The sequence below is a fragment of the Pholis gunnellus genome, assembly GCF_910591455.1.
Source record: "Pholis gunnellus genome assembly, chromosome: 7".
NCBI lineage: Eukaryota > Metazoa > Chordata > Actinopteri > Perciformes > Pholidae > Pholis > Pholis gunnellus.
In genome coordinates this window covers 3491551-3635729 of record NC_136533.1, presented here as the reverse complement: position 1 = coordinate 3635729, position 144179 = coordinate 3491551, and the positions used below count along the sequence as shown (strand labels likewise).

Genomic DNA, 144179 nt, shown 5'->3' with positions numbered 1-144179 from the left:
GAAGCCGTGCATGTCGCCCTAGTTCTGGTCATTGAACCGGCACCAGAAGCAGGGTTAGTAAACAGTGAGACTGGTACAGTGGTTAGTACTTCTTCTTCTTCATCTGTTACTTATTCGGCCTCTTTTAAACTCTCAAACCACAGTTGGTGATTATTGGAGATGTGGAAAGACTTACAAAGACTGTTTTGATGAGTTTTGTTTTGTTTCTGTTGAGTTTGATGATTTGAGACTGTGACTACTGCATATATTTGTCCCAGGAATATATGCAAATTGTAATTTTCCCCACTAAAGACCAAAGCCGTGTGTTCATAGGTCTTCTGTCCGGAGTTTTAGTTATCTGCTAATAATCTGGATGTACGGCGCATGCTTTTAGGGAAACGTTCAGCAACATGAAGCTCATCCAAATTGACTAAGTTGTGTGCATTAAATAAGTAACTCTCAAACTTGGGTTCATGAATAATACATTCTTTAGAATATTCAACAAAGGCCAATACACTACTGCAGGGCTGTGCCCAAAAACCTGAAAAATGGAGCAGAAAGATTTGTTGGAACTAAAATGTTAGTAAAATGGCCAACCTGTCGAAAAACTGAGTAAACCTTCAGCTGATTAAACTGCTCCACTAAGAGGTGAAAGTAGAAAAACATGCATGTTGTGTTACGGAACGCCAAATGAATGCAAATCACATTTCCATATTACCAAATGGAAATGTGGAATGTGCGAGCAGCGCAACATGAACGGTGAAGCCTCGGCTGTATCGGTGGAAGACGCCCAGGCTCCGTGTAGAGCGGACTCCCCTGGGCTTTGTTCCACTCAGTTGACTGACTCGTGCATTAATGCACACGCCGTCACCTTAGCTGTGCGGCTCTCTGCGCTGCTCTTTCAGTGAGTGCATTGTCCGTCTTGAAGCCGCGTCTCTGGCTCTCAAACAGCTGACTGCGACAGTCGCGTCATGCAATGTTTATACGTGACGCTGTTATTCAGGCCAAGCCATCATTCCTAATTAGTTTTGACTTTCAGTTGGTCAGTGGTTTATTGTTTAGTGACAACCTTCGAGTGCCAGGATACATCTGTTCGATAAGGGCTTTTTATATCTTTATAGCTGATTGTATTCTTACCTATTTTTGTGGCATTTGAAATGTTAATCTCACTTGTAAGCTCTTGTTCCCTTGCATCTTTGGTGTAAATAAAGGTCGAGTGTATGAATAGGCAGTCCATTTAATCCTGTTTCTTATGCGGTTGATATGCAGGCACATTCCATGTTTCTGCATGAGCCTAATGCGTTTCCTTCCTTTGTTTGCTTCTGCAGTGCTTCTTCGGGGGGAGGAGGTGGTAGGGGCGCACCTCAGCACTATCCCAAGACTGTCGGCAACAGGTTTGTCATTTGGAATTTTTCCAGCGCACAATTAATGTATAGTGATTTCATTATTAGCGTTACGGCACGAGTAGGATTCCCCACTGCAGAAAAGGTGGATGAGACAGCTTTGTTGATTAAAGGGCCTGAATTCCAGGAAACTCTGTTTGAATACCCAGAAGTCCTGTTACTTGAGGTCAGGCAGCTGCAGACAGAACATGCATGTTTACCAGCTGGGCAGTCTGAGATTATCTCTACCGTAAACAGGGACCGCCAAAATCACCTCTAAATAAAAGTTCCTCGTAGCAGCTTGTATGTGGTTCATTTCTTATTGATAGACCTGGTCGTGCAGCATTTGTAGTATAAGTGTGCAGTCACTTATAAGATAATTATAAAAGGGATCAGATTTTCTGCTAGAACAATAACTATATTGCAAGGTCGGTGTATTTCTCTGAACCAGCCATGATGTCTCCAGGTCCTGTGGTACTCACTGTGTCTCTCTCTCTCTCTCTCTGTGTACTTTAACAGCGAGTTCCTGGGGAAAACCCCAGGGCAAAGCGGTCAGAGATGGGTTCCTTCACGAAGCACTAGACGAGATGTCAACTCCAGCACCGAAAAAGAGCGACACGATGCAATCTTCAGGAAAGTGAGGGGGTAAGATTCAAGCCAGTATCCAGTTCATTATCCATCCCGATGGACAAAAAGCTTCTTTTTCTTTTTCGTCTCCCTCCTCCTCGACTTTTCATCCAGACTTACCTGGAAATAGTGAGCAAGAATTTCGATGGCTTGTGGCTCAATGATAGCACTAAAATAATTTCACTTAAATTTGAGCAGAGTTTACAAAACCCAGCAGACAGTTGGTGTGGGTTGGCTCGACAAAGTGAATTCAGGATTGCCAGAAGAGCTCTCCTGAAGAAAAATGCCAGTAAATGTTAGAACAATGATGTTTAAATGTGGTTCAGTGTTTGTGACGAATGTCACAGGACTTGAGGTCAGGTGGACTTAAAGGGGACATATCATGAAAAACTCATCTTCTCAGTGCTTGTGCACATGCACTTGGGTGTTTGGAGTGTTTGCCTACCCAAAATAAGACAACCCAGTTTTTTTTTTTTTGTGTGTTGAATTTCCCAGTTCGGCAGTCACTGAGATAGCATGTGCTTTGCCAAAGGCACTTAAGGCCCTTTCACCGCTATGTCCGGCGACGTTTCCAAGTAGAAAACACGGAGATGACAGCGTTTCCCTTAGGAGTGTAGGCGAGCTGGTGGCCACCACACGGGAAGCAGAAGTTAGACCCAGCAGTGTCAACCAAATGTGGCAAAATGATTGTGCATAAAATGCAGTTTTATAGACTGAAAAAGGTAACCTCTGGATCTCCCTCCTCGTTGCAAACATGCTTTTCTAAATCCCTGATCAGAAAATGAAGGTTTGGAACATAAACTCACACGCTGCTCTCTGTAAACACAAAGCCAGTGAAGGAGGAGGAAGCCAACGTGGATAATGAGATTTAGAAACAAAGCCTGCGGATTAATAAAGCATTGGTAATTGGCTCTGTCGCAGCACATGAAATGAAGCTGCAGAGTGAGTGCTTAGGCAGTGAACCATTATTAAGTGGTGGTTTGATTTTTTTTTAAGGACTACAACTGATGCGTAATGCGCTATAAAACTAATTTAGTGTGAGTTTGACTTAATAACTTAAAACAAACACCAAGCTTGAAACCAGCAGTCTGGATTCTTGGTGCCTCATCAGACTGCTGGACCGTTTCATGGGTCTGATGCAGCGCCGCTGGTTCCAAGTGAGACTCGAGCTTTCTGTCACAAAGATGTCTCTGTGATCAGTCCTATAGAAATAAGTCAACCTAATATTAGCCCTTACTTCTGATATCATGGATATTGAGTTCAGGGTGTTGAATTGACTTAAAGTAGAGCACAAAAACATATTACTACTTAATACTAAGTTAAGTCAACGATTCTGTTTTGCAGGTGCAATCGTTCCGCTTCAGACCTGGTTTTTATCCAAAATAGGGATGCTAACATTAGCACTTTATCGCTACTACTAATATCGATTAATTACTAAATAATCACTTTTTAGTTTCGTATGTGAAAGACCAAATCCACAACAGGATTAAAATGTATTTATATTTTTAATTTAACAGCAAAGTCACTATGAACTCTATAATATCTCACTGGAAACGAATCTACGATGTTCCCGAGTGAAGTTCAGACACAAACATCGGCGCTTGCTCCCTCGGCTGACTCGCTGCCTGCAGCTAAGAAATGTCAAAATCAGAGAGACTTTAAACAGTTTGCCTACAAACAGACGGCTTCTGTGTTTGCTCCTAGCTGAGCAGACGCAGCCGATTGTACCACTTTTCTACTTGTTTACATGTTTATGCTTGTTGAACAGGTGTATTGATAAAGTATTGACCTTTGACTTCAGGAAGCGCTTCAGTTTGATCTTCTATGAGTAGAGCACGCATTTTAAGCGTAAAGTATCGCAGCCGATCATGTAATATTGGATAAATAATGACTAACTAGGCAAGTTTATTTGATTAAATAGGATATTTTCCCCCTGTGGTTGTCCTGCTAAACATGGTAAAACCCCTTCGAGATATTATTACGTCGTGCTAACATCTTCTTCTCATCTTTTCTTCTAGCATACTCAACAAACTCACGCCTGACAAGTTTGACAAGCTATGCCTTGAGCTCCTGAACGTGGGCGTAGACTCAAAACTCGTCCTTAAAGGAATCATCTTGCTGGTAAGGGAACATTCTTATCCTCGGGTCCTCTGCTAAATCCCAAATGTGTTGGTCCATCTTCTCGCCAGGCTGCTGTTTTTGATGACCTGAGTGGTTCCCTCTCGGCTTTCTCCCCCTCTCTCCTCCCTCGCTGCGGTTCAGATTGTAGACAAAGCCCTAGAAGAGCCCAAGTATAGCTCGCTATATGCTCAGCTATGTCTGCGCTTGGCAGAGGACGCACCAAACTTTGATGGCCCTTCATCTGAGATCCAAACATCCCAAAAGCAGAACACAGTGAGTGTGGCTGAGGGCATTTGTTCTCCTCATTTATATCACTGCTGCTGCCTCGATCAAAGCTCAGGGGTTTTCTTCATGTTCATCGTCCTCTCTTTCATTTCTTTTAATCTATGCTTCTGTGGACATTATTTGATATTCTAACCAATGGTGTGTTTTGTTATTGTAGACCTTCAGAAGACTGCTGATTTCCAAACTTCAAGATGAATTTGAAAACCGCGCCAGCAATGTTGAAAGTAAGTTCTTGTGAGACGTTCAGTAATGAATTAGTTTAGCTCCTGTCATCACAGCGTGTCCACTAAACCTCTGGTTCTCCTCCCGCCTCAGTCTATGACAAACATGACAACCCTCTTACTTCTGAGGAGGAGGAGCAGCGTTCCATTGCCAAGATCAAGATGCTTGGCAACATTAAATTCATCGGGGAACTTGGCAAACTCGACCTCATCCACGAATCTATCCTTCATAAGTGCATCAAAACAGTATGTTGATGTTTGTGTTTGAAAGAAGCTTTTAATCTTTAAGAGTGCACATCAAGGGTTCTAATCAAAATAAATACTGCATACCTCCATGACACCAGGCCAGAGTACCCTGTATGACCCTCCTGCTTTCCTTCTTTTTCTGAAGCTTCTGGAAAAGAAGAAGAGAGTCCAGCTCAAGGATATGGGGGAGGATCTGGAGTGCCTCTGTCAGATAATGAGAACTGTGGGGCCGAGACTCGACCATGAGAAAGCAAAGGTAACGGCTCCAGCCTTCCATCGAGAGACGCTGTGTGTGTGAGTGTGTGAGAGACACGTGTCGAATTCAACACACTAGTGACGATTCTTGCAAAAGCGTATTCATAAACTTTTCATTTATAAGTGACGGAGTTGGTACGGTCAGTTTTGACATGTATACAGATACCTCAGAGAATTTATGGTCATGAAAATGCACCTTACACTCGTGTATTGGTAAACATGTGTATGAACCTAGAAAGAGAGCCAGTTCTGCTTCTGCATGCAGAAGTCAAAGCTTTAGTAAAGTTTACCAGATGATCAGTGCGGTGAAAGCAAACCAGACGTGTTACATTCTGGTTTCTGTGCCTCTGGTCCTGCCCGGGTCCACTGTTTGTAATCTCAGGTCGTGGCTAAGCTCACCTACAGCCCCACTTGGCTCAGAGCCGGTGCTAATGTAAATCCTGCTGCCACGCCGTACTCTGCCGGTCCTCACTCTCTCCATCCTCTTTCCTCCAGTCTTTAATGGATCAGTATTTTGGCCGTATGCGATCCTTAATGAACAACAAGGAGTTGCCCGCCAGGATCCGCTTCCTGCTGCAAGACACAGCGGAACTGCGAGAAAACAACTGGATCCCCCGCAAGGCTTTCATCGACAACGGACCAAAGACGCTTCACCAGATCCGTCAGGAGGCAGTGAAAGTGAGTCCGGAGAAGTCACCGTGCTCGTTGTTTGGATCGCCCATATTTTGGGATGATTAACAGCTAATGTCCAACATCAGAGGCAGAGGTTGAGACTTGTGTTAAAACTCTCCCTCCCTCCCACAACCTATTGTATGTGAGTCAGTGAGACGTGTCAATGAGTTTCTAGCTTGATAACAAACTTGAGTTGATGTTAGAAATTCAAGTTCAGTTCTGGGATTGACTTGAAATCAAGTCATTGGACAATTTAACGACACCAGCTGTTCTGTGTTTCTGTAGGATTTGGGTGTTTTCATCCCAGCACCCATGTCTCAGGGGATGAGGATGGACTTCTTCCTGGAAAGCCCCTTCATGCCCAACAGAATGAAACTGGACAGGGAGACTCTCGGCGGATTGGCCGATATGTTTGGGCAGATGCCAGGTACGGGCTTTATTTGGTGTGTTGACCTGTGTAGTGTCATCTCATCACGCGTTTGATTTCTGACTGTACTTGAACACAAAAGGAAACAGACGAGGTCTATTTTTACAACTTTTTCTGTCATTGTTTTTTAAAAGAAAACATGCTTTTCTAACCTGCCAGCGTGTTTTGGGGTTTGCAGCATTAATTTACCTCCAAGAACAATCCATTTTCAAGTTGTCGTGCGCAAAAGTGATGCAAAATGGTTTGATCATTTTTTTTTTTTTTTTTAGATAACCTGGAGGTGGTCAGTTCATGTAATACTCCAATAATCTCACTCCTCTGGGTTAAACCTCTACTAACATCATCTTTGTTCTTCGTTCACTCAGGCAGTGGCATTGGAACCGGCCCGGGGGTTATTCAGGACAGGTACTCGCCCACTATGGGACGCCATCGCACCAACCCGCTCTTCAACGGCCACAGTGGCCACATCGCCCCCCAACCACAGGCACAGTTTGAAGTGGGGCCAAAGTCTTTCGTTAAGTCCAACCAGGTAATGCTTAGCAAGCGTTAAATACCGTCGCCGTTTCTCTACAAATCCTGAGGTCAAAGCTTAAAGTGACCCACTAATGCCCATTGGACTTTCCACAGGTTCAGAACCAGCACTTCCAGAACCACATGGCCCAGCAGCAGGTCCAGTCCAAGGACATGCCTCCACGATTCATCAAGAAAGGGCAGCTCAATGCAGATGAGGTGACTAGAATTAGCTTTAGCTGGCTCGCAGGAGATGGACAAAAACACAACGGTTGTTTTGTTGTGAAGAGTACTCAACGATATCTGAGCTCAAAGCTTATGATTTGTTGTTACGGTATCATCACACGAACATCGACGGCTGCGTTGTGACGTCCTGCCTGTTGGTGGTTCAGTCTTCATGCCCAGTGATTATAAAAAGACGCGTTATTCTGAGGAACACAGCCGGCTGCCAGTCTTTCTTCTACCTTGTCCTCCGTCTTTGATCTCCATCTTTCTCATCCTTCCTCCTCCTCCTCCTCCTCCTCCTCCTCCAAGCTGGTAGCTGGTCCGCTGACTGCGATTATGAGATATGAGGGCATGGGTGTCGTTGATGATCAGATTTTTTTATTTTATTTTTTTTCCAGGCCAACTGATCCTAATTTGTTTTTTTGTGTTTGACACTTGCTGGTCCCACAGATCAGCCTCAGGCCTGCTCAGTCATTCCTCCTCAACAAGAACCAGGTACCCAAGCTCCAGCCCCAGATCCCCACCATGATGCCCCCCAGCGCCCAGCCCCCACGCACTCAAACCCCTCCCCTGGGACAGGTAAGAGTCGGTCCCCACTCGCAGATTATTTTCACTTGCACAAACCAAGACGGAACACGATTTAACGAATAGAGAAAAACAAGTGTTAAAGGAAATGTTTTGAGATACAAGGCGATGCACATGGGGCTCGTGTATTTTATGCAAAAGGTTTTACAAACTCTGCATGTTTATTGAAAAATTGGTCATATGTGGGATTCAAAAAGTCTCGGATCTAACTTTCTTCTAGCTGCAGGAACCCTGATAAAATGTAATCTGTAATCATCACATGACCTTTCACCTCAGCCTCCACAGCTTGGGCTGAAGACCAACCCTCCGCCCATCCAAGAGAAACCTCAGAAGACGAACAAGAAACCGCCTCCCGCCAAGGAGGAGCTGCTCAAAATGACGGTAGGCAAAACGAAGAATCTAGAACTGCTGCAATATGTAAAAAATAATATAAAATGACCACAAAGTTAGTCTGTCATACGATTAATTATAGGCTGTTTTTAAAGGCAGCTCTTCTGTGTTGCGATTGGCCCACGACGAGAGCACAAATCATTTGTCACATTTGTTGGTCGAACTGTCCACCGCTCATTTTCTGTGCGCTCAAATCTCCACTTCCAGGAGGCGATCGTGACCGAGTACTTGAACAGTAAGAACCTGACCGAGGCTGTGAGCGGCGCGAGAGAGATGAAGGCGCCCAAGCACTTCCTGCCGGAGATGCTGAGCAAGATCATCGTGTGCTCGCTGGACCGTCCTGATGAGGACAAGGAGCACGCTAGCACTCTGATCCACACGCTCCGCACCGAGGGCCTCATCACTGGAGAGAACTTCATGCAGGTAGACGGATCCGTTCCTTTTTTAGATCAGACACAAACCAGACTTGACGCGTACTGATGAGAGACCAGAAGTGGATTGCATCGTACTAAATGCTGTGGCGGTTCCTCTTCTGCAGGCTTTCCTCAACGTCCTGGACCAGTGCCCTAAGATCGAGCTGGACGTACCCCTGGTGAAGTCCTACCTGGCCCAGTTCGCCGCCCGGGCCATCATCGCAGAGCTGGTGAGCGTGGCGGAGCTGGCTCACCCCCTGGAGAACGGCACTCACTTCCCCCTCTTCCTGCTTTGCCTGCAACAGACGGCCAAGCTGAAGGACCGAGAGTGGCTCACAGACCTCTTCCAGCAGAGCAAGGTCAACATGCAGAAGATGCTCCCAGGTACTTGTTGCTGCTGCATTAATATCCAACAGATTCAATCTTTAGAGAAGTCCCACTCCTCCCCTAATGCATCCCACTGAGTGGACAGTTGTAACCACAGTTGATACAGCCGTTATAGCTGATAACACCTTCCCTGACCCACCATGGCAGGACCTGGTGGGGTTAGAACTGTTAGCTCTGTCAGCACTGTGGCCGCTATTAGCCCTGTTAGCTGCTAGCCGCTGACCTCCCCGCTGAATACCTGACTTGTTGTCCCCGGCAGAAATCGATCAGAACAAGGACCGCATGCTGGAGATCCTGGAGGGTAAAGGCCTGAGCTTCCTGTTCCCGCTGCTGAAGCTGGAGAAGGAGCTGCTGAAACAGATAAAGGCAGACCCCTCTCCACAGTCCATCTACAAGTGGATTAAGGACAACATCTCGCCCAAGCTTCACACCGATAAAGGCTTTGTCAACATCCTCATGACCAGGTAGACAGACAGCAAGGTTACCGTTGAGGCTCAGTGAAGTTTAGCAAAGTTAGCGTCTGAGTATAAGAACAGTGAAAGTGGTCGGTGCATCACAGTTCATGTGCAAAGTAATTGCAATTGACAATATTCTCCCAATAATCGTACTTACTAAATATAATTAAAACTCCTAAAATGGCAGTAAAAAAGTGAAAATACTTTTTAATGAAGAGCAATCTTAAATAAGGTAATCATAAGGTCTCCTGCATGAATGAAGGGTAAATAACAAATGTTTTTTTCCACAAGGGTGTATGTATTTTACGAAACAAGACCGTTTATTAGAAACCTTCTATTTGAGGAGAAGGCTGAAGTCGACTGTGATCTTCTCCCAGTTTCCTCCAGTACATCTCCCAGGAGCTGTGCATGACGGAGGGCGATGAGCAGCTGGCGGCCCCCCCCAAAGAGCAGCTGGAGCAGGAGAAACAGCTGCTGCTGGCCTTCAAGCCCGTCATGCAGAAGTTCCTGCACGACCATACCGAGCTGCAGGTCAGCGCTCTCTACGCCTTGCAGGTGCACTGCAACGCCAGCGCGTTCCCTAAAGGTACAGGCAGTCCGCCAGATTAAAACCCGATACAGACATTAACCTTTTTACAAATATATTGGTGTCGGTCTACATGTAGAAATGTCATGAATAAAATGGCCAAATTATTTTGAGTTGGTTAAGAAAAAGCCTCCATTACATAGTTAGTCCACCAGAGGGCGCCGACAACCAGAGATGCACCCTCAGCAGTTTTCTTGGCACATTTGTTTTTTTTAACAAACTAACCTGCCGGTGTTCTTCCCAAGAACTATAATTAAGACTTTTTTTTTTATGTTTTTCACCACTATCCCAAAGTCAGTGTGAACTATCCTTCTAAATGTTATCCCTTTAATTTGGGTGTTTCTTCTTCTTCTTCTGCCAAATTAATTGGCTTTTTGGAGGCTTTATCATGTTCAGAAACTCACCAAAATGGCTCTATAGCGCCGCCTAGAGTTGATTTTTACTTTGAAAGGCCGCGCCTCTCCCATCATCTTAATGCACTATAATTACTTGTACACTTTATTTTAAAGGCAACGTTGCTAAATCAACAAATCTTACTTTCATCATATGTTGCTTGTACATGTTTTTTTGTGTGGAAACATTCAATAATGCTTTTTCTTTTGTATTCTTTCCACGTAGGCATGCTGCTGCGCTACTTTGTCAACTTCTACGACATGGAGATCATTGAAGAAGAAGCCTTCCTTGCATGGAAAGAAGACATCACCCAAGAATTCCCGGGAAAAGGAAAATCTTTATTCCAGGTACAGTAATGTTTTCACCAGACAGAATGTCCTCAGCTACTCGTGAACGTCGTGCACCCACTCGAGCGCTGACGTGACGTTTCTCTCCCGTCAGGTCAACCAGTGGCTCACCTGGCTGGAGACGGCGGAGGAGGAGGAGTCGGAGGAAGAAGCAGATTGAGAAACCGAGAGGACGCATCATGGCGTAGAAGATCAACCGTTTATCTTTATTACTACACTCGCCTTTCATTTATTTAACTCCAATCTTAATTTAACCACTACCACGTGGCACTTAGCCGCTTCTGTCGTGCAAATATAAACCGAAAAGCTCGTACCTGTAGGGCCTCGTGCGTTACCAGCCGTGACCGTCGATGGGCTGAGAAGCCTCATTTGATCCGTCGCCTGATGGATGTTTGATTTTTGGATCTGTGTCCCGATCAGCTACATGAATTTCTAAAGTCTGGAGTGGCTCAACCATGTTTTTAATTTTCTTCTTCTAAACTCTTGACTGAAGTTTGTAACTTTCTTTTTTTTTTCACTGTATTGCATGTTTTTTCATTTTCAATCAATTTATTTTCCTGATTCGAGACTCCCCCGAGTAGCAAAGTGCTTCATTTAAGAATGCGTAAGATTTCCCCTTGAATATAGCAAATTAGTGGTCCTAATAGCTAATGCTATTCAAAAGCATAAGGCTGTTAACCAAAGGTCCCGTCGGTGGCCCGCTGTGTGATCTCCTGTAAGGGCACGACGATGAGAGCGAAGCATGAGCTGGCCAAACCTTTCAAAAATGAACTGAGGTGCGTGTTTAGTCGACGTATGCTTCCTAAAAACAACTGTTCTTTTTAAATAAAAGTGCTCTTCGTAGTCGCTGATGATGAGCATCTTCCCTCGTTTTTGTGATTCCTCTCTTTGTCATCTTTTATTACACGAGTGGTTGCAATACTCCCGATCCTCCTCGTGTTGCAATACTTTCTGAAGGAAGTTGTAGTCATTGGTGTGCCACCGTACCGTTTCAAAGTTGCCTGTGTTTCTACCTCTTCGATGGGCTTTTGTTGTGCTAGAATAATGAAATGGACTCAGAGAACCTGTAGCCCGAGCACATGCTGAAGTATTTGATTTAGTCCCGGCCTAATGGCACAATCCATGTGTTTACCAGTCTTCATATTCAAGCAGGAAGAGAAAAGGCTTGTTTTTTTATTAATTCGACAGCGTCCTCTTTGAGACGCGTTCCTGTTTAACGGAGTTTTGTCTCGCCCACAGTTTAACCTCTTTATATAGGTTGTAATTGCCCCCCCCCACTACGATAAATAACCGTTAAATAACGACTTTTACCCAAGAGTTGTGCCGACAAGCCATGTTTATGTATAAAGGCGATGGGTTTGGATCAAATTGTACAGTATTCAAAATTATTGTGCACCTCCTATTGCTTTAATGTCAATAAAGTCCAGTACATGAGCACCAAAACTAGTTTTCACTTTTATTTATGCTGCTATTCTTAATTTATAAACTCCCCGGTAACAATGTGATTCTTACCCTGCTGGTTAGTGAGCTTGGATTATACATTTTACCTCATTTTACTCATGAGAGGAATAGAAGTAGTCTAGGGGTCACAATAGGGACTATTTAATAAATGTACGACACTCGTTTCAATGCAGAGCAGGTTTGGTCCTTCTGCCGCGATGGCGAAGCGTGACTCGTCGACTACTCCTGGTCCGTGGGGATCCAGAAGTATTCCACCACCTTCCTGCTCCTGCGTGGTGGTGCGGAGTCCGGTCGCTCTCCTCCGAAGGCGGCCAGCTCGTCGAAGTGACTCGGGCCCGGATCCCTGCCCGTGTGTGGGGCGGAGACCCTGAACATGGTCCTGAGGAAAGGATTCAGTTAAAAACCTAAATTGTACATTTAAAATGCTACAGATCCCTCTCAGGGGGGGGGGGAGTCCTTTCAATTGACCTTTCACCTTTGTGATCATGTTTTTCTGTCCACCTTTATTACTCCTATTCTTTTGTGTTAGTTTTATCACAAAGAAATGCTACGGCAACATATTTCTCTCAGGATGTTATAGATAGTGGCTTTAACCTGTGCCAAACAGAAAGAAATAGAATCGTGAATCAGTCGGATGAAAGCCCCATATTTCAGATCGTCATGTTTTTAAATAATGTGAACACTCAGATTCCCCTCCATGAACTGAGGCCTTTGTTTGTTTTTCCATCCATACAACCATTTGGGTAATGATGCATTGTCTTCGTTGACATGTTGGCTGTACAAAGGTTTCCATCTGTTGGTGAAGCTGTTTTTCGGGCCGTCTGGTGGCCTCAGCGTTACCTGGATGAACTCCTTTCCGGCTCTTCGGGACCAGATTCAGGGGTGGAGATGTACACGGGGTCACCTTCCTGAACAAAAAATGACAATTTAACACTTTTACATGTGTATTTTATATTTTAACATGATTCAACATGGTCTGTAGAATCATCTCACCGTAAAATTTCTCGGGGTGCCGTCTTGATTTTTGAGTATTTTAACCCTCTGGTTGCTTTCTGTCATGCAGAGGAAGAAACTCTTGATGTTGGCTTGACACTGTTGGGGAAAACAAACGTAAAATGCACCTTCAATTGTTTATTAACCACAGACAAAAACAATAAATCCTATGGACTAAATGTCCATTTGCACAGACCACACTTGTAATTCTCTCTAGTGTTTAATTTCTGCTGTGTGCTGACGTCTATATCACAGACTTCGGGTGTAAATCACTCCCAGCTGAGAGACCCGTCCCTCCTGTCTGTGGATGCTCTCTTACCGCTTTGTTCTGCCTCAGGGCCTCCAGGTCCTCCTGACCTCTGACCCTGTCGGCTATCTCCCGGTGCTTCTCCCTCCAGCCCAGACACTCGGCCGTCCTCTCCTGCCTCTCCTTCTCAGCCAGGCGCCTCTCGGCCTCGGCCTCCCGCTGAGCCCGGTTGGCCTTCTCGACCTCCTCCTCCGCCGCCGTCGCCCTGCGCCTCGAATTCACCTCGCTGTGAACACAAGACTTGAACTTACACCCCTGAAATGTCTCAATTTGTCTCACCACAGGAACTCACTCTTGACTGCGCTCCTTTTCTTTTAGGCCTTTCGACTTTTATTTTGCAAAGAAAACTTGTGTTTTGAAACTGCTGTCAAGTTCCCACGGATACAAAAACAAGCTGATCAGCCTATAAATCAAAGGAACAAGTGATTAAAGAAGGACATTTAAACCTCTTTGGTGTACCTGTGCAGCCCAGTTATGTGTTTGGATAAATTTATAGTAACCAGGCACAGCCGGAGTTCGGAATCTGCCCCCATTTGACCCTTTGAAGAATCACCTTAGTTCACTGACACTGCACAGAAACCACCGATGCTCATGTCCAAATGAAGGTGAAGAAGAGTAGTTTCTTTTTGAACTTTTAAGGGAGTGTTTGAAATCCGCCATTGATCTCGTGAAACGTCTTCTTCCCGCGTCGCTTCCCTCCTCTGCTCTGCGTTCCTCTCAGCTCCTCCGTCCTCCAGTCGAGCTCTCCGTTGTGAAAGGTCGAGGCACCGACTGACCTCATGCGAGTTTTAATTATGTTCACAGTTTGGCTCTGATCGAAGATTCATTCTGGACGTTTTGCCTTGGGGCACTGACAGTTTAATTTAACCCAGAAAATACCGCAAACATTTTTTTTTTAAAAACCCGTTGCACTCAAACTGGTTCAAACTGCAGCGGAGGTCAAAATGATAACTCTTGACTTTTAGCTGCGGCAACTGCTTTGATGCTTCGAGTTTTGGCGGCGAATGCGGTTTAGGTTAGATGTGGAGCACGTTCATCCGATCTGTTGTTCTTCTCGTGCTACAATTTATGATGTTCCCGGCTTCACGCTCAGCAGGAGATACAAAAACAAAATCCTTTCAAAATCTGTTGAAAGATTAGAGCTCAAACGGAGCTAAAGTACTCATACAGTTAATGTATGATGCAGCGCTGGGTGGTCCAAAAGACTTATATGTATACATATATATATGTGTAAGAAATCACCCTCTTCTGACTAAATTCTCTTCCTGTTGCCCAGTTTGCTCTTCCGTGTGGATTTATTGCTTCCTTTTAGGTGAAGTACGCTCCCACTATATTCTGTGTTGATAAGGGGTTACAATCAGGTTTGACCTTCAACCTTGCTGTTCATGTTTTTATATTTCGGTGACATTGTGAACCTAAAACATCCCTCCTCTGGCCCCGTTGACATTGTTCCAACTCCCCCTCTTAACTAAAGTGGTGTTTAACGCTACTGGCTTGGCTTTACAGTCTATCAGCTCTCAAAACGTCCACGTTGACTCATCGCCTCCGATAAAGTTTTAAAAGGCTTTCTAAATCAAGCCGATGCAGAGTTGTGGTGCAGCGTGATGTCACGGGGAAGGCGTATCAATAGCGCGCCGCTTTCGAGCACATTTTGCGTGAGTCTTGTCGTTCATTTTGAAGTGTTCCGTTTTAGTGGCGTCCTCGATCCCGACCCGTCGCATGCGGACACACAAAATCACACGGTTATGTTTAGAAAGAGATCATTGGTTTGGGTTCGAATCTGAATGTTTGTTACGTAAATTAAGTTACAGGCGTGAGTTAAGTCAACGTAAACCCGCACACACGGACGTGCGGTGGTTAGTTAAATTCGAACAAAACTACTTGGTTATGTTAAGGAAAATATCGTAGTTTGGGTTAAAACAAGAACGTGTAGTTACGTGAATTAAGCTCAACAAGCAACAGGTTTAGTACGTCCGATTAGACACGTACAACGGTCTGCTGGGTGAAAGTCTTGTGTTCGTTTGAAGCAGACTTTCTCGCTCCACGTCACCTGACTTCTGAGCGTCTATTCCTGCGCCACGTAATGACTGTGACACGTGCCCAAGAATTGGAGAGATGCAACCAAAAAAAGGGCTGTAAGAGGAAGAAGAACTTCAGCAGTAGTGAATTTGAGGTTACTGTTAAAAAAGTAAACGTGTGATTTTCCAGAGAGTCCAAAAAATCAAAGAGCAGAATATGTTAAGTCATTCAGAAGCTGAACACACTCAAGAATCAAAGGTTTTGTATAGTTTTAACTGTGATCAATGGACCGATGGTATTTTATCATTGTAATTACTCTAAAATATAGACGACTCTAACTTGATTGTATAATATTCATGAGATTTTTTTATGTTCCTCAAATGTAACATTTAAATTTCTTTGCGTTGGACAATTTTTCAGACTGAAAACAAGATGATTCACGAGCAAAAAAAAACACTTTTAAATCCCAGAAATCAATGGGTACTAACCAGAGAAGAGGAAATTATGGACGAAAATAAGAGGAAATGTGTTGCTACATCACTTCCTGCATGAGGCCCTCCTGTTGTCGGCAAATTCATGGTGTATTTGTGAAACACACCCACCTCTGTTTGATGCGGATGTTCTCCTCTGTGATCTGTCTCAGCTTGTGTCGGAGGTCGTCCCCGTCCCCCTCCAGGCTCCCGTTCTGCTGCAGCAGGGCCTGTTTCTCCCCCGACACCCGGTCCAGCTTCAGCTTGCTTTCAAAGTAACTCTTCTCTGCTTGTGCAAGTGACAGCTGCAGATCGGTGTGCTGCAGAGAGGGGGAAAGGCAGAAATGAACGTCACGGGTCATAATTGAGTCGATTCGGTCCACCGGTAATGTTGTATCCTGTTTGTGCTCCGGCTGATTGACGGATATTGATGCTGATAACTAACAATATTCCACATCCAAATCTGGTTAAAGAGAACATCTGATGTGTTCTTGCTCTCCTCGTCAATGACTATTATGGAAATTAAGACTATTAGCCTTCATTTTTCTTATTTATTTGTTGAAGTGTTTCCTCTCATCCCATGATCTGGAGAAAGTAATGGGTTTCTCACTGGCACTGACGCTACCTGCCAACATTTGGGATGAAGTTACATTCAGCGTAACGTCCCACCCTGTCGGAGTCACGATGGATCACCCAAGGAGAGTATACATCACATGTTGTGCTCTACATGTAGTTCCACTAACTGCGGCCTCCACTCATCCCTGCTCTGTCGCTAACAAGTCGTTTTGAATGTGAGCGTGCGGGTCAGCTAGCTGTGTCCACCTCTTTCTTCAGCTGCTGCAGCTCGTCACTCAGGCGGCTCCTGTCGGCCTCCGCCGTCCCCTTGTCCCGCTGACAGCCGAGGGCCCGAGCCTCAGCCAGGGCCCTGCTCCTCTCCGCCTCTCCTCTGGACACCTCCGCCTCGTCTGCGGCCCGCGAGCACAGAGTCGCCCTCTGCTGGCTCAAATACAGCTTCTGCTTCAGCTGATGGGGGGAGAGAGAGAGAGAGAGAGAGAGAGCGAGAGAGAGAGAGAGAGAGAGAGAGAGGTGGATGTAAACTGTAGTGACTTGGACATGAAACCGTAGAGGCCTGCCTTTGTTTCTAGATGTAATACGACTCCCAACACAGTGACTGGGTCAGAGGGGGCCATGGGAATTGATCAAATTCTATCAGAAATGAAAGCTGGAAGCAGCAATGAACCGGCCCGTCACACCTTCAGTGGCAATGGAGGCATCACCCTACACAGCTTCATGAGTTTTCTAGCATCCCAAGCACCCCAGAAATGCATCCAGTACAAGTACAAAAATATAGATCAGAATAATAAGTATAATACTAACAACAATAAAGCCTTCTGTAGCTGCTGCTTCGGAGACGAGCTAAAGCGCCACTGCAAATACAGTAAAGTAACGTGCTGATGATGATAATAATCCAAACATCTTCAATGGGATTTGACTCAGAAAACATTGTGCCCCCTGTGCAGTGCTTTGTGCGTAATACAGGTGGTGTTACAGGACAAGTGGCTCTGCACTGGACCTGGACCTGGACCTCCCCCTGGTACTGGAGCCCGGTGCTGTTGTGGTTATGGGTCATATTACAGAGGGGCCACTTCTCCTCTGGCTGCTGCAGAGCTTTGCCCAAACTGAGATAACCGTCAGGGTTAGATAACGCTGGCAATTTCCAGGCATGAAAAATTGGTTGCATTATGGGAAATGTAGGATCCAGTGCGTCTGGAGCTCGACTAATACGGACTAGAAGTCGGAATATCTCGGCCTCTGCTGCAGCAATTTCATCCCTTCAGATTTGAATTCAACTTCGATGTTATTAATAAAATAACTTTATTCCATCAGTTGTCAGGAGAGGCTCTACTTTTCCTCACCTCTCAAGTGATGCGTTGTTTAAAACCATGTCCCGTGTTGGTGTGTACCTCTTTGACTTGAGCCTGCAGCTCCTGGTTCAGGTTCCTGAGGTTCCTCATGGTCAGCTCATTCTCTGTGCGCATCGTGATCCGCTCCATGTGGATCTCATTTGATAAGTACTTGTTTTCTCTCCTCAGATCCTCGCATTCCTGGGGGGAAGTTTATATCGACACTGACCGCTGACCGCTTTGCCAGGAAGAAATTCCAACCAACATTTTTTTCCACATTTATCAAAGCAAATAATACATTTTATTTTCTTAACATCAACCAAAACTCACCCTTGTATGTTATTGTTTGATGAATATTTAAACTCATCAAACAATACTATTTAAACCAGTTGTCATAAAATATCAAACACTTTATATTACTTTATACTTTCTATACAATTGAATGAAAACTGGGCAGAGTCCTTTGGTGATGAAGATCATGTGATGTGATTGAAAGCCCCGGTATAGATGGACTTTGTGGTGAGATTGATTTCCCGACTACCTCAGTGACTTCAGCAACTCAACATATCCTCCACTAGAGGGAACCGTTGGCTGTCCAGGTAGCTTTTGCTCACATTCATGTTTTCCCAACATGTGTTTTTTATGATGGGATGTCAACACCTCATCTGTGGAGACAACCACATGCACAGCAGCAGAACGGTAATGCAGGAGAGGGTGCTTCATGTCACCGACACCACACGGGAACATGATGTTGTGCAAATGTGCATCGTCATGTTCACGGGCAGCAAGAGGGGGACGAAGTCGGGTTGATAAATGCACCGCAATGTCACATCTGCACAGTGATTTGATCATTTGCATTGGTGCACACACAACCAGACCTATTATTAGACGCGTCCTGTTCGGGTATGTTTTCCAGCAACAGTGGGGATGAGTAATCTCCTCCCTGCACGTTCTGTTAGTTCACTGAGTCTGTTACACCTGTGATGATGTCATGCGTACAGAAAGACATTTCTTTTTTTATTTAAATAAATGACTTCTGAGATTCACCTCATAATTATGAATACAAAAGTAATAATTCCGTGATTTCAGTCAGGATTGGGAAGTTATGGGAAGCTGAAATATATTTTATGATATAGTTTGAGCCCAGGGTTTCTCGCTCTCTCTCTCTCTTTTTCATTCTCATTTCTTTCTGTATTGTGCTTTTATTAGAACAAGACGTGTACAAAACATCAATTCTTCTGAATGTCGAAAGTTGTACGCACATTGAAACCAGCTAAAAGTATCTTCCAACATTTCAGGCCAAAGATAACCCGTCATAGCTGAGCGTGATATTAAACGCTGATCTGTTACTTTTCAGAACAGCCGATGGCGACTACAAGTTACGCTGTCCCAGATCTGCTAGTTGTAATATTTCCACAGTGCTTCTCTAAATATAACGATGTGAATACAATATCTTCCCTACGGTAACGTTGACAGACATCTCTGAGGATGCTTGCACCTCCCCCCCCCTCCTTACCTTCCTCTTTCTAACCAGCTCTCCCTGCAGGTGGTTGATCTGGAGGAAGGAGCCGTTGGAGCTGATGGCGCTGAGCGGCCGGACTGCCCTCACGGGCCTCCTGGTCGGTCTGCAGAGACCCTTGACCTCCTCCGCTGTCCCGTTCCCGAGGCGGCCGCCTCTGTTCACGTTGCTGCTGCTCATGGAGAAGGACTTGTACAGGCCGTCGTCTAACGAGGACCTCACAGCCGCCTGCAGGTCCGTGTGGGATTTGGCCCTGAGTGACATTTTGTCAAAAATGTCCCCTTCACCCTAAATTGTGACGATGCTCGGAAGGGGAGCTCCCGGTTTGTGTTCTCGGTTTCACGTCGAGCTCACTGGGGCGGATCCTATCACCAATTATTCATGAGGTAACACGATCGGACATACCTGCAATGGGACAGACGCACAGTCTCTGCTTTGTAGTTTTGACTTGAAACCTTCACACGCTGAGTCACATCACTCAACATTGGTGGCATATTTTCAGCAGCAGGGGGTTTTAATGAAGGGGCCACATTCTCAGACTCCCAGGCCAAACTTCAGGTCTTCTCAGGTGAAACAGGGAGGCGGGGTCAAAGAGGGGCGGGACAGCTGGGCTCGTGGTGACTCAGACTGGAAAATGCAGTGAAAGGTCAGGAGGTCTTTTTGTTCTGCCTGTTTGACAAAATTGGTATCACTCAAGTCAAATAACAGATGCAGGATACAGACGTGTGAGGGACATTTCTTCGCTATTACTGCTATTTGAAAAAGTACAGAAAGCCAAAGGTGCCGTTACTTTGTCTCCCGTCAGCGGTGGTTTCTTTTTAACCAAAGACCACGATCTGTCCTCAAACTTGGGGAGGTGGTGTTTGTGCCTATAAGTCCGACCAAATCTCAACCATTTAGCGGCAGCAGATCTGAAGAGGCTCATATCTTATGATCATAAAGCAAATCTATGATCCCATCTCAATTATTACATGCCCACGGCTATAAGCCACGATTACAACCAAACAAAATGTATAATTAAAGCTGCAAGCAGCGATGTACGGGCCCTCGTATCCTCCCGCACGTCGGAGGTACTGGCGGGATGCCGGCAGAAGCGGCCATAAATATCTGCGACCATCAGACAGCGAGCCCACAAGTTAGACTTATTTTTAATGATTGGACTGTGTGACACTGGAAATTATGTAGTGCAAATATTTCACCAGTTCCTGTATCCACTATGTGGCGCTAGAGAACACGTGCAAACATGCATTATGTTGCTCTATATCAAGTATAGACCACATCGTGTAAATCCAATTCAGTGTGTCACATAACGACACACGACATAACTAAAAAAGTAAAGTAACTAAAAAAGTAACTTTAAAAGTAAAGTAACTAAAAAAGTAACTTTAAAAGTAAAGTAACTAAAAAAGTAAAGTAACTAAAAAAGTAACTTTAAAAGTAAAGTAACTAAAAAAGTAACTTTAAAAGTAAAGTAACTAAAAAAGTAACTTTAAAAGTAAAGTAACTAAAAAAGTAAAGTAACTAAAAAAGTAACTTTAAAAGTAAGGTAACTAAAAAAGTAACTTTAAAAGTAAAGTAACTTTAAAAGTAAAGTAACTAAAAAAGTAACTTTAAATGTAAAGTAACTAAAAAAGTAACTTTAAAAGAAAAGTAACTAAAAAAGTAACTAAAAAAGTAAAGTAACTAAAAAAGTAACTTTAAAAGTAAAGTAACTAAAAAAGTAACTAAAAAAGTAAAGTAACTAAAAAAGTAACTTTAAATGTAAAGTAACTAAAAAAGTAACTTTAAAAGTAAAGTAACTAAAAAAGTAAAGTAACTAAAAAAGTAACTTTAAAAGTAAAGTAACTAAAAAAGTAACTTTAAAAGTAAAGTAACTTTAAAAGTAAAGTAACTAAAAAGTAACTTTAAAAGTAAAGTAACTAAAAAAGTAACTTTAAAAGTAAAGTAACTAAAAAAGCAACTTTAAAAATAAAGTAACTTAAGTAAAGTTATGACTTTTCGACATGGTACACTGACTTTTTCATGACTTTTTTCGACATCCTATACTATGCTGTTTATAACTCCGCAGCAACTCCCTTCATCAACATCGATTGTCTTCCTTCAGGATGGAGTCCAATCGCCAAAGACGTTGCACTATTCACATTTGTACAATGTGTAATAAATTATTGTGAAATTCGAATGAAGTCTCTCCTGATTGAATGACTTTTTTGACTGTTTTTCGACTTTAACCCCAGTAGAACAAACTGAAAAAACACAATTGGGTTTCATCATTAAATTCTTTTCTTTACTGCATTTGCACATAATTCACTGAACACACGGAAGTCCAGAAGCATCCAATACATAAACTGACCGATGAAAACAAGGTAAAAACAATACGTCTGTAATAAAATACACTTTCATGTTCTTATATGCATAATATAAAAACAATAAAGGAAAATATTTAAATTGCAGTAATTACTATTTACAAAAGGCATTTTCTTTTAAAAGGAACTTTTACAACTTCAGTACCTAAAATAAATCAAACTATATGCAGGTCAGGTGCAGTAGTACAAAAAGGCTTTGATATCAGGAGAGTAAGGTGACAGTTTTACAGCAGGACAGAAAGGCGGGATAAGGCCTGATGAACATTAGGTAGCCTGGAGGAGTTCACCAATGAGGAGCGAGCGCTTTTCCTCCGTTTCGTCTCTGGCCGGTCCAGGTTGCCTTCCAACCCAGCTGATATCACGCAGAAGTTCCAAATCATCAAGGTTGATAGGGTGAGGTCATCGCTAACGGAAATAACGAGCCTGTTGACGAGGGCAAACATATCAATAGTACAAACTACTAAACTTTTTCCCCCTATCATGTCCTACAGCCCGTCAACGGCCTCCCTACTGCACAGACCTGCTTCTTCCTGTTTCGCCTGCCCCCTTACACGAGCCAGGTCATCCTCGCTGAGCGTCTGCGTTACTCCATCCACAACTGCCCCTCCATCGACAACTACATGCTGACCCACAACACCGACGCAGCAGACAGCTCCGACACAGAGGAGTGAAGCGGCCAGCTGTGGTCAACCTGGTGATGAATGTATCTTCTCCCATGCCATGCACATTATGCACTGAACACAGACTTCTATTCGCCAAACCTGTAAGGTAGTGTACTGTACTGTTTATATGTTGGTTGAAATTAAAGATATGTGTAGTTTTGGTTTTCCAAATGTGCAAGGTGTTGTAATTAATGCAGTGCTTACTCTGAATCAACACTACAGGGATACGGAATAAGAGTTTTTCAAATAAAAATAAAGTAACTAAAAAAGTAACTTTAAAAGTAAAATAACTTTAAAAGTAAAGTAACTAAAAAAGTAACTTTAAAAGTAAAGTAACTAAAAAAGTAACTAAAAAAGTAAAGTAACTAAAAAAGTAACTTTAAAAGTAAAGTAACTAAAAAAGTAACTAAAAAAGTAAAGTAACTAAAAAAGTAACTTTAAATGTAAAGTAACTAAAAAAGTAACTTTAAAAGTAAAGTAACTAAAAAAGTAAAGTAACTAAAAAAGTAACTTTAAAAGTAAAGTAACTAAAAAAGCAACTTTAAAAATAAAGTAACTTAAGTAAAGTTATGACTTTTCGACATGGTACACTGACTTTTTCATGACTTTTTTCGACATCCTATACTATGCTGTTTATAACTCCGCAGCAACTCCCTTCATCAACATCGATTGTCTTCCTTCAGGATGGAGTCCAATCGCCAAAGACGTTGCACTATTCACATTTGTACAATGTGTAATAAATTATTGTGAAATTCTAATGAAGTCTCTCCTGATTGAATGACTTTTTTGACTGTTTTTCGACTTTAACCCCAGTAGAACAAACTGAAAAAACACAATTGGGTTTCATCATTAAATTCTTTTCTTTACTGCATTTGCACATAATTCACTGAACACACGGAAGTCCAGAAGCATCCAATACATAAACTGACCGATGAAAACAAGGTAAAAACAATACGTCTGTAATAAAATACACTTTCATGTTCTTATATGCATAATATAAAAACAATAAAGGAAAATATTTAAATTGCAGTAATTACTATTTACAAAAGGCATTTTCTTTTAAAAGGAACTTTTACAACTTCAGTACCTAAAATAAATCAAACTATATGCAGGTCAGGTGCAGTAGTACAAAAAGGCTTTGATATCAGGAGAGTAAGGTGACAGTTTTACAGCAGGACAGAAAGGCGGGATAAGGCCTGATGAACATTAGGTAGCCTGGAGGAGTTCACCAATGAGGAGCGAGTGCTTTTCCTCCGTTTCGTCTCTGGCCGGTCCAGGTTGCCTTCCAACCCAGCTGATATCACGCAGAAGTTCCAAATCATCAAGGTTGATAGGGTGAGGTCATCACTAACGGAAATAACGAGCCTGTTGACGAGGGCAAACATATCAATAGTACAAACTACTAAACTTTTTCCCCCTATCATGTCCTACAGCCCGTCAACGGCCTCCCTACTGCACAGACCTGCTTCTTCCTGTTTCGCCTGCCCCCTTACACGAGCCAGGTCATCCTCGCTGAGCGTCTGCGTTACTCCATCCACAACTGCCCCTCCATCGACAACTACATGCTGACCCACAACACCGACGCAGCAGACAGCTCCGACACAGAGGAGTGAAGCGGCCAGCTGTGGTCAACCTGGTGATGAATGTATCTTCTCCCATGCCATGCACATTATGCACTGAACACAGACTTCTATTTGCCAAACCTGTAAGGTAGTGTACTGTACTGTTTATATGTTGGTTGAAATTAAAGATATGTGTAGTTTTGGTTTTCCAAATGTGCAAGGTGTTGTAATTAATGCAGTGCTTACTCTGAATCAACATTACAGGGATACGGAATAAGTGTTTTTCAAATAAAAATAAAGTAACTAAAAAAGTAACTTTAAAAGTAAAATAACTTTAAAAGTAAAGTAACTAAAAAAGTAACTTTAAAAGTAAAGTAACTAAAAAAGTAACTAAAAAAGTAAAGTAACTAAAAAAGTAACTTTAAAAGTAAAGTAACTAAAAAAGTAACTTTAAAAGTAAAGTAACTTTAAAAGTAACTAAAAAAGTAAAGTAACTAAAAAAGTAACTTTAAATGTAAAGTAACTAAAAAAGTAACTTTAAAAGTAAAGTAACTAAAAAAGTAAAGTAACTAAAAAAGTAACTTTAAAAGTAAAGTAACTAAAAAAGTAACTAAAAAAGTAAAGTAACTTTAAAAGTAAAGTAACTAAAAAAGTAACTTTAAAAGTAAAGTAACTAAAAAAGTAACTTTAAAAGTAAAGTAACTAAAAAAGCAACTTTAAAAATAAAGTAACTTAAGTAAAGTTATGACTTTTCGACATGGTACACTGACTTTTTCATGACTTCTTTCGACATCCTATTCTATGCTGTTTATAACTCCGCAGCAACTCCCTTCATCAACATCGATTGTCTTCCTTCAGGATGGTGTCCAATCGCCAAAGACGTTGCACTATTCACATTTGTACAATGTGTAATAAATTATTGTGAAATTCTAATGAAGTCTCTCCTGATTGAATGACTTTTTTGACTGTTTTTCGACTTTAACCCCAGTAGAACAAACTGAAAAAACACAATTGGGTTTCATCATTAAATTCTTTTCTTTACTGCATTTGCACATAATTCACTGAACACACGGAAGTCCAGAAGCATCCAATACATAAACTGACCGATGAAAACAAGGTAAAAACAATACGTCTGTAATAAAATACACTTTCATGTTCTTATATGCATAATATAAAAACAATAAAGGAAAATATTTAAATTGGAGTAATTACTATTTACAAAAGGCATTTTCTTTTAAAAGGAACTTTTACAACTTCAGTACCTAAAATAAATCAAACTATATGCAGGTCAGGTGCAGTAGTACAAAAAGGCTTTAATATCAGGAGAGTAAGGTGACAGTTTTACAGCAGGACAGAAAGGCGGGATAAGGCCTGATGAACATTAGGTAGCCTGGAGGAGTTCACCAATGAGGAGCGAGCGCTTTTCCTCCGTTTCGTCTCTGGCCGGTCCAGGTTGCCTTCCAACCCAGCTGATATCACGCAGAAGTTCCAAATCATCAAGGTTGATAGGGTGAGGTCATCGCTAACGGAAATAACGAGCCTGTTGACGAGGGCAAACATATCAATAGTACAAACTACTAAACTTTTTCCCCCTATCATGTCCTACAGCCCGTCAACGGCCTCCCTACTGCACAGACCTGCTTCTTCCTGTTTCGCCTGCCCCCTTACACGAGCCAGGTCATCCTCGCTGAGCGTCTGCGTTACTCCATCCACAACTGCCCCTCCATCGACAACTACATGCTGACCCACAACACCGACGCAGCAGACAGCTCCGACACAGAGGAGTGAAGCGGCCAGCTGTGGTCAACCTGGTGATGAATGTATCTTCTCCCATGCCATGCACATTATGCACTGAACACAGACTTCTATTCGCCAAACCTGTAAGGTAGTGTACTGTACTGTTTATATGTTGGTTGAAATTAAAGATATATGTAGTTTTGGTTTTCCAAATGTGCAAGGTGTTGTAATTAATGCAGTGCTTACTCTGAATCAACACTACAGGGATACGGAATAAGAGTTTTTCAAATAAAAATAAAGTAACTAAAAAAGTAACTTTAAAAGTAAAATAACTTTAAAAGTAAAGTAACTAAAAAAGTAACTTTAAAAGTAAAGTAACTAAAAAAGTAACTTTAAAAGTAAAGTAACTAAAAAAGTAACTAAAAAAGTAAAGTAACTAAAAAAGTAACTTTAAAAGTAAAGTAACTTTAAAAGTAACTAAAAAAGTAAAGTAACTAAAAAAGTAACTTTAAATGTAAAGTAACTAAAAAAGTAACTTTAAAAGTAAAGTAACTAAAAAAGTAACTTTAAAAGTAAAGTAACTAAAAAAGTAACTTTAAAAGTAAAGTAACTAAAAAAGGAGCTTTAAAAGTAAAGTAACTAAAAAAGCAACTTTAAAAATAAAGTAACTTAAGTAAAGTTATGACTTTTCGACATGGTACACTGACTTTTTCATGACTTTTTTCGACATCCTATACTATGCTGTTTATAACTCCGCAGCAACTCCCTTCATCAACATCGATTGTCTTCCTTCAGGATGGAGTCCAATCGCCAAAGACGTTGCACTATTCACATTTGTACAATGTGTAATAAATTATTGTGAAATTCTAATGAAGTCTGTCCTGATTGAATGACTTTTTTGACTGTTTTTCGACTTTAACCCCAGTAGAACAAACTGAAAAAACACAATTGGGTTTCATCATTAAATTCTTTTCTTTACTGCATTTGCACATAATTCACTGAACACACGGAAGTCCAGAAGCATCCAATACATAAACTGACCGATGAAAACAAGGTAAAAACAATACGTCTGTAATAAAATACACTTTCATGTTCTTATATGCATAATATAAAAACAATAAAGGAAAATATTTAAATTGCAGTAATTACTATTTACAAAAGGCATTTTCTTTTAAAAGGAACTTTTACAACTTCAGTACCTAAAATAAATCAAACTATATGCAGGTCAGGTGCAGTAGTACAAAAAGGCTTTGATATCAGGAGAGTAAGGTGACAGTTTTACAGCAGGACAGAAAGGCGGGATAAGGCCTGATGAACATTAGGTAGCCTGGAGGAGTTCACCAATGAGGAGCGAGTGCTTTTCCTCCGTTTCGTCTCTGGCCGGTCCAGGTTGCCTTCCAACCCAGCTGATATCACGCAGAAGTTCCAAATCATCAAGGTTGATAGGGTGAGGTCATCGCTAACGGAAATAACGAGCCTGTTGACGAGGGCAAACATATCAATAGTACAAACTACTAAACTTTTTCCCCCTATCATGTCCTACAGCCCGTCAACGGCCTCCCTACTGCACAGACCTGCTTCTTCCTGTTTCGCCTGCCCCCTTACACGAGCCAGGTCATCCTCGCTGAGCGTCTGCGTTACTCCATCCACAACTGCCCCTCCATCGACAACTACATGCTGACCCACAACACCGACGCAGCAGACAGCTCCGACACAGAGGAGTGAAGCGACCATCTGTGGTCAACCTGGTGATGAATGTATCTTCTCCCATGCCATGCACATTATGCACTGAACACAGACTTCTATTCGCCAAACCTGTAAGGTAGTGTACTGTACTGTTTATATGTTGGTTGAAATTAAAGATATGTGTAGTTTTGGTTTTCCAAATGTGGAAGGTGTTGTAATTAATGCAGTGCTTACTCTGAATCAACACTACAGGGATACGGAATAAGAGTTTTTCAAATAAAAATAAAGTAATTAAAAAAGTAACTTTAAAAGTAAAATAACTTTAAAAGTAAAGTAACTAAAAAAGTAACTTTAAAAGTAAAGTAACTAAAAAAGTAACTTTAAAAGTAAAGTAACTAAAAAAGTAACTAAAAAAGTAACTAAAAAAGTAAAGTAACTAAAAAAGTAACTTTAAAAGTAAAGTAACTAAAAAAGTAACTTTAAAAGTAAAGTAACTTTAAAAGTAACTAAAAAAGTAAAGTAACTAAAAAAGTAACTTTAAATGTAAAGTAACTAAAAAAGTAACTTTAAAAGTAAAGTAACTAAAAAAGTAAAGTAACTAAAAAAGTAACTTTAAAAGTAAAGTAACTAAAAAAGTAACTTTAAAAGTAAAGTAACTTTAAAAGTAAAGTAACTAAAAAAGTAACTTTAAAAGTAAAGTAACTAAAAAAGTAACTTTAAAAGAAAAGTAACTAAAAAAGTAACTAAAAAAGTAAAGTAACTAAAAAAGTAACTTTAAAAGTAAAGTAACTAAAAAAGTAACTAAAAAAGTAAAGTAACTAAAAAAGTAACTTTAAAAGTAAAGTAACTAAAAAAGTAACTAAAAAAGTAAAGTAACTAAAAAAGTAACTTTAAATGTAAAGTAACTAAAAAAGTAACTTTAAAAGTAAAGTAACTAAAAAAGTAAAGTAACTAAAAAAGTAACTTTAAAAGTAAAGTAACTAAAAAAGTAACTTTAAAAGTAAAGTAACTTTAAAAGTAAAGTAACTAAAAAAGTAACTTTAAAAGTAAAGTAACTAAAAAAGTAACTTTAAAAGTAAAGTAACTAAAAAAGCAACTTTAAAAATAAAGTAACTTAAGTAAAGTTATGACTTTTCGACATGGTACACTGACTTTTTCATGACTTTTTTCGACATCCTATACTATGCTGTTTATAACTCCGCAGCAACTCCCTTCATCAACATCGATTGTCTTCCTTCAGGATGGAGTCCAATCGCCAAAGATGTTGCACTATTCACATTTGTACAATGTGTAATAAATTATTGTGAAATTCTAATGAAGTCTCTCCTGATTGAATGACTTTTTTGACTGTTTTTCGACTTTAACCCCAGTAGAACAAACTGAAAAAACACAATTGGGTTTCATCATTAAATTCTTTTCTTTACTGCATTTGCACATTATTCACTGAACACACGGAAGTCCAGAAGCATCCAATACATAAACTGACCGATGAAAACAAGGTAAAAACAATACGTCTGTAATAAAATACACTTTCATGTTCTTATATGCATAATATAAAAACAATAAAGGAAAATATTTAAATTGCAGTAATTACTATTTACAAAAGGCATTTTCTTTTAAAAGGAACTTTTACAACTTCAGTACCTAAAATAAATCAAACTATATGCAGGTCAGGTGCAGTAGTACAAAAAGGCTTTGATATCAGGAGAGTAAGGTGACAGTTTTACAGCAGGACAGAAAGGCGGGATAAGGCCTGATGAACATTAGGTAGCCTGGAGGAGTTCACCAATGAGGAGCGAGCGCTTTTCCTCCGTTTCGTCTCTGGCCGGTCCAGGTTGCCTTCCAACCCAGCTGATATCACGCAGAAGTTCCAAATCATCAAGGTTGATAGGGTGAGGTCATCGCTAACGGAAATAACGAGCCTGTTGACGAGGGCAAACATATCAATAGTACAAACTACTAAACTTTTTCCCCCTATCATGTCCTACAGCCCGTCAACGGCCTCCCTACTGCACAGACCTGCTTCTTCCTGTTTCGCCTGCCCCCTTACACGAGCCAGGTCATCCTCGCTGAGCGTCTGCGTTACTCCATCCACAACTGCCCCTCCATCGACAACTACATGCTGACCCACAACACCGACGCAGCAGACAGCTCCGACACAGAGGAGTGAAGCGGCCAGCTGTGGTCAACCTGGTGATGAATGTATCTTCTCCCATGCCATGCACATTATGCACTGAACACAGACTTCTATTCGCCAAACCTGTAAGGTAGTGTACTGTACTGTTTATATGTTGGTTGAAATTAAAGATATGTGTAGTTTTGGTTTTCCAAATGTGCAAGGTGTTGTAATTAATGCAGTGCTTACTCTGAATCAACACTACAGGGATACGGAATAAGAGTTTTTCAAATAAAAATAAAGTAACTAAAAAAGTAACTTTAAAAGTAAAATAACTTTAAAAGTAAAGTAACTAAAAAAGTAACTTTAAAAGTAAAGTAACTAAAAAAGTAACTAAAAAAGTAAAGTAACTAAAAAAGTAACTTTAAAAGTAAAGTAACTAAAAAAGTAACTAAAAAAGTAAAGTAACTAAAAAAGTAACTTTAAATGTAAAGTAACTAAAAAAGTAACTTTAAAAGTAAAGTAACTAAAAAAGTAAAGTAACTAAAAAAGTAACTTTAAAAGTAAAGTAACTAAAAAAGCAACTTTAAAAATAAAGTAACTTAAGTAAAGTTATGACTTTTCGACATGGTACACTGACTTTTTCATGACTTTTTTCGACATCCTATACTATGCTGTTTATAACTCCGCAGCAACTCCCTTCATCAACATCGATTGTCTTCCTTCAGGATGGAGTCCAATCGCCAAAGACGTTGCACTATTCACATTTGTACAATGTGTAATAAATTATTGTGAAATTCTAATGAAGTCTCTCCTGATTGAATGACTTTTTTGACTGTTTTTCGACTTTAACCCCAGTAGAACAAACTGAAAAAACACAATTGGGTTTGATCATTAAATTCTTTTCTTTACTGCATTTGCACATAATTCACTGAACACACGGAAGTCCAGAAGCATCCAATACATAAACTGACCGATGAAAACAAGGTAAAAACAATACGTCTGTAATAAAATACACTTTCATGTTCTTATATGCATAATATAAAAACAATAAAGGAAAATATTTAAATTGCAGTAATTACTATTTACAAAAGGCATTTTCTTTTAAAAGGAACTTTTACAACTTCAGTACCTAAAATAAATCAAACTATATGCAGGTCAGGTGCAGTAGTACAAAAAGGCTTTGATATCAGGAGAGTAAGGTGACAGTTTTACAGCAGGACAGAAAGGCGGGATAAGGCCTGATGAACATTAGGTAGCCTGGAGGAGTTCACCAATGAGGAGCGAGTGCTTTTCCTCCGTTTCGTCTCTGGCCGGTCCAGGTTGCCTTCCAACCCAGCTGATATCACGCAGAAGTTCCAAATCATCAAGGTTGATAGGGTGAGGTCATCACTAACGGAAATAACGAGCCTGTTGACGAGGGCAAACATATCAATAGTACAAACTACTAAACTTTTTCCCCCTATCATGTCCTACAGCCCGTCAACGGCCTCCCTACTGCACAGACCTGCTTCTTCCTGTTTCGCCTGCCCCCTTACACGAGCCAGGTCATCCTCGCTGAGCGTCTGCGTTACTCCATCCACAACTGCCCCTCCATCGACAACTACATGCTGACCCACAACACCGACGCAGCAGACAGCTCCGACACAGAGGAGTGAAGCGGCCAGCTGTGGTCAACCTGGTGATGAATGTATCTTCTCCCATGCCATGCACATTATGCACTGAACACAGACTTCTATTTGCCAAACCTGTAAGGTAGTGTACTGTACTGTTTATATGTTGGTTGAAATTAAAGATATGTGTAGTTTTGGTTTTCCAAATGTGCAAGGTGTTGTAATTAATGCAGTGCTTACTCTGAATCAACATTACAGGGATACGGAATAAGTGTTTTTCAAATAAAAATAAAGTAACTAAAAAAGTAACTTTAAAAGTAAAATAACTTTAAAAGTAAAGTAACTAAAAAAGTAACTTTAAAAGTAAAGTAACTAAAAAAGTAACTAAAAAAGTAAAGTAACTAAAAAAGTAACTTTAAAAGTAAAGTAACTAAAAAAGTAACTTTAAAAGTAAAGTAACTTTAAATGTAAAGTAACTAAAAAAGTAAAGTAACTAAAAAAGTAACTTTAAATGTAAAGTAACTAAAAAAGTAACTTTAAAAGTAAAGTAACTAAAAAAGTAAAGTAACTAAAAAAGTAACTTTAAAAGTAAAGTAACTAAAAAAGTAACTAAAAAAGTAAAGTAACTTTAAAAGTAAAGTAACTAAAAAAGTAACTTTAAAAGTAAAGTAACTAAAAAAGTAACTTTAAAAGTAAAGTAACTAAAAAAGCAACTTTAAAAATAAAGTAACTTAAGTAAAGTTATGACTTTTCGACATGGTACACTGACTTTTTCATGACTTCTTTCGACATCCTATTCTATGCTGTTTATAACTCCGCAGCAACTCCCTTCATCAACATCGATTGTCTTCCTTCAGGATGGTGTCCAATCGCCAAAGACGTTGCACTATTCACATTTGTACAATGTGTAATAAATTATTGTGAAATTCTAATGAAGTCTCTCCTGATTGAATGACTTTTTTGACTGTTTTTCGACTTTAACCCCAGTAGAACAAACTGAAAAAACACAATTGGGTTTCATCATTAAATTCTTTTCTTTACTGCATTTGCACATAATTCACTGAACACACGGAAGTCCAGAAGCATCCAATACATAAACTGACCGATGAAAACAAGGTAAAAACAATACGTCTGTAATAAAATACACTTTCATGTTCTTATATGCATAATATAAAAACAATAAAGGAAAATATTTAAATTGGAGTAATTACTATTTACAAAAGGCATTTTCTTTTAAAAGGAACTTTTACAACTTCAGTACCTAAAATAAATCAAACTATATGCAGGTCAGGTGCAGTAGTACAAAAAGGCTTTAATATCAGGAGAGTAAGGTGACAGTTTTACAGCAGGACAGAAAGGCGGGATAAGGCCTGATGAACATTAGGTAGCCTGGAGGAGTTCACCAATGAGGAGCGAGCGCTTTTCCTCCGTTTCGTCTCTGGCCGGTCCAGGTTGCCTTCCAACCCAGCTGATATCACGCAGAAGTTCCAAATCATCAAGGTTGATAGGGTGAGGTCATCGCTAACGGAAATAACGAGCCTGTTGACGAGGGCAAACATATCAATAGTACAAACTACTAAACTTTTTCCCCCTATCATGTCCTACAGCCCGTCAACGGCCTCCCTACTGCACAGACCTGCTTCTTCCTGTTTCGCCTGCCCCCTTACACGAGCCAGGTCATCCTCGCTGAGCGTCTGCGTTACTCCATCCACAACTGCCCCTCCATCGACAACTACATGCTGACCCACAACACCGACGCAGCAGACAGCTCCGACACAGAGGAGTGAAGCGGCCAGCTGTGGTCAACCTGGTGATGAATGTATCTTCTCCCATGCCATGCACATTATGCACTGAACACAGACTTCTATTCGCCAAACCTGTAAGGTAGTGTACTGTACTGTTTATATGTTGGTTGAAATTAAAGATATATGTAGTTTTGGTTTTCCAAATGTGCAAGGTGTTGTAATTAATGCAGTGCTTACTCTGAATCAACACTACAGGGATACGGAATAAGAGTTTTTCAAATAAAAATAAAGTAACTAAAAAAGTAACTTTAAAAGTAAAGTAACTAAAAAAGTAACTTTAAAAGTAAAGTAACTTTAAAAGTAACTAAAAAAGTAAAGTAACTAAAAAAGTAACTTTAAATGTAAAGTAACTAAAAAAGTAACTTTAAAAGTAAAGTAACTAAAAAAGTAACTTTAAAAGTAAAGTAACTAAAAAAGTAACTTTAAAAGTAAAGTAACTAAAAAAGGAGCTTTAAAAGTAAAGTAACTAAAAAAGCAACTTTAAAAATAAAGTAACTTAAGTAAAGTTATGACTTTTCGACATGGTACACTGACTTTTTCATGACTTTTTTCGACATCCTATACTATGCTGTTTATAACTCCGCAGCAACTCCCTTCATCAACATCGATTGTCTTCCTTCAGGATGGAGTCCAATCGCCAAAGACGTTGCACTATTCACATTTGTACAATGTGTAATAAATTATTGTGAAATTCTAATGAAGTCTGTCCTGATTGAATGACTTTTTTGACTGTTTTTCGACTTTAACCCCAGTAGAACAAACTGAAAAAACACAATTGGGTTTCATCATTAAATTCTTTTCTTTACTGCATTTGCACATAATTCACTGAACACACGGAAGTCCAGAAGCATCCAATACATAAACTGACCGATGAAAACAAGGTAAAAACAATACGTCTGTAATAAAATACACTTTCATGTTCTTATATGCATAATATAAAAACAATAAAGGAAAATATTTAAATTGCAGTAATTACTATTTACAAAAGGCATTTTCTTTTAAAAGGAACTTTTACAACTTCAGTACCTAAAATAAATCAAACTATATGCAGGTCAGGTGCAGTAGTACAAAAAGGCTTTGATATCAGGAGAGTAAGGTGACAGTTTTACAGCAGGACAGAAAGGCGGGATAAGGCCTGATGAACATTAGGTAGCCTGGAGGAGTTCACCAATGAGGAGCGAGTGCTTTTCCTCCGTTTCGTCTCTGGCCGGTCCAGGTTGCCTTCCAACCCAGCTGATATCACGCAGAAGTTCCAAATCATCAAGGTTGATAGGGTGAGGTCATCGCTAACGGAAATAACGAGCCTGTTGACGAGGGCAAACATATCAATAGTACAAACTACTAAACTTTTTCCCCCTATCATGTCCTACAGCCCGTCAACGGCCTCCCTACTGCACAGACCTGCTTCTTCCTGTTTCGCCTGCCCCCTTACACGAGCCAGGTCATCCTCGCTGAGCGTCTGCGTTACTCCATCCACAACTGCCCCTCCATCGACAACTACATGCTGACCCACAACACCGACGCAGCAGACAGCTCCGACACAGAGGAGTGAAGCGACCATCTGTGGTCAACCTGGTGATGAATGTATCTTCTCCCATGCCATGCACATTATGCACTGAACACAGACTTCTATTCGCCAAACCTGTAAGGTAGTGTACTGTACTGTTTATATGTTGGTTGAAATTAAAGATATGTGTAGTTTTGGTTTTCCAAATGTGGAAGGTGTTGTAATTAATGCAGTGCTTACTCTGAATCAACACTACAGGGATACGGAATAAGAGTTTTTCAAATAAAAATAAAGTAATTAAAAAAGTAACTTTAAAAGTAAAATAACTTTAAAAGTAAAGTAACTAAAAAAGTAACTTTAAAAGTAAAGTAACTAAAAAAGTAACTTTAAAAGTAAAGTAACTAAAAAAGTAACTAAAAAAGTAACTAAAAAAGTAAAGTAACTAAAAAAGTAACTTTAAAAGTAAAGTAACTAAAAAAGTAACTTTAAAAGTAAAGTAACTTTAAAAGTAACTAAAAAAGTAAAGTAACTAAAAAAGTAACTTTAAATGTAAAGTAACTAAAAAAGTAACTTTAAAAGTAAAGTAACTAAAAAAGTAAAGTAACTAAAAAAGTAACTTTAAAAGTAAAGTAACTAAAAAAGTAACTTTAAAAGTAAAGTAACTTTAAAAGTAAAGTAACTAAAAAAGTAACTTTAAAAGTAAAGTAACTAAAAAAGTAACTTTAAAAGTAAAGTAACTAAAAAAGTAACTAAAAAAGTAAAGTAACTAAAAAAGTAACTTTAAAAGTAAAGTAACTAAAAAAGTAACTAAAAAAGTAAAGTAACTAAAAAAGTAACTTTAAAAGTAAAGTAACTAAAAAAGTAACTAAAAAAGTAAAGTAACTAAAAAAGTAACTTTAAATGTAAAGTAACTAAAAAAGTAACTTTAAAAGTAAAGTAACTAAAAAAGTAAAGTAACTAAAAAAGTAACTTTAAAAGTAAAGTAACTAAAAAAGTAACTTTAAAAGTAAAGTAACTTTAAAAGTAAAGTAACTAAAAAAGTAACTTTAAAAGTAAAGTAACTAAAAAAGTAACTTTAAAAGTAAAGTAACTAAAAAAGCAACTTTAAAAATAAAGTAACTTAAGTAAAGTTATGACTTTTCGACATGGTACACTGACTTTTTCATGACTTTTTTCGACATCCTATACTATGCTGTTTATAACTCCGCAGCAACTCCCTTCATCAACATCGATTGTCTTCCTTCAGGATGGAGTCCAATCGCCAAAGATGTTGCACTATTCACATTTGTACAATGTGTAATAAATTATTGTGAAATTCTAATGAAGTCTCTCCTGATTGAATGACTTTTTTGACTGTTTTTCGACTTTAACCCCAGTAGAACAAACTGAAAAAACACAATTGGGTTTCATCATTAAATTCTTTTCTTTACTGCATTTGCACATTATTCACTGAACACAGTTTGTTTGAATGGGTCCAGCCAAAAAGCCATATGAAATATTTATTTCCATCACCTATGGCACCTTCCTTGTGCCAGTAGGTGGCGCTATGACTTTGTGAAAATGTTGGCATGGAGATGTGTTCAGGCCTGGACCAGCATCATGCAAAACTAGTTTGGGGCATATTGAATAAAGTAACTTGTAGCAACTTCCTCTTTCATGGCGAACGGCACGAAATGTGCCTGACATGGGCGCCACATAAAACGAAGGTCGTTCAATGTCAGTACACCATTTCAGTAACTTTTCATCATTAATGTCTTTAGATCATCTTGACCAAATTTAAAGTTGATTGTATGAATTCTGTGGGAGGAGTTCGTTAAAGTACAATGCCTGGAAGTTTGGGACAGATTTGAGCAAGTCCAGTGGAGTTACATCAGCTTGTTTAACGGCGAATCACTTAAAATGGCCGCCATGCCACGGCTACGCCACTCCAGCAAACGTAAAACTTTTAGTTACTTTTAATTGCAACAGTCTTTAGATTATACTGACCAAATTTGAAGTCGATCTGACAAAGTCCCTAGGAGGAGTTTGTTAAAGGATAGCGACTAGAAAGCATGGGAAAATTCACACAAAAATCAAAATGGCCGACTTTCCGTTAATTTTAGAGCATGGTCCCACGACATTTTTTTTTATGTCTTCATATGATACACGTGCCTACCAAATTGCATACATGTAGGTCAAACGTAGCGCTGGGGCTGCGTTTTTGAATATTTGTAGGGGGCGCTATCGAGGCAATTTGAAAGGGTCAAGCCAAAACGCCATATGAAATATTTATTTCCATCACCTATGACACCTGTGCAAAGTTCCAAGGCTTGTTGAGCATCCTAAGCCACAGAAAAATAAGCTTCATTTTTCATGGCGAATGACGCGTTGCCACGGCAACAGCGTTTAACGACAACTCACAATATTCATGATGAAGCATCATCATTGTCTTACAAATTACCTTACCATATTTGAGAGTGATCTGGGCAACTTCCTAGTCGAAGTACATCAAAGTATAAAACTTGTCATTTCCTTGTGCCAGTAGGTGGCGCTATGACTTTGTGAAAATGTTGGCATGGAGATGTGTTCAGGCCTGGACCAGCATCATGCAAAACAAGTTTGGGGCAGATTGAATAAAGTACCTTGTAGTTACAACAACTTCCTCTTTCATGGCGAACGGCACGAAATGTGCCTGACATGGGCGCCACATAAAACGAAGGTCGTTCAATGTCAGTACACCATTTCAGTAACTTTTCATCATTAATGTCTTTAGATCATCTAGACCAAATTTGAAGTTGATTGTATAAATTCTGTGGGAGGAGTTCGTTAAAGTACAATGCCTGAAAACTATGAAAAATGCCGAAAAATGCAAAGAAATGAGAGTATTACTGCATTGGCCCCTAGTGGTTGCATGGAATAAAAATTTGAGGGTATGTTACAGGACACAATGTGAACATATGCTACAGATTTCGTGATGATAAGCCACATGGTTTTGAAGTTATATATATTGCTGTAGAAGGCCAACTCCTCATGAAATTCATTGGTCCATATATTCTTAATGCAATAAGATATCAAGAAACTTTTCATAACTTTTGATGATATATATCCAATAATGATTCACAGCAAATTTGGTACCAATCAGACCCAGGGTCTAGGAGAAGTGATTTTTTCTTTTTTTTTTTACAAAATTCTAAATGGTGGAAAATTTTGGTAGGCGGAGCTTAGGGTCCCAAGAGGATTTTTTGTAGAACTCATTCAGTTGCTCATGTCTGTAAAATCTTTAGTAATTTGGACATACGGGCTGTTGGGGCTTGCCTTTCCATTATCTAGGTGGCGCTAGCGAGTAATTTTGTATGCTCGAGCATTGGACCCATAAAATATCAAAATTTCCCGCAGTCCCGATATGCTCGCCAAATATGGGGAGGTTGGGGACATGTCAGATACCCTTAAACGGTTTTTCATCATAGGGTATAATAATAATTCCTACAGATACAATAGGGACCTCGCGGACCCGACGTTGTCGGTGTACGGGCCCTAAATATGGCATATTTTGCATTTAATACAAAAGTATTGCCAGTCTTCCCAGACTTGCTCACCCCTCATGTCACTGTTAAGGTGCCCAACACTGTTCGTATACCTATGAAAAGTTATACACTATAATTTGTATATATCCAACGTAATCGATTTGTTTGTAATCAACATAATCGTGAGCAGAAAGCACAGGTCAACGTTGACTTATTTGTCACGTTGGCATTTTTTTTCACCGAAACCACGATCTTTTCCTGAACCCGATCAAGTAGTTCATGAACTGAACATCTTTGCAACTTTTTCACGACTAAGAGAAAAACAGAAAAACAGACATTTAGGAAAAGTATTTGACAGTTTCTGCCTGAGGACAATAGAAAGTGTTTGTGATTAGCTCGGGATCAGTGAGCTGAGAAAAACTGTTTCAACAACAACAACGTCCTTCTGTCCCTGAGGGCGACTCTCAGCAACGAGGCTGCGAATTGTCACACATCTATCAATGAATTACTCCCGTCTCTCCCCGGGGATGAATTGAGACTTCCTGACCAGGACAATGTGACCGATTATCTTCTCCTCCAGCCCCGGTCATCCATGCTGCAGCCGGCAGCGGAGAGGAAGCGCCCTTACTCACACCAGTCATGAAAGTAGGACACGCTGTACTCCAACATCCTCGCTTGTCAGCATGTGACTGTGAATGCAACAGAGAAGATCCCTCGTCATGCTAACGGGCCTCCGTCTCTCCCACGGCCCGGGTTTCCTGAGAAGCATGCAGGCTTTTTATCCAAAGTCCCTGCAATACAAAGTCAAGTTAAGGGTTCGTTTAGGTGATAACGATGAGGTTTGATGCTTTCAGTATCAAGCATCAAAGTTTTGACGACAGCGTTGCTTATTTTTGACCACAAAAGCTTCAAAAGACCATCAAACTTGCAAAAACATTGCCATTTATTAAAAGCTCATAAAACTGAATTCCCTCCTAATCTCGGTTTTTGCAGTGTTGATTCATTAGCCTCAGAGATGCTGTTAGATTAACTAGGGCTAGCTGTTCGCCCCTGTGTGCACTTGTTATGCTAAGATAAGCCAACTTGTTGCTGTATAGCTTCATATTGAACCAACAGATATGAGACTTTCAGTCCTCTCATCTCATGAATGAGCATATCTTTTAAAAAAGTCTTAAACGATTTGCTTTACAATCCAGAAAAAGGAAGCAAAGGAAGAGGATTGAACGCTCTTTCTTTAGAACAGAAAGTAGAATGAGGTGCAGAAGACACATTGTAGAACTAGAGACCATCTTGCGAACGGATCACACCATCCATGACGCCAAATGACTCCTCCGCCACTTCCTGCCGCGCTAGTTCTGGCGCCCTTTCTTTCGACCGCACTCGTCTTCGGCCTCGCCCTTCATTTTAAACTCACCTACACATCTAAACGTTTCTCAAATCTGCTGTTAAGTCTTAAGCACGGTTGTGACCCGAATGCGGTGACAAAGATCTGTCCACAGACATATCGCCACCTGGCAACGTATACTCGAACACACGCACAGACTCACACGGTGAGAACAGTACCAAACAGTACCAAACAGGAGCGCTACTAATGATCATAGAGAAGAAGAGAAAGAGTGAAGAGAAAGAGAAAACACGCAGGGACAATGTGGAGGAAGTTCTCTTTCCGACGAGCCTGTCAGAATAAACATATAGCTCTGCAAGGCAGATGCTGACTCAGCAGAAAAACTCCATTTAAAAAAAAAAACTCTTTTCAAGTATATTTCTCTGTATTTGGCTGAGAAGGCCAGTTCCATAGAGAAGTATGAAGCAAACAGCCAACATGACTGATTTTTAATTATTTATTCATTTCAGAACACGAGCTAAAGTGAATGTGACCCGTCATCCTGCTTCAATGCTTCCTGGAAATCCTCAATTTGTTTGTATTTCAAACTAGTTTATTGTTGAACACGCTGTATATGCCATGTATCCGTGATTCGATACCCCAAAACAACACCGGTGTGAATCTGTCTGTGGACGTGTGTGTGTTATCTCGTAAAGGGGCATCAAGCAGATTTGAACCCCCTCTTCCTGTTTCCTCGTCTCATTTGTTCTGGGGCATTTCCCTTTGCGTTCGCTTTATTTGGTTCCTCACCTTCAACCGCTTCAGTTATATGTGTTTTTATTGAAAACATGGCAAGATTGAGTTTTTTTACTCGACGCTTACTTTTGTCTTTTGCAGCCTTTCTGCTGTCGTCTGACTCCAATCTAATCACAGGTGAGTGGTTTTGTTTCTGATGTGAGGCAACACAGTTATGCATTTCATTTAGAGTCATGTTGCTGCTGCATAAATGTATGACGATGTCGTTTATTTAATGTTTTCATGCGTGACCTCTCATGGAGGAGGGAATGTGTTCAGGAGGCTTTGGCTCTTCTTGGTTACTTTTCATGAGAAAAAATGAATTCTGTGTTCACAGTCGGATAAAAGTTTCAAGAATGCATGAAAAATGTGAAAGCATCAGATATTACCGAGTTAAACGTGGAAAATATCAATTACTAATTACATTGTTACGTTTTGTCATTGTTGTTTTGTACCCACAGTACGATGGGTTAATCTGTGGCCTCTGTGCACCAATATTATGGATGATTTACTTTACAGCAATATGTACTGGAAATGAAAGTGAAGTGTGAAATGAACACAAATCCTGCTGCTTTTTTAAGCTTTTTATAGGATAAATTCTCACACATTTACTGAGATAAGCTTCAGTCCAGAATTGATATTGTTGTTGGTAACAGAACGTTTGATAAGATGCTGATGTTGCCGCATGCTTTTTAAATATCGATGTTGATGAAGGGAGTTGCTGCGGAGTTATAAACAGCATAGTATAGGATGTCGAAAAAAGTCATGAAAAAGTCAGTGTACCATGTCGAAAAGTCATAACGTTACTTAAGTTACTTTATTTTTAAAGTTGCTTTTTTAGTTACTTTACTTTTAAAGTTACTTTTTTAGTTACTTTACTTTTTTAGTTACTTTTAAAGTTACTTTACTTTTAAAGTTACTTTTTTAGTTACTTTACTTTTTTACTTACTTTACTTTTAAAGTTACTTTTTTAGTTACTTTACTTTTTAGTTACTTTTAAAGTTACTTTACTTTTAAAGTTACTTTTTTAGTTACTTTACTTTTAAAGTTACTTTTTTAGTTACTTTACTTTTTTAGTTACTTTTAAAGTTACTTTACTTTTAAAGTTACTTTTTTAGTTACTTTACTTTTAAAGTTACTTTTTTAGTTACTTTACTTTTAAAGTTACTTTACTTTTAAAGTTACTTTTTTAGTTACTTTACTTTTAAAGTTACTTTTTTAGTTACTTTACTTTTAAAGTTACTTTACTTTTAAAGTTACTTTTTTAGTTACTTTATTTTTATTTGAAAAACTCTTATTCCCTAACCCTGTAGTGTTGATTCAGAGTAAGCACTGCATTAATATCTGTATTTATTTGTTACAAAGCGTCCGCAGTCCCACAAAGTCCCAGAGCTGCCGGAGTCTTCTTGCTTATCGAAGGAGGACGATACACCTTCAACTTGACTGCTGCCAGAGCGGCCTGTCTGGCTCTGAACGTCACCATCGCGTCCAGAGCCCAGCTGGAGCGAGCAGTGCAGCGCCGGCTGCAGACGTGCAAGTAGGCTGAAACATGTGGTGACTGTTGTAGAATACCTGCTGAGCTGTTGACTGATGTCTTTGGAGATTTCTGCCGATGGCATTTTAATGGTAAAAGAATTCTATTGATGTAATAAATGTTAAGTGATTTATCAGATTTCATGCAGCTCCCTATGAAGCGCAGCGGTTTTCCCACACATGCAGTTGTACTTTCCAAGACCTGGAAACAGACTTTACAGTAATTGACCGCACAGATGCTCAATTCCACTGTTTTTTTTTTTTTAAACAATCCATTAATTTGATTATTTACACTTTATTTACTATTTTAACAGATTTGGCTGGATAGCTGAACAGATCGCAGTCGTCCCACGACTTACAGCCGACAAGAAATGTGGAAATGGTAAAACTGGTGTGGTGACGTGGTCCGCCAGTGCAGATACAAGGTTTGGTGTCTTCTGCTTCAATGCATCAGGTACTTTTTATTATACCTGTATACTGGTTATACTCTTAATGCTGATTATAACATTCTTACTCTATTATACAAATATTTCATTTGCAGCATCCTTTGTTACTCTATTGTATGTTGTACTTCAAGATTTTGCTGTCTGAGGGTCAGGGGGGCAACGACAAACCACCAGCGTGCAGAACGTGTTCTAGCATGTAGGGCAGCTTATACGCACTGCTACGTGTTGTAGGCACTCATTAGTGCTTCTTGTGTTCTCCACTGGACGGGTACCCGAGGGGCACTTCATCACGTTGTATCTACTGTAAGGGCATCGAAGAGGGCACTTCATCACGCTTTCTCCACTGGATGGGCCCCGCATCACGTTCTATCTACCGTAGAGGCATCCAAGAAGGACCTTTTGCTGCGTTTCTCTCGAAACCTTTTGTCTCTGTTGTTCTGTGTTTTAACTGTGTTTATTGTTTACTGAGCTGTGCCACAAATTGCTCCTTTGGGGACATTAAAGATTTCTAAGTATATTCCCATGTGACTGATTTGTAAACCTTTTTGTTCCTCACCACCTGCAAATTTAGAGGAAACACCAAACGGATCACCAGCCAGTCCTCAAAGCTCCGCCCTCCCCACCACACTGACAGCACTGACCCGGACCGCAACACCTTCTAGACCTTCGCTCAGATCAGCAACCAGGTCTCCACCTTCAAGGAAGCCAACAGAAGCTCCTGAGCGGACATCTTTCTCTTCAGCTTTCATTCTCCTAATCAAGACGACACCTTCAGCTATGATTTCCTCCACCTCCCCCACTCTAAAGCCTTCCTCCACCCATGTTCCTACCTCTCTTTCTCCACTTATCAAATCCAAACCCACCGTCGTCAGTTTTGTCTTTTCTACCTCTGTCCGTGCCTCCAGTTTCTCTCCGTCCACTGAGTCAGTGATGCCACAGCCGACGAGCTCTGCAAGACCTCCACTGGGAAGTACGTCCTTGTCTTTAAGTTTTTTGTTTGAGGTTTTATGTGGTTGTGTACCAAGAAGAGGCTAAATTCTCTGTTCTAATCAGCTTATTTATGCCTTTCTGTTGTTAAAATCAAAGTCCAGCAACCTGTTCACAGTTCAGTTTACATTTCTTGAAAAGTCATTTTATCCTCAGAGTAAATTTTTTTTATTTTCATCAGAAGTTTTCCCTGTTTTCCCATAATTATAACCGATCCTTTACCTGAATGAAATGCCAAACTAAACGCTGCAATAATCCCATTTTAGCCACTAGCGGGCAGACAAGACGCCACAATAAGATGACGCTAAATGCAATCATAAACCTTTAACAATCGTTTAAATACTTTTGTTATGCAGACAAACAATCAATTCTTGTAAAAACATAAATTACCGATGGATGTAAAAAGTGCAAAGAAAAATATGAATAAACAAAACAAAAAAACATGATTATAAAGCGTTGATACGGTTCGTAATAGATTGTAGTAGATGGTGGAACAATGTTTAACTACCAACTATGAAGGTAACTAGTTGTGTATTGTTGTGTATTGTTTGTCTATTTTTATGCAGAAATCACAGAAATAAATATGGGATGGCATGGAATGCATTTTGCAACATTTCTGAATTCAACAGTTTTGCTTGTAGCTGTGTAATATAAATCAGAGTTTAACCATTTCTAAACGTTTTATTTGTTTTTCCAGATGTTCCCACTGCACTCATCATTCTCTGCGTCATCGTTCTGCTCCTAACAGCAGCAGGCGTCGTGTGGTTCTACAAACTGTGAGTGGTGTCGTCAGACGTCTAAACACTCCTGAAGAAGCATATTCGATGAAACGTGTACGATAACGATTTGTGAACAGAAACGGGCTGCTCCAAGAATGAAGGCAAACTAAAATAATTTGATCCTGGAGAAGAGAAAGAGTCTCTGCAGAGCTTTACGGTCAATACTGACTAGAGGCGACTCAAGTACTACTGTCTGTGTACTCAATACTTTGTAGCAGGAAGCTGATACCAGAGAGGAACATTGATGTTTCTACTAGGTTTAATATGGTTTTACAATCTGTGTATATTGTGTTTTCTAATGTGCATTTGTTCTCTCTCTGCTTTTGGAAAAGGAATATTTTCACCTTTTGGTCTCAGGAGCCGCAGAAGGACGACATAGAGACAGAGATGTGGAAGCACTCCGACAGCGAGGTGGACCTGCACAGTCAACATGAAGGAGAAGAAGAAGAAGAATCCGACAGGAAGTACTCCAGTGACATCACTCTGTGTGTGAATCCAGACTTCAAAACTAAGTCTTCAGAGTAGATGTACTATATTTCTTTGGTCAAATTAATTACAGCCACAATGTTTTGAATACATATCTTTTAAATGCTTTAGTAGGTTTCAATTATGTTCAATGCAATTGTAAATATGCACATTTAATTTTTTTCCCAAAACTTACTGTTTCTGAGGTTGGAAAGCAACAATTATTTAGCTTGTTTGTGTGTTTGTGTGTACAAACTCATGATTTTCCCCTTACATGCATGTAGTTCCCCATCTCTAGTGGCTAATTATCAGTGGTGTAAATAAATAAAGTAGTACGCTATGTAAGTACAATTTTGAGGTACTTGTACTGAACTTGAGTAATTCCATTACTTCTACTCCACTACATTTCAGAGGGAAACATTAAGCTTTATACTTTATACATTCATTTGATAAATGTACTTACTAGTTTGTCTCCAGCTTCCGATCTTCAACACAGAATATTATCAAAATGGATATCAAGATGGATTAAACCAAAACTCCGCTTTAAGCGATGAACATATTAATAACTCAATAATTATAATCCAGTATCTATATATTTCTGAAGTGGGACATTCTGCATAATGACTGATTTTACATTTTGTACTTTAATTATATTTTGATGCCAATACTTTGAGAAAAAAGCACAATACTGAGGTATTGCTATTTTTACGTAAGTAAAAGATCTTTGTACGCTTCTTCCACCACCACTGCTAGTTATAATCTTTGATTTAACTAGTATACAACAGTTTAATTAAATTACAAACCATTTCATTCATGGGTCTTTGAATATTGAACAAATAAGATTGATTAAAAAGTTATAAATAAACAGAATATAACGTACAACTTAAGCACAACAAACAAGGCAGATGGGATAAGACTTTTGCAATGACAAATTGATATTGTAACAAATAATTCTTGTCAGTCAATAGTTTGAGCATTAAATTACAAACTTAAGCATTCCGTTAAAATACTGTATTAAAGGTGTAATCAGGGAGTTACCATCACCACACCGCACAGTGGCGGCAATGAGCCATTTGATTGGTTGCGAATCTACAAAAAAAAGAAGAGAAGAAGAAGAAGAAGCGCGTCACGTGACCAGAAATCCACTTCCCATGCTAGCCGTGCTGCCACTCCGATGCTAACAGCACACCGTGAGGCTGTAAACGTTACCGGCACAGGGTTTAACACAACACACAATAATGCGACGTCTGGGCTCCGTTCAGCAGAAGATACCGTGTGTCTTTCTGACGGAGGTGAAGGAGGAACAGTCGAGGAAACGGGACTGTCAGGTGAGCGATGCATGAAGCTACACCTCAGGGTGCACAAGAGGATGTAAACAAGACAACACGCCCATCGTTGTCACAATAGACACGGCGCTGGGGACACTGCTAATGGTTTTAACATGTTCCCCCCTCGGAGGTATTGAAGCTTGTGTTGCCATTCATCACATCCTCCTTTGTCAGTACCTCAGGTGTCAGAGCTCAGATCTCTTACTGAACAGAAACCTGAATGTTGGATAAAGAAAGGTTCAAAATTCATTTTTGACATGTTGGGAGTCAAAGGTTTGTACAGATATCTCTTTGAATCACTCTACAAATAAATCAGAACATTATGCCAACAGCCATAACAAAACAAAACATTTCCTCCATGTTTTTAGTGATAAAATGTTGCATAAATCAGGTTATGAATGATGTGTGAACAAACCGCTCTGTGGAAACCTTCAGAATAAGAGAGGAATGAAGCGGGACAGTCTGCTGTATGTAAGAGCTGCTGAAGTGGAGATTAGTGGATCAGAGTGAAGACACTACAGGTGAAACGGGAAACAAATAACTACTATATCACCATTAAACTTCCTCAGCTGATTACTTACTTTGGATGAAATGTTTTGTTTACTTATGCAAATGAGGCTGGACTTGAATGAGTAGTCGGCTTAAGCATCAGCTTAAATAGACCAATGCATCAATTATACATACCCTCTAATGCAGAGCATGAAACCTGGTTCTACAGCGACAATAAATGGGTTTAATCTATGAATTATGTTTTTCCACTAATCGTCTGTAAAACGTCCGTTTGTCTCTTCAGCAGTTCCAGGTTGTTGCCACAGAAAACGTGAACCCTGTCGCTCTGGAGGCCGACGTTGATTGTGCGCTCGCCACGGAGAAGCTGGACGGCACATGTTGTTACGTTACGCTTTATAAAGGTGAGCCTCTCTCAGGACCATAACCACCGTTCACGCTCTCTTGGGCAAGGCACTGGAGGGGGTTGTACTTGCAATATGCAGAATGCTTTCTTCTGTACAAAAACAATTAAAGACATTTACACTATTTCATATTCTTATGCGAGAAACAATGAAGGTGACTTCATTGCTCATTTTGTTAATTTTCTCTCATGACTCAAGCGTAACGATGTTTTTCTCTTTGTCCTGCAGGGCAAGCTCACCTCTGGGCTCGACTGGACAGAAGAGCCAATAAACAGGCCGAGAAGAGGTTCAGAAAGCATCAGCGTTCTCACCACAGCGGTCAAGGTATCCGAGCTCCAGTTCCACAACTACACGTTGACTTTAGTTTATTAGATCCTCATTAGCTGCAGCAGCTTTTCTCCTCTTGGTCCACAAAACTAAGAGTTTACATAGTGTCAATGCAACCATTACAAACCGTATCGTAACTTTACACACACAGACAAACTATTGACACATTGCAAATCATAATGCCAGTATCACTCCTGTATTCAATAATCAAAATATATGAACTAGTCTCCAGTGTTCCCGCTCCACAGACACATCAACAACATCAAACTGTCATTTGTATTTTGTTCAAAACTACTGGTTTCTACATCTTTACGTCTCTAGTTAAAACATGTAGTTATGATTGTGTACTACGTGTTTTAATCTCTCGGTGTGGACATTACATGTCAGACGGTTGCTTTATTTCTTCAGGGAGGTTAAACTAGTTTTATTTTTGTTGTTTTCAGGTTTCACGTGGAACGTCGAGGAGGATTTTAAGACGGTGCCAGAGACGTGGATCCCAGCCCACAGAGTCAAACACCACAACGGCCACCCGGTGCCCGATGAACACGGACACATTCCAGGTACTGAAGTTAAACCACCACACCTCAATTTAAATAAAGATAACCTTTGAAATCAGCTTTACTGCAAGTGTGTCTCTGCAGAACACAGTCGTGGGAGATTTAATCTAAAGTCATTTTAATGTAGCAGTATTCTAAATTCCCAAACATTAAAGAGAACCAACAATAGAAAACCAAAAACCTACCCAAACGAACAAATAACAGAATAGTCGAATATTCAGATGCTGCCTGCAGAAGAAGTGATTTCTTCCTCTTTCTCCTGTCCAGGCTGGGTTCCGGTGGAGAAGGAGAACAAACAGTACTGCTGGCACGCCTCCGTGGTGGATCGTGACGTGCGGGCGGCTCTTGTTCTCAGGCCCTGTGCTGAAGATGAAGACGTGCTAGAAGTTGCAGCGGTCCAGTTGGCCGACCTCCTGGAACAAACCCTGGAGCTCATTGGAACCAACGTCAACGGAAACCCTTATGGTAATGCATGAATGTTACTTCTGCAAGTGTGGACCTTCATGCTCCAGAGTTTTTCTTTCTTTGACAGTAAGTGGGCGGACCCAGTCACCATTATATCACTGAATGTAATCTGTTACAATCTTCGTCACAAAAAGTCATACTAAAGTTCGCCATAAAATTTCACAGAAATAAGCAAACACCACATTGGCTGTTGAGTTCCCCAGCATAAGAAGCCATGTTGTCCCCACAGGCCTGGGCAGTAAGAAGCAGCCCGTCCACTGTCTGGTGTCACACGGCAGCGTTCCAATCAAAAACCCTCCACCTGTAGACTTCCAGCAGCTGTGCTCCTGGTTCCAGGAGAGTCCAGAGGGCCGAGTCGAGGGCATCGTCTGGCACTGCACCGACGGCACGCTCGTTAAGGTGAGAGACTCAAGAGAGTTGATCCAGAGGACGTATGAAACGTTTACTTTGTTCGTTGTTGTCTCCAGGTGCATCGTCATCACCTGGGACTGAGGTGGCCGGATGGGGAAACCTCCCTCGCCGGGCGGGCGGTGGTCGTTCGCGTTGACGAACACAACAACAGCGAGGACTTGTTCTCATTCTTCTCCGTACTAAACGGACACCGTTTCAGTCGACTGTCGGACATCAAGTTTGCTTTGTAAACACAGTACGAGACGACGAAACGTTCACCGTGTAAGTATTTGTCACTTTAGCGTCAGCCAAAATGTTTTCGCCAAGAATTCCAGATGTGATTTGCAGAAATGTGTAAAAAAAATAACTGACCAACGGGACAAGTTTAAGCAGCATGAGTTGTTTAAAATGTTCCATTAAGATATCGCATGTTACAGCTCTTTCATCGCTAAGTGAAGAATAAATGACGAGGATGTAAAGATTTGATTTTATCTGATTTGTATTCATACATAGAAAAAAAAATATACAAATATAAATAAATATGCTACACAGTTATATAATAGAACTGCCTCGTGGAAGAATTCTTTACTGTGGTGGTGAAAAGGAGACATTTGTCATGATACAGCGCTGAGATGTAGCTGATAACTGGACCGGTTCAGCTGTAGTTTTAACCGTCCTGACGTCGTTTTAAAGGCACAGTAACCCTGAGTTAACTGACGGACACATTGGGCAGTTCAGCTGTTACACCAAACTGATCGCAAACCTTCTTCAACTGCTCCTCCAGCAGAATGTTCTTCTTCACCTCTAGATTGTAGTTGTATTTTAAGTCTTCGATCTCTTCGAAAAACGTCGGGTCGAAGTTCTCCAGTTCTTTCTTCAGCTTTTTAACCTCAGTCTGAAGTTTTGTTTTCTCCGTTTCGGCCGCATGCAGGATGCGTTTGAGCTTTGCGTGGTCTTAAGAATACAAAAAGAGATCAAATGTGTGAGAATAGAAAACATGCAGCTCATCTATAATCATCATCTCTTCAGCGTTGGATTACAATCAGAAGCAATAGTGCGTTAGTGGTCACCTCGTGGAGAAGACGTGTCACCGTATCGCTGGCTGTACTCGTCCAGCCTTTGGTTCAGCTCTGTGTTCTCCTTCTCCAGCTCCGTGTTACTCAGTCTGAGACGAACAACATTCACAGGATGGGGATTATAATCATCCACCTAAAAGTGTACACTTCATTCCCACAATAAACTATTTCCACAGTAAAGTTGACTTTTTTACGACTTTTATAACACATTTAACAAACCTCATAGCCTGGAACTCCTTGGTGAGTCCTCCTCCCTTTGCAGTGGTAGGAAATCTCTTCAACGTGTCAACCTAAGAAATGAGAAAGACATTCATACGGCCCTTTTCTAAACATTTGAGTTACTGCTTCTGCCACAAACAAAGCTGTACATTTAGACTAAGTGAGGCTATTTTCTTTTAAAAGGAGAACACCCATTTGTGGTCTTGACAAGGAAATTGGTCTTGACAAGTAAATTGGCTTTGACAGTTGTCAAAGCCAATTTACTTGTCAAGACCACTCCTTCCAAAGTCTGAGAAGATGAGCCCTCCATCATGTCTCTAAGGTTGTCTCAGCTTGGACGTTAACAGAAAGCATGTGTTATGAACTGGACATGTGGGGTTTGAAAGATGTAGGTAACTGGGCAGGGTTGCATTGTGGGAAGGGATCTAGGGAGCTTCTGTGCTTGTTTTATTAGGACTGAAAAGACAGGACATCTGCTTCTTTGAATTTGCCCATCCTTCAACTTTATTTAAGAGCAGCACTGAATAGCTGGAACATCTATATAACATTTGTAACTGCAAAGTGCACCCTGAGACAAGGTACTTCACGAACACACCCTCCCGAAAGACACGTTTGGTTGAACAGAAGCCAAAAGGTCATCCAGTGTGGACCAAATCAGTTTGAACAGACCTGAGCAACTGTAAGAGCCTTTACCTGTGTGTAAAAACAGGCTCATAGCAAACTGTAACAACAATATAACTACAGTAAAACCTACTACATAAACGCACTTTCTAACTATGATGAATAATATTCCATATTTAACAAAAGCCTGAGGAGCAAACCAACAGCAATCAGCCGGTACTTGAATGTCCTCAGTAAAGTAAATGCACCTGACTGGTAGCAGTGAGTTAGCCTCAGTACAGTAAATGCACCTGACTGGTAGCAGTGAGTTAGCCTCAGTACAGTAAATGCACCTGACTGGTAGCAGTGAGTTGGCCTGTACCTGATCTTCGAGTGTCCGGATGCTTCTCTGAGCTCTCTCCTCGCACTCTTTCATCTCCTTCAGCTGCTGTTTGAGTTCAGACAGACTGGAGGTCTTCTGGGAGAGCTCCTTCTCCAGCTCCTTCATCTTGTTCTCAAACATTCTGCGGATGGAAGGGAAACAACCACTGGCTTACACTCACTTCATCAATGACCCGAATAGTTCTTCATTCCACTGCTGATTGCAACAATTTGTCCAAACTGTCCAAACACTTCAGTGAAACGTAGAAGCTTCTCAGTTTGTTCTGAACAGCCACTACACTAATGGATTGGATAAAAAAACAGTTTGCTCACCGTGTTACCACAGAAGCCTTCCAGGTCTTACTGCTCACTCCTTCTGTGATGGCGTTGGAGAGAGCTGCCTGCAGTCTTTGCTTAGTTTCTTCCAGATCTGCCTCAAGCTTCTCGTTTGTCACTTCCAGACTCGCCTTGGTCTCTCTCAGCCTTTGTGCAGCTTCCACTTCCTGTAACAAAATGAAACCAGCACATCCAGTACGGATACCAGAGATGAAGACAAGTGTTCAGAGGGTTTTATTACAAGTGAGAAACCTTTTAAACTCTAAACTTGCCCATATAAAGTACCTCCAGGACAAACATCTTCAGAAAATATATACTTTTTTACAACATTACAAAAAAGACACTGCACACTTTCAAAGTTAAATAGTTTTCAAGATACCGAATTGAAATTGTTTGTTTTTTCTCAATCTAGTGACTAAATACTTTAAAACATTACATATTACAATGTTTTTCGTCAGAACTAGCTGAACATGAGTGGTCACCCGTTTGATCTCCTTGCGTAGACGTTCATTCTCGAGGACTATTTTCTCCAGTCCTTTGGTTTTAGACTGAAGTTTGGAAGTCAGCTCAGCTTCACTTTGACTCCTCAGTTTCTCGTAGTCACCCTAGAAAACAAAAGAATATTTATGGCCAGCTGGGGAAACAGAATAGATAAGTTAACAGAAAGTATACGACACGTCAGACACGATGTGGTCAACAACCTTTAGTTTCTCGTTTTCTTGCTCCAGGGCTGTGAACCTTTCTTGATTTGCAGGCGCGCCAGATTTCTTGAGTGTCTCATTTTCCCTCTGCACCCTCTCCACCACCTTCTTCATCAACCCAACGGTCTTCTCGAGTTCAGGTACCGTTTTACCACTGAGACCGGCCTGATGAGGAGCACATTACAAATCACTTCTATGATCTACAGTGGAGGCAGGAGGTTGGTGAATACAATTTCAAACTAAGCAGATTTGCTGATATCAAATTCTGTGCGGTTACTTTTTTCTTTCTTCTGGAGTTTTTTCGTCTAACATAGAGAGAAGTATAGTTTTATTTCTTATTTCTGGGAGAATACTCATTAGTATAGAAAGAACAGGTGACTTTAGGTAACTTACTCCACTTATATGCAACAGCTTTTTCTCTCCCTCGGCTTTTCCCTTTTTCAGCGCGCTGCACATCTCCTTCAGGTCGGCAACTTGATTCTGGGAAAAATAAATAAATAAAATAAAACACTCTTCGCCCCCAAAACACTTGCTCTAATCTAAATATTGTGCTGTACCTTTAAGGTCAATATCTGGGTTACTAAGTTGTTTTAAAGTTTGTAAAGTTATGATACTGAAATAAATGTAGACAAAGAAGTTTAATGAATGAAGTCACTTCTTAAAGCAACATTTTATTATCTTTATGTTTTAAAAAATGTTTTAAATTTCCTCAAATATAAGAAGATACTGAATCTCATTAAGACAAATGCCCTCAGCTGTCATTGAAGGGTTTTTAAAGAAATAGTTGGATATTTTGGGAGATTTACCTTTTCACTTTCTTGGTGAGAGTCAGATGAGATTGACTCTTATATCTAAATATGGAGCTTCAGCCTCCTGCTGAACGCTGGCTAACAGGTAGCCTGGCTATGGGGAAACCACTTGATCCTAAGCTAAGCTAATCATAGCCTCGCTCCACCTTAATATGTACTCTCCAGACATGAGTGATATCGATCCTCTCCTCTAACTCTTGGCATGACTGCGTCTCGATTGAGGTGAAGCTACCTTGAGTCTTGGTACGTCTTTGTTGGTCTGCTCCAGCTGAAAGCGCAGCTCCAGGTTCTCAGAGGCCAGTTTGAGGTTTTCCTTTTGGAAGTCCTGATCCCTCTGTGAGGGAGTGCCGGTGCCTCGGCCTGAAGTCTACAGAAAGTAAAAGACATTTTATCAGCCTGGTGAACTTATGAAGCACCACCATGGGTCCAACACTGCTGAGGAGGAAAAGAGGGAATCTTCAAACACAAAAGCTCTAAGGGAGTGTAAAACAACAGCTGAATTAAAATCATTAAAAAGATGTGTGTCTACCTACATAGGACTACGGACATCTTTAATAACAAGCCACGTACTACTCGCTTTAATATAAGCTTTGCTCTGCCACATCACAACACTACCAATTCATCCGGGTGACTACAGAAGCCTTGAGTACCTTCAGGTATCTAAGAGATCTGCTCTCTCGTTTTCGTACGTGAGCATCCCGTTCTTTACTGATAAACCTCTGTGGGAGTTTGCTCAGTAAGGAGCCGGAGTCCACATCTGGTTCTGCTGAGCGGGACTGCTCAGGATTACCTTCCTCTGTTGCCCCCTTTGTAGTCTCAACCACTTCATCATTCAGCTCAGCCTCTTCAGGCTTTTCATCTCCGGATCGTCCAGGATCATCTCGTTCACCGACACCCTCTTTATACGCGGTTTCAGCGCCGGTTGCTGTCGTGGCTGGCTCAGAGGATGACATAACTGATCCCGGTCTTCCTGAAGGATCCTCAGGTTCGCACTCACTTCCTTTCGTGGTCAGTGTTTCTTCCTCTTCTTCGACCACATCAGAACCAAATGAGACGTCGTGTGTAATTTCTAAAATATCCGCTTCATCTTCTTGAACATAATTGGTGTCAACGTCCTCTTCTCCGGTCGGGTCTGCTGCTGTGTTTCCTGCAACATGAGGACTCAATCGTTCTTGTTCAGTGCAAACATCGTCTGCTCCACCAAAGCTGGTTTGGGTTTCTCCAGCTACCTGTTGGTCAGCAGAGACTTCAACAGCTTCAGAGGATTCAGCAGGAGGGGGTGCTGCATTCCCTTTGCATGAGCCATCCAGAACATCAAAAGTGACAGAATAAATCCCTTGCGGAGGCCAAGAGGAGAAGCTTTTTGCCTTCACAGGCAATGAATCAGATTAAATCCAGTGAAGGAGCACCATAAAGAAAGAAAGTAAAGAGTGATGAATGGAGAGGTACCAGAATCTCTGGCTCGTAATAATAGAACAGCCACGCATCATACAGAGAGGTGACATGTGAGTTATTGTGATGTATAGGGCTGAAAATAATGACAGTTTTCCTTATCAATGAACCTAAGTTCATCTTTCAATTATTAAATCGATTCATTGTTTAGTCTACAAAACAAAGACAAAGAAAAATGCCCATCACAAGTTCCAAGAGCCAAAGTTGGTGCCTTCAATGAATGCCTAGAATATTAAATATAAATGATATAAAACAGATTATGTCATTTGAGAAAAGAAATCAAAGAATATTTAACAAATTCATAAAAAAGTAAACTAATGGTTTCAGCGTTACACGTATCAGCATGTATTTGTATAACTATGTGAATTATCAGGACGTTCTTAACGTTCCTCGTTTGGGAGTTGGGTACGTACAGAGGGCCGTGATGGTGGCTCTTTGGATATCTGGCTCTCGACGGAGCGGAGTCTCTCTTCCAGGTAGCGGTTCCTCAGGATCAGAGTCTCCATGGCGTCATCACGAGGTAAAGCCTGGTGCTGTCTGCAAGTTCAGTATTTCAATAAAGAGACTTTGGATGAGTTCAACAGACTACAGAATGAGATCGCAGGAGGGTTAATGATGTATTATTAGATTATGTATTTTCTACAATTCATCCAGTTCAATTTGAAAACTGACAATATATTTTGTTAAGATGTTATTCAATTAAACTTTCTTTATTTGATTTGTCAGTTGTTGACTACATGCAGATGTTAATACAACTGTTGTCTACTTCAGTATATATATATATATATATATATATATATATATATGGCACTAAATCATAACTAATGGGAAGTTATGTTATCTCGGGAACACAAGAACAGTATTTTGGTATCTCAAGATCGCGGGTAGATTTATTGTTCAGAAAACAAAAGGCCGATTTCTCGAGACAACAACATAATTATTCATGAGAGAGTAGTTTCATCACATTTCATCCTTCAGCATTACGACTGTCTGGGAGGATTCGTAACTGAGCAGTAAGTCAAGGCATAATGTGAAACTAATCCTTGATCTGACATTTGAATTAGTTGCTGCAGTTGTCACAACACCATCTATGCGTCGGCACGGCAGTCCTGATCTCTGATAAACACAAGCAATCAAACAAGGTTCTGTTTTCTCGTGATAACGGGTTGATCATCTGACAGCAGAAACTGAAACTGATCGCCTCTGGACAAAATACTTCAGTAATTTATGAATATAATTTTGCAATTCCTCAGTCCATAAAATGATCATGTGTATCCAATAATGGTGATAAGATAAAATAAAAAACAGTACAAATAGTTACAGAGCAGGATTCCATGAAACCTAGACACACCAGTTGTGGGTTGTAATCAGCTAAACACTTTTTTAATAACAAACATATGAACAATCTCTCTCTATGAATACAACCACAGCACAGTAAAGGACTTATGCATGGAGATCAATGAAACGCAGCTTTAAAGCGTATATCAAAGTATTGATTTACAAACTTAAAAAGCAGAAATGCAAGTTGAATTTAGATTTTGTAAAGCCGCGATGCCGTATTGCCTCTCTATGTATTAGATGCGTTGTGTGAGTAACATTGTATTGCTTTTATTATGTAAATCCAGCACAAAATAAAAATGGGTCTCCTGTTCATGTGTTTTACAAGTGCAAAGAAAGATTAAATTCTGTACATCACAAGGAAAAATAAGTTCTAAGGACACAGTGATATACAAGTAGACTAAAGAATGAAGCACTTGTTGAAAAAGCCCTGATTCTCGTGTGCTGTTTTGGATTATCTTAAAGACGGCGACATACTTTATGGTGAGGATCTGTGTCTCCAGGTCAGAGTTCTTCTTCCTCAGCTCGTCCACCTCCTTCTCCATCTCGGTGGATCGCACTCCCACCACCTGATCGGCAGTCACACCTCGACCCTTCAGCTTCTTCTGCAGCGAACTCTTCTCTTGTTCCAGTCTGCACGCGCAGCAAAGCACAGTATGTAGACAGAAAGGGATGCAAATGTGTAAACGAACACATTTACACATTTGAAAGTGGGTGTGGCTTTCCATAGAACAGAACCGTTACGTACACTCACTGTCAACATTAGTACACAGTGTGTACTTCATAGCAACCGACACAAAGTAGTGGAAAACACCTGCATGTTTGGGTGGGATGCATATAGCTGTATAGCCAAACCCTCCACCTTCCCTCCTTGACCACCATGCCCTCTCATTATCATTAGCGCTGGAGCGATCAGTCGATCAACGGTGAATTCATTTGCAACAGTTTTGGTCATTTTTACTTTCACAATAATCGTTCTAAAGTTGTTACAACTAATCAGCGGATCACTCAATAATGAAAATGATCATTAATTGCAGCCCTTATAATAATTACTATCATTATTTCATATTTGCAAACTTCAGTCCCTCGTGTGGTCGTTTGGAGCCTAATGATCCAAGTTGCAGCTTTAGTCTGAAGTCCTTTATGAGGATGAAGCGCTCAGTATAACACACACACTGACCTGGCGTAGAGGTCTTTCAGAGTGCCGAGCTGTTTCGACAGGGATTCATTCTCTCGTTCCTTCTCCTTCAGTGAATTCCTCACCTTTTCCATCTTGGCCTGCCATTTCTTACCCTCCTCCCAACGCACAATTTCACCTTTTGTCTGTCGGACAAACAAGTCGTACATCAAGCGAATGTGCAATCGAATGATAACGTCAAGACAACGGAATCGACGCTCCAACCTTTTTATGATCATCCTCAACATTTTTCATTTCCGCTCTTTTCTCCGAGTCAGACTCGAGACGCCTGATCTTCTTCTGCAGATTCTCGACGGCTGAGCCCTTCCCATCTGGTTCTGGTTGATTCTAATCAACAAAGAGAAAAAAAGACTTTGGTAGCACCTCACTTCTCTTAAAACACACAGTGGAGACTGACCATTCCCATATCCTTTATGGTCACAACCAATATCCTCATGTTAAAGATACGAGAGACAGAGAAAGATCCTTAGTGAAATATATCCTAACTGCTTGACCTATTTTCAAAGAACGGAAGAATCCTATCTTCCTCTTACAGAGACAAAAACTAAACTCATGGCTGCGTCGGGGTCTGTGACGTCCTAACTCATGTTTCCTAACTCGGTAATTCCCAACGTTTGTAATTGCTTGATTCCTACCCTAAGATACAATGCAGTTAGGAAACATGTAATCTAAAAACTGAGATAAGACAGGATCTCAGACTAAAGACATTTCTGTAATGAGGCCACATGACTTTAAAGAAAATACATGATTGTAGTGCTGGTCTTCAAGATTAGCAGTATAATTAAATTCTGATATCTACTGGAGGAGTTTATCTTAAATCTTAAAAGAATGTGAGATTCCATTCTTGATACATTCCTCAATTTATTTTAACTGAATTGTCTAAATGTCTTGCCATTTGTCCACATGATGGGATGCTGATATTGGCTGTTGTTGCATTTATCAATGATTAACCTAATTTATCACCAGGCCTCCGGCATGTAGTTGACGGGTAAGGGCTCGGACATTCCTTTACCCAAAAACAGCAACAGAAAATAAGCTCAGGATCAAAGCCGAAGTGATCAAAGTCTCATCTATCTATCTTGTGTTCTCCCACGATGCTTAGAGACCTGCTAACCTGAAGGGCGCTGCTGAGCCTCTTAACTTGCTGCTTGAGCTCCTGGATCTCCTGCTCTCGCTCCTCCTTTTCAGCCTGCAGGCGTCTCTGGTTTTTCAGACTCCTCTGGAGGTCCTGGTTCAGGCCGTCCACTTCCTCTTTCAGGGTATTCTCCCGGCCTCTGGCTGCTTTGGCAAAGTCCTTTGCAGCTTGAAGTTCCTCATTAAGCTCTTGCACTCGCACCTTTGTCAGAGGAGGGATTTTACAATTTACAAGGAGAAGTCTGGAGATATCTTTTAGTTTTCCCATGAAAAGCACCAAAAACCTCAAAGAATGTTGTTTGTGTATGTGCCATAAAGTTCCATTGTTGTGCAAAAGTCAATGATGTCAAGCAGCAAATGAAAAATGTATTCCTTTATACTACAAATGCAGGAATGCTAGTTACTGTACTGCTTCAACATTTGCTGTAAAACAACAGCACCCAGCCGTCTATCAAAAAGAAAACGGCGTATTGTTGTTATTATCCCTTCACTTTTTATTTGCTGTAATGTTGTGATGCATTATGTCTTCTCCGTGATGCTCTAGTGAAGGTGCAGGCGACAGGAGCAGCAATTGTGGGTTAACAGGGGAACTGTTCTCACAGATTAACTCCTGGGACCCTGCTTCTGGAGTGCTCCGTTCTCACACTGGGTTGTGGGTTGCATCAAGTGGTCCTGTTAACCATGCAGTTAACAGGACATAACGAGGGGTATTACATAGTCATAACATTTGGTTATATCCATAGTAGTTTAGATTAATTGTGTGTTAACCTAAAGTGTAGTAGTTGGTAGCTAAGACCGACAAACACAATGACTAATTCATGCATCCAACACACAAGGTGCTGGTAACCTTGTGCATGATTGGTTCTCTGCTGTGCACAAAGCACATGGACCAGAAGACCAGCGGGAGGTTTTAGTATTTTCCAGTGTGACGTCATGAAAATGTATGTGTGTATTGAATGTAACTTTATGTATTCGTAGTTACAATCTGATATATGTCTTCATTGTATGCTTTAAATCACAGGTAAAGAAAAGTTCACTCGTAGAGTCAACAGCTTGTGTGCATGAGAAACAGGTGGTTAGGAAAAGGGAGCTGGAGACAACAGTGGAGCCGCCGCTGATGACGGTTGTAAAGGGAACGATGAAATATAGTATAAAGGGGGGGGGGGGGGGGTCTGATGGATGGCCAAAAATCAATCAATTAGAAGACAGGAACCCGACGTTCGTAGCCTGTCCTCACGCACAACTCATCCCAAAGTGATATGAAAGAATGTCAGTAATGTGGTTTCCGTGCCATCTAGGCACTGTCCCGGTGGATCCGCCGTTGATGGGATTACTCTGGTCAGAAGAGGGTGCACAGAGGCCTGGGCGATAGCAGCGGGAGGATACTCAAGGGAATAGGTAGAGGGCTAGGAGCAGATGTGTGTGAGAGTTGGATTCCTAACAGGTAGGAAACTATGACCTGCGGCGTGAATCAGAGGAAGACGTGAGATAGTTAGATCCTGTGGTGTCTCACTAGTCAGATAGATAAAGTTATTAAGTTAGCAGTAAGATATTTAGATATTAAGACTCAACTATAATCAACGATTATTTTCACATTCATTTTCGCCAAGATGAAAATAAATCGTTTTTTCAACTCTACTGACTTTGCATATCTGACTGAGCCTCCAATTAGCTGTATTGGTTATTAATGAAAGGAATAAGGGTCAGTTGGAGTCCAACTGGATGTCAAACACGCAGCCTGTGCATTCGCCAAACCTGATTGTTCAAGTATTGCCAATCGTCGACTGATGGTCGTCACGTTGGTTGTTTTTTTTGTTCATTGATCCCACTCTGCTTAAGCTTCATTTATCTTTACAATGACAGTTTCTTATCCGGTTTGCTTTTTCGTGGTTGTAAATAGAACTTTCCGTCCTCATGCCATTTCCCTCCATTGTAGCAATTAGACAGACAGAAGGGAAACAATAAGGAAGCCAAGGGACAGTCAACTAGAGAGAGAGAGACGCAAACAGTTGTTGTATTTAGCGCTTGGATACTGCTGCGTTCTTATGCGAGTGCTCCGATTCATACATGAATTCTTTGATTTTGAAACAGCCCCAGAGAGGCAAAATAACAACAGCTTAAGGCTGCCATCGTCAAGATGCCGCTCCGACGGTCCCACAAATTTAAGTAGTGCAACTTAGTCTCATGGTGATTGATTGAAAGCACATGAGTTATTTTCAAATGCATCAATATATTAACAGAGCTATGGATAGGCTGATAATTATACCAAAATAGGCTTTACATCCGGATTTATTGGAAGAAACAAAGCAATTGTATGTAAAATCAGCACCCCCACATGAATGGAATGGAACGATCCTTTGTTTTATAACAATATTTCACGGTTTGACTGTGAGATTGGCAGTCGAATCAGGCTCCTCAGGTCAAACCTACGAATAGTCGACCATTCGGGAGTCTCCCCTACATGTGTTACTACTAGCTGCCATTCAGAGACACTGGAGCAGATCAACATGGACCAGAAGCGTCTAGTTTATTGGCAATGAGCATAAAAAGGGGAGTAGATTATATTTATGTTGCTTTACGGAATGTAAGCGTTTTTTTTATGTCCATTATTGAGCTCAAGAGCTATTCATAAATGTCAGTAATGAAAAACAACGTGCACGAAATTACGATAAAGGGGACCCACCTTCAGCTCTTTGGTGTGTCTGTCAACCAACACCTGTACATTGAGACTCTCCTCTTTCTGCGCGGCGCTGGTTATGACTTGGTGCTCTGCGGCCGCCGTCATCTCCGCCCGCAGCTCCAACAGAGCCTTACTGAGAGCCTGAGAACACGAGGAGAGAGGAGATGCTGGGATACGTATGACGAGGGCAGCGGTCAGGCCTCATTTTTCAGTTCACACATCATCATCATCGTTTCTTCATGGACTGCCTCCTCTCTTCTTGGTATAAACTTGACAAACAACTTGTTTTTGTGTGTGTGTGTGTGTGTGTGTGTGTGTGTGTGTGTGTGTGGTGAACAATTCCAGAACTTGGAAGTGGTTTTGAGAAATAATCAAATAAAATAGTATTATGTAAAAATAAAACAACGCTTTGGGCACTTTTACTTATTTAGAAACTAAAACTGATCAACTGCTCGTGCTTGTTATGCAGCTAAAAGACTGAAAATCTGTATTTATTCAAACTTCATTCAAGTTTCAGTACCAGCATGCACTGAAGGAAAAGCTCCCAGTCCATCCGTCAGAATGGACAGCATCCAGACCACCTATCTGGTAGATCTTTGGACCGGGAAGAAACAAGAACCTCCCAAGGGAAAGCTTCACCTCATTTCTCCAGAAATCAATCTGTGTATTTTAGCAAGGCCCCCCCCAAAAAAAGTAAACGTATGTGATCAAAGGCGGACCTTGAGCTGCTTCTCCTTCTGGGCGAGCTGTGCTTTCAGCCGTTCCACCAGGTTTTTCATGGTGTTGCTGGGGGAGCGGACGTTGGCCTCCTTCTGGGCCGCCAGCTCCGTTCGGAGGTAGCTCATCTCCTTCTCCATCTGGGCCATGTGGCTCGTCTGGTCCTCAGCCTCACCAGTCAGCGCTTTCACCTGGGCAGCACGATACTCCTCCAGCCTGCAACATATCCCCTGTGTTAGATTATCTCAATTTATTGTATTACATCATTTGAAATAATGAGGTTAAGAAAGTATTTTTGACTTAATACTACTGACTCTATACAGTGAGGGCACATTTTCTATGTGCAACTTATGATGTATACATGGGGTGTGGTCATGATCACTCGTATAGAATGTTAGTATCACTGATAAAGATAGAAACGGAGGCCAAGTTCACTGTAAGTGATGATTTGATATAAAGCTGTACCTTTTGTAAATATCCAAAGTGTCTAAAACTATTGAAAGTAATTGAAATAAAGACGGGGGAGGGGCTTTATTCAGACAGGACAGTTACGGGGTAACCACTGTCTGACGGAGGAAACAACATTCTTGCCTAATGTGTAATACTGTCACTTTTATACACACACACACAGCAGTTTTGGTGGGTCATTAAATTTAAGAGAGTTTGGCCGATAAAACAACATTTCTTGGTTCGGCAGGAAATTTGAACACCAACTTCTTTCAAGGCAATTTTCCCTGGTTGGCAAGACATTTTTATGACCATGTGCGAGAATATTTTTCTACCAAGCAGGGAGATATTTCTTGCACTTCTGTAACATGCATCAACTCAGCCATCGGTTCGTTCTGACTCATGCCAGGTAAGCAGGTTCCACCTGGTCGACTACAAACACCCATGACTAATTCTCTATTTGTGTCTTTGCGTGAATCAATTGTGGTCAAACAGTGAGCGTCGCTGAGCTATACGCTAAGTTAGCGCTTAATTGGGGACACCACCCTACCGAGCTAAACCTAATGCAATTTAAAACAATTACTCTGCAATATACTCAACATTGTAGTCAACCTGTTTATAACCTGTCATTGGGCATGTTCTCATGTGCCCCAACGCACTTCTGAACTCTTGAAAGCCTTGTTTAATCCACCTTTGCTGATTTTTTATTAGACTCTTATCCTGTAGAGTTTCCCATACGTCCCTTTGAGGTCGGTAAAATCATTTTATTCCACACTCTGACAGTGTCAGCTTGTTCCATCTCTTCATTGAAGCTATATGGTGCTGACTCCTACTCTACAGTATGGTTTTTAGGTCACTTCTTCAGGCTCTAAGGGGACCCTGTTGAGGGTGCTGACATTGATCATGTGTCCCAGTACTTCATGGGCTGCCCCATCACTCGGGGGCTTTCCCACATTAGGTGTAATCCTGGATGAGACTCCAATTAGCCAAGTGCTTACAGTTGCATTAGTGCAAGGTGTTTTACACTTATAACTGAAGTGTGTTATTATCCTCCGTTAATCTGGGGTAGAATCTAATACAACTAAAACTGATGGATTTGATGTTTCTCCACATCCCATTGACTTCACACTTGCTGTATTGCTGAGGACCCAAGGAAGTGTCCCGGGTGAGCTCTTGAGATCTATGGGACGTATTAATTAGCAGGGTGCTATGAAAACACTGTGTAGTGTATCGAGAGGGGACCCCTTTTAACCGGTACACCACTGAACGGCATGCTGGGTAGAGCGCGCTCTCCGTCGACATTCGTCTGAGCTTCTGCACACAGATGACGCGAATTATCCCCCAAAAAATACCCATTTGAGTTTATCAATGTGAATCAAGGTTAGGAGGAAAGCAATGCGATGATGTCTAATCAACTCTCGACATGTTTCATGCTGTCAGTGTTCCAAGGATGTTCCCACTGAATATGTGAGTTACTAAACATATTGTAAATTGCAGATTTAGGTTGGCCTGTGACATTGTGAAAAGCCTTTATGTTCTCTGCTAATGATAACATTCACATTAATCATTAATGTACTCGCTCACCTCAACAGATAAAGAAAACATAAAGGATGCTGTTTGAATATAATCTCCACAGGTGAGCACTCTGGTTTAATGAAGGGATAATCACTTTGACATCTCGTCGGCGTGTTTCTTAGCCAGCGCTTCCATGGCGGTCCTCTGTCGCTGCAGCTCAGCAGTGGCCAGCTTCAGCCTCTCTGTGATGGAGGAGAGCGAGATGTCCTGCTCAGCCACCGTCTGCTCCAACTCAGCCAGATGCTCCAGATGCTTGGTGGTTGGCACCCTGATGGTGGGCTTCTTCGTCAGTTCCTGAACAAAGGAAGGAGGGAGCATTAAACAAAACACTCAAAGACTCATGGAGGGATATCTAAATCACACTCGGATGGAATGTTTTCCCATGAAACACTGGTTGATGAAGTGTGAAATGTTATATATAATGACACAAGACAGCTTCACGGCTTATTTCTTCCATGTTTCAAATATTAACAACAGCTGACCTGCTCTGGGCGCATCGCCGTCTCTTTCTGCTGCTGCTGCTTTACATTACTCCGCTCCTATAACAGCGAGTCCTATTGAACGTCTTAACATATGCATTGCACTTCAACCTGTGCTGCGAGGATCAATGCTTGCTCGTGGCATTTTGCAGCTTGTTTTCTTCATCTACTCTTGTTCGCTATGCAGGGCAGGGGTTGCATTTCAGATATTTATATATATTTATACATATACACACATAGCAAATATAACTGCTTTAGGCTCATTTCTTAACGTAAATCATATTTTTAATAATGCTCCAGGTTAGAGGGTTCATTATTGGCACTGTAAATGAAATGTCCCTATTCGAGGTGGAATTGGTAAATCGGCGAGGATACCCGGCCGTAATGCGTACCATGGCTGTCTGTTTGAAGCGGTCCAGGGAGGTGTCCGTGTGCAAGTCCAACTTCTGATGCAACATTCTCAGCTCCTCCTGGTGTCTCTTTATCATCTCCTCCTGATCCTGGGATCAACAAGGTGTGTTTAAAGGAAACAAAGTATAAAAAGCTTACCTTCTAGAAACATACGAGGCAGGTTTCTAAACAGACGAGACAATAAGTAACATCTTTACTACCTAACACGAGATAACGGTCAGAAGAGACTTGTTGCATCACTGTACCTGTCTGGCTTGAGCCAACTGGTTGTGGTATTTCTTTAGCACGTCCTCTTTTTTGTTGAGTCGACTCTGGAGGTCTTTGATGGTCTGGTGAGCCAGCTTGATGGCAGGTTGATAATCTAACTGGCCCTCTTCATGCTTAGCCAGGTCAGCTAGCAGGCGTTCTCTGCTGGCAGCAGCTGGGAGCCGCAGACGCAGCTCATTGATCACTCTATCCCTGGACACAATGTTCTGCTCTGCCTTCCACAGAGCCGCTTCTTTCTCTTTCAACTTCTGCATATGAAGGAAGTGGAATTCAAACGATATGCATTTGATTTATGTCAAATACAATATAGTGTCTGAACCGCGACTGAATACCATTACCTCATCCAGATTTTTGCAGGTGGCCTGCGTGTCCAAGATGGTGCGGACGTGCTCCCTGATTTTACCCAGAGCAAACTCTAACTGATGAGCAAGAGGCAGACTGGGGTCTGGTAGGGATCCAGTACCATCTTCATACTGAAAACAACCAAACATATAGTAACATCCAAAAGCTGGAACACCAGCCTGTTTCTGTACAATCACATTTTAGTTGCTGTTAACTTGGAACAGTTTCCTCCGGAAGCAATAGTTTACCTTTTCCGAACCGCTTAGAACTTCATTCTGGTGCTTCTCGTACTGGTCCAGCTGACGCTCCAGCTCCACTTCTCGCTGATCATATGCCAGCTGGCGTTCTTCTTGAAGCTTGACAGGTCAGAGAGAAGCGTTAGTTAGAATTGTGAGGTTTTCATAGCTACACTTTTCTCCACTCTTTGTAAATAGGTATGTAATTGACCCTTCATAAGTCCCGCCCCGTTTTGCTCTGTGCTCCAATAACAATTGAGCAAGCTTGGAACCCGGCAGAACCTGGGTTCCCCTGTCCTCTTTCCTGTTATACTTAGATCTGCTACTTCTGTTCAAAAGGTAACATTGCTAACATGTCACATTACATTATGCATCATCAAATTGTGGCAACTTTAAAGAGATTAGGAAAAGGACAAGAAGGTTAGCTGCTGACATATTTTAAAGATGATATGAATTATCGTTGACAGGAAAAGATCAAGGCTAACATTCCTTTGTTTATATTATCTCTGTAAGGCTACTTCCGTCCCCAAAGCAGCTTTTGGTGTCATTTATTTGGACATACATAACGTCTAACATCTCAAAGGGAAAAGATAAACTTGAAAACTTGTCAATTAGTTTTGCATATTTTCGAGCGTGTATATAAAGTGTTAAAGAGTTTTTTCCGCTCACCGTGTTTAGCTGCACGACGTCCTCTTCCAGCGAGCGGACGGTTCGCTCCTGCTCCTCCACCAGGTTCTTCAGGTACCTGATCTCCTCCTTCTGGACCACCAGCTCCCTGACTTTCCTCAGCTCCTGCAGACGAGCTTCTTCCATCTTCTTGTGCCACTCAGTCACCTGTTGGGAGTGTTACAGTGGAGTGGTTTTCAGCAGACTAGTTGTAGGCAAGATGTGGCACAAACAAATATACAAGACAAACAGCGTGTTATTCTACTATATCTGTATCTGTCAATCAACAAAAATGACCTTTTGGGCCCCTTTCACGTCCTTCAGTGTTGAGATGAGCTCCTCCAGGCCTCGGAGTCTCAGGTCCAGTTCCTCTGCCCTGCCCTCTGCCCTCCTCCTCTCCTCCTCAGCCTTCCTCTTCTCCTCCTGGGCTTTTGCTCTGTCCTCCTGGAGGCTCACCATGGCCACAGAGAACCTTTCCTGCTGGGGAAGCGGCAGAGCTCCAGCAAACTGCCGACGCAGCGACTGGACGGTCTGCCGTAGGTGCTTGGAGCGATTCCTGCCCTCCTGGCGGGCGAGGAACAGAGTGCACTCACTGGCATCCAGCCGCTGCTCAGCACGCAGCTTGCAGGCCTCCAGCTGCTGGATGTGAGAGGTGGCAGCCTCCAGCTTGGCCAAAGAAGCTGACTCGCTGAGCTGCAGAGCCACAATGTGCTGGTGGAGCTTCGCAATGAGGGCCTTCTCATCTGACTGTGACTGAGGGAGAGAGGCGAAGACACACGCTTAAAACATCAGAATCACTAATGTACGCAACTGCCTGCTACACAACGAGGGTTGTTTGTGTTTTGATTTATTTCCATATACTTTACAATTCCAATATTGAGAGGCAGAGAATTTACCATGAGTTTCCTTTCATTTTTGTCTACAGAGCAAACCATTATAACATAACTATACATTTACATTAATTAAGAACTTGTTTATCCGGCAGTAAGCCTTATGAAAGCGACTCAGTTGATGAGCAACAGGACAATCTCTGAATGTACAGAACAGGAAAACGTTATGATTGAACCTTCCTCAGTTCAATAAAGTTTAAGAAAATCAAAAAACATCAACACCCAATTACCTGGTAGTCCAATATTTGTCTCCTCAAAGCTTCCGCTTCCTTCTCTTTGGACTGCTGTCTGGCCTGTAGAGCAGACGCCTGCATCATGGCCACATCAGACACCTCTTGGAGCCTTTACAAAATAACAACAATAAAATAAACACATTACATTATCTTTATCTTGAACCCCTCGGACGCCACGACTGGGGGGGTTTCTGAGCAGTTTCCAGAACAGAAATGCTCGCCATCCAATAGCCAAAAATATGTATTGTAAAACGTTTTGGAACAAAAATCCCAGCAGGACTTTTTCTATGATGCTCCTCGAGGTCTTGGTGTCTTAATGAGGTATTTTTACCATATTTATACGTTTGACTGATCAAAGACGGTTTAGTTTTGCAGCAAGTCTGTGTAACAAATACTATCGACCCCAAAACGTGCGGCAACAACAAGTAATGAGACATAAGTAAGCATGGAAGTGGCCATCATATACTTCCGTCATGATGTTTCTAAGCCCTTATACGCTCTAAATGTTTCAACGTTAGAATAGGCGACGAACCAAAACACAAAGTTCTTTACACATTTATGACTAGAAACTTCACACAGCGCTGAGCTGCATCTGAAGAAGAGGTTGACCTGCTATCCCCCCTTAAAGACCCGCCCCCTTTGAGAAGTCTATCTAAGGAATGACAACCATTGGATAGTTCTAACAGATTGCTTCAGCTGTGACCTTAAAACACTTGTGTTTATACAATGTATTTCCAAAGTCTTTCGAGGATTGCAAACGTAATCTCTAGTAAAACATAAATGATCAATCACAGGCCTGCACTTTGCCAAACGTACTTAGAAGCCTCAACGCGGAGTTCAGCCTGGGCCTTCTCCAGCTCTGCGATCCTGGCTCTGTCAGCGTCGCTCACCGCTTTGCTGATGCTGTCGGCCAGCCCGTCTCTCAGCTCCCGCTCCACCCTCTGGGCCTCTACATTCATCTTGGTCAGCTGACGAAAAATAGATACAACATAGCGTGATAAGATTTGTTTTTTCTAAATTCCTCTTTATAATAAATTGTCAAAGACTATTCAAAAGACAATTTATAAAGGAATAGATGATGAAGACTTTCGTGGAAAATGACCTAAACTGGTATTGCTGGGTCATGAACTAAAGTTCTGAGAAATGATCAACAGGCTCTCGGTCTGCCAGGTGAAGCCTTTTACCCTTATCGAAATTCATTAAATACCAGTCACGTAGACCCCGTGAGCAACAGCGCGTCTCAAGTGCGGGACAGAAAATAACTCTTCTGTTGTGTTCTTTGGCCTCATACCTCTGCAAACTTGGACTCCAGCTCCATGTTGCGTTCTTCCACCTGCCTAAGGGAGTTCCTCATGTGCTCATACATCGTGTGTGCATGCTCGGCTCTCTGCCTCTCATTCAGCTCCTTCATCTCCAGAGTGGTGATGCGCCTGGCCGCAGACACCATCTCTTTGTTGGCCAACGCCTTGTCCGCCTTATCCATGTTATTCTCACCTCCTGATATTAAGGGAAAAAAACAAAATTTGTGATGAGAATTTGATTGTAAGGGTGGAATCCACAATCTCTTATCAACTCTCAAGTTCAATTACGGTTCATGTTTTTCCATCAAAGCTGTAAAGATCGGATCAAACTAAAATGGTTTCATGATAATTTACTTTAAAAAAAAAATATATATATATATATATATATATATTCAGATGCAACTGTTTCAGTGATTGTTCCTCTTTTGGTGCATTTTCACTAGCAGTCCTGGTTTGAACCACTAACTTGAACTACACCTATTCTTAGCTGATTCATGATCATGATTTTTATTATTGAGACAGGCATGTGTTCTGCCAAAAAAACACAGCTTTAATCAAATGAAGCCATCAAAGTTAAGGAATGAATGAAATGTCTGTGATAATAATCCACTAATAATAACCCGGGGAAATCATTCAATTAGTCATGTAATCGACTGCAAACAACTTTTCCTTTAATCGCCCGGTCAGTCTGTCTGTGCTGTGCTGATAACAGGAATTCCTTTTGCACGGAATGTTTTTGTTCCTTTGTAGCCTTGTTGTTGGCCTTATAACAAGTGTTTTAGAAGGTATTTCTGAATAAAGATTACTGAACTGTATATAATCAGCTCCATCATTAGTTTACCAATTGCATTGATGTTGCTCCATGCTTGCTCTAAAGTGTTCAGTTTCTCCTTTGTGATCTCCAGTTCTTTATTCAGGGCTGAGATTTGCTCCCGAAAAGACTCATTCTCACTCTGAGAGACAGGAAAAAGATAAAAGGAATATGGTGTGGTCAGTCAACGGTTAACAGCCAAAAATAAAAAGAATTGGTGTGTTAATGTGTTTTAATACCTCCAGATGTTCCAGCTTGGTGGTTCTCTGTATCAGGCGGCTGTCCCTCTGTAGCATGTCTCTGTATTTGACTGTGAGCTCTGTGTACTGTTTGTTCGCCCTCTCCAGGTCTGACGAGGGCACACTATCATCCAAGGCCTTCTGCAGTGCTGCTATCTTATATGCAGCCATTTCCTAAGACAAAACAAAAGACGATTAAAAGGCCATTGTATGCTGGTTCAGGTTTGGACAGGTGGGGAGCCACAAGAGGCTAAACAGCACCACTACACCACTACACCATGTTCTAAGCAGGACTAAAAGCATTCTTGTTGACTCCTGCGTCAGTTTTAAAACAAAACTAGAAGACGACATGAATGTTTTCAATCCTTTTCAAAACCAAAGACTATAAAATACGGACACAGAAAGTCATAAACACAGAGAACCTCTCTGTTTTCCAGTGTAGAATTTAACTTTTGGTCTCTCTACCTTGTATCTCTGCAGGTAGCCTATCCTCTGGGTGACAGAGACCTGCATGTGGCTGCTCTCGTCCCTCAGCTTGCCGTTCTCCTTGCGGAGGTGCTGCTCTTGCTCCAGCAGGGTGACGTAGCGTCGCGTCAGTCTCGTCTCATTAACCTTCAGAACCGTCGACTTGCGCAACGCTTCGCTCAACAATCTCCTGACTTCCTCGGGGTCCTTCCGAAGGGTGTCCAGCAGCTCCTTGTGGGTGAAACAGATAGGTTGCTCTCATAAAATTCATTGATTTTTGGGGATACCCGGTAGAGGGTAGGTTAAGTACAGTGATGCATATTTGTTGACTCGTCCTTTTTTCATTTTCTGTACCCATTTTTTTAATAAAACCAAAAACACCAAAGGTTACAACCCATGTCCTTCTTGCTGACTCTCAAGGGTCTCACTCCTGTTTTACACTAGGAGACAGAGTGAGTGGTCCGCTCCCTTTACGAGTGTTTTCACATTTATTAAGTAAGAGGAGGAAGTCGGACAACAGGGATGCAGAAGAGTTTTGGTGACGTTTTACGTTGGTACATCTAGCTCTATAGTGTAGGTTCTGAACATTAAACTATCTTACAGCAGTAGTGAGTGTGTGTGTGTGTGTGTGTGTGTGTGTGTGTGTGTGTGTGTGTGTGTGTAAATGACAGGCACATTGTAAATTGCTTTTAAACCCAATAAACATTCATTTGTCTGACTTACGTTGAATTCTTGGATTTTAACAGCGTCCACCTGCTTTTGCTCCTCCAGTTTTTTCTTCAGCTCTGTAAATGTCTCTTTCTCCTTCTGCCACTCCGCCTTCTCACTGAGCAAACACACAATAACAACTTTCATTTTGCACTAAATCTTACAAACCAGCTCCGACCTGTGAGATCCTTCTTGTTAAACTAACCTCAGGTATTCTTTATAGAGGAGTCCCTGTTGGTGGCTGATAACAGAAAACCTCTCCTTGTATTCCTCCAGTGTTCCTGCGAGTTTCTTGCCTTCTTCCTCCTTGTTTTTGAGCTCCTAATTAATAAAAGTATCATAAATGTTTGATTTATAGTTGAGACATATTGTTGATTTACAGCTTTTCTACGCCCAGGTCTTAAGTAGACAGTTAAACTGACCTGAAGAAGTCCAACGGCATACTCGTTCAGAGAACTGATGACCTCGGTGCTGCTGGGCCCCAGACCCTCGGGGAGGGTCAGAGGTCGGAGGACAACTCCCTGGTTGCCTGACCTCCTTAACAACTCCAACTCACCTTCCAGCCGGCTCACCTGACAAGCACAGATAAATAAAATCTAAAGCAGGGCAGTTAAACACACACTTCAGCGCCACTAAAAATGTACTTTGGCGATGAAAATAAATCCCAAGTTTACTTCTAATATCAGAGGCACACACAGAAAATAGGATAGCATCAATTCTAACTGCTCAGCACGAGTCTGGTTCTCATGCAAGAACAAAAGGCATTTTAGGAAAATTACGATCAGCTGATTCACTTCATTACCAGAGTCATTCAAATAAAGACAACGTGAAACAGAGTCCACCGAAGACAGAAGTTAAGAGAGAGCTCAATGAACCAGACAACAGAATAACAAAGTAAAACACCCGAAACAAAACACATAAAAGAATGAATTGGTGTAACAGAGCAAAACCTTATGATGAGCAATGATGACTGCCTTGAAGAAATACTTTGACATGAAACAAGAACGAGGATCCAACAAACATTTAGGTGCTCTGAGAAACACTGTTCCAGTCACGCTAACTACCGTCAGAGGCTGAGAGAATGCTCGGCATTTCCACCGTATCTATAAATCTCAATCATATAAATTGGTCTATTTTCATGCAAAACAATATTCTGTTGATTTGGGGGGGAAAAGTTTCAAAACACGGCTGTAAATTGCTGTTTGCCTTGAATAACCAGAGTTGTATAACGGCTTGACTTTGACAAATCATTTCTGAATGTTTAGCCAGACAAACCTGACAAGGTGGACAATACTGCTGTGTTTCCCGGCCAAAGGAAGCAATATCGGAGATTACATAGAAAAGTTAATTTGTCAAACAACTGGCAAGTTGTCTTGTCATCAGTCAACAGCATCAAGTCTTTATCTGGACATGAAAAAATACCTTTTCTTTGGCTCTGGCGAGCTGAGTGAAACTGCCGGTTGCTTCCTCCCGGGCCGATTTCAGTTCCTGCCTTAGTTCTTCGTTTCTCCCCACCAGCTGATGTATTTGGGAGTTGAGGTGCGGGGCTGACTCAGACTGCCCGCTCATGCTGCTGACATCTATAGCCTGTGATATGGAGGATGAGCACAGTTGAAAAATGCCAATAAAAACATTGGAAGACAAATAACAGACCCAATCGGTGAAACAGAAAAGCTTGTTAGAAAGGTGTCCACCTTCCATTTGTTGTTTATTAAGTTGCTACGTGACAAGCCCTCTGCTTCATCAACTGACAAAAGCCATTGAAATACTGAGTAGGGAAGTACAGTATGCCTATTGTTTTCAGCACATGTTTGAGGTTATATTAGCTCATAGTGGTTTTTTGATTGGTTAAATGTGCCTCTATCAGATATAAATGCAAGCTATATATCTTCATCTTCATCGTGCATTAGATTAATGATATAGTGAGGTATCGTGCTCTTATCACCGGTGTTGTAATGTGTGCAACATGTGCGGTTGTGATGTGCTTTAGCACATGTTGAGTTGTTTATTTTCTGTCTCTTTATCATTACTCCTACTGAGGCAGCTATACGATAGGACAATATGTCCAAGACCATTCTTTCCTACCAGGACAATAAAGCACAATGTATCGTATTGCATCTGTTATGTTGATGTAATGAAACAGTAATCTGACTGAAATATGATCTAAAACTAACCGATATTATCTAAAACAGCTGCCGCTACATCTACCACTACTTGTATCCTTTAACCACGTACTCACGGAAATTTCACGAGAGACGTTGATTAGATCAGTGCCAAGAAAACAGATTGCATAAAAACTGACAGAGGAAAAGTACCTGGAATATAACAGATATTTGGAAACCTAATGACGGATAGAATGATACAGTTCCCTGCTGCAGTGCGGGACTTAGTCAGTGCCACAGTTGAATGCAGAAACACACACACGGAAACTACTAATCAATCAAAATGCTGGCGTGCATTTAGCCGTAAATGTAGTATTTATGTTCTGAATGAAGTCAGTAGTCTGAAAAAAGATACTTTTATTTCAGGAAAATAAGTCGCCGGATCAATAACTACTTCATTATATTCACGGCTACATTTGAGGTGTGGGAAAACATCTGTTCTTTGGTCGTGTGTTTTTGTTTTGTTTGTAGATGAACTACTTCTATCAGGAGACGTACGGCTCCTTTAAGCTGTTCTCTGTGGCCCTTCTCCTAAACATTACGATACGACACAGAGTGTTGGAGCAAAGTAAAGCGCAACTTGTACCCCCCAAAAAAATGTATATGGCTACAACCTACACCGTATTCTTCAAAAAGGTATCAGTGATAACGTCAGATTTGGATCATGGGGAGACACTTACATGAGCCAACCGTTCCAGACTGGGAATATTGATGGCAGATGGAGTGGTTTCTTTATTAGTCCTCATGGCATGGAGCACGTCTTTCAGCGCAGCCTCCAGGTCTCTCTTCACTTTTGACAGTTCTTCCACTGCGAGTTTACACACAGGAGGGAACGATATCAGTGAAGCTGTGGCCTCTACTGTATTCAACACCCTTAAAAACTGCAAAAATAATCCCTGCTAAATATATTTTTCCTACTCAACTGAGAAGATTTCCATGTGTAACTGGATGGACAGCAGGGCCGTACTTACGTTTGATGTGGAACTGGGTCTGGTGAAGGTCCAGCTCTCTCTCCTTACTGCTCAGCTCTTGTTCGAGGAACTCATTCTGCAAAGTCAAAGTTTGTCACCGCAAAGATAACAAAGAAAACAATTAAAACCTTTCAGCTACTGGTTAAATGTGTTAGCACCAAACCCGATGCAGCTCTTACAATAAGTATTCTCAAATCAATTTGGACTGATTCATAGTAAGATAGTAGAAATAGTTTTCTATTATCCTCCTGACATGAGCATAATATTACTAATTCATGATTTCACCTGAGTCACTCCAAAAACACATGTACTTTGTAGCACTTACTCAATCAAAAAGTGATGAATTTACGACGTCGTCGATCTAAAGCAGACTGCTCTGGATAAATAATGATGCACAAACAAAGCCTGTTGGTTATAAACTATACACCACTGTGCTGTGGGTAGAAATCAGCTCGATGAGTTATTAAGGCTGAGGCTCCATCAGGAAATCGCTCTTCTTTGAAACACTGGGCCTTGATTGACATGCAGGAAATGGCGTCGTTAGTCATGAGCTTACTTTGCGTCGGATCTCTTCGTCTGTGTAAGTGCTGCTTTGTTTCAGCTGCACCGTCCTGCCGGGCCTGATGTCCTCCTCCGGCAGCAGGCTGGACTGTGGGATCCCTATAAACACGGCGGATTGTTACTTCACAAAAGTACATTTGTCTGCGTGTATAACACTTTTAAAATGGTACAAATGCTAAATAAGACCACTGTAAAGTGAGAAGAATGTCGTTTGTTACTCAAGATAACCTCACTCGCTGTCAACAGCTTTCATAAGAACACAGTTCCTGGAATGACTTGTTGCCGTTGGATGTTTTAAATCAATCATCATTGCATTGCAGCAGTGATAAAAAAAAAACATATTTTAATACCATGAGCACCACAAATGAAATTACAGGGAGATATCTCAAAATATGTGCAAACTAGAAAAGTGCACTCAGTGGAGTGTAGATCTCCACCAGGTGCGTCTCACTCCAAACAAAGAGGAGTTGACTCTCACGCACTTGTCATCCCCGGCTCCCTAAAAGTAAAGGTGCCAGCAAAGATAATAAAAAACGGGAATTTATTCATCTCGTATCGTGCCTAGCTTTAGTGGATCTTAACATATCAGGTGAGAAATGAATCTCCAGATGCTCTGGTTTTATAATCAGACCAAACCTTTCTATGGATTTCAGTTTTCAAGCCACAACAAAGACAGACATGCAGCCTGCAGAAGACTGGGTGAAGCCTAGTGCATTGCCAGAAACTCCCCTTTTGCTACTGAACCGTCCGGTTAAGAGATAGTCAGCGGTCAACGACCGTATTAAACCGTCAATAGAATAGGTTTTTCAAAAAGTGTGAAATGAACACAAAAAAATATTGGACCAGTAGTGCCTGAATAGCTGCGGAAAGACAGATACACGCAGGCACGCACGCACCAACCCAAGTTTTGACCTGGCGGAGATAATAAAGACACATTTAGCAACATGGTTAGATTCCACTAAACGTAATTAAAATAATTCTGATTTGGGTGTACTGATGAACCGCATGGAAGAGAAATGTCAAACAACAGTGTAGATGAATAGAAGTTAAGAAAATAAGTTGCATAAATCGGCGAAAGGCCTCATCGCTCGAGGCTACGACAAAATCAGAAACAACGTTTTGCCCTCATCGGACTAATCAGAGGAAACACTTTAGATGCTGATCCACACATGAGGCCACTTCATCCATCCAAGACTAATTCTAATTCTGTGAATGGACTTGTACTTGTGCAGCTTGTACTATCTAGTCTTCCGACCACTTAAAAGTGCTTTAACGCTTCATGTTCATTCAACCATTCATACACTGATGGGAGGGGCTACCATGCAAGGTGGCCCCGCTCCTCTGTAGCGACCACTTTTTAAAAGACGGGGACAGTAAATGGCAAAACCTGCAAAAAAAAAACTATTGTCATACTTGTTGCGTTTAATGCAAACATGTCAAAAAATGTAATTGGTGTAGTTTAACTTTTGTGTCACCTCTTTCCTTCACCATGCGTCTGACTTGTTTCTTCAGCTCCAGTCTCTCTTCTTCAAGTCGTTCAATCTAGAGGATCAAATCAAGCGGCGAGGTGAGAGGTGCTCAGACGACACGGCGGTTTTGTGATCACACTTCTTTACCTCTTTGGTGAGGACTTGGTTTTCCGCTTTGTACTGCCGCTGTCTGAGATCTTTTGCTCGCCTGAACTCTGTGAGATCCACTTCCGTCTTTGGTTCCAGACCTTGAGAGTCATAAAAAAAAGCCCAAAATAAACAATAATATATTTTGACTGCTCCAAGTCAGTCAGTGACTAAATAGACTGAGAGAAGGGAATAGAACATATTAAAAATGAACCGACCTAGTTTTTCTCGGAAATCCTCGTTTTCGTCCATGAGGTCATTGATTCTCATCTCAAGCTGGTTGATCTCTTTGGTCAAGGCCTCTGCCTCAAGGTCTCTCACTTTAATCTGATTTTTACATTCTTTGATCTCTGCAATGGCTGCTTCCAGGCCATAAGTGCCCTGTTGTACAGAGACAGTGCTGTGATTACGCGTCCATCAAAAAGCAAGTCTTTTTCCTGCTTTCTGTTTCAACGTGAACTCTTTTTGGGGTAATCAGGATGTGATTGGACATGGGGGGAAGACAAACACTTAGCTTGTAGACCCAAAAAGCACGTTGATCACACCATAGTCACAGTCATTTCAATGTCTTTTAAAAGAAACAATGGACAAGGAATAAAAAAAAACGTAAGCTCTGCTTCTGAGAATTTAAGTCTCAATTCATTCGATTTGGGTTTTTAAAAAAAGTCCTTGAAGTAAGCCAAAAGGTTAAGGAAGGAGAAAGAGGAGTTGTTTGCAGACTTACGGACTCATACTGGCTCAAGCGGTTCGAGGCCTCAATGAGTGCTTTGTCTTTTTCTTCAGCATGAGCTTCTGCAAGCTTTACCACCAGCGCTGCTTCCACTGCTCTCAGCCCTGCAGCCTCCAGCTTGGACTTCAGCTCTTCCATCTTTCTCTGCTGCACGGACGATAGAAGGCCTTGGACAAGAAATGGAAATTATTTATAAGTAACTTTACAGACCTCAATACTTAGCTCAAGTTCACTTATCTTTAGCAGTCACAAGTCATAAGCTATAGTTCACACTTAATTCAGCAAAAAGGCTGAGATTGAACTGATATATGACTCATTTGGCATGTAGGGGTGATACCACTGCTAACTTAGATCTAATGCTAAGCTACACTCTGTCTACTAAGGTGCTATAATTGTGAACATCCAGCAGGCACAGAGTAACATTAATATTCATTTCGGAGTCGTGTTTTTGACTTTCCTGTTAGCTCCGTGTTGGTCTCCACCAACTCAAAAGCCTAACTTTACTTTTATCGTCACATACAATCGTAGAAATATTTGACCGAATCTGTGATGAAAGGACAGAACCCCCTGAACCACCACAGCCTGAGGGAAATATCTGTCTCTTTAGCTTCTAAACGCTCTGTGGCTGAAGCCTGCTGCGGGCGAAAACAACCGTGATTAGAGAAGAGAGACAGAACCAAACAGAGAAGTCATGAGCTTTTCACCCCTTTTGCGTCACTAAATCTTTTGATCTATTGTTTATAAAAGAAAACTGATTGCTGATAGCTTTAGATTTACCCTTAAAGAAAACTACTAGCCCCCACAGTGACGGGGTTTCTCAATTTTGCAGACGCACGTTACCTTATGTAACCGGTCTGTCACCTTTTGAACCAGTGATTATTACCAGTGTTCATTATTTGCTTAATTAGTTGATATAGTCTGATCCCATTATTTTCCTAGATATAAACACATTGCATTAAGAAGAAAAGGCCTGCATCCAAACGGTTTGTTAATGTTTCATTTATTTTTTTAAATAAAGTCTAAAAGAACAACGCCTCTGTAATCTTTCTGGCCGTGTCTCTGTCTAGACGGAATATCTCTCTCCCATTCCAATTGTTTTTGTCGACAACATCAATAAATGACTCTTCTCGGCCTCTTGTTGCACTTGGCGTGGTGGGTGTGATTGTAGTCTGCTCTCAGCTGCTGTCCGTCTGTGCTGTCAGCAGTGAAACACCACGCTGTACAGATAACAGCAGAACACAAGAGGCTCTAGCACTAAGCTGAGAGACTAGTGCACGTAAATTAGGTAAATAACATATACAATCTGTCTCGCGCTGTGTTTTCCTGTTGGTTATGGTGTGTGCTGTTTTCATGCAGGTGGAGGAGAAACAGTTGGGAGGGTTGATGGCGGATGCACTTGTTGCTGTGATTGAACGCAGCTGTGTGAGGGATCGGATCAATAAAGCTGATAAAAATGCCCTGATCGGCCCGGATACTTTTTCTTCCAGATCAGATTGGGACGTCCCAGTGTGTTGAAGAACTGAAATAATGTCTGTTAAGATCATTTTACATCACAAACAGCGAGCAACCCACCTCTGTCTTTCCTTGTGGACGTCTTTAGCTCCTCGATGAGCAGGGTGTGCTTCTCCATTTCCCCTGTATACTGCTCCACCTGCTCACTCAGTATCTTGATTTGATTATCTCTCTCTTGGACGGCCTTTAAGACATTCACCAACAATTTAAAATTAGGAGAATTTATGGGAAAGACCCGAGCAGAGCTGCAGCACACTGAATCATCTGCACTTTCATCATTAAAGGAATTTATGAGATGGGGAAAAAAAAAAAGGTTGAGAGAAACCGCACAGATGGAACTTACGCTGCACAGCTCAAATATGACCTGGGCCAGAGCAGCGATAGAGAGATGGAAGGGAGGACAGGTTGAAAAAGCATGTCAAGGCAACAAGAGAGAGCAGAAAGCAGGAAAACAACAGATAGATGGAAGAACATAACATGACAATTAACTACAAGTCAGGACCCTGCTCTACGGGACGAAAAAACAGTAACTTTCCACATTAAAATAAGGAATTTTGTCTGTTTTGTTTAAAGCTTTTTTGACATATTTGCCATGACACCACATAACCAGATATTTTTCATCATAACTATTTAGTGTAATGAGAACTTAGATAATGTTTTTATTTGCAAATACTACTTCCTTTCATAAGCACATGGCTGAAATGAGTATCGCTTCCATGTTAAAGTGATACAAATGTTTTTTTTCCATGGATATAATATTTTCGTGGGGGCGAGGTGCTCCAACATTTGAGAATGAATTCTTTGTAATTCTTAATTCTAGTTGTGGGACAAACCTGCTGCAAGGCAATAATGTTGCTTTTGTCCAAGTCCAACTGGGCTGAACGCAGCTTTTCCCTCTGGTCGCGGATCATCTGCTGGTACACCAGAATTTCATCGTCCTTCCCAGAGAGCACTCTCTATGTGGGAGGAAGAGATCATGTGAGCACAATGGAAGGGTCATGACGACGGTAAAGAAGCATAATGAAGTGCACATTTACATGATTGTTAGTCACAGGAGTTAAATCAAGAAAGTTTGTCATTTGTACGCATTCCAATTTGCGCTCCCACCACCTCTTAAGAACTGTGAAGTTATGGCAAATTAGTCCAATAACGTACCATAAAAACCGTCAGCTTTGTTTGAAACAGCGACACAGGGAACACAGTCCTCGTCTTAGTAGTTTCCTGCGTGATGTTTGACTGGATATTGCAAAGGTGACGGCCCCTGCCTATGCTATAAGTGTACAAGTGTGATATTTGTCCCTGTGTCCCTGAAGGTGTCACAGGACCGCGGTGGTGACAGAGTACTGGAAGCAGAGCATCTGGTCCTGGAGCTCCCAGGGAATAAAAGCCCGTCTCCAGTGTTGCTCTGGTCTCTCCTGCTCACATGGACTCACCAGCGTTTACGTCACTGATGTGACTGACTTCACACTTCACACTTTAAACTGACCATCCTCTATTGTGTCCTTTTCTGTATTTGTCATCTTCTCTTCCTCGCACACTCGCTGTATTTAACGTTTGTAGATTAGTTGATATATCAATAACATCAGCAGAAATTTCTACTTGAGATTACTCCCTTGCTTCCACTGTGAATGAAGTTGTGCAGAAGTTGGCACAGCCTTGAGGGATGTCAGTACAGAAAACTCCACCAATATTTCCTGGGCCTTCAGAAAGTGCCCCCCCCCCCTTCTGCAGTCAAAAGGTTAAAAGGCTTACAACTCTTCTCTTACCCTTTATTACACGTAGCTTTTAAGTGCATCTGGCTTAGAGATAACAAAACGGACAACTGGAGCCTTGTTGAGAGTTGGAGACTTTTGATTAACACTCACCTTCCACTCCTCCACTTTGGCATTGACTGCTGCCATAATTGTGTCATCCTCTTCATTCACGCTATGAATCTTATCCGTTAGCTCTCTGACCTGCACATCAAACACACAACCAAGTGTATACATACATTGCAGTGGTTTTTGGTTAACGTTGCAGTGAAATGATGAACGGCGTCAGGTGTAAAAATACATATTCGACACACAGATGTAAGAAAAGTAAAAGAAGTTCTTTGAGAAGGTTCTTTACTTGCAGCTTTGCGTGATCCCTCTCTTTCCTGAGCTGGTCCATAATGGAGTCCGTCTGCTGTACAACGATCTTCATCTTGTTGTACTCGTCCGTCATCTTCTCCATCTCCCTCACCGACTCCTCCAGACTTCTCTGCATCTGCTCGTTCTGTGTCTTCAGGTGTGTGTTTTCATCATCGGCTCGCTAATGGACGCCAAATAAAAAATAAATGAATAAACCTTCCTTCACATCAGCAGTGAAAAATGCAGGTGATGAAAACAGATGAAGCCATATAAATAAGTGGTAGAAAGATAAAGTTATAATTGAAAACAACGCTGTTTTTTTGGCAGTACACAGTCATTTTTCCATCGCCAAGGTCCTTGCCGTACTAAAAGGTTGTCAGCTTTTCTAAGTAGTGGTCTGTTACCGCATTCACCAGATGATTTAGTAGACAAATAGATGTCCAAGTACCTGAAGGTCCTCCAAGTACTGGTAGAGCTGTCGGTTGGCCGAGTTGAGCTTCCTCTGGGTCTCAGCGTTCTCGTCTCTGGATGCGAGCGGCTCCTTCTGGTCCATCTCTCCGCGATAGAAGTCCACATCCTGCTGGAGCTGCTCGGCCTGTTGTGGTGCAGGAGGAGGGACAGAAACAGTCTGAGAAAAAGAACTGGATCCAGGTTCATCTCAACACTCGACGTTTATTAATGAACAACGGATTTGCCTCGTGCTTGGATCTGAAACTGTTAAGTCTGGTATTAGATTATTCAAAAATAAAATGAATATGGAACAATTTTGATCATCTAATAATTTTTTCAATACTTTTTCATGCAAAAAAACTTCTGATTGCAGCTGCTGTGTATTGCGTCATAGTGCATTGAATATTTTTTTCACTGTTGACTGACAAAACAAGCCATTTTTAAGACATCGCCTTGGGCTCTGGGAACTTGTGACGGGCTGACATTTAATCTATTAATCAAAAAAACAGTCGCTGGATAAATATATTGTAATAATATTCAACGAAAGTCGATACCCGTTAATCAGCAAGGATCACATGCTGCACAGCAGCATGACGGTGGAATAAGTTACTTATGTAGTTTTTATTATTCATAGCATGACAACCTTTTACTTCATTGAATTTAAATTTAAAAATAGCATGATAACAATTCTGCAGCAGTAATACATGTGCAATAAGTGACCACCTGGAAAGAGATTTTTTAAATGTATACTCCATGTACCTTTATACAACTACAATACTATCGGACTGATTTTGAAGAGCTAACGACTACTCTTGCATCACAAGCTATATTTCTTACCTTCTTTTTAAGCTTTTTTATCTTTGCAGACAGAATGGAAAGAGATGAAGAGAGATGATGAAACGTGGGAAAGCATTCATGTGAGCAAATGATGGCAGAGCACATTGAGACTACACAAGCACAAACGTACTATTTATATGTTGGATTGACTGATGATCAAGTGATGAATCAATCTCTATGATGTAGCGCCAGCTGCCACATACCTCTCTTTTCAGCTTCTTGGCCACATCCTCAGCCTCCTCCGCTCGGACGACCAACTAGAAAAACAAAACGGAGAGAAACGCAGAAAAGCTGTTTGAATCCAACCACCCCAGAAGCACAGCAGACATATGTTACAGTTGCCTTGCTCCAGTTTATTGTCCTGTGTATTAATCAATGGAATGTGACTAGAAGTCAAAAAATTTAAATATGCACTTGCACTACGTTTAACAAAATGTTATTTTTTGTTTTAAATTCTTTGTTCCAACAAACTATTAATTACTTGATTCATATAAATAATACGTGCACCATCTCGTCCCATGAATAACACCAAGGGCCAAAAATAATGATCCTAAATAGCATGTACATTCCAAAGGGACATACAGCTGATGTTATGCTGTCAAGCTCATTACTTAGACAAATGTTTACTGAGCTAATATGTGGAGGAATCCATGGTCCTGTGCTATGTGTGGGGATTATGGGTAACGTGCTCATACCTCCTCGTTGGTTTGCTTTTCCTTGCCCATTTCTTTCTTTAACTGGGTCAACTCTTTCTCCCTCTGCTCCAGCTGGGCCTCGAGCTGCCGAATCTCATCCCTCAGAAAACGGGTGTCTGGCCCTTTGCCGGACTGCTGAGTCGGTTGGACCTGAAACAAGACAAACAAACACCCAAACAACCCCCACGAAGAAACCTCTTAGTCTCCCATTGCCACCGCCATCTGTTCACAACACTAATACATGCATACGCTGTCCTTACCAAGTCCTAAAACAAGGGTTAAATGTATCTTAGCATGAACTGTTGGAGTGCCAAGTCTCATTCCATACAAACCTAAATAAATGACATAATAATCAAGTTGAACCTAGACGTAATGGTCTGTGTACATGCAAGGAATTAGCTGTAATCTTCTTAGGCGCCGTCATTCAGTGGTCACCACAAACAATCCCTTTGTAGCCAGGGTCACACTCTGTGATTGGCTAAAAGATTTGGCACAGTTGCCGGAAGTAAAACACCAGATTTCCACTTGGACACATAATGCCTTTTGTTATTATTTGTACTGACATTCGTCACAGTGGTAAAAGAGAATGAGTAACCGTATGAAAGTATGCCGACGTACAGAAGAACACAGAGAGAGAAGCTGAGCAGCATTACCTTGAGCTCTTGTTCCAGCCTCGACACCTTGGCGAGGAGTTCATTTTCTACAGTGCAGAAGACATGAGCAACAATGTAAACCCTGCTCTTTGATAGCAAAACTTTAACATATGAAACATTTTGACTGCCAAACTTCATCTTTGCGCTTACCAATTTGACCATGTTTTTCTCCAGCTTGATCAAGAAGGTCGGAGCCAAAAGCAGCTTCTCTGTCTTTGATCTAACAGGCAGAGGGCGAGAAGACAATTACGTCTGAAATGACCTAAATTGTTTTAATTGCAATATATCAAGCAGCATATGCTCACAAAATAGATCAATAAATAAACAATAAGAACTCAAATTAGTAAATATTCTTTCTTATTGAAATACATTATACTAGTGGGGTTGTTGTTATGCGTGTGGGAGATATTAGAATATAGCAAAAAGAATACGGAATACCTTCAACATGGTCTGAAACAATCTGAGGACTTGAATAATCTTCTCTGGAGCTTTATCCTTCACCTCCCATTCTTTTGTCTTCATGGTTTGAAGTGAAAAACAGTAAAAAATGCAGTCATTACAACTCATAACAACAACATTACGAAACAGCACAAAAACCTGGAGCAAAGCAGTGACAGAGGTGGAACTAAATTATATATATATATATATATATTTTAAAAGGCATAAATATACATGACAGCTACACACAATTAAAGCTTTAGACGTAACCCTGCTTTGTGAGATAGCCTGGTTAGATGTAACCCTGCTTTGTGAGATAGCCTGGTTAGATGTAACCCTGCTATGTGAGATAGCCTGGTTAACGCTGACCACAGAAAGAGGGGGCAGTCTAGTCAAAGCAAAAACAATCGGTTAAGTGCATGTTGCTGACAAAGCCACAGAGCAAATAATCTCAGATCAGCAGGACAGGAGTCTTTCTTTATGCAAGTAGTCAAGGCTCAACATCAACATCATCACTGTGACATTACTCAACTTATAACGTTCATTTGAAACCAGAGAAGCATTTGGTGGTTGGGCACCTGAACAACAGCATTGTAATCAATATTAGAGATGTATTTCATATCGGCGTTAAGTATTGAACATTACCAAAACAAACATGTCGATGACCTCATCCAATTGTTTTTTTTCAAAATCAAGGAGGCTGGCTGGGTCGATCCTTGTCACTTTGTCCCACTGAAGAGCAGCAGGCATCTTGGCCATAGCGCGTTTGTAAAGATCCAAGCAGGAAATGAGCAGACGAGTAGCTAATGTTTGCTAAACTAATAAGTGAAAACTAACGTTAGCTAGTTAGCTCATTGTAGTTAGGAAGCTGTGGCTAAACATTGCTGTGGTCCTCAGCATAAGCCTTATTGTTTTTCACTTAAATAAGTTTAGATAGTTCACTAGCGGTAGCTAACGTTACATTTGTGACGACGTTAAGGGAGCGTTAATCTAATGTTTGTCCACAAACGGCTAACGTTACAAGAAACTCGTGTTCATGAATTAGCTAGCTAGACGTTGTGATTTATGGTAGTTAAATGCTTAAACCCAAATGTGTGTAAAGTTAGTAATCTAACATCATTTAACATGTCCCTGATGGAAAACACAGGCTAACATTTCAAGTGATCCTGAGGTTTCCATGATGTGACGCTTCGGCTGCTAGGTTACCGTTGACAACACCAGCAGTGACTTGGTATGCTAACTAGCTAATTCATTAAGCTAGTGCACAATGAATAATAAAGCTAGTAAAACACGATGAGTAGAGCCTTTTCAGGGATATTAATCAAACTCTAAAGCTACGACGGATACAACGTTACAACACGGTATTTGTACGTCGTACTTTAACAACTTTGTATTGCGTTTTATCGAAACACACCGAGTCTGTCTAGGCTAATAACGATTTTAACTTGCGCGGTCACCTCTGACCCGGAAGTGATAGTGATGACCCGGAAGTGATAGTGATGACGCGTTTGGGCTAACGTTAGCTCTCCCAAGTGGAATGCCGCTATCTGAATTGTTTAGTCCGTATGTGTGTTAACTGTTAACTATTCAACAGTGTCTGATACCACCTCTGCAGTCACCGTTTTCCCCTTTTTATAGACACGGTAGGTAGGACATTTAATTTAAAAAAAGACATACAACACATCTGCGTCCAACCTTATCCGTCTCAGAGACTGCTATCAACCTAGTTAGCATTAGCTAGGTGCTTTATCGCTATTACTAATGTTATGTTTCAGCAGCCAGTCTGAAATAGCAAGATAATGGTATTTTTTGTTTGTTTGTACTATTATATTGTCGTGATCGAGCGATAGCAATGTGTATTTCATTCGTTTGGCCAATGCCTGCCCTTAGATAGCTATTTAAAGAGGACTGTGTAAACTTGTTCTTGTTACGGTCCATCCTCCACTGCTTGTGCTCTTTTGCAGCCAGCTGTTACTGTAAAGTTACCGGTTGCAAGACTGTTTGAGTTTTCAGCATGTGGGCTAATATCTCCATCTGTAGTTGTACTTGTTGTGTAATTCATCTGACAGGTTATACTCCACAATTCGAGACTAGAATAAAACAAAACACTGTATTAAACAGGGTGGCAGATTATAAGGGTGCTAAAAGTGAGGGAGTAGGACCACCACATATTTAAGCCACCATAACGGGGAGTGAGTATTGTGACAAGGATGCTACATAACAGTAAAAAACATGGTCATTACTCGCTGTAACATACTTACTGTATGCCCTACCAAGTCCTATGAAAAGCTGCATCGTCAGTATGATTTAATGATTGCTTTGAAAAGGAAAGTCCAATCAATGTTTGTCAAACCTCTTTGTTTTTCCTGCACAGTGATCAATGACGGCTTTGGTCAGCCATGGCTGTCGTGTCATGGAAGGAGATTTTACTTTTGACTGGACTGGTGGTGGGATGTTACTGGAACAGTCTGTCGTGCGGCTTTGTGTTTGATGACGTCTCGGCGATCCTCGACAACAAGGACCTACGGCCCTCGACCCCTGTCCGCAACCTGTTCCTCAATGACTTCTGGGGAACACCCATGGCTGAGGTAGATCATGGTCCATGACACACCTCTGGGGTTCATCCGTATGGGCTTACTTTTACTTTACACGTCATTGATGAAAGCTGTGGCATTTACATTTAGCTGAGTTTAAGGGGTGGATTATCAGCAGTTGTATTTAGGTCACTAAAGTCCAGTTCAACTTCATTTGCACCCTCCTCATATTAACTTGACTTTAAAATTGCTAAGATTGGGAGCATTTCGATTGCCTCTCAAAGGCTCTCAAAATGGGGACACCTAAGCCGGCAACTCGTAGGGAACGTTGATCAGTAACGGTACAAACTATTGCAACTGTGCCAACAGTGAGGGGGAACCGGAGGGTGGGTGCTACGCTTCCACGAAGACGCGTTGGTTTAAAAGAAGTGTCAATATTATAGTCACATCATTTAGTTTACAGCTCAAAAATATGTCCAGTTGATCTTAAAGGCGAATTTGTAGAATCACTCAAAAGCTTCACCAAACATCGGTCTGCATTTGAATGTTTCTCGGTCCGTCAACTGATAAATTGTACATGTTCAACTACAGGAGAGGAGCCACAAGTCTTACCGACCCTTGACCGTACTCACCTTCCGACTGAACTACCTCGTCAGTGAGCTGGTGGCAGCTTTCTACCATCTGCTGAACGTCGTTCTACATGCCGTGGTGTGTGTGCTTTTCCTGCGAGTGTGCCGATTGTTCCTGGACAAGACGTCCAGCCTGGTGGCAGCGTTGCTGTTTGCCGTGCACCCCATCCACACTGAAGCTGTAAGTATACATTCCGTGGGTCCAGGCACTGTATGTATGTAATGTTATGGCAGAAAATAACTTAAAGCTGCCGTCCATAACTTTACCTGTTCTATTGATGTTTTTCTTCTTTCTTTCCTTCAATAATTTAAACAAAGTTAAAAGAGTATAATTCAGATACTAAAAGTACTATTTACATTTGAAATAGTTTTGGCCCCAAAAGAAGATTCAAATGATTAAAACATTTAGTGGATGTCCCCACAACGTTACATGTAAGGGGAGAATTGTTCCTTGTTCCTATTTAAATCTGCACACATTTTAATGCTACATTTCCAGATTGTTCTACCAATGACTGGTGATTTCTTCTATTCTTATTCAGCTGTTGTTCAGGTGGATCCTCGTCTCTTTCTGCCGTTTCAATTGTCATTCTGGTTGAACCATTGGACAGCGTTTTGTTCTCCATGCACAAAACAGTATTTCTTTTTGCGAACCCTTCATACAAAATAACATCTATTTGTAAAGAGGACTTTCAACCGTCCTAAAGCATGGAAGACAATTCCAAAAAACGAAAAGTAGTCTCAGTAAATCAAGCTTTGTGCAGGCGATCCCAAACGTTTGAGCGGCAGCGTGCATACATACGATTACAAACTGAGACGACAGTGTTGTTGAACTGATCCACTGCTTTATTTTTGTTGGACGTTTGAAGAGGTTTCGTTGCTTATTTAAAATGGTCTTCTGAACTTGTATAATCACTTCCTTAAAGGGTTGCATTTCCTGTTAAAACAACCAGCAATTTAAAGTATGGAGTAATTGGTTATTAGTTATGGTTTTAAATGAATGAGGTTTATTGGTTGGACTCTCCGGTTACCTCCAGTGCAGCACGGGGTCATCAGGACACACTGTTTTCTAGGAAGTAGCATATGACTTCGGCAGGAAATACCAAGCACTTATTCTTAAGCCAAAGTGAGGCCCCTCCCCCCAGGTGTCCACCAAACTGGAGAGACCTGGGGTACATCCCAAGTCTCTTATTTAATTAAGAGACTTGGGATGTGGCCCACGTTCTAGGTACATTGAATGCAGCGGTGCCATCGTCCACACAAACCTGTGCACCGTTCCTCTGTTTGACTTTAACCTTCAACCTGAGCATAAATTGAGCTTAACAGGCACACATCTAAGACTGTAACTCCAAACAGCACGGACTCTGTGGTTTAAGTACAACCATCCACAAATAAGTCGCAGAACAAAGAAGAGCCGACACATCAGGTCAGACCTCAGTGGAGCTCCTGGGAACAGGAAAAGCAAACATAGTTTAGAGGTTAGGTACAATAAGATGTATGTGCTGTAGTGTGTGCTGAATAAGGGGGGGGGGGGGGGGGAATTAGGAAATCATTCGTCTGCTGCTGACAACTCTCTTATGACCTCACCACCTCAGTATTGCTCCAACATGCTCAGCAGTGTGGGCGGGGCTTCTGTGACACTGCATCGGTGCTACCGCTTCTGAACAGGTGGCCACATTTATTAGCTGTGTGAGAGTGTGAGTGGTGTTCTCCACAAGATGGATACTAAAGATGTTTCTTTCATCCACAAAGAAGCTTAATTTAAAATCACAATGTTTTTATAACATAACAAAAAAAATGCGACCGTGAACAGTAGGTGAAAAAAACCTGAGTTGAATTAGTTAGTTTTTTTTTAACTTTAGGATTCTCTTTGGAATTGAAAGTTGGTTGTTACAGCCGTTTTATCGTGAATGTTATCGGGACCAGTTTATTGAACGCCATCGGAAACCAAAAACCTTTTGCTTATTGTTTATCATTTGAACTTGATCTTGTTCTCTTCTTAAGGGCCTGTCTAAAAAAGCCTCTTCCCCCAATTAGGGCGTGTAATTCACCCTATTCAACACAGCTGACCCGATGACCAGACAGCCCCCGACCAGAGGAGGGAAAACAGAGCAAACATTCTGCTTCTCGGGGTGGAGTGCTGTTACACAGCATGCACCACTGAGCCAACCGTCCTCATGGCGTTGCAGAGTCTCTCAGACTTGACTTGAATGGAAACAATTTGCCTCACAAATGAGCCTTTAGAGTTAGTCCAGCAAACGTCCTTCATGTTATCGCCGTCTGGAATCTCTCTCTGAACGGATCATTTGTTTTTTGAGTTGTGCTCCGAGCACTGAAGGTCCCTTCATGATAAGTGCGTACAAAGACTCCCTGTGTGCCCCCATGTCTTTCTCAGTGGCTTTTTTTTGGTTATCTGTCTTTTTGAATGGAGACTATAGTTTGTTTTTTTTCTTAAGTATTTCCAAGACTCTTCCAACACAAATCATTTAGTGTGCTCCACAGTATTATTAAGGCTCTAAAATGGCTGCACTTTGAAAAGCTGCACCCCAACAAAAGAACATTACCAAACCCAAACTGTGGTTTTCCTTCCCTTTTTGATATCATGTGAGCGAATCAGAGTATTAAGTTATGAGGGCCACTGCGACAAAATTATAGCATTAAGGAGCTCTGTACTTATTTAGACAATTCAGCACTTTTTACATGTGTAAACGCAACCAGTGTGATCAAACCAAGACAGTGAATGTAGCACAGAGGCCTTTATGTTTTATGGTACCCTGGGCTGTGCATTTGACCACCTTATCAAGTGAGCTAACGCAGTAGCGTGGCTGCCTGATAAAGGAAGTGCGGGTAGGTACTTGTGCAGTGTTTCTTTTCCGTTGTTTTATTCACAGCGATGCATACCAGTTGTTGGTTTTCAGCTAAACGGGCAGCCGGTTCTGAGAACAATGCACAAGCCTTGTTTGAATCTAGACGTTTGTACATCTTAACTGTAGAAAGCGTACTATCTTACTAGATAAGACGCATGTGTGGTTTTTAGATGCGTCTTATTTCCATGAAGCCATGAGCTTTTGGTCATGGTGGAAGTGAGAATGTTATTTCTTCCACACGAGGGCAGTCATCATTTACACAAGTGACAGGCGTTAATGTCAGAGAAGCTGCTTTACAGAGACGTATGTGCTTCGTTGCCCGCTGAGGAGATTTACACCACTAGACCTGTTCTCACAACTGGATTCGAGGGCTTTAACATGTGGACTCTGGTTACTGCCAATTGTAGACGCGTGTAATGTTCTCAAAGAGATTAGAACAGAAAGTTATTCTCTGTTTGACTTCCCTGGAGGTGTATTGGGAGGATTTATCTGTGGTGGTTGTTGAACCCTGGAGAGACGTGCTCATGCGCTGCTGGGAAGCACTGACACTTTTGACACCTGAGAGCTTGTGGCAGAATAAGGTTATGGTTCCTTTATTGTCTCCCAAGAGGAGGAAATTAGTTCGGCAGAAGCAATTTCCCTAAATCTGAGACAGACATCACGATAAACATGTGTAAAACGTTAGCCTGAGATAAAAAACACAAAGCCATTCACTCCGTTGAGAACCACAAACATTCTGAAAACACACACACACACACACACGGTAGTACATAAATCACAGACATGTCTCGTTTAACATACAAGGAAACACATGATCAGTAAAAGCCTGCAGCTGAGTGGCTCCCATAATCCTCCCATAATCCTCCCAGCCGGTGTAAATAGACTGAATATTTAACCCGGATCTTGACCGTCAGGTTTCCAAACCAGCTGGTAATACCAAAACGTAAAATGGACTCTACAGTAGCTCTATTAAAAAAAGATGACTGAACATGCACCCTTTATGCAGACTTTAAAATAAATTCATCTGCACTTCAATAAGACTTTGAATGAACAAATCAGTGTGGATTGGCAGCAGTAGTGACTATACTATATACTTTTTATCAACAGGTCACAGGTGTGGTCGGCAGAGCTGAGCTTCTTTCTTCAATCTTTCTCCTGGCTGCTTTCCTGGCCTACACTAAATCAACAAGTGCGGACCACTCAATCGGTAAGTGTCATGTACTTCACCAGCCTCTCACTTAATTATGTCGCATGTACAAGATGTGCTGGGTTCATGTCATGTCAAGTTGAGACATTATTGCAAACACTGAACAGACGCAGGACACCGAAACCCCAAATTCACACATTAACTGTATGACGAAAGTGATTCAGTGTGACCTGAAAGGCCGATGGCAATGCTGCCGCAGTCGTCCTCATTCATCAGCAGTAAGAGTCAACAGTCACTTGTTTGTGTGAATAAGGAGGGTTTGTGGTGACAGGCAGGGTTGGGTTAGGATCAAACACCTGGCTCAGTGGAATAATGTCAGGCTTCAGAGGCTCGGGGCCACTTTGCAGCTTTGGAAAATTGAAATGGAATATCCTCTGTCATTTAGAGGCAGGCCTGTTCCTTGAGGTTGACCGTAATGATCTTTACGCCGTTACAGAATTCATTGTTGAAGTTGTGTTCCAGACGCACCTGTTTTTGCCGTATGTTTTGCGGGTAATTGGTCGGTGGTTCTCCGTGCACTGGAACCTGTTGCGCAGTAAGAGGGCGGGGTTTGTCGTCATTAAACACTACACATTACGCACACAGTTCTATAATTGCACCCTGGGGAAAATGTCTAAGCTGCATCGGTGCCTTTAAGTTTCTTTTAGTAGAGCAACATGTGGCAACCATCTATAATGAAGGCCTTCAAACCATTAAATGGGTTCACAGTGTACTGTTCTGGTTCTGGGCTAGTCCTTTGTTTACGACAGTCCGGCCAATACTGGATGTTAATGCGATACCAACATTTTGAAGGATCCCTGAAATTAGGTTATTAAAGAATTTAGGTTTAAAATAACTTCCAGTGTTACAAACAATGAAATGGGAATACCGCTACTAAATGACTCAGACATCTTTTGTCTTTCTGAGCTGCCATTTCTTGTCGGCCAAAAGGTAACCGATACCGTATCAGAGCTCTGACGAGATAAACGGGGAAATCCATCTGGCTCTAGTTTCCACATTTGTTTATTCTGTGGCGTGGCTTGTGTTTGTGCAGGTCGTTAAGTTGGTTCGCACCGTTTCCTCAGGCATCCTGGCAGCTCTGTGGAGCTGTGTCCCAACTCGGAGGCTGGAACGGCACAAAATGCTCTTCCCTCCTTAAGTTACAATGTTTGTGACCAAGAGGTTTCCCTTAAATTGGACAACATGGCGTAAATATCACTCTGGGTTCAGGTGAAGTTCAGTAACGGTTCCCAGGACAAAGTGTGATGTTTCACTTCAACACATACGGTGTGATAACGCTAAATACATCCATATATGACTTTCATTTCCCTGTAATGATTGACAACGTCCAACCTGCTGACAAGAGCAAACAAGAGTTAATGCATCCATTTCTTTCACCCTGGCTTTTCTCTCATTGGCCCAGCAAAGTTACTGTGGTATTTTCTCAGTGATTGATAAATAATTAATCCAAATGCATGACTGATATTTCCTGACTTGACATAACGAACGTCTTCAAAAGAAGTCTGTACCAAGAATTCCCCCTCTTTGTATATAAAAGGTTGTGTACAGCTGTCTGCTATTTGTGCATATTCTCTCTTTTCTTCCAGTTTGGGCCCCCATCGCTCTGACAGTGGTGCTAGTGGCGGCAGCGACACTGTGTAAGGAGCAGGGAATCACCGTCATCGGCATCTGCTGTGTCCACGAAGTGTTCGTTGCACAAGGGGTAAGGCTCCGCCTCCGAAACTTGGGCACACCTGTGACATCAAAGCACGGCTGGCTTTTTAACTCTAGAGTTCTTTTTAAGCCTCAATTTAAAGTTTGTGTTAACAAGCAGTTGCCATCTGGTAAGGTTAAGGTTCGATTAGGTAGTATATCAGACGGACACGTACTGAACACATCGAGCACTAAACCAACCCCAAGCAGTTTCAGGGCGCTTTTTACTCACTATGGCCTTGTTTTTCACTACAACATACAAGTCCTTTCCCAGCCGTAGCATTGTGTTGGGACAAACCTATACGGCGCTATTGAATACATTATAAGCTAATAAAATCAGCGTCTGACCGAAAGCCGGTTACTTCCGAGATTGCATTTCAGCCAATGCGTTCCGCCTCTTTTGCTCTCCACACAGACTCGCATTTTAACCAAACCCTGCTCGAAACGTGATTGGTCTAAAACACTCGGACTACAAAACAGAAACCGGAACTCTTCCGATAGCAGATCTTGTCTCGTTGCCGATGAATGCAGTATCTGTTTCAACAGATTAGTCTCAGCCAAGTCATTAACGGGCTTCCCAATTCAATGAGGAGCACCGTATACAGTCATTTGTGCAGGACCTGGTTATTCTGAGTTTAAACAATGTAGCATTAAAGGGGGTTTGGGTTGAATATAACTCATTTAAACTTTGATTTGGTTGTTTTCTTCTGACTGAAGCATTCATCACAAGTGACTCGTTCAAGAACCGTGACGACAAGTTCAGTTGTTTCCAGTTTCTGGCTTTGATAAATAGGTGTGCGGTTCAAACTGCTGGCAGGTTTTTGGGGAATGTCATTTGAAGTATATGAATAACAATGGCATTTGAATCTGAAACACTGAAGGTTGAGTTGACCCTTCCTTCCTGTTGCTACCCTCTCAGTTCACCTTGCCCATGCTGTTGGACACCCTGCGGCGAGTGTTGCAGGGTAAAGACGGCTTCCCTTACGCTCTCCTGCAAACTCTGCTGAAGCTCATCGTCCTCGTCATCAGCACCCTGCTGCTCGTCATCGTCAGGGTCCAAGTCATCCAGTCCCAGCTCCCCGTCTTCACCCGGTAAACGGCATTATATCTCACCAGCAGCAACAACGTGCTGAAGCTGCATTTCAGTCTTACGGCCCTTTAAAGCTTTCTCTCCCCGTTTGTCGACTGCATTGGCTTTTATTGAATTTACAAATCAAATAAAGTTAAAGCCTACATGTCACAGTGTTTAATGCGTCAAAGAGCAAGATGTGATTATTTTATGAGGGCATTGCAATTTGTTTTTAGTGCGTTGTAGTTAAAACACTTTGGCCAGTTAAAAAGAAGAAGTCTTACTCTGCAGCTGCTGTGTCTCAGTGAATACAGTCGGAGTCGTGATTTGAATGTAAATGGCTTTCAGGATTATATAAACACATTATACTAGAACTACTAGGTTCTTTATTTCAGATTATGTAATAGTTTACATAATGCCTTATTTGATCAAAGTAGAGAATCTTCCCACGGCTCCTGACACCCTATGGATGTTAGTCACAGGCCTGTGGTTCTTTCCACGTCACTTTCACCTCAAGTGACGGCAACACGTTTTGCAGTGGCGTGGCAGACTTTTCACACTGGAAATCTGTGACTTCTCCCTTAAAACACCCTAATGCTCTTTATAGTTTAGATTTATTTTAGTTAATGTTAGTAGATGTATCTCACTTTTAATAAATCATGTGACCAGTGTGTACACTGTGTGAGGGGGGCAAATGTCAAGAGGTTCATTGGATTAAGTCTAAACTATTTTGAAAATGGTCTGTACAGGATTCCACTTTGATTGCAAAGATAAAATTCCAGACAATTACCCGAGATGTGTTAATCTTCTAGCCGTTATCCCCGGGATGTCTCCGGATTGTCTGGAAGAATTTCTGTGTTCAAGTCACAACAATGCTGCATATTTAGATTACCACCATCCCAGCTAAAGAAGTGGTCCGCCTGCTTTATACAGAGACAGGCTGGAGGGGACGGATCGACCAGTTAAGGATCTGGGGATGTCTCCTGGTTTATTGTGACTGCAGGAGAAACCGTCTTTCTTATATCACCAGATGGGTCACATATTTATATATATATATATATATATATATATATATCATTATTTTTGCCTTGCCTGTATTGAGATCAAGGGATGGCCGTGTCTGTCGCTCGGTTGGCTGCTTCTATCTGACCCTGCTGTCGAGTAGAATACGGCTACATTTTTACATAAGCATTCTAATAAATGTGATGGGCAGATTGCTGTTTAATTTACTCCACACAAAGATCAATGCACATGCAGAGTTTAGACATTCTGTGAACTTTCCTCAAAATCTAACTTTCTACACATCCGATTTTTCAATTGGAAAATGTGATGTGTAGAAAGTTATTGCCTTTCCTTTGGCTTCACTAAAGAGGAGAACTGGACTGGATCAGCTGTCGATCCAGGCTGGAGGGTTATTAAAAAGAAACCAGTATTGTTGGGATTATGATTGCTATGGGGAGCTTTGGGCGTGATGATGACGGAGTACAGAACGGTGAAATGCATCTATCTGTTGCCCTGGACGTGAAGATAAATACAGGACATCCCCTGTAAATCACGTGCAGTGTTCTTTGCCGTTCCTTCTCTTTGTTGCCCTCCTCATTTATTGGATGTGGTTATGGAAAGATGATGTAGCGATACAGATGTACAGTATGTGTGTACAGATTTGGCTAACAGTAGAATATAATATTTATCACTTTGTGCAGTCTCAGCTTTTGGCCCCTCGTACGCCACATAAAACATACTCTTATCCTCTCCTGCTTTATTGGCTGGATGAACTTTTCTTCTCCGTGTCCTCTCTTTTAGATTTGATAACCCGGCGGCAGTCAGCCCCACTCCCACGAGACAGCTGACCTTCAACTACCTGCTCCCTGTGAACGCATGGCTCCTGCTCAACCCCTCTGAGCTCTGCTGTGACTGGACTATGGGCACCATTCCTCTGGTGGAGTCCCTGCTAGACCTCCGGAACCTGGCCACCCTGGTGTTCTACACGTTCCTGGGCCTGCTAGCTTACCACAGCCTGCGCTACAGACACAGCTCTGCCAGGACTGTCATCATGGTGAGAGATCCTCACACCAAACAGTGGCACTGCGATACAAAACCAAACACACACACACACACACACACACACACACACACACACACACACACACACACACACACACACACACACACACACACACACACACACACACACACACACACACACACACACACACACACACACGGGGGATGCAGAGAGTCTACCAGGTAGACACAGCTGACGGCCTCTAATTGATGCGCTGGAGACTCTAATGGAAAATGGCTGCATGTGTCAACGACTATGCACGCAGCGTCATGTCTGCTCACTCTCCTGAACTTGGGACTCGGTTGTGCTCTTTTCCAGGTGGTGGTAAATGATAGCTTTAACCTGTACCTGCAAGGCACTAAACTTAATGGTTAATGAAAATCTACATTAGCGTCCTTACTAAGACACCCATGGAAATAACAAACTATGTAAAACAACTCTTTTTTTCTATCCTTTATTTTTCCTTTGGCTGAGAATAAACTACTAGGGCATCTATCAGAGCTCCCCAAAACTGCACAGAGTTGGCAGTGTGTGCCAAAAAGGCCAAAAATCATATTAATGTTCAAATGATAGTTTATGGACCAGCGTACTTTCAAAAGGCTGCTCTCGTTCTATTGAGGGAGCTTGGATGACATAACTCAGAGTAATGTAAGCTACACCATGCTTGAAATGAAATGTAGTCAAAGCTGGCTTGTAACCGTAGTAGTTTTCATTATTATATTCTAGAATCAATTTGTCATCATTTCTAAGCACGTAAGAGATGACTTCATAGGTGAGTTACAGCCATAGACTGCAGGTCTTTTGAAATCAGACTTCCACAGAGAGGAACATATTAGTGTATGTCTGTCATAGCAGCTAGTCATCACTTAAAGAGTCTGGAACATGATCTCCAGAGAAGAGTGGGAAGCATGAAGAACCTACAGACAAAGTGGTTCCCCATGCTCACCAGCCACATCCACCGGTTCACAGAAACTACACATAATTATACTCCAGTCTTCCCAATTGAGTATTGGGTGAGAACATTGTAGTCGATGCTATAATTGACCGTTTCATGCTCGACGCATTTTATTACTTGCGTCTGCATTTTAGTACCGTTGTTTTGTCTCATCTTTATTCTCCACGGTCTGGTTTTTATAGACGACACCGTTCACGCGGGTACATGACGTCAAGCAGACAAAGTCAGGATTGCAGAACATGCTTGAAAGCATTATCAGTAACAGATATAAGCTTGTTTTTATGTTTAGCACACTGAGGAAAGTAATGATAAACACAGGCCGGATCTGTCCGCACAAATGAAGAGGGATAAATAAAAAAAAACAGGTCCTACTTCAGCGAGTACGCATTGTTCCTTGTAGCTCACGGAAACAAATTGGCGTCCGTGGCTCTCTTACCCGGAGGTCAGTGAACTCCCTCACCGTGTTGCTCTTAGCTTCAGTTTGGAGAAGGGGACCACAAATCAACACAAAATACACTGAATTAGGACTACTGCAGTGTTGATTCTGCTTTGAAATATGTTGCATAACAATATCGTACCACATCATCCTACTTCGTTTTATTGCAAGGCTGCCAGCTGTAGCTGTCTCTGAGAAGCCTTTTTCTACCTACTGGGGCTGCTGGCTGTGCACGAGCGCTACGACACATTATTATTATTATTATTCGCAATTAATACGTTGGCGTCTGTGTAGTGCTCGTTTCTTGTTTTCTCGACCAACAGTCCAAACCCTGTTTTCTAAACTTCAGCTCTACTCTACACGCACGCACGCACGCACGCACGCACGCACGCACACACACACACACACACACACACACACACACACACACACACACACACACACACACACACACACACACACACACACACACACACACACACACACACACACACACACACACACACACACACACACACACACACACACACACACACACACAAGTTTAAATGCTTTAAAATAATCATCTTGGTTTTGTCAGACATTGTTGATGTTGGTAGTATATACGTGATCATTTCTAGCAGTATTTATCTAGCAGAAGATTAGCAACAATGAATGTCCTTTTCTGTATGTTAATTATGCTCCACTCAATGCACAAGTACATATTTTAATTACGCTCAATCGAAAATACTAAAATCATTGTCATTCAAAAAGCAACAAAACAAAGACTAAAAGCATGTTCCATCATTACGAGCTTTCACAAACGAGATAAGGTCTCTACTCTACATCTTAATCACACGCAGTAGGATTAAGAATAACAAGAATAAACTTAATTTAATGGTCATAAATACAGGTACATACATGAAATCTGACCACTGCATTTAACCCATCCTAAGCATTTAGGAGCAGTGGACTGCTGTGAAGCGCAAGTACGGGTTCAGTGTCTCGTTCAAAGGGCAGAATATAAAGACGTTAACCCTTCGGTGGGTCACCGAGTTGATTGCTGTGGGGACATTTGTCTTGTGCTCCTGAGCGTTCCCATCTGTTGAGCAGCATTAAGCAGCCATCGGGCCGCCAACTCTGTCATTTGTTGGGATGGGAGAAAGCTGAACCAACTGGTCCATTTATATATATTATAAGTAATATGAACGCAGGTCATTATTTGCAGGTCTCGCCAGTATCCCATATATTGCACTGATGCTATTTATAGAAACGGACCGGCCTCCAGCCTGTGCAGGAGGACGAACAACCTACAGAATCAGATGTCTTGTTGGCACACACGCTGAGACGGATAGAATATACCCTGATCATACCGGATTTAACAACAGAAACGTTGATTTTGCATGTAGGTGTATGTTAGAGGCTGGATCTTCTGCTTATTTTCATTTTTGTTTAATGCAATAAATGAATCATTTTGTCTAGATATGTTTATGGTTTCCCAGATCTCAAGGAAACATCTTAATTATAACAAAATCATAAAAGTCCAAAAAAAACCCAGCTACAATTGTGCTGGGAGCAGAGAGTTAATAATTAATATGTTAATTAATTCATATTAATATTGAAATAAGGTGGCTGGTATGGACTGAAGTCATTGCTGGTCTTTCTCCTTCAGGCCCTGTCTCTGATCGTCCTGCCTTTCATTCCTGCGTCCAACCTCTTCTTCCCGGTGGGCTTCGTGGTGGCGGAGAGGGTCCTCTATGTGCCCAGTATGGGCTTCTGTGTTCTCGTTGCACACGGATTCAAGATTGTCTCGCATAAAGGGTGAGTGCTCGTCCTAAATGAGGTTACTGTACTGTAGAACTATAACCTGGTGCAGCCCTTATTAACATTTATAGAAAGTCACAGCTATTGATTTAAAGAACACAGTGCAGCCGTGTACTGAAATGTTAGCAATTTGAAGTGTTGAAGCTCTTTACATTCCTCTTTGCAGACCCTTGAAGAAGATTTCCTGGTTGATCATTGGGGTGCTGTTAACGACACATGCGGTGAAGACTTTCAAGAGGAATTGGGACTGGGAGTCAGAATACACTCTGTTCACCTCTGCGCTGAAGGTGAGCTAGAAAGACGACTGATGCAGCGTCTTGGCCCACCTTGTCGGTGTAACTTGGCTGTTTTCCATCTTAGAACAAATCTTTGATTCACCTTGTGATTAAAAGGCCTAATCAAGTCTAACAGAGGATAGTGATGGATCAGTCTTTTACAAAACAAAACTTTTCTTCAATTTTCTGCCGATTCAGGTCAACAAGAACAATGCCAAGTTGTGGAATAACGTTGGCCACGCTCTGGAGAACCAAAACAACTATGCAAAGGCGCTGCAGTATTTTCTCCAGGCCACTCGCGTTCAGCCAGGTAAGAAACGGAGATCAGGCCTCCATCTTTTCTTAATCTATCCAAGCATCTCCTGTAATTTGGAAACTGAAAAGGGCAGGTACTTAAAAAACATACTTGGCAGGTGATTGGAAGAACCATCTGTCTATCAAACTCTTGCCGACACGAGCCGGGGGAAGAAATAAAACCTCTTTTCCATCAAGAAAAGCCTTCGGTTCCGTTCTTTGCTGCTCTTCAATGAATAAATACGTTCCAGTTCTGAAAGAATTAGACAACCTCCGGTTCTGCAGAGTGAACTTGTTGTTTGAGGTTTGTGTTGTTTTAGTATCGAGATCTTTAACAGCGGGTTTATTGTTTGATGGATCCATCACTCATGACTACATGCACCTCTCAGAACTATACTAAACAGTTACAGTAAGTTAAGCTTCTACCAGCGGTTCTGTTTGGCTTCATAGCTTTGTTTGCAGGAAGCCTGTCGTCAGCTGAGACATCAACACTTTTGCCGGTTCACCACCCAAGAGTGTTTCCCCGAGATAAATGGTGTAAACACATTAACCCGATGAGGATTTCCTGCTTTGCTAATCATCCAGCATCAGTTCTGCTTGTCCTGACTGACCCGCTTTCAGCGCTGCACTTTTCCTCCTGGTTTACAGAAGGATTTATTTTGCTTCATTATGTACAAACTTAACATTAGTTTAGCTTATGTGTGGAATGCTAAAGCCAAGCGGGAGAAACACACAGGGTCGCTTGAGGATTAAATGGATTTAAGAAGTACACAGACCAGTTTGTGTTTTCAGCCTGTAATTGATTTCTTTCTTCTACACAATACAATGTTTCCACAGATGACATTGGAGCTCACATGAATGTTGGAAGAACCTACAAGAACTTGAACAAGTCCAAAGAGGCAGAAGATGCCTACTTGGTTGCCAAGTCCCTGATGCCACAGGTATCCCATCAGGTCACATGCAGCGCACGAGTGTTTGGAGCAACTCAGCCACACCTCCTGGATCCTCTCCATTCATAGAACGACTAGAGGCTTTTGAGCAAAACACATATCCAGTATTAAAATATATATGATGCAGCCAACATCGATTATGTTCTTCTCTAGAAGAAACAGCAGCTGAATACGCCTTGAAATTATTTTTTTAATCTAACAAGCAGCTTCCCTCCTGGTTTGTGTCACCCAACGGACTATGTTTAGTGTAGAGTTAACAGTTCTTATTTTTCAACTATCCATTTCAACACCTCCAACGAAACAGCCTCTAGAATGGGAGCAGTGATACTCACAGTTATAGTCTCCAGTACAATCTACAAACTTGGTTGAATAGTTTTTCTCAAACACGGCTCATTAAAAAACGTGTTTATTTTGCAATACTAGGATCAAATCAATGACTTCTCTGTTGGTCGCTCGTCAGGTTATTCCTGGGAAGAAGTATGCGACGCGCGTGGCCCCGAACCATCTCAACGTCTACATTAATCTGGCCAACCTGATCCGGGCCAACGAGTCGAGGCTGGAGGAGGCTGACCAGCTCTACCGACAAGCAATCAGCATGAGACCCGACTTCAAACAAGCCTACATCAGCAGGCAAGATTCTTAACTGTGCACCCGTACAATATCAATCTCTGAGCATGACTTATCCTTTATTCTCTCCACACACAAACAGGGAAACACTATCCACAAATGTCATGCATGTAATTCTATGGAGCGGGACAGATTTATTGTTGTTGCCTTTCATCTCTTCACTAAAGTGAACATGCACTGCCTCTCAGACTCGCCCTTTCTCGTCTGTTTGGTTTGACCTCACCCACTGTACCAACAGCTGGCATGAACATGTCACCGATAGCCGTTTGTAGGAGTTGTACTCTAAAATCAGGGAAGGTGTAAGGAGCTGTTGGATTTGTTTCTTCAAGTTGTACTTGAGCGATCTTTGTTTGATTAACTCCAGGAGTGACGGTGTAACCGTTGTAGTTTAGCCGAGCTGTTGCAGTACTTGTCACAACTTAAAGTCAGTTACAGTTCAGCATTAATATCATTTAGGCTTCTTATTTACAGTTTTCTTAGCAAGCGGTCCCACTCTCTGGAATACAATCTAAATTCCAACAATAACCAAAAGACATACAGCCCAATCTGCAATTCACCAACAGTGATTTATTTGTCTCCATAGCAATCCACATGATCTTTTTAGTAACATCTTTCCAAAATACCAACCGATTAGATCAAAAACACACACACAGCGCACACATTCTTGGATTTGAATTTAACACCCTGTTCAGATCCCGTCCGCCCTTTCTTCTCTGAAATAGTGTCTGTAAGAAATGCTTCAGTGTCTCTAGATTCTCCTTTCTAGTTATCACAAGCAAAACAAACAAGCGTGGAGAAAAAAAGGCTGCTTTGCACTACTTGTCTTAACAAGACCAATTATGTATTTATAGGGGTTAATTGTATTCATTATAACTATTATTTGATGATATATCAAATTGGGTTCTTTATATAAGTGACAGGTTTTAATGTAATGTAATTATCCATCTTGTCAAATATATAATTGCCCCTCTTGAATTTGATTTGTTTCAGAGGGGAGCTGCTTCTGAAGATGAACAAGCTCACAGAAGCCCGCGACGCCTACCTCCGAGCTCTGGAGCTGGACCGCACCAACGCTGACCTGTGGTACAACCTGGCCATCGTCAACATCGAGATGAAGGACCCGTCGGAGGCCCTGAAGAACTTCAACCACGCCCTGGAGCTAAACCCACGCCACAAGCTGGCCCTCTTCAACTCGGCCCTCCTCATGCAGGAGTCTGGTGAGTGAGGTCTGCCGGGTTCACAGTGACGACGTGAACGGTCTCCGGCTGGAGTAACAGTAGGACTCCGTTAAAGGGCCGTGCACGGCCCGTTTCACACCGACTGGCATGAACAAAGGGAATAACCCGACATTACCTTTAGGGTGTAACCAGGTTCTGAAAAGCTGGCACTTGTATTGCAATGAACACTTGAGTTCATGGCCAAGTTTCTGTCAGGTGCTCTCTTTACTACGAGCACCTTCCTGCTGCAGGTTAATCCAGTGTGAAAAAGACACTGTATAATTATGAAGAGGACTTTGTTGAGGCGATCACAATCTACTTACGCTCATGCAGGGTGGTTCAAACTAAATCTACGAAGAGGTGAGTCATTAAGATAGCAATACTTCACGTTGACAGAGTGTGTTTTCCTTTTTCCTGAACACTCACCTCGGTGTGACTGTGACCGTGTCAGCACAGGTGTGACGGTTTTTGCATTGCGACTCTTATCAATCAAGGGGTTTCAAACACTTTGGTTCAAAAAAACCTACTCATTACCAATGATTCATAGAGATTATTTTTCTTCTAAATTTCCAAATAGTATTGCGCAACAGGCTCCATGTTTGCCAAACGCATACAGCCTGCTTCCTCCATTCTTTAAAATATTCTCTTCAGTTGCAGCTTTTTTTGTTTAGTTTTTCACGAATCCTGAGATGACAGATTATTCTTCTGTAACGTAACCTAAACATCATATACATGCGATATGATTGTTTTTTTTTACAGCATTCTCCAGTAGCTTTGTGTGTGTAGTCCATTGTTAATGCCGCACTTTCTCTCAGATTAAAGTTCATCACAGGGTCACTGGACCATGAAGTGCTGCACTACACTACACGCTCTCCCACAAATGCGCTGCAGACAGTCTGGGAGCTTTTTTTTTATTGTTTTCTGAGCTGGGTTGTGTGTTCTCTCACTTGTTTCTTAGCTGTTGATTTTCAGCAGGTGAATACAGGTGTTGAGGTGGGCAGAGCACTAAAGATGCCACATATTTTCTTCTCATTCCTCACATTCCTACTTCCACTATCATATGTGTTCACTTATCTCAAATCGCATGAAGTTGGCCTGCTTTTGGAGAAGTTTAAATTTCTCAACAGAAAATCCAATTCAGGTTCTGAACAACAGGTGGAACAGATGCATGCATCGATGGAAAACAGCTAAACCTCAACTCTAGGTCTTTGAATTGCAGCCGCAGAGCTGCTATTTAACACACCATGAGATGCAGCTGTGTAACGTGTGAATCCAGTATTTTATTTATTTCATTGTATCTGTTATCAACAAATCACACTTCTTAATCCCCCTGTTTTGACCCTGTTCTGAGAGAACATGTCAGAGCTCAAACTTTGACCTTAATTCTAACATAATTCAATATTAAAGGTGGAATATAAAAATAAATGACTTTATATTATGTCTTTGCTTTCTGTGGCAGGTGAGCCAAAGTTCTGGCCTGAGGCCAACCGTCGCTTCTTGACCTACGTGGAGGAGGAGCCCGAAGACGCCAACGGCTACTTCAACCTCGGCATGCTGGCCATGGACGCCAACGAGAACGCGGCGGCCGAGCGGTGGATGCGTAAAGCCATCGGTCTGCAGGCGGGCTTCCGCAGCGCCCTGTTCAACCTGGCGCTGCTCTACTCCCAGTCCAAACGCGAGATCGATGCGCTGCCGGCGCTGGATGAGCTGCTGCGTCACCACCCGGAGCACATCAAGGGCCTGATCCTGAAGGGGGACATCCTCATGAACCACAAGAAGGACACGCGCGGCGCCAAAGCCTGCTTCGAGCGCATCGTGCGCATGGACCCCACCAACGTGCAAGGCAAGCACAACTTGTGCGTGGTCTACTTTGAGGAGCGCGACCTGCCGCGCGCCGCGCACTGCCTGGAGGAAACGCTGGCCATGGCGCCGCACGAGGAGTACGTGCGTCGTCACTTGAGTATTGTGCGAAACAAAATGGCCGCCATGAGCGCGGCAGGGCAACCGCTCGCTTCAGGGGGGGGAGCCGCCGTATCGGCCGAGGAGGAGGAGAAGCCGGAGAGAGTCGAGGAGGGGCCGGAGGAGGAGGCAGCGGAGGTTGAGGAGGAAGGGAGGGGTGCTGATGCTGTTGGAAAGGGGAATGGGGAGGAGAAGAATGTGCGGAAATCCTCTGCAGAAAGCCTCGGAGGCGTGGGCGTGGACCAATCAGAGTCTTTGGACAGTAGCCAGTCTGACGAGCGGAGCTCGGGTAAGTCCACTGAAGAGATTAAAGATATAGAGAGAAAAAGGGCCGCCGCCTTGAAGAGACTAGAGGAGATTGAGCGCATATTAAGTGGTGATTGACATTGTGGTAATTTACAGCTGGACTACTTTTATAGAGCCCTTTAATGCTCCAGGATAAGACTGCAGTTCTTCCCTTAGAAATGTGTACTCAAAATAAATTTCAGTCATTTTCATTCTTTTGATTTATTCACTTGTTTGCAGGCTGCTCGGCGTGGCCCCGTTGATTTAACACTAATCATGTAAAGAAGGGAAAATGTTGATCTGCACATGAAAACCCATGTAACAATAAGCACAAAGCCAATTTGGGATTATCTATTTAAAGCTTATGGCCGTTGTAGATGCCAGAGTGGGTGTGCTTCATCTGAATGGGATTCCCCACATTGTAGATCTGCAGTACAAATGTTTGTTTTTCTATTTGTAGTCATTGTTTATCACTGGATTTTGTTTTTTTTGTTTTTTTTTTCACTCCTGTGTGTTATTGTTTTTAAAAACAGATCGATTGTATCAGGGACAATTAAAGGAAATGACATGTTCCTCAGATTTCCTCAAGGCAGGAGGATATCTGCATCGTCCGGGCCTCAAAATAACCCTCCACACTACATCAGCGCCGGGCTTCTGTTCCGCTGCATCTTCTAATCTTTATTGATCTCACTCGCTGTTTCCTGCCACTCCATCATCAGCCTCTGTGCTCACAGATGCCTTCACCTCAAAATTTCATTGGAAGCCCATCTAAAGACGATTACCTCACTCTCCTGTGTCACATTACACCCCCCCCCCCCCATCCCCCCATCCCTTCAGACACATTAAAACATGAATCTGTTTTCCCTGCTTGTGTTGGTCAAATAGCTCCTACCAGAGCACCGCCAACATTATGTGACAGTCAACTACAACAATGACGCACAATCATCTTCATCATGTGTTCCTCATTTTCATGTTCCTTCCACTTTACAGGGTGGGGGGGGGGGGTTGCAAATGTGCTAATGTCATAGTACATTTGCAGAAAACACATCTCCACATTCATTTGGCTTCACACCGACGATAATATCGTTTTAGCTTACCGGCACGAAAATAACACTGCGATGTCTTCAAGTGTTTGTAGTAGCCTTTGTGTTCACTTTCTTCAGCAATTACACTCGTGATTCCCTCCGAATCAAAAATACTCTGCGTCTCTCTGTGGATGTCTGAGACGGCAGTGTGCGTGCACCCCAAATTCAAACTTTGAAATCAGATATGCTCAAATCACATTCTTTTCCTCGAAACCATAAATCCCATAACCATCCTCTGCTCTGATTTAGAGCACCTGAAAAGGCCAATCGCTCACTATCAAAAAAAAGTGCTTTTCTGGCTGCACAAGTAGTTTACAGCGTACAACCCCCCGACAGTCATGAGCTCAAGTCGTGGCCGGACTTGTGATTGTATGGAACTGTAGCTGTGAGGCAGGTCAACTATTCTTCCTCGCTGGTCGTTGTCACCCTGTTTCGTTACTTCACAGTGCAATAAAACTATTTTCTGCTCAGTGGAACGACGGGAGAGAAGGCGGATTACTGGGAGTTAGCAGCCCTGTGGTGGTACCGAGGAGCCTTGCTATGCATCCACCTGTTTCAGCCCTGGAACTCTATGTACATATATATTTACAGCGTACTTGTATCCAGTGTTATTTATTATCTTCATATGCACTGCAAATGCTGTAGATGTTGTTTACCGCTCACAGTACGCTTTGAATTCACGGTGCATTATTTTGTCTCTATTATCAGTTATGTGTGCGGTCACTTGTAAGCCATGTCAGATGCTTTTTCACTTTTAACCAACAGAGCCATGTCAGTGTTAAACATGTACGACATATTCAATTAACCGTCGTAGGGACATCTTTGAATGAGGGAACGTCCTGTTTTCCACCTCATTCTGCTGAGTGGCTGATTTTTGTACAATATGAGATGGGTTTTTATGCTAAAGCCCTTGGTGGTGGGGGGTCTAGGTTATTAAATAAAGTGAGAGGACAACTCAATGCTTTTGTTCTTCTTTGTCTGTTTGCCACATGTAGATCTGCTGCAGAATTATTCATGCTTATACACGCTTCATTTGGGATGCACCTATCAGGTTTTTGTAGACCCGAGTCCTGGACTGTACCGATCCGATACCGGAGTTGAGCTAATCCGCCGCACGCCTCACTGTTTGGAAGTGACTGGGATCATTCTTTCACGTGTAAAACATCAGGCTTCACCGAAAAATTGCTTTCCTAATTGTAAAACAAAATGTAACAAATCCATACACATACTGAACTGTTCTTTATTCAAATGATGGTATTCGATACCCTACCCAGCTATTTCAGGCAGTATGGATATCCGGATCGGTGCGCGTATCATCTCATGCCAGCCCTCGCTAAACGTCGAGCCGCGTGCCAATCCAATTTGAAATCCCAAATTGAGTTCCGAAATTGAAATCCAATGTACCAAAAGTTTGTTGTTAGTCTCTCTGATCAATTACATTTCCTATGTAATGTAATTTAGAAATGCACAACATCTAATGCAGCCATCTGTCCCTTGCCGTGATCCGACTTCCTGCACTGATGCGGTGTCTTTGAGGAACTGTACAGTAATGAAAGGGCTTTGTTGCCAACAGTGGGTTTACTGTGCTCCATGTACAGACGGAGGAAAGTATTGCTCTACGATGAGTTTTAAGAAGTGTCCGTTCACCTAAAAGTATTAAAACAAAAACATTCTTATTACCTCCAGCAGTATCTAGCTATCTACTTCCACTCCAGTACAACGAAGGAGTTCAGTGTGTGGTGCATGAAACAATTTGTGTTTCATAAATCAGTACCTCCGTCACTCTGGATCATCCACACAACAGACAATGAGCAGTATTTAATACAGCTGGGTTCTATTCTTTGAAGACCCATTTGGGTGAGTTATTTAAATGACATTTTTACAATGCCTCCATTGTGTTGGGATGGATGCATAAATCTCAGAGATGGGTATTTATTAAAAGCCTGGATATATAAAGCGACCTGCATGGCTAAAAAGCAAAGGTTTTGTCATTTTGGTGAGCTGATCCTCTGAACCCCAAAACACTCTGGCGGGATTTAATTAAACGCATGTTTTTTTTATTTTTATCATAGCCAGAAGCTGTAAAACACGTTAGATTTTCATCTTTCTGACAGTCCTTGAACACATCTGCGACAAACGCTTCCGTCATATAAAAAAAACAACCAAAGCGAAGCTTACAAATTGTGCTATTTCGTCAAAAAACGTTTATTCTTCGTGTCTAATTTAAAACCTCGCCCCGAATAAACCGTTTGCTCTAACCCGATACTGTGAAAAGCATTATATTCTGCGCAACTAAGACGTGATTGATTCGTCAGTCACGTGACAACAATTCCGTGACACTTTGAACTGCAAGGCTGCTGAACGAGGAAGACAACGAAGGAGACGAAGAGGTGCCAGGAGCAGGAAAACACCCCAAAACTACTTAAGAGTTCAAAGACTCATCATGAAAGCATCAGGCCCACACACAAAAACAGGAGTCTTTAATTAATGAATGAAGCCATTCATTAATTATCTCCCTGTCCTTTGTCATTTGATTGGTTTACACTACCGAGTAGTTGACGGGGTAATCTTATGACGAAGACTAAGCAGGGAGCGGTCCAACAAAACATCAGTGTTGAACTCTGGTATTTGCTTTAGAGCAGTGTGGGAATGGAGCATCACAGGGAAATGTGAGTGAGAACTTGTCAACACTGCGAGCCAGAGCCAGAGCCCGGTCTGTGTAACCGTCAAGCCATCAGTCACAATGAGGCTTTCATGCAGCCCGACCGGGAGATAAGAGTACAGGGGAAACGTTGCATTAAGCGCACGGCACGTCATTCCGGGCGTGTTCTTAAAAAGGTGTGGAAATTTCCCGACACTAGGATGCATCGCGAGCCCGGACGTTGTGATTCACAGAGGGCGGAGCTTACACACACACACACTTCCTGTGGGCTGTGCAGAGCAAAGAGACACCTTGGCAGACGGCTTGTTGCTCTCTCTCCATCAATATTAGCTGCTCTGACTCAACAACGTTGGGCTGAAGGGAACGCATGCTGAAATTCCACTGTGGTGGTCTGTTTCAGTAGTAGAAGAGCTATGAATAGGGAAAGGTAACTAAAGTCTGCACGTGTAAAGTACGCCATCACTTGGATTTACTTTCTAATTAAAAAAGGGAGTTCAGATTTATCTGACTGCTTGTATTAGTTCTTGAAAAAGTAACCGTGTGCACTAGTATAGAAAACTGAGGATGTGATAAATCGAGATCCATCAAAAATGTGATGTTGAATGCGCAATGGAATCGTGAGGCCAGTGAAGATTCACACCTCTAATAAAAAAACAATGTAACACAAGCCACAAGAAGTAACAGCCAACAAACGCTAAGAGCAAAATGAGAACAGGCCAAAACCTCCCTCCCTCCTCTCAGCCCCGGACCAACAGCTGCAGGACAGGAATATGATCAGCGGTGCTTTTCATTATGCTAACCCGTCTCCTCGCTTCCCTCACTAGCGTCCCTTCTCCTCCCAGCGAGGACCGAGGTGCCGAAGTTCCCAAATGACACATCCTTGGTTCAATAGAGTCAGCCTTAAGCGACCTTTAGTTCTGTGTGCCACATGTGGGACAGGCGGCATTAGTGTCACGTTCCGAAAAGGAGTAACAGGCAGGCATTCACTGGACATGTGGAGCAAAGTACCAAGAACCTCAAGGGAACATCGGGAACCAGCCAGGAGACCCATCAAGGGCAGCCTTCTGGGAGTGAGGCAGGTTTTATGAGCAGAGCTCAGGTGGATTTGTTGGTGATCGGGATTACAAGAGGCCGACAAAACGTCAGCCCAGACCCAATCAAAAAGAAATCTGGCCTCAATTCTTGAAAGTCTTCTCTCCTAAATCTATCGGGAGGGAAGGTCCCTTTAAAAGAACTCAAGTAGGTAAATACAACAAGCAGAAGAAACGACGACGAGTTTGTGAAATGGATGATCCCGCAGGACCCCATAAGCCCGAAGAGCCGCCCTGAATTACAGATAAAAGAAGCAGTAAGAGGTTCTGGAATGAGCAGAGGCTGTATGTCATATTTTCCTCCATGGTGGGAGCACCCCCCCCCTTTGGGAAAAACAAATAAGTCTCCGTTCTATGAGTAGGTGGTTGTTGAGATGCCAAAAGGTATTGAATAGCGCATGTTTTCTAGGCGCCGAGTCTAATGAAATGTGTAATAAGAGGGCCGAGCCGCAGCTGAGATTGGTTGATAGAGATGTTGGTGTAAATTACATCCTGGAGCATCGATAGGCCGATCGATGCCATTGCCTGCGCTCACAAGACCAATTAACAAAGAAATGTCTGCAGACACGTGGTGCAACACCAGGAAGGCCACTGAACTAATGCAACGTTTACACATTCTCTCAGAAACAAGGAGGACAGCTCCTACTGACAAATGATCATGTTCATTTTTTTCAAAAGTACATTTTTCTAGTTACCTGTGCACATTTATGTAGTTGAAACATGTATTTAGTACAAATAAGGGCAGTGCAGACAGAGTGCAATAGGGTTGGCCCTGTGCCATAGAAAGAGAGATATGACACTCCTTGCTGTCGCCGCCAGGCGCTCCAGTGGTTCATGGAGCTCTCTGCAGTTCCAAACAATCCTGCACTGTCAGTCTGAATGGTTTCAGGCGGGACAGAATGACAAATGTCACTTTTGCATGCCAATGAACAATGAATCCTCGTTAAAAGGGTTTTTTTGGGGGAGTTTTTCCTGTACCGATGTGAGCATGTCGCATGTGTACAGATTGTAAAGCCCTCTGATTTTGGGCTATACAAAATAAATTGAATTTAATTAATTTTAGGTAACGTTAACATCTGGTTCAGGTAACATTAGCGAGCGAAGCTTTGCTCAAGCGAACTGCCTTTGTAATATAAATAACGTTATCTATTATCTTACTATAAACATCAACTAAAGCTGGCTACATAAAAGATCCTTTTCATCAGCGTACGAGCAAACATTTAACAAACACGTGAAATGAATGGGATTCAATGCTGGAACTATCCAGTGTTTGGAACAATTGGTTGCTCCACGACATGCGTTATTTCCTCCTTTTCCGATGACAATGGAAGTCTACGGGATGTGCCTACTCCCTCTTCCAATGACACTGGATTGGGCGATAGTTTCCATTTCCATATCGTCCACTCGTGGGTACTCTCGCCAGGCTCGCCAAAGCTCAGCGTCTAACAGCTTTGAAATAATCTAATCTTTAATTAGGTGAAGCTTTCTGCAATTGTTGTAAACATTTAATTAAAAATATCTAAACATTACTGTGTCTTTCTTTCTGTGCTTAGTACGACTACATCACATGTTCCCGTTTAACATTGTTATGTTTTCTTTAATATCCGAATCATAACTTGGGCTGTACCGAATAGCTCAAAGTTACATTTATAACATTACAATTATTATTAATGACTAAAAGATAGATGTAATTAATCTATGTTTATTCATATCTAAATTGTAAAAGTTCTAATCTAGACCTTCCTTTCAAGTAAATGAATGATGTTGCCCCCTGCTGGTTGAAAACCTGGAGAGCAGATTTATGAGCATGGGTGCGACCAAATCCGCTCTTTAGTAACGACTTTCCTAAAATGGAACGAGGAGGTTCTCGTGATGGACTGGGATGTATTCCAGGAAGGAGTCATGGTCTCAAGATCTGTAGAAATTGAAAGACAATCAGTGCCGGGATCAATATGTTTTATGGGTTAAAAAATGGTTATTTAGTTTTATTTCTATAAGAAAATAAACCAGGAGAGTGGAATGTGCACAGGAAGATTGCAACTGAGCTTTTTATGTGTATTCCTGTGTCAACAACCTTCATTTTTCATCTTTATGTCCCAGTTTGGAACAACACAGCGCTCTAAACTTTAGAGTCTAAAGCACACAAACTGTGTACGCCGCGCTTGCCAAGCACGTTCTCCAGCCTTTTGTTTGTTTTTATGACCCGGCCCACCCGATCTGTGGATTATGTCTGCAATCATCACTCGTCGTGCTCACACAGCAGCAATAGCTAACAACACTACACCAGAAAAGGTACGCTATGACGTAAACAAGAGTCCCACTAGCCACCGTACTGTCCCAGATTATAATTGTAATCTTGTATAATGTAGTGTTGAACTTTAATAAATCCAGTTGTTTGAAGGAGACGTTTTCACAACAACAGAAATGGATATTATAGATGAGTTATGATCTGTTTAACTTCCTAACACTAGCTCTAAGCAGCTCATAATACATCCTTAATACTACTTGTTTTAATCCATAAAAATACAATCTTTTATTTCCTTATCATTTGAATTGGGTGTTTTTCTGAAGAAACTATTAATTACTATAATAAAGTCAAAGGATAACATCAAGAATATTTGATAGTTTACCAACTGTTTTATGGTTTGTTGCGCCACAACTGTAAGGCTTTTAAGAATGCGTCAGTCAAACGTCAGCCTTGAGCTATTCAACACAGACAGTTGCTGGCGTCTTTATATTTGTTTTGGACGATGGCAACAAAAAAAAACATGATCAGGGATAGTTAAAAATAATATTTATATTAAATGTTTTTCTTTGATCCGATCTGTGGTCTTATCCGTGATACGATCCGAACAGGAAGTTTTATGAACCGTTGCACCACAACTGTAGGGCCTTTAAGAATGTTCTAGTCAAATGTCAGCCTTGAGCTATTCAACAAAACAGAGAATTGCTGGTGTCTTTTCAAAGTCACCGTCTCTGCTTCATCTCAAAATAGAAGACGGTGGGGGGGCTCTGTTTAGACCACTTTAGGATGAAGGATTTTGGAGGCCTAGCAGAAATCTAAGCTCTCACCCAGCAGCTTTCAGATAGCGAGGCGCTGATCGCTAAATGAACGGCCGATACCGTTTTGACTGCTGTAAGTCTGCTTACTTGTACAAACTGCACATATCCAACTGAAAGGAATGTTGCAGACAAAACTTCAAACCAGAACAAACGACAGAGATTTGAATTGGCTTCCATTAGGGCTGTTGCAATAACCGTAGCATTGCAATCCCGCGCTTTTGACCAGCCAACTGCATGTTGTCAAGCAACCGCCAAAAAAAAACTAGTTGCACATTTTTCCTTTGTTGAATTCTTGACAATGGGCCAAGTCCGTTCTGCAATGTCCGTTCTGCGCTGAAAGCTGCACATTCAGTGTTTTTTTCTGGTCGCCAAGGGTCGAAATTGTTTGGAATTTGGGTGAAATGCTGCGCTCATCACTGTCACTTTTTACACAGCCGACCAATCACAATGGAGGAGGGGCGGTGCAAATACCACTGAGACCAACCGTTACATCCTAAGTCTTTAATTAGCTTTAAGACTGCCATCTTTGTCATTTAAAAGTCAACAATATACGTAATAGCCCTATTAAAGTTATTAGCGCTATTAAAGTTATTAGCGCTATTCACACTATTGAGCCATTCATTATTGCTTAACCGCCACAGCCCTAGCTTCCAGCTGATCCTAGGATAGACTTTAAAATATTACCTTTTACTTTAAAGCAGTCTGTGGTCTGGCTGCTGCATACTGTACATTTGTGCGCTTCAATGATCATACAAAAACACTCTACCCGACCTTCTGTTGTTCAGATGCACACTACATGGACCACAGCACAGTGTGTTGTGGACACCTGAACATTACATCCACGGGCATTAATCTGCTGCTATAATAAACCCCACTCTCCCAGCGTCAGGCCTTCCACAGGACTTTGGAACCCGTCTGCAGAGATTTGCTCCCATTCAGCCACAAGAGCATCAGTGAGATCAGCCACTGATTTTGGGGCGATACAAAAAGTTGTTTGGATGGAGGTGAGGTCACGGCTCTGTGCAGGCATATCAACTTTGTCTCCACCAAACTGTGAGAATAGTTTCTTGAAGGACCTGGCTTTGTGCTCGAGGGCGTTGTCGTGTTGACTTAGGAAATGGCCTTCCACAAACTTTGCACACAGTTAGGAAGCACATCATTAACCTGCGAGCGTAGGCTGCCGAACAAGAAAACAAGTCGTCTGCAGCGATAACCCAGCTCTCACATGGTATTTAGGGATGGTTGGTGTTTATTGACCTTTAAATAAAAAGCGTTTCATAAAGAGTCAAAAAAACACATTTTAAAAACACTTTTTGAGACTCTTCATTGACAACTACCACATCTGGTGTATTGGCAGACAGATGTGGAGAAAGTAGCCTACCTGGGGTTAGCAGAGATGAAACATGGAAGGTTTGACACATTCTCACTGAGTGTGGAAAATCATTCGATATGTCATTTAAGAAAGGTAGAGTGTGGTGGGAACGCTTTTTTCACCAGTCAAACTGTTCAACAACAAAAAGAAGAACCACCAGGTGGCACGAGTGACCGATATGACCGAGCGTCACTGTATTTTAGTTGGGTTTTTTTGCGGTGACTGTACTATATCACGGTATTACAAAATGAAAACTCCACACAAAACATGGTTCTACAAATGTTCACTCTATTGACAGGGTAAGGGAACATATCTTAAGAAAGTATTTATTCAAATCTTTTCAAAATAAATGTGTTTATTGGCTCCAAATGAGAATGACAATGAGGTATACCGACATGTGTTGTGGTAGAAAGGCCTGGCCCATAATGTAAATGTAGTAGTTACAGTCATGCTGTTTTGAGTTATTAGTGAACTGCTGAGCAAGCTGGATCTATAATAAAAACAGTGAAAAGATTTGTTCACATCTCTTCACCACAGCCAACATAGGAATTACATTAAGCCTACAAATAATCCTTTATATCTTAACACACTTGAAGAAAGAGTTTAAAAATATGCAGAGTAGACGAATTGGAACAGTACTGTAAAAAAAAAGGAAGCGCTGCAGTCTCTAGATCTTCTGCTTTATCAATACAACTATATTTCAATCTGCTCTGTCCGCAGTTTCTCATCCAATAGTAGAGTGTTGTTACAAACGAGCTAAAACAAAAGCGGTGTGTGTGTGGTGTCGGACTGTTTAGCTCTTTTTGCCACATATCTTAATATTTCTCGTAAAAAAACTCTTGTAATGCCGCTGCTGGCTGAGACAAACCAGAGCCTCTTCCCTCTCCCAGCGCTGCCTGCAGGCAGTGGCTCACATCAGCAGAGTGACGAGGACAGAGGACAGAATGAATGGCAGATATTGAGGCTGGAACTTCATCTATCTTATTGACAGCAGGGCTCAACACTAACCACTATGTGGTTGCCAAGCCAAAACTGAAAAATATGGTTGACACTTTAAGTCACCCGATATTTTGAGTAATCAAGTAGCTATGCAGTCATACGTCAGCTTAAAAATGAAAACGGGAGATAAAAAGAAAGCTTTCAGGGTTTATACAAATATTACTCAGTTTCATTTAGCATTGGGTCATTTTAAGAAAGACTGATTCAAGCCTGACATGGATGTTAGGAACCCTCTCAGGTCCCTGTGGGTAGCTGGTAGGGTGTCTGCTGGAGGCCGTTCAGTTTCCCAGCAACCCTCAAACAGTAGTTTTGTTTGTCTGGTGAAAGGCCACTGCTGTCCCCCCCTGTGTATTAACTTGGCCTGGTACCTTTGACCCCGGCACATTCATAGCTCATTGATGAGGCGCACGGCAAACAAGGCAGATAAGTATATTTTGGAACAGCAAGCGACTGATCCCTCAAGTGTCAGTGAAGTCTGCCAGCCAAAAGGTCTTTTAAGTCCTTGAGCCAACATGACTTCTCACCTTGTCCCCCTCTCAAGCCAAGTTTTGGCACCTGGGTGCTCGGCTACGTCTGACCCGAGGTGGTAGACTTCACACGGCAATGCAGAGATCTGTGAGCATGCTCTCTGAGGCCGGAGGACGCTCACCAACAGCAGCGTTCTGGGTTAAACGTCCTGTGCGTCATGCTACCAGAGATAAAACGGGAAAATAGTTCTTTTAATTATTCATTTATTACATTTCTATTTTCTTTTATTCATGCATTTAAATTCATCATGTATTTTTATTTTTTCATTAATATTATTTAAACACGATATATTTGTAAGTGAGCGCACACAACAAAAACTGTTTGTTTCTTATACTTTGTTTGGCAATGATTAATATATATATATATATATATATATATATATATATATATATATATATATGGTAAGTATTACTTTTTTTAATTAAAAAGAAAACGACAACAAACTAAAAAATCTGTCTACAGCAACAGAAGCCTTGCTCAAAAGCATCAGTATAAATGGATTATCTTTGGGTTTTGCATTGCTGGTTGGACAAAACAAACATTTCAAAAAGACAAGTTGAACTCTGGAAACCTCTTCAGGAAGAAAAAAAAAACAATGTTAACAAAAAGTTGTTCTCAGGACTTCTATTGCAGCTCAGAAAAAGCGCTGATTCATCAAAAGTAAGCATGTGCGTGCAGACATTGTTCCTGACTTCATGCAAGACAACTGAAGCTCAAGAAGATTATGACAAAGAGACAGATGCTCGCATTAAAACTCTGCACCATATCATTAGATACTTGTTGCAGATGAATATCCACTGACATGTGGCCCCTGCACACTGCTTTATTTATAGACGCACACTTTTTGGAAGATGTTAGACATTTATTTTAAGACAAAACACGCAAGTTAGCCAAGCCTCCGTCAGCGTACTGTAGGTAATCATTAAGTACATCAGTACTTTGGAGTGGAAAAGCAGTGGAACAATCTTCCCCGATAATCACTTTATAAATCAGAGTGGAATGACGATGAACTTGCCCAATAGTCTGTCTCACTGAATCACATGAAACTAAAAAAAAATCACAGAAAACTTAAACACGCACGAGAAGATGCAGAAATTGATATGAACGATATCATAAACGTAATCAATAATGAGTTCCTTTCTTTTGCCCCGTGATAATCCTTCCCTCAGGCATAAGGATAGACTGTTGTTGAGGGGCCCATAGAGAGAGCAGGCCCTCCAACAATGTGTGCAGCAGAGAAGGGGCCCTGGAAAGTGAATCAGATCGCCACCTCAGAAATACGCCTGTTTAGAAAATATATAAATAGGGATGGGTATCATGAGGGTTTATTATCGATAAAATAACCAACATTGCTTTATTGTTCTTGTATGTAAACGAATTGTCTTTCTTAAGCAGCAATACAAGAAGTTCCAAAAGTCCTTAGAATACATTCACAGCTAAACAATGATGTCACCTGCAGTGGACGAGGACGGACGGCTGCTCGCCAAATAGTTGATGGCCGTGCATTTCTGCAGATTTATGTTCTGCATGGTCAGCACATGTTTTGCTGGTATTACCTCCCTTACTCATGAGGGGTTTTATTGAATTTGTGATAACGAGAGTTCTCAGCATCTGGAGTAAAACGTAGCCACACTTTGGGATCTTTATGTTCTCTCTGCCATGACGCGAGTCTCACGCTGTGCTGAGCCGGAGGTCGTGTGAGTCGTGTGAGTGTCAGAGTACAGCATGACTCTGCAATATGTGCTGGTGTAGTCCAACGTGAAGTCTCCATTAGATAATGCGACGAGACGGGTACGGTACACGGTAGCTAGTTTAGACGCAAAATGTATCAAGACTGACAAGCCGAGCACATCTGCAAGCAGTCATGCCTTTCAAACACAAGAGCAGCAGTGAGAAAAGACGGGATGAGTGCTTCATTACTAGTCAAACGTGCACAAAAACCAACCTTCACTCCGTTTTCTCTAAACTCAGAATGTTGTGTCTTCTATCCTCATGACCGTTTTTTCTTCAAAAAGCTGTTTGAGGGTTTCAGATGGTTGGTGGTAATGTGCATGGTTATAGGCTGCTACTGTACAAAGTCTATCCACTTTTTACAGGCTTGCTTCATCTCAGTTATTCGCTAAATTCAATTAATTCAACTGGAAAGGAGTCATAACTCAGTAAATAAGTCAGTCAGTGATTGATTGATGCTTTTTAAGTTTCCCCCCTATTGTTTTAGAGTTTTGCTGATTCGTCAAAGATCGTTTTGCAGAAAAATTCATGTTCCCTGATTGGTTGTCTGAGAGCTTTACCTATATTCTTGTCATATATAAAAAAAAAATACACAAGTTGCCAGTTTATTTCTAATATTTAGTTCCGCCTTATTAATAATGTAAATGATGAGGACAAAATAATAGAAACACCTCCAAAGCTCCCACAGGACTCCAAAAATAGTTAACACAAAAACGTGTGTACCACACAACCTGGGTGTGTGTGTGTAAACAACACAGTATCGCAAAACGTGCATGCTTTTGTTGTGTTTACATTTGGAATCAATCTTCATTTAACAGATTGTTGTGTCCACATTACAAACTACTTCCGTATAAACATGCCTTCCTTACACACTGCTCTCATGTGCAGAACATTTTCCAGCTTAGAAACAAAACGGAACCAGATCACAGCACAACCACACTGACAATAACTAGATTGTGGAGGTGCATTCAGAGCCCCAGCAGACTCTGTCCTGTGACTGTGTGTTTACAGCAGGCAATGAGCTTCAGCACGCAGACAAACCCGGCACACTTCAACCTCTAGCGCTACAACGTCAACAAATGAACAGCCAGTACATTACAGACAAAGCCACATCCGGCATTAATCACCACAAGAGCCACAACAGACGGGCTATAAATACAGTGTTGGGTCACGCTATGTGAAGAGGCCGCTATCCTTACCTTCACTGGAGGAGCGGCAGGTTACATCCGGGCATTTGTTGTCTCCACCTTCTATGGCTGAGTCTCCACAATTATCTAATTACGGTTTGTTTAAACTCCACATTGCTACAAGTGTTGGCAGTTTTAACTGAACTTCAAACGTCCTGTTCATTCCCTGTCTTCTTCTTTAGGGATTTACATCAGTTGGCATCCACTTCACAGTCTTCTGGTTAGTATTAATGCAGCCCAATTAAAAGGAGGTAGTTTCACCTGGCCTCCTTTCACGAGAGGCAATTAACCAGGGTCGCCGTCACGTGACGTGACGTGTCCACCCAGAGGGGGCGCTGTAACTCACTTGAATGAAAGCAAAATAAAACTGTTGAAGACTAAACAGCCGAATACAATAATATAAATATGTTCTCATTTACAATGACGACCTGGCCAAAATGTTCATAACACGTATGAAATACTTTTTGCCCCAAAATAATTAAGTTATCCATTTTATTAAAATGTTGTCAATCCATGTATGTTCAGCTGATATTCTGTGATCTATAGTTCAAAACCCTACACTAACTTTCTATTCCTGTTATGATGCTTATAGAATAGCTTTGCCTAAGCAACGCAGCTGTTAATAATCCAGCTCTTGATATCGTGCACTAGTCACTGAAACAGGAATCTGTTCCTACTTAAATCTGATGACTGGTGATTTCTTCTATTCTTATGCTCAGCGGAATCTCCGTCTCTTCCCTTTCAATTGTCAGTCTGGTTGAGCCATTGTACCGCATTTTGTTCTCCATGTGCAAAGAATCACTTTTATTTGCAAACCCTTCATGCAAAATCACATCCATTAAGAGGACGTTTGACAACCCGACAGCATGAAAGTCCTCTCAGCCATCTGACTATAACCAATCAAACTTTAGCAGGCAATCCCAAACAGCACAATGATTTTTTTATTGAAATAACAATGGAAAGCAGCTTGAATATAAGAGACATTTGCCCTGTCATGGTTCCTCACAGTAAACAGTTACGGGTCAAAACAGATACAACTTCAAATCCTCACTACAAACTAAGTGATTGATTCTATTTATATGGCAGCCGGCTGTGAAATGCTGTTAAACATACAAACTTAATATCTTTTCAAAGAGGGAAGACAGTATATGAAAACAATGACAACATGTTAAGAAGAATGAGAAGTGTATAACCCACTGAAACAAGATAATACATGTTTAAAAAGTCAACAGAAACAAACTTTAAAATCCAGCATTCAAAAAGTGAAATCATAAACCAAGACAAGAACCAAAAAGTAAAGTTTGCGGACTAACAGTGAGCTGATATGTGCTATCTCAAGACTAAAACAATCGTGATTACGTTTGTATTTTGTCAATCTTTAGCTCCATTTTCCTTTTTTTGTTTCATCGATTTGCATACACAACCACTCTCACATGTCAACTGTTGCATGTGGAAACTTGTTTTGTGCGGCGTTGTTGTAATTCTTTTAGAGAATTACAGAAAGAATTTTGCTCTAGGGTCGAAAGTCAGACTCTGACTCATTTTCATTTGACAGGTTTTTTTAGGTCAAACCCCTTCAAGACACCAAGCTCGCAGGCAAAGCACCTGCAACACACAAAAAGGGACACTTTAATCGCTGGAATGAGGAGTGAAGAAAGAGTTCTGCAGCAAGAGCCGCATGTCTCCTTTACATTACATTCAAATGGAGCTCAGGGAAGAGCATAGACATCACATTTAAAAAGCATATTAAAAGATGTTCTGTGTTTTACTTCTGACATTTCTGGGTATAATAGAAGACTGCCTGTTTAGGTTATGACATCAACCCGACCCGTACCCCTTTAATTGAGCCGCAACAAGGCAGCTCCTTCCTCAGAGGAAGTGTTTGTGCCGCTCCGGCAGGTTTTATATAGCGAGCCCAGGAGCAGGATGAGACTCACTTCCAGCCTGAGACTTACACAAGCCCGTGGGTATTGGAGGAACAGAGGGGGAAGTTCATGTTACCTTTACAAATAAACAACTTACCGCTGTGTTTGATAATGTGACACAGCTCCACACCAAACACAAATACACTGACACTCAAATTGAAAATCAGCCAAAACAACATTCTACTCTCTGAAAAGATATCAAACTCTGAAGCCGCGCTGTCAGAAAGTTCAAGAAGTCCTCGACAAAGATTAACTGCCACATTTAATACAAGAGAAGTCATAGCTCTATGTTCCCACACTGATAATATTGGACTAATCCATAGTTTTTGTTGGAATGGTTTCTTCAGAAGTAGTTAGTTCCAATGAAAACTGTTCACAGTTAGGTCTGAAGATTATCCTGTTTACATGGGACAGATATACTAGATATACTACATCCCTTGCTCTAATAGAGGTCAAAACCATGGATTGCAGAAACATGTATTCTTGGAAACTGGGCTGTGAAAAATCATTTCTATGAGAGAGAACATCAATTTCCCACAAAATGACAAAATGACAAACTACATCATTAAAACACAGATTGTTTTTAATAAAAAGTCTTAAGTGACATGGTTGTATGATCAAAATAAGATTTATCTGTACATCAGGGGTTCCTGCTTTGTGTCCATCATATATTCAAGCACTGCTTCCTCTATTTCTTTTTGTGTCAGAAAAATGATATGGTGGAAAAACAGCAAAACAAGAACAACGTGCGTTTGGGATTATATTGAGTTATTAAGACAAACACAACTCCAGCTTTTCTGTTGCCTGCTTTTCATTTGTGCGGCCTAAAAGCGGGTCCCACACAACGTTAGTTATGGATGCGGGAATTAACAATTGCACCAACTATTAATTAAGATTTAAGATTCCTTCCTTTGAATATCTTTATTCCTTTAAAAATGTTCTTTCCGGCTCCTCGAGCCTAACCAGGGAAAAAGATTTCTTCTGCTGTTTTCAGGCTGTTGCGTAACTGGCACACACAAATGGTTGCTGATGAAGTTCCCAACCCCATAACAGCTGCATTGACACCAAGAGTGACAACAAACAAGTATTTATCTGTTTGAATTTGGTTAAATGGGAATCAAATGTTAAAATTGGACTAAATTTGTTAACAGATGTGACAGAGTTCACATAGTACATGTTGATTTGATCAAACTGTAGGAGGATGAAAACAATAAAAAAGAACAGAGGCCACATGTCGGAACAATGTATAATTATCTTTGAGAAACAAGTCAGACATCGGGATCTTAATTTCATATGAACACCATAGCAGACTGATTCCTGCTGTTCATTTCTGAGACACACATCACGTCTTACAATTCTTTTTTGATGTTCCAATGGACAGGATGATTCGACTTGAAAAAAGGAAAGTTCAGGTTGTTTTTTTTAACAAAAATGTATATGTTATACATAGTGAAAACAATTAATGAATCTTAAACTTAAACTTGATTTTGATTGTCAAATACGTACATGACATTTGAGCTGTGTGTATAAACTTCCTGAGCATTTCAGGAGCAGTGGGCTGCTGTGAAATGTCCAGGGAGATAATTGGGATTTAGGGTCTCGTTAAAGGACACTTGCAGACAGGAGGAGCCGAGAATTGAACCGACCAAACTTATGATTGAAGGATGACTCACTCTATCCGCCTGAACCACAGCCGTCCCATCTATACTGGCAGAAGATGTCTGCAGGCCTGGACTTTTATATGGCATGAGCAATTTGTTTATTCGAGTTACAACAACAGCTCATTAAAGTAAACGACGTTAAAACAGTTTGTGAGGGTGGAACCTCATGTAACACTTAATTGCTTGGTCAACTAAATGACAGGGATTTATTTACAAGAGAAAATAATCAATAGGGTGGTGTCCAGTGTAGGGGGAAAGAGGCCTGGCTGTTGGCATTCTTTTAAAGGAAAGGGAATATGCAAATGGTAGAGCTACAGGGAGTTCGCTGGAGACAAAATAAACAAGCAAACAAACAGAAGAAAAAAAATGTAAATGGAGCTGGTGGGATCTCTGGCACCCTGATGTTGGAGAGTTACACCTTCACCCAGTAAACTTTCTCCTGCAGTCAAACAGGTCCTGGAGCCTGGGCTCGGCCCTCCAGGAGATGACCCAGAATGACGGAGGGGAAATATCATATTTTCAGACCATCTTATTAAAGCTGCATGGACTCAATGTCTGTCACTTCAGAGAGCTGGGCCTCAAATCTGAAGGTATAGCTCACCAATGATGTGTAAATGCAGCATGGATTAACCATGTACCATAACCACTGCTAATATAATCAAAATCAACATAACATCATTTCAGGTCCTGAAGAAGAATCAGCTTCCGTGCAAAAACAAATTACAATTAATTGAGCAGATACAGCAGCTGGACAGCAATCAGTGGCGAACACTCTTTCAGTTAAATTCTCATGCATAACAAATGATAATTAAGCCTAAATTGAGTTAAAGAATATTCATGCAGCAGAACTTAATAAAGAATGTAATTGTTCTGACCCCCAAAGCTGGGATGATAACTCATCTGTGTGGTCTTTAAAGCTGTATGACATTATATTTCCTGTATAATCTTCCTAGCATGGCATGGTTTGCTCACTTTGCAGTGAGCTAAAACACATTTTATCTGTTTCATAGGGATTGTTCAGTGTGTGTATTGTGTTTCTTTCTGGGTGTTCTTGCAGTTTGACTTCCCAGTTCATTCAGTGTATCCTGTCCAGGGGTTGAAATGCTTCCCCGATTTCTGTCAGACGTCGGGATGCATTATTATAAAACCTGCAGGCGCTTGCAGCACGGTATTCATAAAACACCCACATCAGAAACGTCATATTACAACTGTTCCTGCAACCAGCTACCAACCGTCCAGACAACACTGAGTCTGAAATTGAAATGTTCTTGAACGTTATTATGTAATTTAAGAAAAAGTGCAACGAGGGCCGAGTGATACGACCTTTGTACAAAGAATGCAACGTAACACCATCAGAGTGTTACATCGCATTCTGTTTCCCCCTGAGGTGTTTCTGCAGAAACACGCCACTTTATTAAATGTTTGGTGTATTTCACACGGGGAAAAGACAAGTCTCTGCCAGCACGTCTGAACAATAGCCCCCGAGTGACAGCAGTAATTACAGTGTCTCACTTTTTGGTGCACTTATGTGGTTTCTCCAATTAATTGTCATGTGTCGGTTAGAAAGCTATTGTCGTCTCATTTCCTCATGTGAAGCATTCATTTATTTTTCATTTGTCTGGTTATTTTGATGGATAAACTACTTTTTATATGGTAACAGACCCGTGCCCAGTTTGTGGGCTTTATATATTGATTTATATGTTTCAGGCATTTCCTGGTGAAACAGTTAACTAAGTGCCTACGCCCTTTGAGCCAGCTACAGTTCTGGAGAACAGTGGATGGATGTATCATGTCTTGAAGCATAGTCAGAATCTGATCACGTGATGGGTGGACGGATGATTAAAGAACAGACTGTGCAGGGACAAGAGGCAGTAAAATCATCTTTTCATCATATAATTTATTGTTAGCCATTGCAGCATCCGGCATGCAGTACATCTGTTACTGCTTAAATGTCAAACGATTAAAAATAACTACTTCAAACTGCGGTGCGGTGCCTATGCTTGGCGAGATATGCTTGGCTGAAGTGCCATCAGGCATGAAACTCTGCAACAAAAAAATAACTATTTCTACACTGCAGCACAGTTCAAACTGCCAAAAGGCCTCTTCTGACAGCTTTGTCTCCTTCTCAAATTTGAAACATAATTATGAGATAGGTTTTTGACTTTTTGACATAGTGCTCCTCATGAGACGATGCAACTAAATAAATAAACCAGCGAATAGTTTGGAGTCCGGAGGAATACAAATAAAAATGTGGTCATATCCCACTGGCTTACAAGAAGCTACATGAGGAGTTACGGTCACGCTTCAAAGGATTTATTGCTGAGATTTTATTATTTCGTTTGGCTGTTCAAAAGATCAGCCAAGATCAGATTCCTGTGAACTGGTAACGGTCTTGAACTGAACCGCATGTGCAAAAGAAACAAGCGCGCCGTCGTACGGAAGTAAAGTCAGAGTTTAAAGTTTAATTTATAAGTTGATGTGCAGCGGCAGCAAGCGAGTTCGAGCGCAGTAACGATCCCTGTCCCTCCGCACCGACTGCCTCCATCCAAAATGTGCTCAGTCCTTATTCACAGAGTGACTCCCACCAGCGCAGGATTGTGATGAATGTTGATCTAGAGTGTCGTAAAAGTCACATGAGTTCCACAACGACCGTTCAGGCTGACTTTGCGTTAATAAAGATAATAAAAAATCACACCTGGATCTGATTTAGGACCACAAATGAAAGTGGCCCACATCAGAATTAAAAAAAAAGATCAGATTCCGTGTGATTTGTGCTGTTGTCATGACAAAAAGTCACATAATGCGCAAAAACAACAACGTTTGGGCATTTTGGCCTGCAGTCTAAATGTGGCATGTGAATTTTTACCAATTACAGGCTGTCACCACTGACTTCAAACTCGATTGATTTAGTGTTGACTTTTGTTTGAACCTGCAGAGGAACGATCGGAGTGTTGGGATGGGTGAGTCAGGGCACCGGTGGTCTGTTGTTCCCTTCTAAACTATTTGACTTGCTTTAAAGTGAGCTGGTAAGGTGAGCTAAGCTTATTGTAAATATTAGAAAAAGCCAAATATGTCTTTCAAAGGTTACGGATTGTTTTTGCTGCACGGGAGAAACTCCTTTTTTCAGTAGTTATAAAAAACAACTAAACAGGAACATCAATGAGGCCACGGACAGACTGACGTGTCCTCCCTTTACTCCCTGCCAACAGTGAAAAAGTCCCTCATGTTTCTATCTAAAACCCACTTTTTGTTCCTTTCTAAACAGACACCCTTTATAAGAAATCATATTGAAGAATAGTTCTCCCTGTGTTCTCTTTTGGAAATTCCACTCAATGCACCGTGGATAATCACAGTTTTTTATTTATTTTTTGAATGGTCGAAATACACGAATGCCTTTGTGAATCCAAAGAGTATTTTTGTGTGTGTTGCACAAAGAGCTGGATAGACGAGAGTTTCCGTGCTATCTTTGCCGCGAATACCACAATTTGTTTTCATTTTGTAAGAACATTTTGTTCAAACAATTTGGAGTGCAAAGCACATTCATCCTCTGTCGTCTCACCTTTTAAAGGCGCAATATCTGAGATTGGGATCGTCATTTGCACAAACTGTTGTTGTTGACGTACATTATGACTTTTCACAGGCCGGGTCAGTTCAAAACAGATACACAACAATGGTCTTTTGGAACGAACAACAAGAGCGACTGTCTTTAAGTGGTTTCAATGTGCATCTGAGACTTGCGAGTGTAAAAGATGTTCTCAGTCGTAGCTAATTCAACACAGAGTAGCCCAGTTGGGAGCCGTCTTCAGCGAGATAAGAGAAATCCTTTTTACCACAGCCAGTAGTTTGACTGATTCCCATCCTGGCGCTAATGCAAAGTCAATGTGCAGCTCTACTCAGTTAAGGAAGTGAAGCAGTCATATGATACGGTGAGGGAGAGATGGATGGCGGCCCCCGAGGAGAAGTGCAAGGCTAAATTACCAAATTGCATCAGACGAAAGACTTGTCTCTGTACTCATCTGACCCTAGTGCTGCCCCTCGCAGCGTACACCAGCCTACCACTTCTATGCAGCGATTTGATTGCGCAATAGTTTTGAGGGTGAATGCCCTTTTTAAAAGCGAGTGACAAGAATAAATAGAACCAGGGCGTCCGACAAATATGTCCGACTCAAAGCGGGGCTGCGTTGCTCCAGCGCCAGTTAGGGCACGGTGTCATGGACACAATGCACAACAATACATATTTGAATAATTCAAACCTATGTGTTTTTAATGAACGAATATTCAGACGTTATTTTATTTGACAGCCCTGCTATAGTCCCAGACTGCCTCGGGACTTCCTGTGACACACTGAGCCCCCCCCTCCCCTCTCCATCTGTATGCATTCATGTCCCATTAAAGCATGTTACTAACTTGGCTCCTTCCCAGCAGTCTTTGGGCTTTCTCGTCTCGCAGGCGTCCACGGATCAAGGTTACATCTGGATCGTGGTTGCGCCTGCTGCCATGGCCTGTTGACACCCACTACTATTATCAGTCATATTTCTATTATTATTGTTATTAGTCCTATTTCTATTATTATGTTAGCTGTTGTGCTTGTTGCTGTACATCTCTGTGTGTCTCTCTCTCTCTCTCTCTCGCTCGCTCGCTCTCTCTCTCTCTCTCTCTCTCTCTCTCTCTCTCTCTCTCTCTCTCTCTCTCTCTCTCTCTCTCTCTCTCTCTCTCACTCACTCTCTCTCTCTCTCTCTCTCTCTCTCTCTCTCTCTCTCTCTCTCTCTCTCACACTCACTCTCTCTCTCTCTCTGGTCAGGACAGATGGACGCCCACCCAGAGACCAGTTCTCTCCAAGTTAAAGGGGTCGTTCCAGTGCTTGTTCATGTGGAGAATGTTAGCTCGGTCCAGACCTGCTCTATATGAAAAGTGGCTCAAAGTAACCTGTTGAAACTAACTCTTATGATTTCACGCTATGTAAATTTTAATTTAATTGAAAGATGGAATGGAGGTTGGTGTGGGCTGCACATGTGTGGGATAGGAGCTGGGTGAAGTAGGGAGGGAGGAGAAGAAATGATTGATGCAGAAAGGGAGTAAAGGAGAACACCAGAGAGGTCACGGAGGAGTTGAGATGTTCTCCACTGCATTACATGTTCTGTCCATTTGATGAGTGATTAGATCAAAGAAACAGGGGAGTTCACTGTGTTGCTTGCCCTCCTCAGGCAGACTCCTGTTTTAATTTGACTGATCATCATCCAGTCATTTTGGATTATAAATTGTTGATGAATCAAAATGTTATGTAATATGAAATATAAAGTAGGAAAAGGCACAACAATCCTCACATTTGAGAAGCAACAACCAGTGAATGTTAATTTCAGTCCTGCATGTTCCTCTGTGGTAAACAACTGTCTAACTCTCTGCTCCAATATCTTTTTGTAAAACTCCCACCATTGTTCTGACTGTTAAAAGAATTCTGACTGGACCAGTGACCACACGGCTAAATATAGCTTTTCTCACAGAACACAAGGGGGTCATTTGAACAGGAAGTTGCAACATCAGCCTATCCTGCCTCTTACTGTATGTGGAGGACACAAATCACAGCTATTTTTTTTTTAATTTGAATCTTGCTGCAGCTTGAATCTGTTGATCATCTAAAATGAATTTCCGAGTATTTGTGTTAATGGGATTCGGGCCTCGTCCATAAACAGCAATGCAGTCGAGTCCAAATGGCCACATGGAGGACAAGCATCTCAAGTACAGGTCAAACAGATTCATGCAGCCGTATGCGTGCACCGGTTCTTCATCTTCTTGCACGATGTGAACCAGTTTAAACAAATCATTTAATTTCTCTTGTTAGGAAGGTATGTAGCTCAGTAAACCATTAATCGAACATTTAATCGTATAATCATGAAGACGGAGACACATGACTTAACTGCATTACGGTTTGATAAAATATCCCTTGAAGCCATTACAGGAATCAAGCGCTGCTTTCAGCGTGAGGTAGGATGCTGGCACGGTGATGGATCTCCATCCTGGAAGCACGGGTAGCGAAAGGTTGTTTTTTTTTTAAAACAATGCCAGTCATACTTGTGTGGCAGATTTGAAGTGGAAACATTATTCAACATTTATTATTTATGGCAGAAAGTAAAAACAATTGTACTCCTGATGTAAATCTCAGGGAACAAAAAGTCCATTGCCAGAGCCTTACAACCCCACACAGCTGTGGCTGGTCAAAATAAACCTCATCCCAGATTCAAACCGTTGGGATTCTCAGTGCTGTGGGAAGTTCAAACAGGACACCGCGCCAGCTTATTGATGTCGGCGAGGACAAAGCAATATTCAAACACACAATTATAAACCCACAATATTCGTACTTTGATTGAATTAAAATGCGGAAAAAAATCAAACACGAGCAGTTGATGAGGAAAATATATAAACATTGCTGACACTGACAGCAGCTGACATTGATAGAAACTGCTTTTGTTTCATATTTACCAGCTAGAATCAGTTCCAACGCCTCCAGGTAAACTAGCGGTCCAGACCGCACATGAATATGAACTTGGGAAGAGGCATCAAATCGCCACCTGCCGATTGCAGACTGTGTTCGTGCCCAGGAAGAGTTGGTAGTTTTAGACATGGAAGAGTAGTGAAGAGATGTGAAGAGGCAGAACGTCTGTAAACGACGGGGTTCATTATTAAAATATAAACAATCAAATTATAGTGTGTCCAAATTGTATTCCTTAACACTGTTGTGGGAAAATGTACTCGCTTTCATGCTGACTAGATTTTTGTGAACACCTGTCAAAAAGTGATTTGCAAACCTTTTGAATCATTGATCTTCATGCACACTCCACGAAATATGTTGATTGTTAACACATTTTTTCGTTTTTTTATAAATAAAAGCTCTATTTCTCAGCTTTTTTATGCACTCTGGCACTTTATTGACATTCAAAGCACATGTCTTAATTATTGAAATGTGTAACTGTGTAGCAAAAAAGTATAAATTGTAATGTTAAAAATATTAGTAGTTGTGGACTATGGAGTTGAAACAAAATATACCGCAACTGCTATTACATTTATTGACAAGAGTTGGAAAAAAGTTGTTGATGGATAATTATCCAAATGATCCGATAAGATTGTATATATCATTCTGAAATTGGCCATTCTGCAAAACCCATAGCCATTCTTTAAGTATGCTTATTATATATATATATATATATATATATTATGCTTAGTATTAAGTATGTAAGTTATATGCTAATGCTAATACTGTTGTACTTCTAATGAAGCAATATTTTGCATGCAGGACGTTTAACATAGTATTTTATAAAGTAATATTAGAGACAGAAAGTCTGTTAGCGGGGTTATTAGAAGCATAGAAACAAAACAATGATGCATGTTGTCAACACTTGTGTTGGAAAATGTACTCGCTTTCATGCTTAGCATTTTTTTGATTATTTAGCAGGTTTTAGATTTTTTTTTGTGTGCACCTGTGCAGAGTAAACACATTGAATTCCTGGATTTGAATAAACAAAACATGGGAAAATATGTGGACAATTGAACATTAAAGCCACATGTGCTGTTCTCTGCTAGTCTAACACTGTGTGCTTTGGATCGGCCACTAAACAGGACAGGAACAGACTACAACGGATTGTCAGGGGTGCAGAGAGGATCATTGGTTCCAGCCCGCCCCCCCCATCCTGGACGTGTACACCTCCAGAGTCAGGAAACGGGCCGGACACATCACTGCAGACCCATCACACCCTGGACACGACCTGTTCCAACTCCTCCCCTCTGGTAGGCACTACAGAGCTCCGTACGCCAAAACCACCAGACACAGGAACAGCTTCTTTCTGCTGTCACTCTGATGAACATTTAATCAGACATGTTGCATCTTCATTTGCACTATTTTACCACCTTCTGCACTAATGTCCCAAATCCATTGTCCATTGTCGTTGTTGTTCTTGTTGTTCTTTATGCTCATAGATATTCTTCGATATATATTTATATTGTACATAGTACTTAAATGTTAATGTTTATGCTTAGTTTCTCCGTTCTACTTTGTTGTCTTTAATGTCCTTGTTTTTTAATATTTGTCTTGTTTATTGTATATTCTATGTACGTACGATGAGAGCAATGTGTAACCGGAGTCAAATTCCATGTATGCGCACGCAGAGATTTGCTCCCTTATAGTTACACCATCAGCCAATGATGTTGGGCGATAAGGCCTGACTCACAGTCAGCATTCCAATTCATCCCAAAGGGTTTTGGATGGGTGGAGGGGAGGCCAGTCAAGGCTTTCCCAACCCTTTTGTCATGCAAGAACGTCGATATTGAACAGTTAAGACTCTGGATTACAAAGGTTTCCAAAATTCTTCTATTCTGCTCCGTGGTTTCAGTTGGGGCTGTAAACCAGGCTGTTAATCTTTATTTCTGCTGTAAAGTTGCAACACGGAGGTCTATTGACATGCTTTTGGTGCCAGCCTTGAGGAACTGCAGTTTTTGGCAATTTCGCATTGAACTAATTTTTGGGTTTATTCACCTACAACCTTGTTGTCTAAACCAATAAACTTTGTTTCAATAAAATATTATAATAATGATATCTATATAATAAAAGGAAGCCAGACAGTGACATTTCCTAAAAGTGTGTTATTTGTTAAAAAAGCTAGATTTAAATGACAGCATCTTGGTTGTATTCCTCTGCCAACCAGTTTACATCCACGTCTGTCCAAAATGTCGTCACAAACATTTTGTCCTCTTCAGACATTTGAGTGACATTGTCACAATTAAAATATAAAAAGTATTGAGTTGTGGCCAAAAAACGTGCTTTGAGAGGTCACAAAATCGGATCAGTTCATCCGTGAGTCCAGGTGGACGTTTGTGTCAAATTTAAAGAAATCCCCTGAAGGAGTCCCCGAGATACGTTCACACGAATGGACCAGAGCTTGAAAACTGGTATTGGCGATGGAAGCACATTCGATCAACCTATTGGAGTTGTGAATTTCAAGTTATTGAACATAAAGAGGACTGATAATCATGATAATAATGACCAAGGCTGCCCAGTAATACCTAGTATTTCAATATAGCAGTATTTAAATACAAGTTTCTACAGTTTAAATTATTCTGTACAAGGCCTCATACTGTCAAAAAAACAAAAACAAACATGTAATAATAACTCAAAATGTGGGCCTACATAACATTTTATGACCGTATGGTGGATCAGTGTTTACAATCAGTATTTTAACATCTGTATGTAATTGTTTTGTTCAATCTATAATGGCTCGTTAGTTAATTGCAAATATAATCAAAAGTGTCACACGTACCAGCTCGCCTACTGATAAATAAACGCATAATGTTTCCCATAAATTAAAAAAAAAAAAAAAATGGACTTACATGGCATCGTTAAACGCACACAAGACGCCCCACACACCTCACAGCACGTAGTAATCAGACTCAAACTTCATCGGTTTCTCACTGCTGAATGCAGACTGCTGTCTGCAGTGCCTGATATACAATGTCTCTGGTGTTTTGAAGTCAAAGCTTATTCAATCTTTTTTTTTTATGTGATTTCTAAGCCCTCAGCCCCACGAGGGGGACAGAAATAAAACCAGCCTTTTATGATCACAAGTCTGACAGCTTTATGAATCAACCCATTATTTAAAGCCAAATACTTGATTTTACTCAAACTCTCTCTGGAGAAACATCTCAGGTCAGGCTTTTAATACAACCATAAAGATTAGACGTGTGCAAGTCTTAAATCTATATGAAATTCTGTTTCGTTGAAGCAAATTAAATCCGGGAGGGTCTGAAATGAAAATTCTGGTTACATACATATATATATATATATATATATATATATATATATATATATATGTATGTCTCCTTGATCCCACATAAGATTATAAGATGGTTAAAATAGAACGCCTCTCTTTCCATCGCAATTTTTTGTTTTATTTTTTATTACTTCCGTTTCTTAGTTTCTCAGAACACATAACAAAAGCAAGATCATTCAAAATTGAAGCACATGTTTGATATTCATAATAGATACAAATCTGGAATGAATGATTAAACTTGTTTCATCCTCCAGTGACTAATGGGAGGACGTACCATGCGAAATGTGTTGAAGTGAGCCAATTTTCTGAATGGGTATTTCTGTCTTTCAAGTCCTGTTTCTGAGATTCGTGTTCTGTTTGATGATGCAGTATTTTTTTTACAAAGAGACAAAGTATAGACTCATTCAAAAATAATCCGTGTGACTTGTGACCCACTAGAAGAGTGTGGCAGTGTCTGCGTCTCCAGAGAACCCGTCCTCTGCCTGTATTATCTTCTAGAGCCTTTGGACCAAGTAGGGGTGTTAACGCCCCCAAGCCAATAACAGCGCACAGGGTGTGCAGTGCTTTAAGGTTAAAGTACCATCGCTTTTGTAAAGCTTTTTTTATGAAAAAAAAAGAAAAAAAGCAGCACTATGGCGTCTGTCTGGCTCGAGGCACTGGATGCACCGCATGACAGGAGTCACAAGATTAGCGACGGTTAAAAGAAGAAAACTACAGTATCTTTGTCTTAGGAGACCAGGCTGCTGTGATGGTCTTATCTCTGCTGCTGTGAGCCATCATTTCAACTTTTCAGATGTCGCAATCTATATAGAATAAGCTTGTTTCTAAAGAAAATAGTGATGCCTCAACACCGATATCTGGCCAATACTGACTCAATTCCCTTACGAATAATAAAATGTTTCCGGTCTCTTCAACACTATGAGGAATACAGCTTATTTATTAAACAGCGGTATCGGATCTGTACTCGGTATCGGCAGATACCCAAAGCTTCTGTGATGACCTTCCCTTGAAACAAAAAAACACTTACATAAATAAGAATATAACCAGACTGCTGGCCTGTTTCCAAGAGGAGATGCTGCACTATTTTAATGAGTACTTACTTAACTCCATGTCAAAGAAAGTCTCTCATCAATTCAATCAGTCTATCATCAACAATTTTGTGGTCCGCTCTTGCGTGCTCAATCGTGCCTCAGGACGGTGCTTATTAAAGAAAGAACAGTTCTGGCCTGAGGAACACAGAGGTAAAATATAACAGGCCACCCATGTTGGCTCCATCAGGTGGACACGTCACTCATCATTCCACTGTTTGTTTTAGGGTCCTGCAGGGTAAAGTCAAAGTGAAGACGGCTACACAGGCGACTGCCCAAAGGCGCTTTCACTCGCTAGTTACCGTACCACATGTGTGAACGATGACGTGCAGTGTTAAAGCGCTTTGAGTGGTCGGAAGACGAGGAAAGCATTATGCAAAATACAGTCCATTTACCATTTTACCATGGGGATGTTCTTTCTTTTCTTCTCTGGAGGCATGAAGTCGGCCACATCCCATGTATACCCATGCATGTTGCATATTATTTTAGTTGATCTTAATTGCTCGCTGTTAACATCTCAAAACCAGGGGGATTACCACAAACGTCGGCTAATCCACAAATAGAATCAGAGACATGGGTACTTATGTTCAACAAAGTATAATTTATTTTCAAATCAGTAAAATGCATAATATATGTTTAACCAAGAAAAAAAAAATAAAGAAAAAGAAATGTCTGAAAATATATAAAAATGTGACCAAAAATAACTAAATCAGAATATAACTAATATTTAAGATTTATATAAGTGGCATACAGGATTCTCACACACTGCAATAAATAAAACACAATGAAATAAAACGCAAAGGCAGACTTGGGGCGAACACGCCTGCAAAGATGAGGACCTCCTGAGAACATAATGTAATTCATTCATTATAATTCATTCTTGCCTAAGGCACAGGCGTACTATAATCTCGCTCTCTCACTCTGTCTGGCAGATCAAACACATTGTTTGGGAGTTTGAGAGAAGCACCTCACTTATCTTCTCCATACGTCGACGCCTCGGGCAATTAGTCATTACAGTCAAAGTCAGTCTCTAATTGAAAAGACTCATTGGCTCCACAGGGAAGCTCTTTGCATTGTTAATTGCTATTAATGTTTAATTCTTCAAACAGTAAGCATTCATTCTACGTCGGCTGTCTTCTCCTGAAGTCCTCAGCATGTCGGTCACTTTCTTTTTAAATGACAGTAGTTTTCCTCCAATGAATACATTTAACCCCGAACAGCTGTGATTGAGCAGCTCAGTTGATTAAGCATGTGTTCACTCAAAGGGATTTCCACAGAGTGCTGGGAGATCAGGAAAAAATCAGACGACCACCAAATTAACAGCCAATCCACTTTGAGCGTGTGCATTTTTGTTTATACTCTTTATAATACTTACTTGTTCCATCGACTTTAGTTTCACCTGATGAGTGCAGAGGACAGGGAGCTATTTAAAGGTTCTATAGACGATATCCAAAGCAAAATACATCTTTGTCTTAATTACAATAAAACATCTCCAATGTGCACCAAAGAGTTTCATGGCTTTCCAAAAATATTAAAGGGAAGCGTTAGTGGCCACCCTAACCTGGAAGCTCGTTCAGCTCTGTTGCCGCTGTTAGCAACGTTAGCTGCGAGCCGCCGGCTCAGCCATCGTTATGTCGAGAGCCATATGGAGATGTGCTTTGAATTACGCATTGAGCACTTTTAAAGCTTTCCAGTTCAATGAAAGCTTTGTACAACCCACAGATGAAAACAATAAAAAAATATTTTAAAAAACACATTCTGCTCTCGTTTTCATGAATCTAATGAAATATGTACAATGAAACAAGGCCATTATTTAGCCCTGTGACAGTTAGTCACACTGTTTCATCTTACTTGGAATTGAACAGGGCAGCTTGGAGATTGTTTAACAGATGACGTCAGCTTGAGTACGTTGGCGGGGAAACGGCGGGGGAACTTGAAAGGTGGAGGAGGTCCAGCTGTGGAGCGGGACCAGCAGGAGAGAAGCAGGTCAGCAAATGGAGACACGAGGTTATATTCCAAAGAAAGGATGCATGGTGGGAAAAGGCTGTAGTGCCTGAGGAGTTTGACGCTTTAAAAATGATGAGACTTAAAGTGTTGTGCCAAAGACCTCTACTCATTGTAGAGAAGTTCCCCCGCTGGGGGCAGGGGTTAAACCCAGTACTTTACTTTACTGGCACAGTAAACACAAAGATGACTTTATAGCTGACGCCACACGAGAAGAGGAGTTTCAGATGGCTGAACTTGAGGCCTTAAAAAGTAGTCCGCAGGCCAATGGGTGACGTCACGTCATGGTGACGATGTCATCTTACAGTCTATTACTGAAAACAGAACTAAGACCGTTTGGCAACCGAATGAAGAAATAATAAAAGAAATAAGCAGTACTGGGAATAAGCAGTACTGGGTTACATTTGTCCAATACAAAAGCTAATAATTCTCTAAAATGTCATAAAGTAAGCTGCCCTTGAACATCTAAAGCTGCAACAAATGCACTGTGGCATGTACCCTATAGTTCAAGAGGTGTGACGTCAACCCAATGACCCTTTTACTGCATGCATTCTTTTTCTGCATTCCAAAAAAAACAACATGAAAGTAAGACATGAAGGACTGCCACTAACCTCCACTCACACACACACACACACACACACACACACACACACACACACACACACACACACACACACACACACCTCAGAACTCAACTGTCAGAAATGTACTACGTGCAAGAAAGTTGTGTAAGTAATTGTCAGATTACCTGTAACAAACGAGTAAAACCTTGATGAATGTCACCTGGGCAGTGCTGTCAGGTGAAATCTGAAAGAAAGCAAATCAGCGTGCGATCCTCAAACAGAGGGACGGTCGTGGCAGCTTGTTTCACCGTCCTTCTTCGCCACTTCTTGCAGGATGTAAAGGGTTCTGACTCATGCGGACAACCATGTCCAACTCTCGTGCTCTTGCAGGCTATACTTTCCATGGTAAGCTATCCAATGACGAGCCTCGTAGTGCGTTAAATGTAGTTTAATCCATAAAAACAAAAATATCAAAAAACTGACATTCTGCTGGTAATAACTAAAACACAGTCTACAATCTGCGGTCAGAAAAATTGTTGCTCCACATCCCACTCCATCGAAGCTTAACTTGCACTAAAAACCCACTTAAACCAAAGTCAACCAAGAATAATCCAATAGCAGCACAGACTGGAGCTTTAACCCAACAGGGCAAAAACACACATCAAAGCACATCTTGCGACATGACCACTCACCTTAATTCTATTGTATGATACAACACGTTAAAGGGCATTACCCACCCATTACCTTTGCAATACAAATAAAATACAAAAAACTGTTAACAATATAACATGGCTCTTACTGGACCATTATGGACCACATTTGCATGAGCCATAGAGGTCAAATGACCGACTGATCAAATCTGGATACTGGCGCCTACATTCGTGGGAAAAATAACTCCACGTACTGTTTGTTTGATTGATGTTTGAAGGTTGCCCAACAGTGCATGTCATTGTAAGTGTATTGTGTCTTACTCTACTATAGTCTACAACACCCCTACAAGTTCTTCAAGGAAATCTTGCCAAGGCATTGCTTATTTAATCTCCTACGATGTAATCCTCTGCAAATTAAAGTGCTCTGATCTCTCGATGATGGATTTAGTGTGTCAACTTTTCTGGTTATTCCTCCGTGCTCCTGCATTGTGTTTGAGGATTTGTGTGTGTGTCATATATTGTAATTGCTACTGCTGACTCACCCACTGACTCACACTAAACACCTTGCAAAAAAAACAAGAAAAAGAAGGTTTGTAGCCCCAGGTGCTGAAAGTGAAACTGTGGCTCCGTTGCTCAACAGCTGCTCTGTCAAAGCTGCACAGTGGCAAACAATACGAGAATGTTGAACTACAGCAGTGGGACAAATGATAAGGAAAGATCAGCAGATTTTCTAAAGGCACAGATTTTATACTAATATTTTATATATAAGGAATGGAAAATAATAAAGTTTGGCTCAGGATAAAAACTGATATAAAACTAAGAATTAGGCGTTCCTGAGATATCGCGAGATTAGGGTGGATGGGAGGTCACAGTAAACCTGACCTTTGACCTTCGAATCAGTTCATCCTTGAGTCCAAGTGAATGTTTTCGAAGACAGTGCATGGAACTACTCTACAATGTCGACAACATGATAGCCTGGCATTTGCTTCTAGCTATTCAGGCGACTGTCTATTCATTTGACATTGTTTTTTTTTTACCATGAGCACCAACGGTAGGACGCTTGCCAACACAAACTGACAGCTGTGACGGTAGAGCGAGGAGATTTTCAACTTCAAGCGCTCAGAGCGGCACAAGACAGGCGGAGCACTGAGAAAAAGAAAGACGCTGGGTGCAGCCGCATACACTCATTGGGAACAAGTTGTTTTTTTTACCAGTTTTCTAAAATTGAAGAATGAGGAGAAAAACCTGTTAGAGTCCAAAGGTTTTCTCAGGACATGTTGGATATCTCATTGTATTACTCCGTTAATCAGAAAATACTGTCACTACTCATAAATAAAGGGGAAAAAAAAAATCTTTTAGATATAAAATGTTGTATAAATCGGGCTATGAATGATTTATGAACTTCTTTAAAATCCTTCAGCACATAGAGAGGAATGAAAGTGTAACGTTTGGTGTATGTAAGAGCTGCTGAAGGGGAGATTTCTGGATCAGAGTCTGAGAACAAACTCAGTCAGAGAAAAGGCTTTATGTTTTGTAAAATTACATATATTTTGAAGACAATACAGGTAAATAGGGGAAACATTTTACTACTAGATATCACCATTAAACTTCACTAGCGTATCCCGTACATTAAGACAATCATTACAAGTTATCTGATACTTTATGATTAGATATGCAGACATTTAGGCAGAATCTACAGACGCACATGGACAAATTAGTAAAATAAACATCTAAATGTATTTTTGATGTTTTTTTCCACTAGTCTGAAAGAAGAAATAGCCCCAACATCTAAAAATGTGTCTGTACGTGAACAATGAGGTTTTTGCATGGGGTGTCTCTGTTTTTGATCATTTTGGTTTCTTGCTTTCTGCCCTGATTAGGGTGTTTCTAATTCGTGTTTGGTGAAACATCCTCCTTTGTCCTGTCTGCTTTGTTTCTCAAGCATGAAAGTATGCAGGCAAGCTTCCCATGCTAACACAGAGAATCTGGACCTGAGTGTCTAAAAATACATGATGAGAAAAGTTTGAGGAATTCGTTGGGAGGGAACATGTCAGAGGGCCGAGTGCCTTTTTTATATCACTGCTCTCATTCCAGTATCAAAAGGTTGAGCTTTTGACACTGCATGTTATCAATATTTCTTTATTTTCAACATTGGTAAAGAAAATCATCATTATTGGTGACCAGATTGTAAAACACACACTTACATACCGGCAGCTGACGTTTAGACGTAAGACATGGGCATTCAAAACCAGTGAAGTCTGAGCCTCTAGCTGCTGCATGAAGCAAAATTCTAAATCAAAAAACTAATCTTTCAAATCAAGATTCAACCAAATACGAGTTTAAAAAAGTTCACCACGAGGGCTAATATTATTTTGTGAATCCCCAATATGTTCCACAGCATGTAATGTTTAAGATGTCAAACATTGTATTGACACGCTGCAACTGCCAATGCCTAAAGACACATAACGGGCGAACCAAACAGAATAGAATTAAAGGAGACTTGCTTGTGTTTGTGTCTTGTAGCCCAAAGTCATTTCAAGCCTCTGCTCAGTGGTTTGGCACTGAACCGGTGATTCAGACACAGAATTCCCGATTCGTCACAAACTGGCAAGCAGTTCAGGCCGTGATGCAGCAGAACATTAGTTCAATTAGACCATTGTCACTGGGATCCTACCTCCAACTTGTTATTCTGTCAGATAATTTGATGGATTTTCTACAGTTTCTGCTTTTAATTAATCTTTCCGTAGAACATTGTGCCGATGCTCCAGAGGATCATCATGTGCTTTTTGGCCAACATGAGACAAGGAGGCATTTATTTTCACCAGGGAGCAGAGATTCCCGCCTTTGCTACTCTGACCTGAGGCTCTGCTCTGATTGGAGAATCAAAGAATCAAAAACACGTAACTGTAGCTATGAATCAAATACTGCAAAATCAAGGATGATGTTGTTTGTCTTTTGGATTTTCTCATGTTCGAATAAATATTTATACATATTTTAGTTGTTTTGTCACAGTAGTCCATGTACGAGAGATCAATGTTTTTTTTAAATTTTACAAATCAATATACGTAACACCACTTGAAATGGTTCTGGTAACTGAATGTACCAGGAGAAACCCAAGGCCCACTGCACCAGCGTAAGTTCTGACATTGGGTTTGAGGATTTCATCCCGGTACCTAACAGCAGTTAGGGTACCGGTGGTTAGCACATGGAGGCTTAAGAGACCCTCCAATGATAATGCCTCCCCAGACAATCACTGACCCACCGCCATACTGGTCATGCTGGATGATGTTGCAGGCAGGATAGGGTTCACCACGGCGTCTTCAGACTCTTTCACGTCTGTCACATGCACTAATTGTGAAGAGAACTTGGCTCCAATGGCCAACCTGCCAATTCGGATGTTCTTTGGCAAATGCCAATCAAGCTGCACGGTGCTGGGCCGTGAGCACATGTCCCACTAAAGGACGTCCGGCCCTCATGGAGTCGGTTTCTGACAGTTTGGTCAGAAACCGAGAGTAGCCCACTGGAGGTCAAGGCTTTGGCACTGCTTCTCCTGTTCCTCCTTGCACAGAGGAGCAAGAGGCCTGCTAATTGGTTGTTGCCCTTCTATGACCCTGGCTAACTTGCAGGTTTGCTAGCTAGCTAGCTTGCTAATTCCGCCATACTTAATGCCAACGTTACACATAAAAATGGCCGACGCTCTGACCACCCAGCTACGTTGATTTGAACGGGAATGTTCCTCCTTTTCTTCTCCCGTCGATGGCCTGGAAGCATTGTATGATACAGTATGCCAGACGTTAGCATCTCCGAGTTAATCTGGCAGATGATGTGCTTATCTACGGTTGTATTCATTTCATATTTTTTGTGCCAAATCTGAGAAAGAACAGGTGTCTTTCATGTCATAATACTAAAAGAGGGAGGTAGCTTTTGTTTGCATTTTTTTGTCAGCTAGCTTTCAGTATTATCACGTTACCCCTTTGAAATCAGTCAAAGGGGACACTGAATAGGGAAGCGGCGTGTTATTCAAGTCTAGATAATATGGCAACACCCATCCAACTCCTTTTGTTGACGCATTTGCAAATAAATTGTCTCGGGGGAGACGTTTGGTTTTGGCAGAACAATTTCATAGTTTGAAAGTTTGGAAAGCGTACAAATAGGCGTTCTTGCATTTGGGGTTATTCAACATTGTTCAAGACCTTTTTAAGGACAAAGTACAGGCCATGACTTTCGCCTACCTTGTACCTTAACATGCCTAAATATGCTTGTACGCATATTAAGTGTGAGGGTATGCCTGTCTAAATCCATATACATATCCAAAGCCAGTGCAAAGCATATTGTGCAACGGTACGGAAGCTTCTGTGTGGTTCATTAATCCCTCTCTGATTAAAATAACAGCTCACCAGATGGTCTGATGAAACCTACGGCAGGCCCTCGTGTGGGGGCGAGGCGATGACCAATGTTCCCTTCGGAGCGGAAACACGGCTGCATAGAAACGGGATCCTCTCCAGGAATAAAAGGCTGAAGTTAAGTGATTCATCCTTGAGCAGAGCCGAACGGGGCCTGAAAGCGGCATTCAGGAGCCACTGAGTCACACCGTGGAGGGGGTGACCTTAGATCAGATGACGGGGGCTGGAATAGTCGCGCACTCTCACTCTGCACCGAGGTGACACCGAACAAGAGCTCTCAAGGCCCCCTTGTCTGGCCGATTCATCCACACTCCTCCCCCCCACCTCCTCCCCTCTGTCGCCTCCTCCCACACAGGTGATCCATCTTCCTCTGTCACTGTCTGTCCGTCTCTCGACAGTATTTTGTTCAGTCTCCCACTCTCTCTGCCCAACCATTTCATTCACTTTTGTTCGATTTCGTATGTTTCTGATTCATATTTGCATTTAGTGAAACCAATGATGTTAATACAGTATTTATATTTGAAATATATGTAAGATGTGCTTTTAAATGTATTTATTTGTGAGGGACTATAGGCTAATTAGAGCTGGGGTGATGTGGCCAAAATCTTCTATCACGATATAAGTCATTTTATATCTATATAATGATTTACATCACGATAAAGCACGTTTTCTGGTAATTCAAGAAATGAAGTCTATATATGAAATAACCATATGGTTTTGTGAACTAAATACTTGACAAATGCATTTTCTTATTTAACTAAGAACCTTCGTGGAAAATAATCAGATTCTTCTGATAAATTTGAGTTTGAATGTTATTGTTCTAATCAATTTAGTCGATGTAATTGTGTACCTTGATATCCCGATATATGATTTCATTGAAAGACGAGAAATGATCTTATTCCATTATCGATTTGGCTCGTGCCGGACTTTATGTCTCAAATTAATATCACAATATTAAAAAGAAGGTTCTCCAATATCGATGTATATCACAAATTAATTATTGTGCGTAACAAACTTGTTTCAACCCAAACCACAATCTTTTCCTGAGCCTAACCAAGCACTACTTTTCTTTGCCAAAACCTAACCAAGTAAACCACATTGAATAAAAGGCTGGGCGATAATTCAATATGATAATTAATAGAATAATATATATATATATATACAAATCATATATGGAGATATCGTGATACACAATGACGTTCGATCTAAATTGATAATAACAAGCATATATTTAAAACAAGAAAAACTCATTATTTTGCACTTGAGTTCTTAATCAAATGAGAAAATTTGTCACACAAGAGTCCATCAAATCATGTGGGTATTTCATATAACATTATTATTTAATTATTTAATTACCAAAAAACATGCTGTATATTGTGACAGATTGTTATCGAGATATGAAATGATCTCTATCATGATGGATTGTGGCCATATCGTCCAGCCCAATACACACATATAACCGGTGGAAACTTGCTGTCCCCGACTGCTTGAGTCTTTATCTGCTGATTAAGACGATGAGCTGCAGAAAAAAAAGGTCCGAAAGGCCAGTTCGTGGACCTCGAACAGGGATTATTTTGTCAAATATACATATTGCTCATTTCATCTGCAGTCGCTGGTGAGATTAAAAGTATTACATACACACAATGATGTACGAGCTCTCAACAAATAGGATGTGACACGCACTTCAAATCAATGTTTGTTTCCTAATGTAGATCCCCGGCCTCCATTCAGAACAAAACTACGATGTATCGGCGATATAATTTACAGCATCTAGTCTGTCTGAAAAAGCTTCTCAAACGTATAATAAATGTACAGGAAGTAATGCTGCTGTAGTTTAAACCCCAAGTGAACTTTAATCCCAGCAGCAGCAGTATTAAGACAATTCAAACTGTCAGTTTGAGAATGTGCTGCTGGTTTGCTGACGGCCCCTTTCTTGCTCTGGATATCCTTCATCTCCAATAAATTCCTGTCTGAATAAAGTCTTGAACTTGGACGGCAGCCACCGTGATCTGTAAAAGAAACAAAACGGCAACTGCACTGAAGTATATATTTCAACCTGAATGTGTGTGTGTGTGTGTGTGTGTATATATATATATATTACTGCCGTTTAGATTCAGTTTATCTATATTCAGTTTATCTATATATATATCACTGCCATTTACATTCGGTTTATCCATTTGAAATACTGTCTAGAACAATATATATTCTTTTTAACAGTTGCGTATTTGACGATACAGAGCTTGAGTCCCACGTTCATGAGTTGCAAATTGAAAGCAACGATTCACATTTCACCAAAAACATGAGCACGTTCACTGCGTTCAAATCAAATATGGCATTGGTGCGCGAAAATCTAAATGATTAAGACAACAAAAGTAGACGTTGCACAATTTCTCTCTTAAAACAAATGAATGTTGAAGTTTAAACAATGTAACTCAATTACTCAATTCAGTGAACCAAAGGGGGTTTGCCCTCACGGCCTTACTTGGCCATAACCTGAGGCGAAAGTTACTGCGTCAGTTTGGATTCTCTTGCTGTGCTGCTGTTGCTAAAAGTTTTGGCAGGTCACGGATACATTTCACAAACAAGTTGTAAATGCATCTTACCTCACTAATGGGCATGTTTACTGTTTTCCAGCTTGTGGTTTCCTCCACTCGCTCTCGTTCAGGGCGTTTAATGATGATGCGTCACTCAATAACGTCATGGGGAATGAAGACAAATGAATTGTGCCTCAGTCCTGATAATTGGATTGAGGCTGAGTCCCTACCGCAGAGGCCAGGGTTCGAATCCAACCCTGGCGTTCAAACGTTCAAACTCCAACGTTCAGCCCTTTGCTGAACGTCTTCCATCCTTTTTCAGTCTATCCACCTTCAATAGGCCAACACCACTATGTTGCATAGTAAATCCTGCAATTGTCACTTTTGGCCACAGTGGCTTCTGTTCAGCAAAGGTTACACATTTTCAATTTATGATGAAATTAAAATGAATAAAAAAAAATGAAGATGCCTGCTTCATAATTAATTGGCAATGGGTTGTTGATGAAGGGGAAACTTTTCACAGCATTGGTTGTAAACTCAGACTTAGGTAGCATCTTTTCTTTGCCCTTTATAAAAAGTATTTTACAACTTGTCAACGAGGACCACTCATTTTCAAAAAGGATTTCACCGATAACAACATATTGGACTATTGGACTATTTAATTGCGTGACAATATCTGTATGTCTGTACGTGATGAATCAGGCTGTTCTCACTCACTGTTCGTACTTACCTAGAAAAGCCAGGACATGCAGGGCAACCGCTGAGGAAGTCAGGTGAACAAACACAGGACTTTCCCCCAGGACACCGCTGTTCCTGAAACCAAAATTCAATGCTGACTTTGTGCTTGTTAGGTAACAACGTTTTTGTTACGTAACGTTACATAAGTAAGTCATCTAAGGGCAGTTGTTATTCAGTTATGCTAGCAACATTGTCACGTTATTACGTGGCATTGTTACATTATAATTTTAACCCAAACCATGATGCTTTTTCCTAACCGTAACCAAGAAGTTTGTTGCCTAAACCAAACCAATCATTTCACAACGTTAACCATTTTTTTTGCAAACGTGACACCAGGCTCATAAGAAACATATTTTTGTTTCGGAAACTTTTTTATCTCCCGCTGACTGGGTTGGGAGACGTTGAATTAATTACATTGACGGATTGTGGCCAAGAAATATTATGCCTTCTTGTTTATTTTTGGCCACAAAGAGCCTCAATCTCACAATACCAAACGTCGGTGCGAGCGGTCAGGCAAAAGTTTAAAGCACAGTGAGGAGGAAAGATCAGTGAGGAATTCAGACCACACCAGCTGTGACCGGATTCATTTATTAATAGTCTGTTGTGGATGATAAAGAGTGATTGCCCTTTTTCTTTGTCCGCAACCTGCGTGTAGTCCGTTAGCTGAAAATAGTCTGTGGTTAAATCAGGTTACACAAGAGCTTTGTTTACGTAAATCTTAACCTTGTAAGAACCAACAGCTTGGTGTGCAAGTCTTCTCTGTGTCTCTCACTGTCTGTGTCTCTTGCTACCCCCCCCCCCCCCCCCCTAAACTTCTCTATCTCTACCTGTCTCCTTCTCCTCCTCCTCCCCAGCTCCAGTGCTTCTGAGGGGGGCCTTCTCGATTTCCCTCCTGCCCAGAAAAATCAATATTGGGAGGCGGCCCGAAAGACCTTTCACAGGAGTATTACAGCACAGCCCGGCGCTCCGATAAGCCTCCTGTTACGTCCTCCCGGGACGGGGCTGGCAATGGCCGCGCTCCCCACCTGGGGGGGAAGGCATTCTCCTCCGGCCGCAGGGAAGAGCGCCATAAAGGGCAAGACGTGGATCACAAGTCTATTGGTGTGGGCTATTAGTAACCTTAGATCCCCTGACCTGTGACTAGGGTCCTGTGCTGATTCCCACACACACACTCATGGACAGAGTGGGAGGGGACACGCACAAAAAAAGACAGTTTATGACGATAGAGAGCTTTGTCATGCACTCAAGAGAGTGGATAATACGTTTTTGTGTGTGTGTGTGTTGTTGTTAATGTATGTAGCAGAGCAGGGAGCAGAGCATTCACAACCTTGCCGTCATGGCGCCCTTTCACTGCATTTACCTGTAATGACTCTGTTGTTGCCTGCCCTCCCACACACAAACACACACACACACGCACACACATTAGTCACACATGCAGACTGACGTCGATGGGTGGCTGATAAGTACAAAGTGTTACAATTACATGAAGCAGTTATACAAGTCCGACCGATCAATCGCTCACATTGCCCTCTGGCTTTTTAAGAAGCGTTCACCCAAAACAATTTGCTTTTTAAATTTAAAGTATCCAAAGCTTGTTCTAAATAACCCTGTGTCAGTCAAATATGTTCAAGATTGTCTGTGGAACTTGAGCAACAGTAGTCGGTGTGTCAGATACTGTGCCCAAAGTTTACGTCACCTGAATTTTGGCTTATCCATCTCCTTTCTCAGGAAG

At 41.3% G+C, this 144179-nt stretch overlaps 5 protein-coding genes and 1 long non-coding RNA gene across 8 annotated transcripts in view; 5 read left to right on the top strand and 1 right to left on the bottom strand.

The window, feature by feature from the left end:
- LOC306699147 overlaps window positions 1-1329 on the top strand; it is a 3159-nt gene extending 1830 nt beyond the window's left edge. Inside the window, exon 3 of the long non-coding RNA XR_013767162.1 lies at window positions 1308-1329. This is a non-coding gene — a long non-coding RNA (uncharacterized lncRNA). The remainder of the gene's footprint in view (window positions 1-1307) is intronic.
- A 2885-nt stretch (window positions 1330-4214) lies between these two features.
- eif4g2b (eukaryotic translation initiation factor 4, gamma 2b) lies at window positions 4215-11938 on the top strand. The gene is made up of 16 exons (XM_079163664.1): window positions 4215-4382; window positions 4552-4618; window positions 4710-4861; window positions 5007-5117; window positions 5612-5794; window positions 6074-6215; window positions 6581-6744; window positions 6843-6946; window positions 7394-7529; window positions 7812-7916; window positions 8133-8348; window positions 8464-8722; window positions 8985-9189; window positions 9558-9766; window positions 10385-10506; window positions 10601-11938. Exons 3-16 carry the CDS (start codon window positions 4778-4780, stop codon window positions 10664-10666), a joined length of 2106 nt encoding a protein of 701 aa, XP_079019790.1. The 5' UTR covers window positions 4215-4382; window positions 4552-4618; window positions 4710-4777; the 3' UTR covers window positions 10667-11938.
- Window positions 11939-39379: 27441 nt separating this feature from the next.
- lyve1b (lymphatic vessel endothelial hyaluronic receptor 1b) lies at window positions 39380-44402 on the top strand (the record flags this gene model as incomplete). The annotated part of the gene is made up of 7 exons (XM_079163463.1): window positions 39380-39410; window positions 39955-39990; window positions 41218-41389; window positions 41700-41839; window positions 42403-42801; window positions 43516-43594; window positions 43930-44402. The coding sequence occupies 7 exons, from the start codon at window positions 39380-39382 to the stop codon at window positions 44120-44122; spliced, it is 1050 nt and encodes a 349-aa protein (XP_079019589.1). The 3' UTR covers window positions 44123-44402.
- An 819-nt stretch (window positions 44403-45221) lies between these two features.
- Window positions 45222-48709, top strand: rlig1 (RNA 5'-phosphate and 3'-OH ligase 1). Of its 2 annotated transcripts, none has more exons than XM_079162542.1 (7): window positions 45222-45390; window positions 46187-46301; window positions 46530-46625; window positions 47072-47188; window positions 47453-47650; window positions 47880-48049; window positions 48118-48709. In XM_079162542.1, the coding sequence occupies exons 1-7, from the start codon at window positions 45301-45303 to the stop codon at window positions 48289-48291; spliced, it is 960 nt and encodes a 319-aa protein (XP_079018668.1). In that variant the 5' UTR covers window positions 45222-45300; the 3' UTR covers window positions 48292-48709. The 2 variants fall into 2 exon arrangements, with proteins under 2 accessions (XP_079018668.1, XP_079018667.1); XM_079162541.1 differs by having other exon boundaries at window positions 46184-46301.
- A 22-nt stretch (window positions 48710-48731) lies between these two features.
- Window positions 48732-83247, bottom strand: cep290 (centrosomal protein 290). Its single transcript, XM_079162543.1, has 51 exons — window positions 83133-83247; window positions 82488-82565; window positions 82200-82269; window positions 82050-82096; window positions 81397-81546; window positions 80905-80958; window positions 79863-80009; window positions 79413-79595; window positions 79169-79258; window positions 78137-78259; window positions 77364-77487; window positions 75786-75958; window positions 75280-75442; window positions 75062-75162; window positions 74921-74987; window positions 73441-73544; window positions 72885-72960; window positions 72594-72721; window positions 71174-71338; window positions 70174-70323; window positions 69957-70072; window positions 69767-69869; window positions 69044-69274; window positions 68579-68752; window positions 68370-68481; window positions 67519-67724; window positions 67044-67195; window positions 66225-66336; window positions 65402-65857; window positions 65108-65272; window positions 64451-64558; window positions 64199-64333; window positions 63839-64108; window positions 63575-63682; window positions 62798-62997; window positions 60684-60897; window positions 59968-60105; window positions 57265-57486; window positions 56355-56477; window positions 56133-56275; window positions 55430-55585; window positions 54028-54151; window positions 52395-52529; window positions 51747-51833; window positions 51354-51518; window positions 51135-51257; window positions 50650-50819; window positions 50318-50459; window positions 49336-49406; window positions 49111-49205; window positions 48732-48994 (listed from the first exon to the last, which is right to left on the bottom strand). Exons 1-51 carry the CDS (start codon window positions 83244-83246, stop codon window positions 48750-48752), a joined length of 7308 nt encoding a protein of 2435 aa, XP_079018669.1. The 5' UTR covers window position 83247; the 3' UTR covers window positions 48732-48749.
- Window positions 83248-83997: 750 nt separating this feature from the next.
- On the top strand, window positions 83998-105385 carry tmtc3 (transmembrane O-mannosyltransferase targeting cadherins 3). 2 transcript variants are annotated; one of them, XM_079163011.1, is made up of 15 exons: window positions 83998-84130; window positions 84862-85075; window positions 85613-85831; window positions 89622-89721; window positions 91308-91423; window positions 92333-92505; window positions 94286-94538; window positions 97590-97738; window positions 97908-98028; window positions 98215-98326; window positions 99148-99251; window positions 99721-99890; window positions 100878-101104; window positions 102564-103352; window positions 103882-105385. In XM_079163011.1, the coding sequence occupies exons 2-15, from the start codon at window positions 84887-84889 to the stop codon at window positions 104031-104033; spliced, it is 2874 nt and encodes a 957-aa protein (XP_079019137.1). In that variant the 5' UTR covers window positions 83998-84130; window positions 84862-84886; the 3' UTR covers window positions 104034-105385. The 2 variants fall into 2 exon arrangements, with proteins under 2 accessions (XP_079019137.1, XP_079019138.1); XM_079163012.1 differs by having other exon boundaries at window positions 102564-104012.
- Window positions 105386-144179: the final 38794 nt, after the last annotated feature.

Coding starts and splice junctions, on each gene's coding strand:
- eif4g2b (XM_079163664.1), top strand. CDS start 4,778: ATGCTTGGCAACATTAAATTCATCGGGGAACTTGGCAAACTCGACCTC. Junction 5,118..5,611: donor TCGACCATGAGAAAGCAAAG/GTAACGGCTCCA, acceptor TCTTTCCTCCAG/TCTTTAATGGATCAGTATTT. Junction 5,795..6,073: donor TCCGTCAGGAGGCAGTGAAA/GTGAGTCCGGAG, acceptor GTGTTTCTGTAG/GATTTGGGTGTTTTCATCCC.
- cep290 (XM_079162543.1), bottom strand. CDS start 83,246: ATGGCCAAGATGCCTGCTGCTCTTCAGTGGGACAAAGTGACAAGGATC. Junction 51,519..51,746: donor AGCTGTTGCATATAAGTGGA/GTAAGTTACCTA, acceptor GCTCCTCATCAG/GCCGGTCTCAGTGGTAAAAC. Junction 48,995..49,110: donor TGACACGTCTTCTCCACGAG/GTGACCACTAAC, acceptor TGTATTCTTAAG/ACCACGCAAAGCTCAAACGC.
- rlig1 (XM_079162541.1), top strand. CDS start 45,301: ATGCGACGTCTGGGCTCCGTTCAGCAGAAGATACCGTGTGTCTTTCTG. Junction 45,391..46,183: donor CGAGGAAACGGGACTGTCAG/GTGAGCGATGCA, acceptor TTGTCTCTTCAG/CAGTTCCAGGTTGTTGCCAC. Junction 47,651..47,879: donor CGTCAACGGAAACCCTTATG/GTAATGCATGAA, acceptor TTGTCCCCACAG/GCCTGGGCAGTAAGAAGCAG.
- tmtc3 (XM_079163011.1), top strand. CDS start 84,887: ATGGCTGTCGTGTCATGGAAGGAGATTTTACTTTTGACTGGACTGGTG. Junction 98,029..98,214: donor TGTTCACCTCTGCGCTGAAG/GTGAGCTAGAAA, acceptor CTGCCGATTCAG/GTCAACAAGAACAATGCCAA. Junction 98,327..99,147: donor GGCCACTCGCGTTCAGCCAG/GTAAGAAACGGA, acceptor ATGTTTCCACAG/ATGACATTGGAGCTCACATG.